The sequence below is a fragment of the Oryza sativa genome, chromosome 9 (genome assembly GCF_034140825.1).
Source record: "Oryza sativa Japonica Group chromosome 9, ASM3414082v1".
NCBI classification, from domain to species: Eukaryota; Viridiplantae; Streptophyta; class Magnoliopsida; order Poales; family Poaceae; genus Oryza; species Oryza sativa.
In genome coordinates this window covers 19234863-19376307 of record NC_089043.1, presented here as the reverse complement: position 1 = coordinate 19376307, position 141445 = coordinate 19234863, and the positions used below count along the sequence as shown (strand labels likewise).

At 43.2% G+C, this 141445-nt stretch overlaps 12 protein-coding genes across 19 annotated transcripts; 5 read left to right on the top strand and 7 right to left on the bottom strand.

The window, feature by feature from the left end:
* Positions 1–3394: 3394 nt before the first annotated feature.
* On the top strand, positions 3395–5483 carry LOC4347070 (WRKY transcription factor WRKY62-like). The gene is made up of 4 exons (NM_001422764.1): positions 3395–3606; positions 3740–4072; positions 4167–4289; positions 4819–5483. The coding sequence occupies exons 1-4, from the start codon at positions 3523–3525 to the stop codon at positions 5233–5235; spliced, it is 957 nt and encodes a 318-aa protein (NP_001409693.1). The 5' UTR covers positions 3395–3522; the 3' UTR covers positions 5236–5483.
* A 15070-nt stretch (positions 5484–20553) lies between these two features.
* Positions 20554–21957, top strand: LOC4347069 (WRKY transcription factor WRKY76-like). Its single transcript, NM_001422763.1, has 2 exons — positions 20554–20896; positions 21016–21957. The coding sequence occupies exons 1-2, from the start codon at positions 20732–20734 to the stop codon at positions 21832–21834; spliced, it is 984 nt and encodes a 327-aa protein (NP_001409692.1). The 5' UTR covers positions 20554–20731; the 3' UTR covers positions 21835–21957.
* A 947-nt stretch (positions 21958–22904) lies between these two features.
* On the bottom strand, positions 22905–26947 carry LOC4347068 (pentatricopeptide repeat-containing protein At5g61400). Of its 3 annotated transcripts, none has more exons than XM_015755296.3 (4): positions 24934–26947; positions 24727–24829; positions 23255–23536; positions 22905–23159 (listed from the first exon to the last, which is right to left on the bottom strand). In XM_015755296.3, exon 1 carries the CDS (start codon positions 26895–26897, stop codon positions 25041–25043), a length of 1857 nt encoding a protein of 618 aa, XP_015610782.1. In that variant the 5' UTR covers positions 26898–26947; the 3' UTR covers positions 22905–23159; positions 23255–23536; positions 24727–24829; positions 24934–25040. The 3 variants fall into 3 exon arrangements, with proteins under 3 accessions (XP_015610782.1, XP_015610781.1, XP_015610783.1); XM_015755295.3 differs by having other exon boundaries at positions 23255–23514; XM_015755297.3 differs by lacking the exon at positions 23255–23536.
* An 8444-nt stretch (positions 26948–35391) lies between these two features.
* Positions 35392–38951, top strand: LOC9272478 (bHLH transcription factor RHL1). 2 transcript variants are annotated; one of them, XM_015755299.3, is made up of 7 exons: positions 35392–36035; positions 36193–36279; positions 36364–36552; positions 36942–37007; positions 37537–37602; positions 37699–37767; positions 38127–38951. In XM_015755299.3, exons 1-7 carry the CDS (start codon positions 35484–35486, stop codon positions 38586–38588), a joined length of 1491 nt encoding a protein of 496 aa, XP_015610785.1. In that variant the 5' UTR covers positions 35392–35483; the 3' UTR covers positions 38589–38951. The 2 variants fall into 2 exon arrangements, with proteins under 2 accessions (XP_015610785.1, XP_015610784.1); XM_015755298.3 differs by having other exon boundaries at positions 37528–37602.
* Positions 38952–56967: 18016 nt separating this feature from the next.
* On the bottom strand, positions 56968–60049 carry LOC4347067 (U-box domain-containing protein 12-like). 2 transcript variants are annotated; one of them, XM_015755457.3, is made up of 3 exons: positions 59406–60049; positions 58371–59297; positions 56968–57483 (listed from the first exon to the last, which is right to left on the bottom strand). In XM_015755457.3, the coding sequence occupies exons 1-2, from the start codon at positions 59969–59971 to the stop codon at positions 58397–58399; spliced, it is 1467 nt and encodes a 488-aa protein (XP_015610943.1). In that variant the 5' UTR covers positions 59972–60049; the 3' UTR covers positions 56968–57483; positions 58371–58396. The 2 variants fall into 2 exon arrangements, with proteins under 2 accessions (XP_015610943.1, XP_015610942.1); XM_015755456.3 differs by having other exon boundaries at positions 56968–57480.
* Positions 60050–68005: 7956 nt separating this feature from the next.
* Positions 68006–69165, bottom strand: LOC4347066 (probable CCR4-associated factor 1 homolog 7). Its single transcript, XM_015756333.3, has one exon. It carries the CDS (start codon positions 68891–68893, stop codon positions 68051–68053), a length of 843 nt encoding a protein of 280 aa, XP_015611819.1. The 5' UTR covers positions 68894–69165; the 3' UTR covers positions 68006–68050.
* Positions 69166–71990: 2825 nt separating this feature from the next.
* Positions 71991–76590, top strand: LOC4347065 (Golgi SNAP receptor complex member 1-1). Its single transcript, XM_015756334.3, has 5 exons — positions 71991–72213; positions 73146–73373; positions 73622–73783; positions 76033–76146; positions 76235–76590. Exons 1-5 carry the CDS (start codon positions 72178–72180, stop codon positions 76346–76348), a joined length of 654 nt encoding a protein of 217 aa, XP_015611820.1. The 5' UTR covers positions 71991–72177; the 3' UTR covers positions 76349–76590.
* Positions 76591–79467: 2877 nt separating this feature from the next.
* On the bottom strand, positions 79468–81156 carry LOC9269387 (uncharacterized). Its single transcript, XM_015756332.3, has one exon. The coding sequence runs from the start codon at positions 81027–81029 to the stop codon at positions 79695–79697; it is 1335 nt and encodes a 444-aa protein (XP_015611818.1). The 5' UTR covers positions 81030–81156; the 3' UTR covers positions 79468–79694.
* Positions 81157–96903: 15747 nt separating this feature from the next.
* On the bottom strand, positions 96904–102133 carry LOC4347062 (endoribonuclease Dicer homolog 4-like). Of its 2 annotated transcripts, XM_015755143.3 has the most exons (5): positions 101988–102133; positions 101810–101902; positions 101469–101667; positions 98249–98360; positions 96904–97348 (listed from the first exon to the last, which is right to left on the bottom strand). In XM_015755143.3, exons 2-5 carry the CDS (start codon positions 101888–101890, stop codon positions 97198–97200), a joined length of 543 nt encoding a protein of 180 aa, XP_015610629.1. In that variant the 5' UTR covers positions 101891–101902; positions 101988–102133; the 3' UTR covers positions 96904–97197. The 2 variants fall into 2 exon arrangements, with proteins under 2 accessions (XP_015610629.1, XP_015610628.1); XM_015755142.3 differs by having other exon boundaries at positions 101469–101902.
* A 2931-nt stretch (positions 102134–105064) lies between these two features.
* Positions 105065–111760, bottom strand: LOC4347061 (sugar transport protein 7). Its single transcript, XM_015757013.3, has 4 exons — positions 110902–111760; positions 106683–107002; positions 105968–106594; positions 105065–105716 (listed from the first exon to the last, which is right to left on the bottom strand). The coding sequence occupies exons 1-4, from the start codon at positions 111044–111046 to the stop codon at positions 105273–105275; spliced, it is 1536 nt and encodes a 511-aa protein (XP_015612499.1). The 5' UTR covers positions 111047–111760; the 3' UTR covers positions 105065–105272.
* An 8329-nt stretch (positions 111761–120089) lies between these two features.
* On the top strand, positions 120090–127251 carry LOC4347060 (ATP-dependent 6-phosphofructokinase 5, chloroplastic). 2 transcript variants are annotated; one of them, XM_015756585.3, is made up of 14 exons: positions 120090–120228; positions 122478–122804; positions 122910–122982; positions 123399–123472; positions 123681–123792; positions 124217–124312; positions 124394–124495; positions 124591–124665; positions 125155–125295; positions 125377–125493; positions 125583–125687; positions 125806–125886; positions 126636–126764; positions 126876–127251. In XM_015756585.3, exons 2-14 carry the CDS (start codon positions 122494–122496, stop codon positions 127041–127043), a joined length of 1584 nt encoding a protein of 527 aa, XP_015612071.1. In that variant the 5' UTR covers positions 120090–120228; positions 122478–122493; the 3' UTR covers positions 127044–127251. The 2 variants fall into 2 exon arrangements, with proteins under 2 accessions (XP_015612071.1, XP_015612072.1); XM_015756586.3 differs by having other exon boundaries at positions 122910–123004.
* A 182-nt stretch (positions 127252–127433) lies between these two features.
* On the bottom strand, positions 127434–130892 carry LOC4347059 (probable methyltransferase PMT2). 2 transcript variants are annotated; one of them, XM_015756584.3, is made up of 7 exons: positions 130486–130892; positions 129517–130169; positions 129226–129436; positions 128784–129078; positions 128182–128571; positions 128025–128102; positions 127434–127938 (listed from the first exon to the last, which is right to left on the bottom strand). In XM_015756584.3, the coding sequence occupies exons 2-7, from the start codon at positions 130156–130158 to the stop codon at positions 127704–127706; spliced, it is 1851 nt and encodes a 616-aa protein (XP_015612070.1). In that variant the 5' UTR covers positions 130159–130169; positions 130486–130892; the 3' UTR covers positions 127434–127703. The 2 variants fall into 2 exon arrangements, with proteins under 2 accessions (XP_015612070.1, XP_015612069.1); XM_015756583.3 differs by having other exon boundaries at positions 130654–130892.
* Positions 130893–141445: the final 10553 nt, after the last annotated feature.

Below are 141445 nucleotides of genomic sequence, written 5' to 3'. Positions count from 1 at the left end.
GTAGTTTGAAACTATTCCTCCTTCGACTTCGAAACAATGATTTATGTAGTTTTTACAGTAACAATTAAATATTTCGGTGTAAAAACACCCTTTGTTGGGCTCCAAACCGCCGAAACAACGTAACATTCAATTCTAATAAGTTTTTTCTTGTTTCACAATTTTAAAAGTGATGATTTACTAAATTTTCTAAATGCACCGAGCTAAACACCTGAGGGCTGCTCTTAAAGCTAGCGGCACCCAGCACAGTACCAAACCGCCCTCCGTAAGGGCGGCAAGGGGGCCGCCTGCAAAAAAACAGGGTCCTCGCCGCCTTTTCAGGCGGCCCCCCGCACAGTACTAAACTGCCCTCCGTAAGGGCGGCAAGGGGGCCGCCTGCAAAAAAACCAGGGTCCTCACCGCCCTTTTGCAGGCGGCCCCCCGCACAGTAGTAAACCACCCTCCGTAAGGGCAGCGAGGGGGCCGCCTACAAAATGGCAGGTCACCTATAGACGGCCGTTAGGCGTGCGCTAACGGTGGTCAGCCACGTCATGAAAATCGCCCTCTGCCCTCCCAGAGGGCGGCAGGCGACTAGTTTTGTAAAATTTTGAAACACAAAATTACTTTTGTAAATATTTTAATAAAAAAATTAAAAATAAAAAAAATTCATGGTTGGTGAGCCAACGCAGGAGAGGCACGCATTGATGGGCCAACCAATAGATCGGGCCCCGTTTCACGGAACGAACCATGAGAATACGGGCCATTTTCCGGCTACGGGCCTACGCGAGGGTGAGGCCGTCGCGAAACGACAGGCGGGCCGGACACGTACCTCGGATTCTCCGACGACGACGGCCTCTCCTGCGTAGTCGTCGACTTCGTCGTCAATGGAACTTGCGAAAAAGGCGGTAGTAACCAGCAGCTGTGGCTGCGTCCACGCGCACGTTGTCGCCGCCAATGCCTCTACTTTTAGTGAATTAGTGCCACACGCGGCGTTCACGTGCAGCTGTTGATTTGAGTTGACGCCAACGGAGATGGTCGTTGAGTACAGTCAATCCGTGTTTCAGGTTACTGTCAAAGAGAGGGAAACGGTGAAATTAAACCTCGTGCTGCATGCACGTGTATTGTACTACTAGCTAAACTAGGGAGAAATACCAAAAACGCGAGGAAACTACATTGGGAGAATTGATTAACACGAGAGCACAAATTAATTAGTAACAGAGTGGTCTTTCTCTGCATCGATTAGTTGGCAACACGTTTTGTTTTTGTTCGTTCCACGCATGCGTATCCATATCGATCTTTCATCAAGACGTGGTCGTGGCTATCCATTCGTGCGGATCAACACAGTTTTCCCCGTTCCTTTTCTTCAGGCCTATCCCGCGCGTAGGAATGTACGAGACTCTTCTAACCCAAGAAAAAGACTAACGCGAAATAAGTCAACTGACCTAACATACTTTATTGCCTAACATAGGGCCTGTTTGATCCTCCCTAACTAAAATTAGTCCCTAACTAAAAACTTTAATCTGATCCAGGGACTAAAAGCACATGTACCAAGGGGGGAGAGAAGAGAGAGGCTGCCACTTTAGTCCCTATAAATACCTTTAAGAGATACTAATAGATTTTAGTCCCAATATACACTTTTATCCCTAGTCACCTCTGTTTAGATTCTTAGGGACTAATGGATTAGTCCCATAAACCAAACATGACCATATTACTAAAGGCCAATGAAAATACTGAAAAACACAACATGTTTATGTTTTCAATAGATAAATATGCTAAGAAAATAGATGAAAGCCTCACCCGATCTCTGACTAGAGATAATACTATCCCTGTGGACATCATTATTCTTGTTGAAGGCATCGGAGTAGTAACTCTTTGTTTTTCAGGTGATAATCTAGTCTGGTTTCAAATGGGTGTTTGACAGTCTTTTTGATTTATCCTCCTTAGAGGATTCACGTAGAAGGTCTTACTTCAAAATCGGGGTTTGTATTTGCTATGTCTGTTGCCCATTATAGGAAGTTGGAGATGCTTGTTTGTTTTCTGTTCAGCTTGGCAACAATGAGTTGTGGCGGGTTTTAGTAGTTGTGTCGCTACTTGTTGTTTTCCCTTTATGTGAGTTTTCATTGTTTTTCATTGTTTTTTTCAATTAATATTTGTGCAGATGTAAGGTTCTTAGTCCCGATTTCTCTTATAAATTAGGTTAAAATATTTTTTTCTTCTTAATATAAAGCATGAAATCTCTTCTGCCCTCTTTCTTGAGGTTATCTAAAAAAAATGACAAGCAACAGACAAGGAGAAAAAGTCTAAATAGACTTGACCTTTTTGTTTTCAGGAATGGAATGATTGTAGTCATAGAATGTGTATGCTCCAGAACTTCTAAACATAGTTTTTATTATAAAATATTTCTATATATAAATTCCTAAAAAACTATTTTAGATCTAATTTTGAACTTTATAATCGTTAAATAATTATTATAAATCATTCACTTATTTATTCATTCAGTTCGATTTTTCCTTTGTTATAACACGGCAGATGTAAACACACCACTAAACACATAGCACCACACTCATATATCCGCAAATTCCTCTAAAAGGCTAAAACACACTAGAAAGGACGAAACCAACGACACATTCTTAATCTCATTAAAATTCTATGAAAGCCCCCTTGCTTGTGACCAATATTCAGGTACAGAATCAATGATGTACATCCACATCACCTTAACCTTCTTAGATTTACCGCTCTAACATCCCACATACCGGATTAAAGTCATCATTTAAAAGTGTATTGCGGGGATTGAACTAAATCCTGATTTGGTATTGACACAAACATATACGAAAAAGAACATATTGGACATCACGTTGTAAGCTCGATGTCAATGAATTAAGTTTTCTGTAAACGTCAGTCTGTCATCTTTAAAGCACACAGCACAGTAAAGATACTTCCTCTCTTTTAGAAAAAAGGCAAATCCTGACTACGTATCTAAAGATAATACATGCCTAAATATATAGCAAGGATTTGTCTTTTTTGACGCGGAGTTAGTAAGTCTCGAGAGAAGGAAGAAACGTCCAAAGGTTTTCCGATTAGCTATACAAGGTGGTGAGCTAGATGACCTAAATTTAAAGCCTCATCTCTTTTAATTATTTGATATTAGGTATTTCTCTAATATTCGTGTCTTTTTTAAGTCTTATAATAGAAGGTAAAACATTAATTCCGTAGAAGAAAAAGTAGAATTTTGATATCCTACGAGGCCATGAGTCACATGAGTAAGACGCTCGGTCACGTAAGCACGGGGGCGTCAGCCGCGTCACTGCTGATGCCAACTTGCTGTCGTAGTGAGCACAATCGGTCAAGTCAATGGGGGAGAATGCCAAAATCTCCTTTGTGGGCTTAATTTATATGTGGATCACCATTATCCTCGCACAAAGTTCACGTTTTGGTCCCCCTCCTGTTCGGCGACGGGCGACGTACGGCGCCACTATAAGAAACGTGCCCTATTGCTGTCACGCCGTACTTCCTCCCGCCCACCGGGCAGCTAGCTTAGCTGCCGCCATGGACGACGACGGCGACGGCTCATCGTCACCGACCGACGACAGCGCCGCCGCCGGGCTTTTGCCGCTCTTCAGCCGATCGCCGGTCTGTCCGTCCATCGATATGATCGATCGATCTTTGCGTGTCGTCGTCAATGGCTGATTTGGATTGTTGGTTGTTAATTCGAACATGTGTGATGTGATTGCGCGTGGGTGTGGTGGCTGGGGAGTGTGTACAGGCCGAGGATCTTGAGGAGAAGCTGAGGCGGGCGATGGAGGAGAACGCGCGGCTGACGCGAGCGCTCGACGCCATTCTGGCCGGTCACCACGCCCACCAGCGCGCGCTCTTGGCGCCGTCGCTGTCGCCGCCGCCGCCTTCCGCCACAGCAAGGGCGCCGAGCGTGTCCACCAGCTGCGCGGCGAGGGAGGACGCCGCACCGGCGGTCGCCGCCGCCGCCGCGTCGACGGCATGTCCGTCGAGACAGCAGCCGCCGACCGCGGAGCCACGGCCCAAGGTCAGGACGGTCCGCGTGCGCGCCGACGCCGCCGACGCCACCGACGCCAACAGCATGGTAAAACTCGATCGAACACTTTGAATGCATTGCCATGGCGCTCGATTTCGAGCATGATCTGGACTGAATCTTTTCCCCTTCCTGGCATCGCCAGGCGGAGACCGTGAAGGATGGGTACCAATGGAGGAAGTACGGGCAGAAGGTGACGCGTGACAACCCCTACCCTAGAGCTTACTTCCGCTGCGCATTCGCGCCGTCTTGCCCCGTCAAGAAGAAGGTACAGAAGCAAGAGAAATGAACATAACAGAAAATGATTGCATTTTTTCGAGTAATCTTACTATGCGCACGAGGTTTCAAATTTTACAATAAAAAATTTAATTGCCTTTCTGGTTATATAATTTTTCAAATTTCAATTTACAATGAACCGAAATTACCGACAGCTCCCTCTCTTAGGAGTGACGAATTTTCAGAGTTGTTAAAAAAAGTTACAAGCTTACCCGTAAAAAGCATATGTTAAACAACCTATGGTAAACGGATCCTCGTGTACGGGGTATCAACCTTAAAATCTCGGGTTATTTGTGGCTTTGACTTAGATTTCTTCTTAGCTTAAAAAAGGCTGTGGGGATACATTTTTCCCCATCCATCGAGTTTTTATTATAAGTTTTATTTCCGAAAACATGTACGCCCTCCGTCTCCAAAATAAAAACAGTATAGAAGGGGATGTGACCCTTATGTTGGTTTTTTTTAGAACGGAGGGAGTTCAGTTTATTGCTGAATTTTGACCTCGGGCTCTATGTTATATGTAGCTCCAAAGATGTGCGGAGGATAGGTCAATGCTAGTGGCGACCTACGAGGGAGAACACAACCATGCCCTGTCCACGCAGACAACCGAATTCGTCGCCAGCGGCTGCACTACGAGCCAGCACGCCGGGGGGTCGTCGTCGTCGCCGCTGCCGTGCTCCATCTCCATCAACTCGTCGGGCCGCACGATCACACTCGACCTGACGAACCAAGCAGGGTCCGGATCGATCGCGAGCTGCGGCGTCGAGGCGGCCGCCGTCTCCGGCGAGCTCGTCACGGTGCTCTCGCCGGAGTTGAGGAGGCACCTCGTGGAGGAGGTGGTGCAAGTGCTCAAGAACGACGCCGAGTTCGTGGAGGCCGTGACCAACGCCGTGGCCGCTAGAGTTGTGGATCAAATCCCACACATTCCTGTTCATTTGTAGTTGTTTTTTTTTTCTCTTTGAGAACGTTGATTTGTAGTTTGTAGGCAGTATATATATCCCAAAATGCTTGCAAGTATATGTACACATGTATTCGCAAATGTGAGTATATACCTATGCCGCTTTTGCTATACGTCAGTTGCCTAATAGTTTTATTGCTTTTCTATTTAGCGATCCCCGAACACACTTTTTATTTGTTAGCGAGCTAAACTTATATAATGTATAAATTATTAAATATTGCAATACGTAAATCTATAATCTTAGTATAAATTTGTCGCAACTTTTAATATGAATTATTGTGTAGGGAAAAATTTTAGCATCAAGATTGAAATGGAACCAATATATACCACCAAAACTTTATTAATGTCCTTAACAAATTAAAAACATTCCATAGGCTTTTAACACCGTAACCTCACAAAACTTCTAAAACACACTACTCTGTTCCCTTTATCCATAAATATAAGAATTTATAATGTTTATTTTAATAGAGATGGAAAACTAGATAGTTGTGATTGGTTCAAATAAGTGAGTAGGTGAAGAAGTTTCAATTTCTAGGATAAATTTTTAAGCATTAGAAGTTATTATATTTTAACATTTTAGAAAGTACTATGTAAAATATGGCCATGTGTATCCTATTTAGTAGAAAGATCAGAATTTACTACCCACAATAAAAACCAAATTTCCACATACTTTAATTTTATTTCTACAGACAGATCATAAAGGAAATCCCGTTTGAGATAATAGCGAGTGCGCCCAAGGGCAGCCCATATATATCAAGTCAAGGTTATTAATGTGAATACCCAAAATTTTTGATAAAAAAACATATATACAATATGTGATGTGTATGTGCATGAAAATGACAAAAAGTAGGTTGTATTCAACCCAAGAGGCATTATTCAACACATAATATATACGCTATATATTATATAATTAATACTATGTGATACTTCCTCCGTGCCACAATGTAAGACTTTCTAGTATTACCCACATTCATATAGATGCTAATGAAATATCTACATTCATTAGCATCTATACAAATGTGGGCAATGCTAGAAAGTCTTACATTGTGAAACGGAGGGAGTAATACATGTCAAATATTAGCCTTTTGGTAGTATTTTCTTTTACCCCTTCACATTTAATAAAAAACATCAAACTCCTAGACTTGCCCGTGAGTACGCTCTGTGGTCTAAAACTGCATATGAAAATCATTTTTCAGATACGGTTCTATGGGAGAACCACCTTTGAAAATTAAACATTCCTATCTTTAAATATATAGATATATATTTTCATATAAAGTTAGATGAAGAAAAACTTTATATGAAAACTGTATCTCTCGACAAAGTTTGTAGTTTTAGGTTTTTACATAGTTCAGGGGTCTAAGATACTCGTTATAAGCTCTAAAAATGAAAATTTCATTTATAGAGACTATTGTCGTAAGATGACGTTTGGTAAGCTTAAGGATTTCCCAGATGGGGCTAGAAACCCGAACAGATAAAGAATACAAGACCTACTTTGGAAAGATCTTTAATACCTATTAGGATTCAGCCAAGACTATGCTAAGGATTACAAATATGTCCCTCCCAAATACTGAAGTGATCCAAGGGTTTAAATATATGGCCCCAAGTGAGGTTCACGCCTAGAATCAACTCACCTACTATCCATCATTAATCGAGCCATACACCAACCAAGGAGTTATTGATGACTGATCCACTGACCACCCTCCTGCATTCCATCTCATTAGAATCTCCTACGAGGCTTAGCCTATTAGATCAAATGATTTCCATACATATCCTTATAACCATATTATTATTATTTATCAATCCTAACATGATGTAAGATTTACTATTTTGAGGAGGACTCAAACCCGTATAAAAATCTCTCTGTATCTAACTTGCATATCCGAAAGAGAAGACAAAACACAAGAGCTAGGTACGTATACATTTTACTATACTCAGATATTTATCGAAGACAACAACCATATAAAAATGCATTTCTAGAGACGGCTGGATTAACCAACCGCATGTGAAAATGTAACATTTTCTCTGGCGGTTGGTTAATTACAAGCTACGCAGTTACTTGACAAAGAAGAGAAAACTCCCCGTTAACCGAATAAACAGAAAAGAAAATTAATTGACGGCGACCTTGAAGAGAACTTGAAATTCTGGAGGGATCAGAGAAAACCAAAGCCAAAGCGACGGACGTCATTCCGCGTGACGTGCTGCGGGATGCGTCACGGAGACACGCAACGCGCGGGCGGACGCACGCACAACGTTTTTTCAGCGATCGATCGAGAGATTCTCCGTTTTTCACCGGGTCGTCTCGTCATGGCGTCGTCGTCGTCCTCTCGTACGTGGTTTTCATCACGTCGTAGTACGTATGTCTCTACTCTACGTACGTGGCGATACTATTCCCTGTTGCCTTGCAACTATTGAGAATATGACTTGAACCAATGACCTGGCCTGCTCTTGACTTGCATGCAAAATTCTCACAAGAGGCAGGGCATGCATCCCAGCAACTCGGCCACTTGTCTACAGGCACAATCTCACTTATTTTTGGAGACTTGACTATAAGTTAGGTATTGTTATTACCACATGGTGTGTTTAGGTTACAAAATACTCCAACATATAAGTTATATATGAAATCTAATAGGCTATGTACATCCTTTGGGCACTATTGGAGAAAGTTGCTTTAGTCCTAATTTGCAACCTCCTTTTAATCTCGGGTTACAAATCGGGACCCCGAATCTAGGACTAAAGATGGGTATCTTTAGTCCCGGTTGGTGGTGTGTTTTTTTTCTTTTTTTTCATTGTTTTTACTGCTTGCATATTGATTTTCCTAAATCAAAGATTCACATATAAGATCACATATTCACAATACAGATCAAATACATGACAAATTCTCAAAAACAAATATATTACAGATCACAGATTCACATACCATCATCCATTCATCCAAGAACACATTAATCATCAACATCACCCATGAGATCTCATCCACGAACACAATCATGAACCAAAAAAAAATCAAAATCACAAATCATGAACACAATCACAAATCATGAGAGCAGCATCTGCTCTGCCACCACCACGGCCGGCCGCCCCTTCACCTCATCCTCTCTGCCACTCCTATTCTTCTTCTCCCCACCGCGCCCCACCATCTGCTTGTTGCGGCTGCTGGTACCTGCCGTGGCCCGGATCCAGCCAGATCCGCCCACGACTGCCACCAGAGACACCGCCACTGTTGCCGAAGATGCCGTCACCACCACCAAATCCGCCGTGGGAGGGAGGCGAGAGGGAGAGGAGGGAGACTAGAGGGAGAGGAGGAGGGGGCGAGTGCCGCCGGCGAGGGGGCGGGGGAGGCGAGAGGGAGAGGAGGGAGCAGGGGGGGGCGAGAGGTGGAGGGGTCGGAGGGAGTGGAGGGAGAGGAGATAAGGCGGAGGGAGGGGGCGGACGAGAGAGAGAGAGAGGGTCACGTGTTCGCCGTGAGGAGATAAGGACGAGTAAGGGGTGGCGTGCGGCTACAGTTTTCTTTTCAATCTTTCGTCCCGGTTGGTATAAACAACCGAAACTAAAGTGTTGATCTTTAGTCCCGGTTGCTAACACCAACCGGGACTAAACATCAAAAAGTTTCATGGGCTTTTTAACCAGGGCTAAAAATGATCTTTAGTCCCGGTTCCTATTCGAACCGGGACTATTGTGGATTTTGCACCAACCAGTAAAGATCAGTTCTCCAGTAGCGGGGGTGTAGAGGCCGTTTTAATCCATCATCTAAAAAAATATGAAATCTAGTTCTATTTTAAAAATCTATTAGATAGAAATTTTCGTTGTACCTAGAGAAGTAGAATGTAAGAGTTGTACTTTTAGGTCCAACATCACCAATTTTACTTAGGACAATCCCCTAATTTTACTACGAAAAGCTCTATAATACTACTTCCAAACATCTGGTGAGGGGCTGATGTCTACCCTACCAAGTATATATGGTACCATATTACTCCGGTCTTTTACGTGTTCATGTAGTTTCAATAAAATTAGATTAAATTTCATCTGACTATAGGTATTATATGGTTTAAGTTGTACAAAACCACAAGGGTTTTGGCATGTAATACTTAACGTCGGGTATTATGCCTATAAAGTTTCACAAAACTATACTATTGATCATTTTGATTTTGATCTGCATACTTTTGAGTCTCACAATTACATCTCAAATTTATGGTTTATTTATCCATCATATAAATACTATATCCATATAACTGTAGTTTTTTTGAGATTTTGATGTAGGAGCATGTTAAATTGGTTAACAATATGGTTTTGTGAAACTTTAAAACCTTAATACTTAGTTATATAATGTGGACCATGATGCATGAGGTTTTATGAAATTTACTTATAAAATTATATTGAAAAAGATTAAAAAACCATACCATAAGCACTTGAAGTTTGACATTCCACCTCATAACTTATTTTGTTGCTAATGCCTAGCCTCCTACTTAGTTTTATTGAAAAACCACCCTAGTACTTACGTGCTTAACCGAATCAACGTGTTTTCATAAATTATGAGCTGTCAATATGGTTTCTACCAAACTTAATTAAATACTTCTATAAGTATAGTCTCAACAATTTGTTTTTTGAGATTACATAACTTGAATTGCTGATAAGAGCTTAAACGTTGTCGTCTGAGTTTCGCTATATGTAAAAAAAACAATGAAACATGAAGAATAAATCTAACGCAAGCACTTGGATAAGATTGACTCGGCTACCTTAGCCTGTGGCGGCTCCATACGAACAATAACATGCTTATTTGATTAAGTGTATGTGCACATTGAGATGGTTTTTGCAACAAAATTGAGTAGGGATGGGTATTTGCAACAAAATAACTTATAGGGTGGAATATCAAACTATAAGTGACTTATGGGATGGTTATTTCTAATTATATTTGATAAACAATTCTTATCTTTCTTATCTTTGTTCTTATACGAATATATTTCATACAAATATAGTATGAAACAACATGTCCACTTAATTAGTTGGACACACATAATCTCAAAAGGCGATATATATTTTTAATATTGATTAATGCATGCTGTAATTTCTAGGGGAGGAGCTAGAACAAAACAGAGGAGGGGATGCCACTTGCTTAATTTACTCTACTTTATATCAAGTTTAAGTTGATGCTGGTCCCTAAGTTTGTACTGAGAGAGATGCATAGATGGTGAACATAGGTGAGGTATAGCTAAAAGAATTTCTTGATCGGGTTCGTGGGCATTGTAACTTTATTTTTGGTCTTATGGACATTGAACCAAACAGTTTTTTTAGAACAGTTTGTTTTTTATGACATCATACGAACTGCGTCACATACACTCCATATATTGGGCGGCTTCGTTTTACCATGTCAAGTTACAGAAAAGGACAAATCAAGATGAGGTCATTTTTGGAGTTGGGAGATTAACATCGTTTTGAGCCAAGTGGAGACACATCCTTTTGTTTTCCTTGTAAGACTTCATTTGCCAGTTGACGGAGCTATCTTCGTGGACTGGTCTTGGCCGTCTCTTCCACAAGCTAAGAGCATCACCATCATCCTAGTTGTCTCTTTCTGAAAAACATACCTACTAGCTAGGCTACATAAAACCATATTGGAGACATCCTTTTTTCTTGCAACTTTTGTGCACATGCAAGAGTAATTAAATTCCTCCTCACAATTTCCTTTGGAAAATAGGGTGTACTCATAGCTAGCTAAGTTATGACCATATGATACTTGGAAAATTTGACTGCTAATGGATTGTGAAATAAAAAAAAAACTAAAAATGTTCCATTCTATTGCTTATTACTCAGCATTTTCTCTTCGGCTTTGCTATACTTTTAGCGACACATTTCTCCCCAAAATCAGTCAAATTTCTATCCACCCATTGTGTCATGTGCTTTAAATTGTTTTAGTTTCTCCCTAATGCTTGTGCTTGATTCGTCAAAGTATCGGCTAGACCAACAAAACCAAAGTACTATACATTTAGTTCTTTTAGATAATTGAAAATCTGGCATTTACTTCACCAAAAGCTATAACTACTTATTACAATGTTATTAGCTAAAAAACACCTAGATGGTGAAATAATAATTTAAAATTTCAAACCATCCATATTGTGTCATGTTCTTTAATTTGTTTTAGTTTCTCCCTAATGCTTGTGCGTGATTCGTCAGTGTCGGCAAGACCAACAAAACCAACTACACATGTTTTTTTAAGATAATGAAAAATCTAGCATTTACTTCATCATAATCTACAACCATTTATTACAATGTTATTAGCTGAAAAAACACCTAGATGGTGAGAATAATTTAAAGCACACTAAATTAAAAGAGGTACTTTTAGTTCAATTCTATTTATTTAGTCATTCGTTGATTACGCATATTACTGAAAAAGGGAAGATATGCACTACTTGAACTTCGATTTTTTTTTATTGTGTACAATTACAGTGAAAATTTGATAATTACAATATGTAAGATTTAAAAATTACAGTGTAAATATATAGAATTTACAATGTAAGATATGGGAATTACAATTTAATATACGTAGTGAAAATCGTGATTGTTTTTTATTAAAAAGTATGGTGCCACAAAAGGCCTGTGAATTTTACTTTTTTATTAATTGGCGATCTGTCATGAGTGATGAAACCGTTAAAAAAATATACTACCTCTACACATTGACCTTGACTAATCTTATTCGCATGGCTGCGGAAGGGTGACGACGTCATTCATAAATAATTGTGATACGTACGTCATATTAATATGGTAGAGTACCTCTCCTTAAGCTAATTGAATAATAAGGAACTTGCTACGAAGCTTATAAATGGTTAAATTACTCAGCGACTTTGTGACATTATGAGAGAGTGGTATTGAGTCTTCGTAGAATCAGCTTTGAAGTCTTCACATTATTAATTCCCTATATATCCATATCCTAATCCAACCATCTGGGAGACTGGAAGGGAAAACTAAACTAGCTACAACCATTTCCATTTATAATTATCTTCTATCGCGCGCATCAGAGGTGGAATCAACGTGAGGCAAACGAGAAGACCAAACTATATAAATATAGTTAAAATTGAGTGCTTATTTTATAAGTCAAAACATGCGGCGGTACGCTCAGATGGCGACATCTTCATCAATCAATTATTGTACTCCCTTCCTTTCATATGACAAGTCGTTTAACAAGTTTATAGAAAAATATAATACTCTCTCCATCCCATTTTAAATACAATCATGAGTTTTCATGTTAAACTTTGAGTGTCTGTCTTATTTGAAAAAAAAATTATGATTAGTATTTTTATTGTTATTACATGATAAAACATGAATAAAACATGAATGACACTTTATGTGTGACTTATATTTTTATTCTTTTTTAAAAAAAATTAAATTAAACGGACGATCAAAGTTGGGTACGAAAAATCATGGCTACACTTAAAATGGGATAGAGGGAATAGTACAAAACGAACATAGTATGAAAAGATAATGAAATTAATTTGATATTTTAGATGTTACTAATTTTTCTACAAACTTATTCAAACTTAACAAAATTTGACAAAAAAAAAGTCAAACAACTTATAATATGAAACGGACGGAGTACTAACTAAATTCTGTGTACTAAGAAAATTTTGATCAAGATAAGAGAACTTATATATGGGTCTTCAATTAGTCCTTGGAGTGTAAGTGAGATGCTGAATTTATTGGGGCATTAAATTTGAGAGTAGCATATAATTTGACATCCTAGCGCACTTCAGTGACTCACACTAGCTACTGGAAAACTGATCTTTGCTGGGTCGACCCAAAACCACAATAGTCCCGGTTCTTTTTACAGCCATTCTATGATCTTTAGTCTCGATTGGTAACACCAACCCCTGTCGGTAGCCTGTCAGAAGGCCGAGGATCTTTAGTCCTGTTTGGTGTCACAAACCGGAAATAAAGATCACCACTTTAGTTCCGATTACCAACCGGGACTAAAATTGAACGCGTAGTATATAATTCCTCTCCCTTATCCTCTCCACCACAACCAGCCTCCTCACACTTATCCTCTCCTCTACAGCCGGCATCTTATCTTCTCCTCTCCTCACATATCGATCCCTTCCTCCTCTCCTCTCCTTCTCTCCCCCCTCCTCCCCTTCCTCCTCCCATCCCCAGCCCTCTCCTCCCCCTCCTCCCCTCCCATCCGGCGGCCGGCGGCCGGCGGGTCCTCGCCCGGCGGGGCCGCACACGGCAAGCGGCCGACAGGGCCGCGCCCGGTACGAGTGGCAAGCGGCGGCAGGCGGCAGCCGCTGCCGACATCCTTTCTCTCTCTTTATTTTTTTACAATTTGTGATTCATTGAGATGTATAATTTTGTGATTCGTTGCATGGATCTGAGATGTATAATCTGTGATATATTTGATTTGTGTGTAATTTTTTAAGATTTGTGATGTATTTGATTTGTGTGTATAAGTAATTTAAGATTTGTGATGTGAATGTTTTGGGATATTACTTTGATTTGGGATATGCATCCCACTCGATTTGGAAGAAAATACAGGAATTAAACTCTAGCTAAAGAAACAATGAAAAAAAAAGGAGACCTACTAGGACTGCCACTACCTTTCATAGTCCCGGTTGGTAACATCAACCGGGACTAAATATACCTTCTCTGTAGTCCCGTTGGTAACACTGGGACAGCCACTACCTCAGTTTAGTTCCGGTAAAGGGGGTTACCAACCGGGAGTATAAACGGTTTCTTCATCAGTGTCAGGTGATTTGGTACTCCTATATATGTCACTGGAAGAGGGAGAATTTGCACCCTCCAATATAATAACAAATTATCAAATATACCCATTTTTTGGATAATGGAAAACAATATAGGCCTCTACATCCTGACTGTATCCGGCCAATCGAGACTCTGGTGATATTGAACTAATTAAGTTGGAAATCTCATAATAATAAATAATAGTCATACTTCTATCTATTTTCTTATTCTCGAGGTTCTTTGCGTGTGCTAGACATCCGCGCATAGTTATTTATTAATATCTCTGTTATAAAATATAACAATTTTTCGTTATTAGTCTGAAAAATACTTAAATTAATTTTGGGACGAAGGGAGTATTATATTAATTATTTTGTGCACAACTAATCTGCATGTCTTTCTTTCTGCGGTTTTTCTTCTTGTTCTGTACACCTCTATGAGTTTGCAACGGATATCTGGTTTGTCTAGATCTTTGGTTTTACTAAAACTATTTTCTTAAATATTATGTAGCCTTGCAACCCCATTTTATTCGGATCACATAAAAAAATATCAATATATATGACCCGCTTTCAATGAGGGCCTGATACTAATTTCCCATAATGCTGCATATTAAATTGAATTCAAGTTCTCATTTTCCCCCTTATAATTAGGTACTACAAATATTAACTTTTACATAGCGCGCCCACAATTTAGGTAAATAATTCATTCGTGAATGGGAGTTGTGCTATATAACTTCAATTACCCAATTTAAAGGTTCAAATGCTAGTGCCCATAATTAAAATGGTTTATTATGTGTATCCATACCATGTAGGTAGAGATACTAATTTTTTTTATGAAAATGGTACTAATTCTTAAGTAGACTAGTTAAACATATTAATTTACAATTACCTTAGTCCTAAAATGTAACAACTTTTCATTATATATCTAGATGTCCTTGTTGGTTCAAATTAGTTGGTGCATAGAGCAAGTTTAATAGTATAGCCAACTACTGGCTCCAAATTATTTATAGTTAATCTAATAGTTTATTCATACAATAGTTATCTATAAACATATACTAAACCATTAATATATGATCTCATCTCTCATACACACATAACATATTGGAGTCCGTACTATAGCTGGCTACAAATCTGTAGCTCGCTTTTCTTCTCTCTTCTCTTCTCTTCTTTACGTGTGCTTATAGCTGACTTATAGTCTGCTATTGCACTCACTTTCAATGATTCTTAATTGTTGCATATATATCCTTGCACAGAGGTGATGACATTAACGTTTATTGGGTAAGGTAATCAAGTCCTGTCATTATTGACCTTTCTATCAGTTGGTTGGTGATAATGTTATTGACTTGACCGCGCATGTGTGATCAAGTAGCCATTAATTATCCAGTTTGATCAATTAGCCGGTTTTCATCTCGGTGGTTTCAATTCTTCCTCACTAGAAAACGTAACTATGTTTACGAATGCTTCAATGACGATTTTTTTTTCTAATTTTACGTTACAACTACATGCACGCGGATGGACACAAAACCCATGTTTTTTTTAACTACATGAGAACTATTTAATATATAATTTCTTGTATACTGCGATATTTGTAGCAACAAAATTATACTAACTTAATATCACTTAATGATATTATTTCCATCAAATAAAATTTAATTTATATTAGACTAACTGTTGGTTAAATATTCCGATAGCTTAACTTTATAATGTGTGTGTGTGCGTACGCCTTGTTCAATGGGACAGACGGAGTATATATGTACTTAGGCAGCTTTAACCTTTGGATTAGCCGCTTTAACTTTTTTTTTCTCGTAACTGTTACTCTGTTACTTTTTTCTGCTTTATTAGTATATAAACCTAGATTGCTGTTTTTTAAATAAAAGGCAAAGGAGTATGAGCTAAGCCGTGATACATGTACTTGAAAATCAATTTTATTAACAGAGATCTAAAAATGTTTGATTTAATTAGTTGGAAGTTATAGAAAATCAAAATTCAGTTACAGTTTGACGCATCAGCGTTCGTAAAAATTCTGTAGAAAATAGTTATGTACATATATAAATATTTTCCTATGATTTTTGAAGTTTAAAATTTCCAAATCATACAACTAAATCCAGCCGACCCATGGAGATAACATGTGAGTTGCGAGCTATGATCAGCTCATAATGATAGAGGTGGAGCTATAACAAAATGAAGGGTACCACTCGTTTATTTTCATCATATATATATGTCTTTATTTTACTTTTAACCGAGTTAAATATCTAAGCTTACACTAAAGACATATATGTACGGTGAAAATAGATAAATTATAACTAAAATATTTTCTCCTCAGATTGGTGAGCACCCTCTGTCCGCCCCTGCAAGCAGATGACGCCATGGTAGAAACGTCATGCAGCCACGCCATGTGAGCTTGCTCCCAAAAATGCAGTCGGTATATATGTGTACACCTGACAAGGAAACCAACGAAAAAGCGGCGAAAAAAAGGTGACGGCGTACGGGGCAGGCAAAGGGCAGTACTGATTTTCTTCCTGCTAGTAATAACTTACAGTATATTCATGTCACCCCTAGCTTGCCATTGGCCCCAATGATTAATTGTCATGACTTGGCAATTGAAGATGCTTCTTGGTCCTTTGAGTACCAAACGACTTCTTGACTTTTGTATGATATCACAGTAGTATGGTAGTACGAGTATGATGCAAGAGGGGTGACATCACGTTGATGTCATCCAATTAGTTAATGGTCTGATCGGTACAGTGTTTACTAGTCTCATGACTTCAGTTAATTAAGTCTTCGGTCGTTACTTCGCCTCCTCGCACGGTACACGTGGTTTCCAAAATATTTAATCTTCAAAAGAAAATATCTAGCTAAGATTTAAATATTTACTACCTCCATCTATGTTCATTTTTCACCTATACCACATATATAAAAAAAACAAAATAATTAGAATACCCTTGATTCTATCAAATCTTAATATAGTTGTCCTTACTTTATCTATTTCTAATGTATTTATCCACCATTTTTGTGAACTCTAATATAATAATTACTTAAAAAGTGAATTTATTTCAGAACAGATAGGAATTAGTAAAGATAAACTTATTTTGTAATGGAAGAGTATTATCCTAGAGTATTAACGTAGATCGATCATCTTAAAAAGAGATGAAACCAAACACATAGTACCAAGCACATAGTATCTGCTGAGCAAGGCAATTTGACCAACCGTGTACGAACCCTTCTAGATTTTAAGCCTACAATCCAAGTTCTAGAACCAGTACACTAATAAAACTTTCGACTTTTAAGTACATTCAAATATATTTATTCCAGAGAAGAATAGTACACCCTAGTTGTCAACAACATTCACAACGACTTCTATGGCGAATTGACGAGCAACAACGCGTCCTTTTCTGTATGTAAAAACGCCAGCCAAAGACTGTGATGCGGCACATGCCGCCACCGCCGGGGGAGCCCACGGTGATAGGTGCCATGTGCGTTCTTTGTGTGGTCGCGCGCGTGCAAATCAAAGAGAAAAGGCAAGCGAAATCGTGGAAAAACTTGTGGTTTTCAATAGAGTTTTCTAATTTGCCGGTCGAGAGGTGAAGTGGGAGGGAATTTGTTTTATATATCCTTCTTTACCCACCGGTACTGGTACACAGATTAATGATCTAGGATCTGTTCTTCTTTGAGTCAAGTCCATATGTATCCAGCTGTTTCTTAATAACAAAGGTAAAGTACACATCTATCCAACGTTATTTAAAGACAGGGACTCATGGTGATTGAAAACGTTGGATAGTTATAATAGTATTGAGAAATTGTCTGTTCCGTTTAACCCCACAATGATACTTGAACTTACAGAAATACAACTTAAAATATAGCGCGATGCTCCACAGGGAAAAAAAAAGTTAAAAGGTAGACTAATATTTTGTTTTACGTAGTCTCGAGAATTAAAGTTGTGTATTCTCAGTTAAACATATTGTGTAGCAGACCCAATATAACTAGTGTTCATGGTTGCTGGGCTAGGTTGCACGCTATAACGAGTGATATAAAACACGTGCTCAATGTAATCTTGGTGGCCTATGGTTGGTGGATTGCGCTGCGCACTCTAACAGGTAGTATCATATAGCTTAGCTTTGTAAGCTCGGAATAGTTTTCATAGGTCACACGAGCATGAGCCAGCTATGTTACTGTGTAGTTTAAATGCGAAATTTGTTATATCATGATTATTGTTAGTAATTATTGGTCATTTATCATGATAATGGGTGTTATCGACGGTCACGGATAACAAAAGCGAGGCGATACATATTTTGATGAATTTTGAAATTTCTTTGAAACTTGCCCTTTCCGGTAACTGACAGCGCACTCTCCCTCTCCCTCCCACGTGGCTTTTCTCTTTTAGATCATATACAATGCAAGCCACAAGCAACAGTGGTCTTAAGACGTCAAGTAGGATAGAACCACACAAAGGTCACACAACCCACAGTGAAAACGACACCAAAACGTATTTTACATTTCAGCTCCTATCTATTTATATGTCAGCCCTTGTGTTGTATGTTATTATCAAACCTATTAAAACTATATATTTTGGACCTTACAACAACCAAAATAAATACATATGCACCCTAGACACTATGCGGACCCACTGTCAGCCTCTTCCCCTCACTTTTTTACTCTCTCCCTCTCTCCCCTCTCTCTCCCGAGCCATTTCTCTCCCCCTCTCTCCCGAGCCACCTCTCTCTCCCCCCTCTCTCATTCTCCGGCGAGCTCTCCATCTCGGCGGCGGATCCGGGTTCTCGGCGGCGGATCCGGACGCAGGCTCAATGCCGCCGTCCTCCTCCCCCCACGACGGTGCGGACAAGCTCGCCAACGGCGTGGCGAGCTTGGCGGCGGCGGGCTCGCCGAATCTGGCGATGGGGGCCACAACGCAGTGGATCCGGACGCGGCCTCGACGCCGTCGTCCTGCTCCCCCCACGACAGCACGGACGAGCTCGCCGACGGCGTGGCGAGCTTGGCGGCGGCAGGCTTGCCGGATCCGGGCACGGGCTCGCCGGATCCTGCGGCGGGGAACAGCGGTGGCGACGGATCTAACGACGACAAGAAAGACGGCGAAGCGGTGGCGGGGAGTAGCGACAACGACTGCGGTGGATCTGGCGAGGCGACGACGACCACAACGAGATGGAGATTTGGGGTAGGTGCACGGGGTGACCGGACGAGGTGACGCGCGGGGCTTCGACTCCTCCAACGCGAGGCTTCGCGGCTCCTGAGCCCAGGCGCGACGCTTGCACCGGTTCCTCTTCAAGCTCGCTGACAGCCTGCGAGACCACCCAATCCCGTGCCATCTCGGCTCGGCTCCGACGTAGAGGTTTGAGATCACAGGCCAGGATCACGCGTTGTGCATGGTCTTATGTCATTCAAATGGGCGATGCCCTAGCCGAGTTACATGTTGTTGGTCCGAGTAGCAAACTTGTCCTTTTCTATATAGTTTCTGCCTCGATTTGGCTATAAAATAATATCTTTAATGTCATGTAAGTAAATTATCAGTTTTGGAGTTGTGTCCTGTTTTTTTTTTTAATGTTTAGGAGGAAATACCACATACTTAAGTGTCTTATAGGTAATTTTGCGATAACAGAAATAGAAGACTATGGTAAAATAAATGTCTTGTACAGTTGTACTACAGTTCCGTATATTGACAGGTGTAGCGTGTTCGACCATACTAGGCTCTCAAAATTTAGGGGCCTAAATTTTAGATTTCAATTCCATGAAAGGCATTTTAATATGTCTTAGAATATTATAATTTGTTTTAAAAGTTTCACTCATCTTCCTTTATCGATCTAAACAAGAACATGCTTTTTTTTTTTTACTTTGGTAAGTATTTGTGATAATCATGGCGATGATGTGAACACGCGTGCCGAACGTAAAACTATCATTTTTTTTACTTAGTAAAGACAACAAAACCATCCGTGGGTATTAAGAGCAAGTACAATTGTAAAGATATAGCTTAGCTACAAGCACATATGAAAAAGGAAGAAAAAAACAGACCATAAATTTGTAGTGTGAGAGATGAGCCAAGTATTAATGATTCAATGTATAGTAGACTATTAAAGTGACTGTAGATGATGTATTAATTTTGAAAGGTAGCAGTGGGTTACTTGACTATATTATCAAACTTGCTCTAACACTGCGGTCTTCAATTTATAAGTAATTAAGTACGGCCCTGGTAATTCTCACAATCTCACCTAGCCAATCTCTCCACACACCCTTGAGGCCTTGACGTAGACCCCTGAATCAACCCAAGTGGAAAAACTATCAACAGTCCATTAGCTGAACTGAACTGAAACTGCTAACCAGTAACTAACCTCCTCACACCTCCCAATCTCGTCCACAGCATACACACGTCTACGCATGACGTACGCTTCGTGACGTAAGGCCTCATGCCCTATACGCGATTCGTGACGTGCGCTCCGTGACGTCGTCTTGACCGGGGCGGGACGACGCCACGCGCGCGTGGCGCGTCCTTGTCATGGCGGGCGTCGACAGCCAGCTCGCGCGCGCCCCCGTTTTTCCCACTCAATTGCGTTACAGTTTTCTCCCACAGATCCATGCAAATTAAAGATCACACGGTCTCGTTCTCGCCGCCTATATGTAGCGCCACCGATTCCCCATGAACCATTCAAGTGTTTGTACTTGGCTTTGCTGGCCTGTTTCTGTTTTGATTACTCGAGCTCCAGAGCACAGCAGCAGAGAGACGCGAGCTGTTCGTGGTCGTCGTCGTCGTCGATGGACGCGGCGTGGCGCGGCGGCGTTGGCTGCTCGCCGGTCTGCCTCGACCTCTGCGTCGGGCTGTCGCCGGTGCGGGAGCCGTCGGCGGCGAGGCACGAGCTGCTTGACCGGCCGGCCGGCTGCCGCGGCGGTGGGGATTCCAAGTCGATGACCAATGACGAGGTGAGGTGTTCTTGATTGATTGATTGATTGATTGATTGATTGATTGATCGGTTGATTGCTCCCGCGGATTCGGTTCTTGCTTGGTTTTGATCGTTGGAAATGTGGGGGGATTCCTTCAGGCGAAGATCGTCGAGGCGAAGGTCACTCAGATGAGCGAGGAGAATCGGCGGCTGACCGAGGTGATCGCCCGCCTGTACGGCGGCCAAATCCCGCGGCTCGGCCTCGACGGCTCGGCCTCGCCGCCGCGGCCGGTGTCGCCGTTATCGGGCAAGAAGAGGAGCAGGGAGAGCATGGAGACGGCGAATTCCTGCGACGCCAACAGCAACAGGCATCAGGGCGGCGACGCCGACCACGCCGAGAGCTTCGCCGCCGACGATGGCACCTGCCGGAGGATCAAGGTCAGCCGGGTGTGCAGGCGGATCGACCCGTCGGACACCTCCCTGGTGGTCAAGGACGGGTACCAATGGCGGAAGTACGGGCAGAAGGTGACGCGCGACAACCCGTCGCCGAGGGCCTACTTCCGGTGCGCCTTCGCGCCATCGTGCCCGGTGAAGAAGAAGGTGCAGCGGAGCGCGGAGGACAGCTCGCTGCTGGTGGCGACGTACGAGGGCGAGCACAACCACCCGCACCCGTCTCCGCGCGCCGGCGAGCTCCCGGCGGCGGCGGGGGGGGCCGGTGGCTCGCTGCCGTGCTCCATCTCCATCAACTCCTCCGGCCCGACCATCACGCTCGACCTCACCAAGAACGGGGGAGCCGTGCAGGTGGTCGAGGCGGCGCATCCGCCGCCGCCGCCGGACCTCAAGGAGGTGTGCCGGGAGGTCGCGTCGCCGGAGTTCCGGACCGCGCTGGTGGAGCAGATGGCCAGCGCGCTCACCAGCGACCCCAAGTTCACCGGCGCGCTCGCCGCGGCGATCCTCCAGAAGCTGCCCGAATTCTAGCTTCCTTTACAATTCTCCAATTCTTCTTACAGGAAAAAACATAGAGGCGCATTTCAATAGAGATTAGAGCTTAATCTCCCCCCAAATTTGAAAATTTTATACAGGGTAAGAATTCCGAATGCTTTTCTGCTGCTTTTAGGATGTGAATTGTACTCTCTCATAATAACCTGTTGGTCCTTGGGCCGTCGGAAGAAGATTGCGGGCTTCTATCGGGCCTCACGATCCTGAGCCCAATTGCGAGGCTCCTTGAGCTTATTAGGCCTCATGTTCTTCTTTATCTCTTTGGGCTGCAAGGTCCTCGTTATGCGCTTGTGGGCTTATTGGGCCGCAATGTCATCGGAGGGATTGTTGGGCCGAACACTCCTTATGTGGGAGCTCAGCCCACCCGGCCCAACTTAAAACCATTATGTCCAAAGCGTGACCACCAAAATCTAAATGCCTGGTTAGCATTTCACAAACCGAAGAAAGTACCAGATTCAGTATTCATAGTAGTTTAATTTAAATAAAATACCATGATAAATACCCTAGTCCTGCACAGCAGATCGGATTTCAATCACCAGAGCAGCCAATCAGTAAAATTCTAAGGGCAAGGGCAGCACAAATGCTCGACAAACAGACATAAGCATCGAAAAGACAATAAATGCTTGAGCATACACCAGACAGCTACATATATTAGACATCAAAGTTTTTAGATCTTCACCCCAAAATTTTTCACCCTGTCACATCGAACGTTTGAACATCTACATGAAGTATTAAATATAGGCTAAAAAATAACTAATTATACAGATTACGACTAATTTGCGAGATAAATCTTTTAAACCTAATTGCCCCATGATTTGACAATGTGATACTACAATAAATATTTGCTAATGACAGTAAATATTTGCTAATGATAGATTAATTAGGTTTAATAAATTCGTTTCGCTGTTTACTAACATATTCTGTAATTAGTTTTTTTATTCGTGCCCGAACACCCCTTACGACATCCTATATAATAAGACACCCTATATAATATCCGATGTGACACGCCAAAACTTTCTACTCCTGGATCTAAACACCCCCTTACTATCTGTAAACACGAATTTCTACCACTTCTTTTGGGACAACATAAAGTGGTTAAATACACGGTAATACATGTGGCATGAGCCATTTGCAATTTTGCACATATAAACTGAGGTGCCGCCACGGAATACATCTGGCTAGAGTCATTCGAAAAGACATGAGCCATTTGCAGTTTTGCAGATATAAACCCTAAGGTGTCGCCTGCCAGCAGCAGACTATGGGATCAGTTCTTACTCCTTCTGCAGAAGATAGTGTATCACAGCCTGCGTATAAACCAAGGGCATCATAGTAAATATCAGGCAAAAGATTAGTGAAGAACTTGATAAACTAAGGAGCAATGGCAACAGTGAAAACTTACGAGAGCATATCAAATATTTTAATAGCCTGGCTGATAGTCCAAAGAAACATATTGAAGTTTTGAACAGGCCAGAACTCATGCCACAGACAATACTTGCATGATCAATAGGCCAAGTATGGACAGATACTGACAGATACAATACATATACACAGATTTCGATCTGCACCAAATGCAACATCCTGAAAAGGGCATCATCTGCGAACCATCCATGATATATCTTTTCTGATGGGCAGTTGGGAAAATCTTGGCTATCTGCACTTCTGCAGTTTTAAAACAGCTGCTCTGTGAGCAAATGAAGACATGCATCTATCTTAAAATGCCATTCAGAATATTCCAGGGGTGCACTATAAAAACCACAGTTATCCAATTCGAAAGTTTTAGTTGTGGAGTGTCCTAGTGTGGAATTTATGTATAGTCTACAGGCAACATGTTTAAATGGTTGTACTGCACTGAATAGTGACATGATGAAACATGAACGAAAGAACTTTTACATTTGGTGCTAGGCACACCACACTAATTACTAGCAATCACAGGCATATGTTCCCAAACCCCAGGCTTGTAACTTCTGTTATAGGCAGGGACAAAGGGAACGGGTAAGGGTAGAAGACAGGGACAAAGGGAGATCACTTGTCAGCACTCGGCCCCACAGCCCCAAGGCTTGTCCTGATCACCAGGAAACTCTGATCAAGTTAAACCTAACTTCATGATTCTTTATCGGTTAATTCCCAATATGGTCCCTTTATATATAGGGAGGACTAAATTGGCATCAAGGAACTAATCTCTAACTAATCTGACCTCTATCTCTTCTTTACTAGATAATCATCTAGCTCTATTTGAGTCTAACCAAGCAGTAAGAGAACAACTACCAGTTTTCTGGACCAGTTTTACATGCAGTACATTTTGCCCCATCAATTATAACTCAAATACTTAAAGATCATTCAACATAGTATACCAGCAAGAAGTCATCCTACCTTGACTAAATTTCCAAAAGAATACCATAGTTACAGCAGACATGGCATGTAAATTTAACAGAAATATTAAACTGAGCATGCATTTAACTCTCAAGTGACATGATTGATGGAACTCATTGGAAGTTGAAACATCAATTGCAGCAAAATATATGCAACAAAATTTTTGAATTGTGTTATCTAAACGCTGTCAACCCAAAGCTCATTCAATCGCATAAAACAAACATCACAAAATACAATGAGGATCATAATGTTATAAACCATATCTCATGAATAAGAATTGGCAAAGACTATAACATGCAAATTGAAGATGGTCAACTCCTCTAGTCCAGATATTCTAAAGCGTTTTTTTTTTTGGTAAAATAAAAAAAAGATCCAACAGCGCCAACAACCAATGCACCTAATCTCATGAATAAGAATAGGCAAAGGCTAACATACAAATCGAGCACAATATGCAAATATCAAGCTGAGATGGCTAATTAATATCTTCAATAGGCCACTTACCCTGGAAAACTCAGCAGGAGGGACAATCTACTGTTTGTCCGACCAACCGTTCGTGTTCGGCAACTCCTCCCATCTCCCAGCTTCTCACACAACGCATGTCTAGCTGCAAAAACAAAACAGCAAACAGCAGTAAGTAGCAAAATATGATAAGCTAAAAGAATTGGAATAAATATGAAAATGGTAATTGATCGATAGTATAGCAATAACCTCAAGCTAATAATTGAGTTGACTTTCTGTAGGCTGTGATCTGTCATCAGTGAGTTCAATATTATCTACACTTTATTTCCCATATGGATTTCATTAGTGATGGAGTTTCAGGTCATGCGGTGGTCAACTGATTCTCTTGACCAAATATCAGGGCAGACCATGGCGCATTTTGTGGGTTTAACACCAACCTTAACCATATCAGCATAGAGCATCATCGCATTCAAGACATAGCCAAGCATGCACAGTCCACGAATCACGAGTGTGTAAGTGAATCTATCAGGCACCATACCAGAATCTCTCATACAAGAGAAGAAGTGACAGGCTTCGTTGTATTGACCATCTATATAGAGACCATATATCAAGGTCATATATGTCACACTGTTTGCAATTGAAGGGTTTTTCTCAGATTTCTTCTGCCCTGAGTATTCCATGATGAATCTGACTGCATCTTGTACCCTATTTTCTCGGCACAGACCATCTACAAGAACTGACACAGTTATTGCGTTTGAATAAATGCCTTTCTCTTCCATCTCCTTCTGTAACCAAAAAGCAGCATCCATGTCACCATTCTTGGCATGGCCATGAATCAGAGCAGTGTATGTCACGACATTAGGTTCGACCCCTTTAGCTACCATCTCTGTGTATATAGCCATTGCTATTTCCATTTCCCCATTCTTCGAGTGCCCATCTATCAAGGAGGAGTATGTCACCACATTGGGCTCTACTCCAACCTCGCTCATTCTTGTGCATGTCACGAGAGCTTCATCCAAATTTCCACTCTTGCAGTACTCATCAATCAGCACATTGTAAGCAGCCGCATTCAGTGCAATACCAGATTGTTGCATTACTTCAAGAAACCTGGTGGCAACCTGCATTTGCCCACCATCACAGAGGCCTCTTACAACTATGCTGCAGGTGAACTCATCCGGGCGCAACCCTTTGCGAATAATCTCCTGGAAAAATGCTAATGCTTCTTGTGCGTATCCAGACCTAAAAGCTCCGTGGATCAAACTGTTGTACACAGGCACAGTTGGAGCAACCTCATACCTGGGCATGTCCAGAAATATATTCTTTGCTTCGGTTATCCTGTTCGCCTGACAGAGACCGTCAATTAGAGTGGTAAAGATCACATCATTTGGAACAAGACCACACTTCAGCAAGTCGTAATAAAACACAAGCGCATGCTTGATGTTGTCTCTCTTGAAGTGGCTGCTCATCAATGCATTGTATGTGTATAGATTAGGCCGCATCCCTGCTTCCTTCATCTCAAGGAAAAGCCCCTCAGCGTCACCAATGCAGTCCTCCTCACAGAGTGCACATATCATTGTCGTATATGTGACCACATTTGGATCAATCCGTCTAGCTACCATCTGATCCCAGACCTCCCAAGCCTTCGCCACATCGCCCTGATGCCGACACGCGTTGATGAGCGTGTTGTAAGTCACCACACTCGGCACCATCCCCCGACCAAGCATTTCGTCGAACAGCTCCCATACGCGGGCGAGCATGTGCGCCTTCACGAGGCCGTCGAGGATCGCGTTGCAGGCCGGCAATGCCGGCAGCTCTCGGAGGCGGCCGAAGACGGAGAGCGCCTCGTCGGGGAGCGCCATCTGGGAGAGCGCGATGACGAGCACGCCGAGCGCGGGGGCCGGCGACGCGGAGGTGGAGGCGAGCGCCGCGGCGGCGGCGGCGCCGGCGGCGCCGGGGCGATGGCTTGGGGAGGAGGAGGCACGGACGAGGTGTTTCGTCAAACGGATGGCGTGCGCGAAGTCCCCGGACGCGGCGGAACCGTGCACGGCGGCGGCGAGGCGAGCGGCGGAGGAGGATGAGGGGGGCGGGGTGGCGGCCTGCAGCGCCGAGGCGGATGCGGAGGCGGAGAAGCGGCGGGGGAGGAGGAGGAAGCGCGGGGCGAGGGGGCGGCGGCGGAAGGAGAGGAGGTGGCGGAGCGGCGGAGAGGGCGGCATAGGGTTCGCCTTCGGGAGGGAAGGCCGCCGCAGCCCGCACGCAAAACGGCAGAGGGTAGTGCGGTCTGATCAGAAGGGCAAAACCTCAAAAGTCAAAACCTCATTAGATTTGGTCAAACGGTCGTGATAGTGGAGAATGATGGGGGCTTCCATCCTAATTATCCGCCTAATTACGCGTCTAATGATGATTAGCGTTAATCTTCGGTTAAAAAATCAAGTCTACTCATACCTATCATGATTAGCGTTTATTCGGGTATTAGGTTTGTTTTGATAATAACATTATATTTTTTTTCAAAAATATCCCGTGTTGATTAGCATATTTTTATTTCCGTTGAAATTTATAAACTAAACTTCCTAATTGCATATATAAATCTATATAAAATTTATAAGCAGAAAAGTTTTTACAAATTATTTCCGTGAAAACTTTCTATATATATAAACAAACTTTCTGCATATAAACTTTATATATATAAAGTCTATATAAAGAAACTTCATGTATAAAAAAGGCTATATATAGAAATTTTAATTATATATGTAAAATTTATATGTAGAAAGTTTCCACGTGAATAATTCATATAAAAATATTTCCGCTAATAAAACTAGGGAATCTAAAAAGAAGCAAAAACAAGAAATCTTGATATGTACAATGAAGACCACATAAATAAAGGAAAATGGAAAAATTGGAAAGAGAAGAATATATATGCTTGATACCTACCAAGAAAATTGCATAAAAATAAAGAAAAATATAAAAGAAAGAACGGATACCGCTCCATCGCGCCTCGTCTAAACCTCCTTATCCGAGTGATTCGCTAGATAATTAGTCGGCGAACGTTCGCTCACTAGCCATTTCGGAATGAGGGGGTACTGTTGAAGTGTCGTGAGCATTTTCAATCTAGGTTCATATAATCCGACTTCTTAAGATAATATTCTTAATATAGTGGTGTTTATCTGACTTTCTAATTAGCCTTAAATTTTTCTTCATGAAAAAATTTCATCCCTTACTCATATATGTGTTATTCGCAAGATATTACTATGCGAATGTCGCCTGTTATTATGGCCCGCCTAGCCGGTGGATCGCCTCTGCCCTAACCACCGCTCGGCAGCCCACCTCCTCTTCCTGACCATCTCATTATGTCAGTACAAACGTCATTCCTACATAGCCACACCTTGTAAGTAGACTCCGTCTTTGCCTTCTCTCTAAGACATGCCTCCACTCTCGTTCACCTCCTCTCTAGGAACGATATTCACCCTTGTCCACCTCTTACTAATACCAGATAACCTCCTGTCATAGGTTCGCATGTCCTTCACTTTATTTCACAGTCTTAATTGTTTCTATGCACGTAATTATAACAAATAGGACGTTCATCGCTGGAATACAGAGGAAGGGACTTTTATTGGGTTGGATCTCTAAATAGTTAAACAGTGATATAAGGATTTTTATTGTTACCTCATATGAAATGAAGTTAAGGCCCTTTTGATTTATAGAAAAAATGTAAAAAAAAACTTGGAGGATTTTAATCCTATAGAAAAAATTAATAAAAATGCTTTTAAAACCAGTGATTGAATTTCACATATAAAAGGATAATCCTATAGAAATTTTAAAGGAAAGTTTATAGGAGCTCTAACTTTTCGAAAGTTTCCTTTGAATCTATCTATATCATCCGATTCCCCTTTTTCTTCGGTCTATTCAAATGACCACTCCTTTTATTTTTTATGTGTTTTGCAATTACCACTATAGTATACGTCATCATTGCCGATTGGGAAGCCTTATCCCTGGTGGTTCTCTAACCAGCACTAAACTTGCACTGATGTGTTCCCCCAAGCCAAAAACAAATGGTCAACCTAAAGAATCAACTCGATTCTAAGAACAACTAACAACATTACACATCAAGGTCCTTCCCACGTCAGAACAAGCTATTCACATCGATTCAATTATTCAATAACCATCATCAATAACACCAGAGCAACCACATTACAGATCGAAATCCTTCCACCATTGCCATATTATACATTCAACAAATGAAGAACATCAGCACAAAATTGGAAGCATTGATGTCGCCGATCTCCTTTGTCGTCGTTGTCACCCTCAAGGTTGTTGTCATCGCCACTACTTGCTATGGAACCACTACAAGCTGTGTGAGAGGAGAGGTTGAGGCCATCGCCGTTGCTTGTTGTGGAATCACTGATCTCCTAGCGACCGGAGTCGTCGTTGGCCTCCCACTCAATCTGAAGGAAGAGATGGAGAGAAAAGGGGGGAGGGGGATAGAGAGGGAGAGAGCGGAGGAGGGTTGGGAGGTGCGGCAACTGAGACAGTGGAGGTAGGGAGAGCTCTAACATGTGAGACGGAGAGAGCCGAATGAAGAAGAGAAATTGGCATAGCACGCAGGAGGGGATAGATAGCTTTGCCTAGAGATGGGGTCGGACAACCTAAAAATTCTCTTCAGTCACATCAGCTCATTCCCATCAGTGACGGTTTATTTGAAAGACATGCATATGTGTCCCACATATCCTTGTCGATTTTTAAATAAACCATGCTAATATTAGTAGTGTCTATTATTTTAATGAATCAACACTGATAGTGGTAGTAGTGCTGGTTCTTGCGTGTAGAGGGTGCAGGCTAGGTGGGTGGATGGACTAGGTTTTCCTTAATCGGCACAGATATAGCAGTACGATTGTGATGGTTTGTAGTAGTGAATCATCAATTTTATACTTTTTTTTATCAAAATCTAATGTTTTCCTCTCTTTTTTCAATCCTGCCTTTCAAGAGCCCTAAAATGGATTTTAATTTCTGTAAATGTGTTCCAAAGAAGTCCTGAAGCCAACGATTTTCTTTTTCTAAAAAAACCCCCCTCTTATATGAAATGACATTTCAGAAATGTGGAAAAATATTTACATATGGGACGAATTTGTTGTGTGGAATTCCTGCATGTTTGCCAGTAGTACTGTAACTAATGGACGTTCTAGGCGCTGCTATTTCACGCCAAATTCAACAAGAATATACTACAGTAGCAAGAACGAACCGAGTAAAACTGGCTGGAGTTTTTCCATTTGCTCTGCGACGGCAGGTCGGCCGGCCAAACCTTTCTCTGTACTAATCTCTGTACTCCTTTCGTCTCAGACGCGTAACTCCAAAAATCGCATACCAAACAGCACGACGACGACGGCCAAACCGAGTTCATTTTTGCAACACAACAAATTTTGGTATCCTAATCAGGCACTTGAATTGACCAGCATTGCAGCAGCGTGCGTGATTAATTTGGACGGGAATGTGCCGACAGGCTAGCGAGATAGAGCTAGACCTGATGATGATCAGCCGATCAACATTCAACACATGAATCGTTCGTTTCTTGCATCGCGTTTATACATTTTTTTTTTGGCGTCCCTGCTGCATAAACAAACACAGAGCGATCGATGGATGGATCAGTTGACCTCTGACGAGTGACGACGCTTTCAGCTGCAGAATTTCCACATCAGCGATCCAATCATTCTGACTCGATCAGAGACGACAGATTGACTGCAGGCTCGCGCATCGCATGCATGAGAAAAGATGTTGACTTTACGATGGCGAAGAAACCTTAATTTGGAGGGTTGCAATAGCTAATTCGATCGGCCTAACCATTATGCCAACGGCAAAAACAAATCAAGGGTGGGTGCGAACTAATTAAATTAACCTCTGTTGAAGTTTTTTTTTTTTGGGTGATCTGAAGATCATAGCCTGACAGCTCTGAACAAGAATCAAACTATGACATGGATGGGTCACTTGATCACCTGGACTCAGAATACTTAATTAGGAGACTGTCACAGTGTCACTTGGGTCTGTCACTTAATTAGTCTTTTGAGACTGCAGCTTTCCTGAAACTACAAAGCCTACAGTGGCTGCAGGGAATCAGAGGGGGTCTGGGAAGTTGACCGGAAAAAGACCATTGGCATATCCATGTGTAGTGTATGTGCAAGTTATCTCAGCCCTCAAAACGAAGTGTTACTGTTCCATCTCGGGAAGCTATACTACTACTTAGGGCAAGGCTAATAATATAGCCGATTTGTTTACTATAAGGTTATTTATAGTTTTCTCTTAGCCTATACATATAATAGTTAGCTCTTCACAATTAATACAGGGCCCACTTGTCACTCCCACAGAGTTTCTTAGTTATTGTGTCCAAGCCGGCTGTAAGTTTACAGCTCGCTTCTCCTCTCTCTCCTCTCTTCTCTCCTCCACCTCAGCATTTAGCCGGCTTATAGCCTACTATTATACTTGCTCTTAGGGGGTGTTTAGATCCATAGGTGTAAAGTTTTTGCATGTCACATTATATATACGGACACACATTTAAAGTATTAAACGTAAACTAATGCTAGATGAATTTATTAAGCCTAATTATTTCGTCATTAGAAAATGTTTACTGTAACACCACATTGTCAAATCATAGAGTAATTAGGCTTAAAAGATTCATAATCTATGTAATTAATTATTTTTGTGTTTATATTTAATATTTCATGTATGTGTTAAACATTCGATATGACCGGGTGAAAAATTTTGCCAGAGATCTAAATAGGCCCTACATCTTCAGTTCTGGCTCGGACACGCATAAATGTGCTTTATTTCATCCCATCTCTCGGTGATGTTCCTGCAGCTATAGCAAAGAGCCCCTCTTTTTACAAGTTCGCTTTTCAGTCCGAGCTGGCAACTGCTGACGATCTGATCAATGCCATGGCCTGAAAAATTGTTAGGGGCTGTTTGGTTTCCAGGGACTTATTCTAAGTCCCTGTTATATCGAATGTTTGGACACTAATTTAGAGTATTAAACATACACTAATTACAAAACCCATTTCATAAGCTTGGACTAATTCGCGAGACGAATCTTTTGAGTCTAATTACGCCATGATTTTGACAATGTGATGCTACAGTAAACTTTTGATAATTATGGATTAATTAGGCTTAAAAAATTCATCTCGCGGATTAGCTCATTTATGAAATTAGTTTTTTTATTAGTCCATATTTAATACTCTAAATTAGCGTCCAAACATCCGATGTGACATGGGCTAAAAAGTTTTAGCCCCATCTAAACACCCCCTTAACCTCCACCTCCGTCACAATCTGCATCATCAAACCAGCACATCTAATTAAATCTTGGATCAGTAGTGTTGGAACAAGTCGATCCATTTTTTCAACAGTGGACAAGGTGATCTTGAGGCAGGTTGCAGATTGGATGGATGTTTGGGTTGTAGAGCAGTGATCTTCACATTATAGTGTTGTATTGGCCAGTACATCTTTTATAGTGTTGTATTGGCCTATCATTTAGACCATTGAACCATGGAACAACACTATAAAAAAAAGAGAAATTTTACGGTTCTTAAGATATTAAATGAGAAATTTTACGGTCCTTAAGATATTACCTTAAAAATTTTACTTAGTACCTTGAGGTACTTAGTGTCTAGAGGTACCAAGTTTTATAGTAGAAAATATGGTATCTCTAGTCACTTCTCAAAAATGATAAAAATTACCCATAAAAGATCCACACATACAGAGTAGGATCTTAACGAGAGTTAGAGTACCCTTTTCCTGGTCAATAATGTACATTCGACAAAGGTTTTGCATGTTTCGCAACAACACAACAATGTATATTCAACTTAAAAATTTTATTGTTTTCGCAACGCCATTTTGACCCTTACTTTTTCATAGATTAATACATTATGATATAATCTTTCAAAAATACATAATAATAGATAGTTATAATGTTATAAAAGCTTTTTTTCTGAAAAACATTAGATACATCTAATGTCGGGAAACTGATGAAAAAATTGCATTTTTCTGTGAGTTTTTATTTTCGAGTATTTCCGACAGTTAACCTTTGTACAAGAATATATTTTCTGACGGTTTCTTACCCTCAAGAAAGCTCCGAAGTCTGGTAGTATACAGTTCTAAATATTTTGTGATCAAACTTTGAGATGCTTAACGGCAAAGATTCTAGGCATCAAATAAGAAAAACAAAGAGAAGCTAGTAGGTTCCCTATATAGTCTCCACACTTGACAAGCTGACTTGATCACAGCTCCTAGGTTCTACAAACAGTTGACGACGCATGTGGAGAAGGCCGGCTAAGTGGGTTTATATATCGATCTATTCACATATGCCTAACATCAAGTAGAATTAATTTATGTTATCATCATATTTTTTGTCCTATTATAATTCGAGGGGAACAGCGATGGGATATAGTAGGGAGTGATACTTGATAGATGTAAATGATCAAAAAGAAAGGAAGGAGAAAGGTGGTGACACCCCAGTTGGCTTTCAATTTCATGTCAATAACACTAATATATACTATTTCTCAACTAAAAATTGTTAGAGAGGATGGAAACTAGTCTCAAAATATTCTAACATATATTTCTTGATTTAAAACTAGTAAATATTCTAGATCAGAAGGGAATGGTCATATAGAGAATAAATCCTATGCTAGTCATGAAAAGATCCCATGTCATGATGTTTAAATTCGATCTCCATTAGTTCTACATGTGACAATCCTGTGACTTAGCAGAGGGTGCGATATTTTTTCTGTTATTTGTTACTACTAATCTCTATTTTTCTTAACGATTGCAAATTAACCTAGCTTTGGAGATTAGATTCCCTCCAGATACCAAGTATCTCTAATGTTTTGCTTAGTCGTGAGAAGTTATGGTTGAACTGTTGGAAATCAGATTGTCAAAAGAAATATATGTTTTTTAATAATGAAAATACACTAGCACAAATTCTTACAACTGTAACGAGCCATCTGTAACGGGTCTAATAAAACCATTACAAATTATGTCATCTGTAATGGACGACATAGGCAGTTGTTACAGATGACCAAAACATTCTTAAACCGTTACTGAAGCCCCCTTATCTATAATGGCTCCTAACCGAGAACCGTTACATATCTAATCCCTTTTATCTCTAACGGCTTTCAACTAGGAGCCGTTACGAATGACTACTCATCTGTAATGGCTCTCCATTAAGAATCGTTACAGATGTCAGCCCCTCATCTGTAACGCCTTGATTTCAGGAGCTGTTACAGACTCATTTGTAACGGCTTTTCATTAAGAGTCGTTACAAATGTCAACCCCTCATCTGTAAAGGTTTCATTTTAGGAGCCGTTATAGATATATCCCTCATTTGTAGCATCTCCAAATCGAGAGCTATATATAGATAACTTCTAGGTCTACTTCACTCCAACTTAAATAAAAAATAAAAATTACAGCCAGTCCCCAACTCCCTCACTTCTCTCATTTTTCCTTAATCTATCCCCCATCTCTTTCTTGTTAATGTGGTTGACCGGCGACGGTCAAGGGTGGTGGTTTGGCAGGGCTGGTGCAGGTGACGACGGTTGATGGGGGCTCGGGCACAGCCAAGGCCATGGCTACGGTAGCGAGGGCGCCAGCGGTAGACCCCAACGGTGATGCGTAGAGGGCCAGCCTTGGGACCGCCGGATCTGATGGCAGGCGGCGATCGGTGAAGGCTCGGTGACGATGGCGCATCAAGCTAGCTTTTGGCGGTGGACCTTGACAGCGGCGAGCGTGTCTCTGCGAGGAACACTATGATGATCCTGCCCTCGCCGACCACCACCAACGTGAACCCACCCGTCATCGCCTCCATGATATCCTCCTTGTCACCCCGGGCGCACCACCCTTCCCCTCTCCCGCTCCTCCATGCCACCACAACGTTGATATCGACGCCGTTGACCTACCGTCGTGCAACAGCCATCGGTGGCAGGAGACCATCAGTGGGGATGAAGGAGGGGATGAGTTTTGTTTTTTTTTAAATATGAATTTTCACATATGTAACAGCTCATGAGCCTAGTTTTCTTTTTTAAAGATAAATTTTCACATATGTAACGGTCTACGTTTTTAGCCGTTATAGATAACTTTTATCTGTAACAGCTAGATCGCCGTTACATATGATTCTCCACATCTATAACTGTTGGGTTGTAACGATTGGTCCAACCATTATAGATGTGAGTTTTAAGCCGTTACAGATGTAGTGTCCTGTGCTATCACTTTACATCTCCGATTTCATTCGACAAACACACAAACAAGGATGATGTGACACATTAGATGTTATTTTGGTATTTATGCAAGTTTATACCCTAATCAAAAATTCCTACCAAACTACCATAGACAAAGTCAAAGCTAGTCCAGCCCCATCTATTCATCCACTTTGATCCTTTTGGAAGTCCAAGAGGCAATTTACAAATTAACTGCACAGACACAGAGACTTGCTGGAGACTGGAGCTCGCAGCAAACAGCCGTGGCATATCAGCCACACATAATTTCTTGCTTTGCTTTCTCTCTGATCACCGAGTTGAGAGCGAAGTAAAATGGTTGATTAGTCGCAACCATGTCACTGCTCAGAAGCTCATCCATTCCATCCATATATACATCCTACTACCTCTCCTACTGATGGATGGATTAGTAAAATCATCAATAGGCCGCCCCCGTTATAAATAGCCGGCGACACCAACTCCGTGCAGCTCTCTCTTCTATCTACCCTCTCGCCACCGTCCTTGTCTTCTCCCGGGTTTCTCCTAACCCTAGCTGATTCGAGGAAACCCTAGCGAGAGATGCAGCCGACGACGCGGGAAATGCAAGCCATGGCTGCGGCGGCGGCGGCGGGCCAGATCTCCCTGGACGACCTCCGCAACGGCGGCGGGGTCGCCGCCAATGCCGGCGGCGGCGGCGGCGTCCACGACGACTTCCTCGACCAGATGCTCAGCAGCCTGCCGCCCTCGGCGTGGCCCGACCTCGCCGCCGGGAAGGCGGCCGAGGACGACGCCGAGGGGATGCATCACCACCACCACCAGCAGCAGCAGCAGTTTGGTGGGCCGTACGACGAGTCGGCGATGCTGGCGTCGCGGCTCCGGCAGCACCAGATCAGCGGCGGCGGAGGAGGAGGCGGCGGTGGCGCGGCCGCCGTGAAGCAGATGGTGCTGCAGCAGCTCGCCGATCTGAGGCAGGGGCACCACATGATGCTCCAGGGCTTGGGGGGACGGTCGCCGGCGGGGGGCGGCGGCGGCGGCGGCGACGGGGGCCTTCTCCTCCCGCTCACCCTCGGCAGCGGCGGATCGGGCGGCGACGTGCAGGCGTTGCTCAAGGCCGCCGCGGCCAATTCCGCCGTACTGATTCATCCATCCATCCATCCATCCATCCCCCCTTTGCTCGCATCCACCTGCTACCTTTTCTTCTTCAACTTTCAAGAATCAAGAATCTTTCTCTCTTTTGGCCCAAAATAAAATTCCTGCGTTTTGATTCGCTCCCGATTGTTCGTTCCAGGGAGGAGGAGACGCCGGCGGCGTCTACGGCGGCGGATTCGCCGGCTCGCTCCATCAACAGCAGCAACATTTCCAGCCACATCCACAGGTTCTAATTAATTCGCTCGCTGACATATCACATGGCTCGCCTCGCCTCAAAACGCTCAAACACAGACCATGTGTTTGCTTACAGACGGCGCCGACGATTCCGACGCAGAGCTTCGGCGGCGGCGGCGGCGGAGGAGGAGGAGGAACCGCGTCAGGCGGCGGGGCGGCGCAGCCTCAGGCCGGCGCGGCTGGAGGAGGCGCGCCGGCGCCGCCGCGGCAGCGGGTGCGGGCACGGCGAGGCCAGGCCACCGACCCCCACAGCATCGCCGAGCGGGTAAGCAAGATGACGCTAGCTAAGCTAAGCTAAGCTAGCTCCACCATCACTAGCACAGTACTACTACTACTACACCGAAACTTAAAAATAAAAATATTTTGTCCGGCAATTAGTCGGGAGAACAAAACCACGGGAGCAGTTGCCGCTAATCGGCGCCCGTGTGCGCTTGTTTTTTTGCTCGGTTTGGATCGGATTCCGGCCGGCCGGCTGGCTCCCCAACTACCAGTATTATTCCTTTGTCTGCTTCTCCAACCTACTATTCTCCTCCTCCTCCTCCCTTGTTGTTCTTATGCGAGATTTCACTAGCTCCTACATACCTCTTCCATTGTTCTAGATTATTAGTGTTCCAAAAAATTATCTAGTTGATTTTAGTTATCGATGTTTCGCAGCTTCGGAGGGAGAGGATCGCCGAGAGGATGAAGGCACTGCAAGAACTGGTTCCCAACGCCAACAAGGTGAGCAAGCTAATCACAACCAAAGATTGAATTAAACGGCTAGGGTTTTGGCTTTGTGGGAGGAGAAAGGGGATCGAGCTCGAGCTACTCCAGCTAGCAATATCTCAATCAGACCGCGGGGTGTGGGGTTTTGCTGATTTTATTAGTGTTAGGGTTCAATGCCGGATTGCCGGGAATGGATGGATTAATAAAAGCTTAATTTAAAAAATACAGTCGAGGCCGCCTCAGCCATGAACATCAGTGGAGAAATTCAAAAGAAAAAAAGAATGGGAGTAGTCGTCCTCGTTTACCCGCACGCTTGCGCGCACGATGGGCGTCGTACTTGACCACCGCCGTGCTGTCTCGGCAGCCGCGCGCGGGCGGATGCTTTTGCTTTGCTTTCTTCCTCCTAGAATTCCTGCCCTTGTCGCGCGCGACGGACGACGCTCGCTTTCTTTTCAGTTCCCCATTTGAGATTAACCTCTTCGTGAATTGCTCATCTCATCTCAAGTGTGTGTGTGTGTGTGTGTCTTTCTTGGAGTTGATGCAGACGGACAAGGCTTCCATGCTGGACGAGATCATCGACTACGTCAAGTTCCTACAACTCCAAGTCAAGGCAAGCACGTACACTAAATTACTAATACATGTAGTACAGTATTAATCTGTTTTTAGTTCGAGATACTGACGTGTATTTTTTTTTTTTGGTGAACAGGTTTTGAGCATGAGCCGGTTAGGTGGCGCCGCAGCCGTCGCGCCGCTCGTGGCCGACATGTCCTCGGAGGTAACCCTCGTCCTCCGCTAGCTCGCTCTCTCGGTCTCTCCAACATGGCAGCAGCAGCAGCAGCAGATGGTGGCTTTCTCTCCTCCTCCTCCTCCTCGTCGTCCTCCTCCTCCTCTCGCTTTCTCTCTCTTTCTAGCTTTTCCGGCACTCGAAAGAATCACCAGGATGTGAACGAACTTTTCAGTGCCACGGCTGATGGCTACTGCCACGCACAGTGGCTCGCGTGCCACCGGGCGAAATGCCGCTACTGCCCTTAGTGCCACTGCTGCTGCTGGCATGGCAGCTGCATGCGTCTCTGACGACGACGACGACGACTCGGTACTGACGTGTGGGGTCGTGGTGCTGTGTTGCGCGTGCAGGGGCGAGGCGGCGGCGCGGCGAACGGCGGAGCACCGGCGGCGGCGGGGAGCGATAGCCTGACGGTGACGGAGCAGCAGGTGGCCAAGCTGATGGAGGAGGACATGGGCACCGCCATGCAGTACCTGCAGGGGAAGGGCCTCTGCCTCATGCCGATCTCCCTCGCGTCCGCCATCTCCTCGGCGACGTGCCATCTCCGGCCGCCGGTGGTCGCCGCCGCGCAGCAGTTCCCGGCCGGGCTCGGCGCCGCCGCTGCCGCCGCGCACCACCACCAACTGAGCGCGGCGGCGGCGGCGGCGGCCATGCGCGGACACCTGCCCGGCCTGAACGCCGACGGCTCCGTGCCGGCCTCGCCGAGCATGTCGGTGCTCACGGCGCAGTCGGCCATGGCCAACGGCGGCGGGGGCGCCGCCGACGGCGAGGGGTCGCAGCTCAAGGACGCCGCCTCCGTCTCCAAGCCGTGAACCGGTGGCCGCCGCCGTCTCTAACTAACGGCGAAACCCTCGACGGCGTCGGAGTCAACGGAGTCAGCGGATGGTCTCGCTGCTACTTCGCTCGCTTCCACGGCCCACATCTGCAGGGAAACGGGTGGGCTCCCACGGGTGGGCCCACGCACTCTCCTGAGGGCCCACGGGCCTATGGCCCACCCGCGGCTGCAGCGAGCGACGGGGGCTCCTCCTTTTGTTTTTCTTTTTCTTTTCTATTTCTTCTTAGTGTTACCATTATTTCCTATCTTTCTTTCTGTTAAATATTTATTTAGCTTGTTGTTTAATTTAAGTACATAGTAATCCAGGTCTGGTTCTTCTGGCTTTGTACCAGCTTTAGCCTTTCTTTCCTCTCCATCTGCATCAACTTTTCCTCTCTCCTTTCCCTTTTCTCCCCTGCTTTGCTTGGCCCAACTTTTCGTTTAGTTTACACACAAGTTTGTCCTTTGCGGTTGGAAGGGAATTTGGTCTCCTTGCTTTAGTTGCTAACCTAGTGTCATTCAAATTTTTATTCCCAAATATGTTTTCAATGCATCCCCGGTACTCTTCCCTTCTTTCAGTTCTTTTCGATTATTATTTATATTTCCTCTTTCAAAAAAAAAATATATAGCTCCCATTTTGGAGTTGTTTGGTTTCACCAATAAGAATAATATATAGTTGTGTTCTCGTGATTAGAGATACTACTCTACTCCATCCATTCCATCATATTTTGAGTTTGTATCCAGTCAAACTTCATTAAGATTAACTCACTTTATACAATAAGGTTATACTATTTTTAACACAAAACAAATGCACTATAATAAAATATATGATGAATTTAATGAAACTAATATGATATTTAGGTGTCACTATGTTTTTTTATGTATCTTCATCAAACTTGAATAAGTTTGACTCAGTATAGACCTAAAATGACCAATAATATGAATCAAAGTGAGTAGATCAAAGAACTAATTTGCCGTTGTAATTGTAGGTGCAAAGTTTCACTGATGTAAATCGCCTGCCTATAAACATATGAACAAGTGATTTCGATTCAGTAGAAATTTTATTTATGGAACCCTAGCCTATCTCAGACTGGATGAGAGTATATATGAGTTGTGCTTCCATCTTCATTTGCAAACGGAAAAGGGTGTCATTCTAGAATCTTATGTTGCTGAGATTATTAATTGAGTGATCTAGAACTAATTAATGTATCGTGTTAATCTGACTACGAAAATAGACGGCATGAGGGGACGGCTGAAATTGGTTATGGAAGTTTCTTTCTGTTTTTCTATGATGAAAAGGAATCCAAGTGGGCTGACCATATGATGACTCAAAAACGAGAGCAGTCAGTGCTGGGTCATAGAGATGTATCATATGAAGTCTGCAGATAATCTTCATGCAAATCCAGTTTTGAACTACGTGGCAATTCCTTTGGAAGATTTGAGAAAAAAGAAATAATAAACAAAGCAATGTGAAATTTTCCCACTCTTTGGGTGGGTGGGTCAATGGTACCTTATTATGTTAGGAACTTTGGATATGTGATCATGTGAGGAGAGCAATTGATGGTCCAAGTTTAAGCCATTCATGGAAAATTAAATTGTTTTCAAGGGTGTAATGATATTATTTCCATGTTTTTTTTATTTCAGAAAATTAAGAATGAGTAATATATCTCCTGCCTCTACACTTAGTACACCCATGCATATCCAATTTCCATGAGGAATACAAATAAAAAGTTTAAGAAGACCAAACGAGCCAATTAGAGGTAGCTAAGAGCTGTATAGTCTAAAATTCTTAATTTTACTATTTGTGACAACTTCATTCACATAGCATGTTCCTCGCCTGTTGCCCGTGGAAATAGTTTTTGCAGATGGTTGATTTTACGTTTGTAGAAGTAGCCATTTTTTTCATGCTCTAAGACTATCCCAAAAACTAGTGGACGGATCCTGTGGGACATGATACTACTTAATAAGAACAACCCAGATGAGTTTCTTCTTCCCCGGATCTGTTTTCTCATCCTCCTTTCTCTCCGACTCATTATTTTTGTCGTCCACCTTGCTCCCTCCCTCAACTCCTCCGCTCCAATCAATCCCGCCTCCCTTTGCCGGAGGACTGACCGCCATTATCCCCAACACTGATGGCATCCCCCATCCTCTTCTCCCTTTCCTACACCACATCAGTGGGCATGTAGAGTCCAACGAGGTTATTTAGTTGTTGGAATCGGTGAAGTTAGCAAGGAGGGAGGTATCTGCGGCAACGAGGTCGCCATTTGTCGTGGCTGAGGAGGTAGAAGAGGGAGGAGGCGAGGCCGAGGGGGATGAGATCAGGGGCACCAGTGATAGAGTAGAGTTAGAGTCGGTTGTTCTCAGTGTGAGGGCAATCTTGGAGTTCATGCAGATCTCGAGGTTGTCGCATCATACTAAGTATCAGGCCTACTACCTAGATACCAACCAGTACCATAGGTCCCATGTACCAGGTGCAAGGAGGAAGCGCAAGATCGCCGGGTCGGCTAGTGAGCCCCTTGCTGTCATCTCCTATCATCTTCTCCCTTCCTCTCCTCAACAATATGCTCCCTCCCTTTCCTTTTGTTGATGTGCATGGCGAGACACAAGGAGAAAAGAAGTACAACTGCTATTCGCTTGCACGTGAAAGCTCAGCTAGCTAGACAGTGGAAAGGAAGGGGGGGGAGAAGTCACTTAATAAGTCCCGTCCTCTAGTCTCTCTTAGACTATAGGTGGCTTGCTTTTTTAAAAATAGATTACCAACCAAATGTAAAATTATTTTCTGTACTCATGTTTTTTTTCTACAACGTTTTTTATTTTTCGGACTATATTATATATTATATGTTTGATTTATCCTACTCATCGCGATGACACATATTACTACCGATGGCATATAGCTTGAGGCTGTAAAAGTAACCATGTGTTTTAAATCGATCTTGATGAAGACCACCGGATAGACATACAGACGAAAGTGGGATCCAAATGTTCATCTCCATATGCAAGGATGGCTTCGTCTATGAAAAGGATAACAAGATGTTCATACATCACCATATTCCCCTCCTATCATATCCAAACTAGATGCGCATACAACACCTCTTCAGATATTTTCCGCCCTTTTCGGGGAAGATTTGTACGTATTGCACGATATAAATTGCATGCATATATACATACTACTCCTTCTATCCTAAAATATAATAACTTTTAACCTTTATAACTTGTTCCAAAACATAACAACTTCTGTACTAATATTTCTTTCTCAACCAATCACAATCCTTCACCATTCAATATTTTCACTTATCATTACTTCTCAACCAATTACAATATTCCACAATTTAATTCTATCTATTTTCATAATAACCGGGTCTGTTTGGTAGAGTTCCAATTTCTAAATGTAGCTCCAGGAGTTGGGTTTGGAGTGGAGTTGTGGAGCTGCCTAAACTCAGCTCCACCTCTCTAGTTTATTTTGTGAGAGAGGTCCACCCAGCTCCGCTCCTATTTTTTTTAGGTGGAGCTGAAACTGTTTAGTTGAGCTCCAGCACCATGAGAGGTGGAGTTGGAGCTGGAGCTATGCCAAACAGGCCTACCGTGTTTAACTCTATAACTTATTATGTTTTAGGACAGAGGCAGTACACGCTTATCACGTTGACGTTTTCTGATAAAATATCTTTTGCATACGTGTTGACCTAATGACCTTGCAACCTCTTGCTGCCAGTTTTTCTTTGCTTTGCTTTGCATGCGCACCACACAGAAACTGCGTCATGTGCCCCAGCTGCTTTCTACTACTCGTACGTTGAAATTTAACAGGTCAAAACATCAACAAGAATCAGGCAGCTAAAGCTCCTACTGATCGACCGACCGACCGTGACGTGTGGTCGGTCCAAACGGCAGCTAGAACAGAGGTCAATCATAAGTTAACAATATCACAAGCGGATGTATATGGCACGCACAAGTATTGCGTGTGCACTTGAAAAATAGCAGGCTACTAAAGGACGTCCTACACCACTAGTAAAATACTGTACTACCCAGAATATAGAATGTTATAGTGTTGGACATAGGTATTAAAACAGGTAAAATTGATTGAGAGAGTTCTGATATGGTTGAAAAAAAGAAAGTAGATGGAAAATTTAAATGATGAAGGGTTGTGATTAGTTGAGAAGAAAATATAGGCCACTCATTTGTACCAGAAGCAGACAAAGATACTACCACCAATCTGAAAGTGGATTTTTATCCTTTAATTGAGCATCCCCTCCTATGCATGTTGCTCAAAAAATCATCAAACTTTTTTTAAAAAAAAATCAACATGAAATATATCATTCCACAAATCATGTGAATTCCAATTCAACATACATAAGTAGAAATAAAAATAATTAATTTCATTGCGAATGTGTAAATTTCACCGAGAATAGTACATATTTGCAGTAAAATTTGTTATTTTTAATTCTACTTGTATAAGTTGAATTTGAATTTGCATGTTTTAATGACATATTTCATATTCATCTATAATACTTTTTTTCAAAAAATTTAATAGCTATTTAAGTGGCATGAAAAACAAATGGATGTTCCTTTAAGGGATAAAAATAGTTTCCACACTGACCTAGCTACCTCACCATTCACTACTTACAAAAACTTTGGGTAGCTAACCTAGCTAGAATCTACTATAGATTGCTGAAGTTGAAAACTTTGGCACATGCACTACTTCTCCCAAGTCCGAAATTTTAGTTCCCAGCTGGGAGATCAGATCAGTCGTCGTCGTGCTCGGATGCTTGGGGCCCCGTACGTTGACTGCGCCACCATTGCCACCGGAGGAGAGGGCCGGCCGGCGCGTGCAGAAGATCTCTGATCATGTGTGTCACCGGCCAAAGCCGCCATTGCCATGTCAAAGCCCCTAATAATTACACCATGGAGTGCGAGGAAAGTCACTGATCGATCGATCGATGATGCCAGCTGCTAGTGGGTGTTGAGTAGCCAGTACTCATCAGCCGCGCGCGACCTGTCAATCCATCGATCGATAGATACGATACGCAGCTTTTAGCTAGATAATTAAGTCCCAAAATACTTATCGTTTTAATTTTTTTTTCAACGTTTAAACATTCTTCTTATTCAAAAGATTACGGAGTTATTATTTATTTGGTTTGCTTTATTATTGAAAGGACTTTAAGTATAGCTTATCCTTTTTATATTTGCATTATCTTTTTAAATAAGACGAATAATCAAATGTTACAAATAAAAAGTCAAAACGACCTCTAATTTAGGACGGAGCCAGAAATTAACCCAGTCGCGATCGACAACGACATAGATGAGCATGCAATCAGTGATGGTGATTAATTAATACTAATTGTCTAGTAATACAGTAGTGATATATAGTTATATACTCACCTACTTAAGCGGCTGACTCCAGTAACAATGCACGCGTGCAGTGTCAACCCGGCCGACAGGTAATGCGCATTACTGATTTGTTTATCTGATCTACACACGCTCATTAACGGTGACGTCGATGATCAATCAACCGATGCTAATCTATCTCACTGCAATTTTTATTGCTGAAAGCCTGAAACTGTCTATGCATGCTGTTATCTCGCCTTTGTCATCAACCTTTCTTAATTTCTTCTTTCTCGTCGCAAAAGAAGAAGAAAAATTTACATTCTTTCTCCCAGCGATCGAGATCTGCATCAAGCAGCAGAGTCCTCACGCGAGCTGACACTTGGACCAGCACCACAAGCAGCAGCAACTCGAGCAGCAGTGGTGGGTTGGTGGCGAAGGCAGGACGTACGGGGTTCACAGCTCGATCGTCTGATCTGCTGTATCTACCTACTACTCGATCTCCTGTCAGCTGGTTGTGATCGATGAGATCATCGTGGTTGATGATGGGTCTCTCCATTAAAAACACAATGAACAAAAGGTCAATTTTGACTTGCCTTGTCCTACTAGCCAGCTGTTTAGGTTGACTAATAACGTCAGTTGATTAACTAATTAAACGACATGGTAAACTATTTTAAGTCAGCCTAACTGCCTAAGCCAGCTAGTGTAGCTAGATAGAAGTATAGGTATTTGCCCGATTGTATAATTAGGCATGCGAGCTGTTGACGGCTACTATAGAGTCAGGCTACACGACAAAGAGAGGGCCCCATCGTTTGGCCAAGTGTGGATAATACACCGTACGAACGTATTAGAAGATAATAAGGGATAAGTCCATTTTAGACCCTCAAAGTTTTGACTTTGTCTAAAATACACCTCAAACTTTAAAACCGGACATCCAACCCCCTTCAGCTTTTAATACTGTGCAAATCACACCCTAAAGCAAGTTTCTATCCGGTTTTCCTCCACTAGGATGCTGCGTTGGATGTCAGCTGTACAAAGTAATGGACCCCATATGCGAGCATGTTCTTCCTCATCATCTTCGGCTCTTTTCCTCTCCTTTTCATCTCCTCGGCAAGGAGCCGGAGCCACACGCGTAGCTCCGAGCTCCTCCAGGACGAGCCCATGGAGACGAGATGGCAAATTCGTAGCATGCAGCTCCGGCGAGGGCATTGCCGCATCCGTCTTTTCTGAGCTCAGCCAACTCCACATCCTCGTCCTCGCGATGACCCAGCTGCTCGTCGTTACTTCCTCTCTGTGCTGCCGTCACCAGAGCTCGTCATAGCCGCTCGGAGCTGTGCCGCCGCCTTCACCAAAGCACGCCGCCAGCACTGCCGCCTCCGTCAGCACACGCCACAGCCGCTGGAGGTAGCCTCATTTCCTTCCCTAATGAGGCAAGAGCTGGGGAGCTCGAGCCCATGAGATAGGCGCCGGTGAGATCGAACTCCGTCTTCCAGCTGTCTCCCCAAGTGCTTCCTCATCCATGCGCCGGCGAGCTCGAGCTTCGGTTCCCCCAACTTCCTCGACTGCCTCCTCCTCCGTGCGCCAGCAAGCCTGAGCTCCGACTCCCCGCCGTCTCCCCGAGCATCGTCGCCTTCGACAGAGCTCGCCATAGCCACTCCGAGCCGCTTCTTCCTAGGTCACCGCCTCCACCGGCGCACGCCGAACACCGTCGGCCTCCCTACACCAAGAGAGGGGAGATGAGAGATCCTCTTTGTGCTGCCGTCACCAGAGCCCGTCATAGCCGCTCGGAGCTGCGCCGCCGCCTTCACCAAAGCATGCCGCCAGCACTACAGCCTCCGTCAGCACACACCACAGCCGCTGGAGGTAGCCTCATTTCCTTCCCTGATGAGGCAAGAGCTGGGGAGCTCGAGCCCATGAGATAGGCGCCGATGAGCTCGAACTCCGTCTTCCAGCTGTCTCCCCAAGTGCCTCCTCATCCATGCGCCGGCGTGCGCCAGCAAGCCCGAGCTCCGACTCCCCACCATCTCCCCGAGCGTCGTCGCCTTCGACAGAGCTCGCCATAGCCACTCCGAGCCGCTTCTTCCTAGGTCACCACCTCCACCGGCGCACGCCGAACACCGTCGGCCTCCCTACACCAAGAGAGGGGAGAGGAGAGATTGAGAGAGGAACACCACCTTCTCCATGCATCGGGAGAGGAAAGACCGAGAAAGGAAGAGAGGAAAAGAGGAAGGTTGACTGACTGATAACAATCCGACCCAGGTGGGGTTGGCCGAGGCACAATAACTTAAGGTTGCCCGAACCCCAACAGTTCTTTGGCACACCCACTAAGGGAAATGCCCAATCTCCCTAAAAGACTAGTCCAATAGGGAAAGGGTGGCTCTCCTCCTTCCAAGCTAAGTAAGGTGGGATAGGAAGGGCCCAATCTCCCTAAAAGACTAGTCCAATAGGGGAATGGTGGCTCTCCCTTTTAAGGTGGCTTCCTCCTCCCAAGCTAAGCAAGATGGGATTATTTAGAGGCTCACACGGTCGCCGCCCGACTTTTGCGTCTTTGCCAGCGGGTAATAGTGGAGGATGTCCTTATCACTGACAGATGGTCCCCACATTTTTTGTATGTACTTTTTGCTGATTGGATTGCTATCTCACTTACACATAGGCCAAAACTGCCTAAAATATAAAAAGGGTGTAAATTGAACGGTTTTATTATTAGGGTGTGTTGGATAGCCAGTTTTAGAGTTTGGGGGCAAATTTCAGACAATGGCAAGATTTGAGGGGGTGTACAATGGACTTATCCTAAAAAATAATTCATGGCTAAAACTTTATATATATACATTTAACGATGTAAATGCCAATGTAAAAAAAACTTAAAATCAACTTTAAATTAGACTTTAAAATTTAAATTTTATAAGCAGCTAATACTGTATAGAGAGGAAACGATGAGGTCCAAAGTACAGTCAGCTTGCAACACTATTGTATGCATGCGTGCTTAGCGTCGGAGTACCAGTCTGTCCGCTATCCCGGCACAGTAGTGTGTACTATATATATGGGAAACTGTTTTAATCCCTCGATGGGATATCCCCTCGTTATTTGTATGTCACTTAAATGGTTATAAAAAAATTTGAAAAAAAATTGGGAAGGTGTATTAACATGTGATATAACACTCCACAAACATACAAGTTCAAATTCAACTTCTACATCTCGTAACAAAAAAAACAAATTGAACCGCAGCTAGTTAACGTATATTCAGAGTCAAATTTATTTTTTCGTTGCGAGATGTAGAAGTTGAATTTTTACTTGCATGTTTGTGGAGTGATATATCACATATTAATACATCTTCTTAATTTTTTTTAATTTTTTTTATAACTATTTAAGTGACATGCAAACAACGAGAGAATATCCACTCGAGGGATTAAAATCCTCTTCCTATATATATGTACGATGTATTTCCTTTTCAAATGGGTAGGACCGACCTAACTCCTAAGTTGCCTTGCTTTTTGGCCGGATGAGAGAATGCGTACACTGCAGCGGGCCGGGCTCCACGCCACGGGCACGCACGTAGTACGCGTGCGCGAGGCCCGCCCCGCCCACGTTGATTCCGTCGCGCGACGCGGAGGCAACAGGGCAAGTAACCACCGCGGCAACGAGTACGTACGTTTTGAAACGGATGATCAGTCGCAGATAGAATGAATAAACGTGATTAGTATATGATTAATATTGTGTTTAGTTTCCTTCAAACTTTTAACTTTTTCGTTATATCAAATTTTTGGATACATGCACGGAGCATTAAATATGGACGAAAAAAACAATTATACAGTTTGCATATAAATTGCGAGACAAATCTTTTGAGCCTAATTACACCATAATTTGACAATGTTGTGCTACAGTAAATATTTACTAATGATAGATTAATTAGGCTTAATAAATTCGTCTCACAGTTTACGGGCGGAATCTGTAATTTGTTTTGTTATTTGTCTACGTTTAATACTTCAAATGTGTGTCCGTATACTTCAATTTTTTTTACCAAAACAACTAAAGACGGCATAATTAGATATTACTTCGTTATTAAAGATTTAAAAAACATATTTATTGATTTTTAAAATCCATTTCTACATAGAAAACGTTTTGATACGAAATATATATTTAATGGTTTAGAAAACTTGCTAACGAAAATAAAAGTTACTATCATCTGTGGCTCCGCGGACACCACCAGCCGCAATTCCGCCGCCTTGGTTGGCTGGCTAGCTCTCCTCGCCGTTACGGTGGAGTCAGCGGGATCAGGTGCGGGAGCGGCGAAACACCGAGAGGTCCGCGTGTTGACGAACAGGTGAGTGTTGGGAGGAGGCAGGCCCGCTTGATTGATGGCATGGGGTGCAGTCCAGTAGTTCACAGTCCAGGGCCGGGTGAGTATGTACTATCTTTGCTGATTTTGTGGCCCGGACGGTGAAAACGGTAGGAAACGATCGAAATCGGTAGCATCTCTTCAGAAACGATGCTCGATTAATCGGTAATTGACCATATTTATTATTTAAACTACTTAGTATCGACATTAATACGATGCAGAAACAATTGTGAAAAAACAAAATTTAAAAATAGCAAAAAACGGTACGGTTGGAAACTGTACCCCTTATACGGAAACGGCGCTCGGTCGATTGGGAATTTCCGTGACAGTTTCCACCCCTGCCCGGACGTAATATGTTCATCCATTATATATTGGAAATAAGTTCACTTTAATCTCTTAATTTGCCGTGGGGTCTGATATTCGTCCCCGAACCAAAATACTCGGTAAAGCCCATCCCTCAAATTACAATACCATGTCAACTTTAATCCCTCAGTAGTATAGCGATCGGTTTTAGCCGACGTGGCGAGTGAGACCCACGTAGACTCCACATGTCAGCGGATAGCTCTTCTCCCTCCTCTCTCTTTTCTTCTTTCTTCTGTGCCCCAATTGATTAATGCCGGGAAGATCCACACCCGACTATGCAGTTGACGGCGTCATTGCTACCGGGAAGATTGGCGGGTGGCGCTTATAGATAGCCATAAGGTCCGAGGCTCGATGGCCCGGTCCAAGGCACAACATTTTGGCCCGGCCCAAGCACGGCACGCCCCGACCACCGGGCCGTGCCTGGGCTTCCCCACTGGCACGCTGGGCCGGCCTGGCACGATCGGGCTGGCACGGCACGATGGGCCGGCACGACCAGGCCCGGTATGAGAGTGTGGGGATGCATAACAGACTTAATTTCAACCATATGTAAGGCATGAGGGAGAAAAATAGACGTATTATATGCACGGCCCAAAGAATAGGGACATAGAATAGACTTATTTTAACTATATATATGTCGCAGCCCAAAAAGGAGGGATGTAAAATAGACTTATTTCAAAGAAGGCACGATTGGTCACCTGTGCCTGCGGGCACAGCACGGCTCGGCCCGACCGCTGGTGAGCCGTGTCTAGCCGTGCCTTGGCCGGGCAGGCCTAATGGCCATCTATAGTGGCACTCCATCCTCGGTCAAGCAGTTGACATCAAGCACTTTCAAGATCTTGTCCACATCAAGAGACGAATTTGGCGCTGAGTCCATCGGCATGGCTGTGCCGTCATCGAGCACCTCCATTTCTTGCCTGAACTGTGCCATGTCCAGGATGGGACGCTCATCTTCTGGCTCCTCGCCAGTGGAAAGAGTGTAGATTAGAGATGCCGTCCTCATGCACTTAACGGCGGTGTCGAGCAGATTGTCGACAAAGTCCTTCTACACCATGCACCATCTTCTCGCCGCTCTCAGCGGCATCCGGAAGTACTCCCCTTCCGATCACTACTGCCTTGGAGATCACCGGAGTAGCTCCCGCCTCGATGTTCTCCACCGCCAAGACCCCTCGGCCGCCATGCGCCGACCGGCACACCTCCACCGGCCTGACACGTGCGCGCGTACCGGCCGAGGCCCCGCAGGACCACACCCTAGGACAGCAGCGCCCCGGGGTGTGCCGGGTCGGTCGTGAGCGCGCGCGGCATCGTAGTCCGCGAGTGCGCTGGGGGTGTTGCCGAGGCTGGCCCGGGCATCGGCGCGGTGGGCGAGAGTGGAGCAGAGAACGTGGCGCGGTCTTTGCAACGGCGGCGGCGTCGTTGATGAGCGCCTCGATGATGAGGGGGCACACGTACGGTGATGTAGCCCTTCCAGTTCTTCGTGTGCATGCATGGCAGCGCGTGAAATTTGGTTTGGTTGATGTTCGATCGAGCTAGGGGTGTCGAGAGTGGTGGTGCGCCGCGCGCGGCAATAACAGGGGACTTGGGGTGTTTGTTAATTTGGGTTCGAACGTTCATGGGTTTGCAGGCTGCGGCGTGGTTGGAAGAGCTCCGGTTGGCTTGTCCAGTTTACCTGTCCTTCGACATGAACGTCGTTGTGGCAGTGCAAACGAGAGAGGGAGGAGGGAGAAGAGTTAGCGCCTGATATACGGGAACTATATATATAGGTCCTACTCGTCACATCAATCAAAACCGACCACCGACCATTATACTGCTAAGGGATCAAAGTTGATAGGGTATTATGAGTTGGGTGATGGGATATACCTGGCATTTCAATTTAGGGACGAATTTTAGACTCGCCGACAAACTGAGAGACCTAAAGTGAACTTATATTTCTTATATATTTTGTATTTTTTGAAACATTGGTACGAAACAAAGCGGGACAAAAACTAATTGCAGAAGCCACCGGAATTAATCCAGCAGTATACCAGTTCAAATTAGTTTCTTGTAAGATAACCTTTTCAAGAAGAAACAACAAGTAACAAAATCTTATACATATTTTATTTTCTTGACGTGAAATCTTGGTGCCATTTCTCATCAGAAAATTAATCACACCTGAACACTAGTCCAGGGCCCATTGAGCACGGGCTAGAGTTGCAGAATTTGTGGACCAGCCCAAGAGTTTTTCTTCTCCTTCCTTTCGTTCTTCTTTTTGAATAAGTCCACTTGCCGCCTCTCAACTTTAACGTCGCGTTTGTATGCATGTCTTCCTTAATAACCAATACCGGAAATCTCTACCCCTCAAGTGTTCAAAACCGTGTAAACAGTCTTTTTAAACACTTGAGGGGCAGAAATTTCTAGTAATGAGGATTAGGGATGTCATACAGACTCGAAGTTAAAGCGGAGGGATGGCTAGTGGTCTCTTTTTTTTTTCCCCTCTCTGATTGCATCAACTAGTCATGCAGGTTATGTCACTGTACCACTGTGGCCCAGCCCAAAGCGCATTATCGAGTGGCATAGACGTTATTGTCATCAGTCTCTCAGTTTTTTATTTCATTTTTTTTTTTGCGAGGAAGGCTTACGGTATCCTAAATTCCTGATGAGATCTACGTGCTCTCCAGGTACTGAAAGTAGAGTGGAATATATTCGATCCTAGACCACTACATGCGCTCATGCCTCATGCCGTCATGCGGCAAAATGATGTTCATGGCAGGACCATGCGTCCGTCCATGCATGCGTGCCATTTTTGGCAGGAGTGATCCTGATGCTGTGATGCACGTTCAACGCAAGCAATGATCGAGCGTATCCGCTCTCTAATCTCCTTGTTAACACATCACATAGGGCCACCGTCCAACTAGAAACAAAGAACGAAAGAAACCATATGCTTGCGATGTCTCTGCATATGTACTCTCTCAGTCCCACAACTCTCTCAGTCCCACAAGGGCATCCCTAATATAAGCCACAACAGTAATGTTCTCATTGACTGAAGCCACTCCATAGAACACTTACCTTCCAATGGAGATATTCTTAGTTAGGCCCTTCAAAATCTAAGGGTGCAATACGAAGATACTGCAACCCACAACATACGTCCCAACCCACAAAGCCACGGGTGTTGTGTTACCTATCCTACCCCTATGACGAGACGATCGGTCTTCTTCGCACTCCTCCTTTGTCGCTCCCTTGCCTCTCTCCATTTGCCCGCATCTCTCTCCCTCTCTTTCCCCAATGCGCCGTCGTTGACTCCGCCCCACCGCGCTGCCTTCGGCTCCGTCAACCCTCTCCCTCCGCCCGTCGCCGCTGGTGACCATCGGCGCGCTAGTCACCCTCCCTCCGTCTTTCAAAGCGTTGGCTGACGGCAGAGACGGAGGAGAGGGCCAGCGGTGGTAGAAGGGGAGCAGGTTGTGGCGGAGCTCGTGCTCGCAGAGAGACGGCGGCGGCAATGAGGAGAAGGGGAGGAAGTGGAGCAGGTTGTGGCTGAGCTCGTCGTCACAGAGGGACGGCGGCGGCAGGAACACGTTGGTGTTGGAGGTATACTCCGAGACGTCGTCCTCCACCGACGCACACAGCTCCGTCATTGCGGCCATCATCCCGCATTCAAATCCAGTAGGCCTCTTCCCCAACTCGTTGGCGCGCGTGGCACGTCCTTCTCCCTTCGCCGTTCCCAGGTCGTCGCCGTCGTAGATCCGTCGACTCCTCCACCACCTTGCCGCCTCCATCTCCTCCCTACCACCGTGGGCCTCCCACCTCCTCCCAGCAAAGAGGCCGAGGGCGGAAGGGTAAATTTCTGGTGTGGGAGCCATGTCCAAGAGCCACGACGTAGCCCAACGCGGAGTCTAGCTCCATGGCTCGACGAAAAGGGGCCGAGGAGTGGAGGGAGACACGTCCCTAGCAGAGGAGTCGTGCCCCTCTGCTAGGAGACGGCTCGAGCCGGAAAAGCAACGTCCCATCATAATATGAGCAGGAACACTTTTCAGGTGCACCCTTGTATCTCTCGGATTTGGATTCTTTTTGGAACCGAGGGAAGAACCGAGGGAGTAAAGACTAGTACACCATTGCACGCACATCCATGGGATGACTGTCAGTATCTGGTGCGCACGCCCGACCATTCCTCCCTGCCGTCAGAATGGGCAGGCAGAAAGGCCCTTTTCTCCCTGTCCCGATCGAACCAGCGTTGGCCATTGGATAGGAGTAATCTCTGTAGAGGAATCTAACTTACTGGATGTAATCATGATCGTGTGCGGCTCACTTTTAGGACGACAGACACGGGGCAAAAGTGCAGTTTCGGGTAAATTTTGATGTGATGTTCAGTTTGAACGAAGAGTAGATTGCGATCCCGATATTCTCTCATCTTTATGTCGCGGTTAGCTCCAAAAACCTGGATCTTTTTCCAGGTCATTCTGAGATCGTACGGACAGTCGGTCGACAGAACGTTCTGTCGATCGCTTGCATTGTTTTGTCACAGCAATGGAACCTGAATTAGTAGGTAAACCAAAAAAAATGTTTGAAGTTAAAGCAGGACAGTGGAAATTAGACTTCACGTGAGATGGGAGTAATGTCGGACCGCCCATTTTGTTGAGAACTCCTCTCACTTATCAATCACCTTCGACAGCATCATGAATTTGGCTCTTTATTTATAGTTGACCTACTTAAGTATATGTACTTGACCACTTTTGAGGAAGTGAGCCAGTTTTATACAGCCTCTGTTGATGAACTTGAGTCCTAAAGAAAAGAGGAAATCGATGGATATCTAGTGTCTCAGCCATTAGCTTCCACAGTTTACATAGTCACGGGCATTTTGGCACTGTGTCAAGTGTCAACCAGACTTTGTCCCCTCTTTTCCTTGCCAAAACACATTTTAAACAAGCTGACAAAAGTAACGACACGCCATGGAGTTAGTTGTTTGGCATGCCAACAACAAATTAATCCATTCCCAAATCCCAAATCAACGGCCGCTCCCAACATTTTTCAACACCGCTAACGACCACCATGTCCTCAGATATACTCCAAGGACGGTCTTGAGAGGGTACATGCCAAAAACATCCGGACAACACCCCGTTTACAGCCAGCCATTGCATCCACACCACCAGCTGCCCTATCCTTTGGCTTATTCACGGAATAAGTGAAACGGTATATTTGCAAACGAAAAATAATTTATAAATAATATATATATATATATATATATATATTTCTTAACGATCTAAAAGCAAATACTGAAAAATAAATTTCGATGAATAAGCCTTAAAATAAACTTCAAATTTATGGTTAAAATTTCATATTTAGGATGATATAGTATAAGCATAAACGAAAAGATGATCGCAGAATTTAGCAACTAGTGCACGAATTGCACGCAGCAAGGCCAGTATACACACACCTGTCGTTAGTAGAGAGAGTACTCTACCACCAGATGCATCAATTCAACGAACCGTGCCATCCATCGGTAGCTAGCTGCTGGCTGCAGCTGCTGCCTGAAGGCTGGTACACAGTAGCACATGCTGCCGGCGGTGTCCCCTACTACCCCTTGGCCGCTACAGAGATCTCTCGCCGTCTCCCGCGTCCGTCCCGTCCGACCGATCGATCGATGGGCGCGGCTCGATCGATCGGCAGCAGGGCTCCACGCACGCACGCACGCACCCACCAACCGCGCGCGCGCGCGCACGGCCGATCGGCTGGGAAAAGCCGGCGTCTGCATGATTGCGCTTGCGTCGCGCGACCAGGATGTCCCATCCCCCGGAAGCCCCAGATCTCACTCACCTAGCTCCACCACGATCTGCCGGGGGTGAGATGATGAAAAAAGGACGTACGGGTTACATGCTTCCATCCGGTGAACTCGCTGCTGCATGCAGCGACTGGGAATACACTAGTACACATGTAATGGCAACAATGCTACAGCAGCAGTAGTAGTAGTACGGTGTCAGTTAATCGATCGAATTATTGGCGTAGACATAACCTGTAAGTGCCCTTTTCATTTGTAGGGAAAATAATAAGTTCCTATGAAAACCTTCCATTCCTATATTTTAAAATTCCTATGGAATGAGTAATTCTATTGAGATTTTGAAGAAAGCTTAGTAAAAAGTCTAACCCCTTGAAAAACAATTTATGACTCTAACTCTCTCATCCGATTCCCGTGATGTTCATGTGATTCAATCAAACAATTATTCGTGTTTTTCTATATTTTACAATCATCTGTTTTACACTTATATTCGTATTAAAAACTTGTGTTTTTTCTATTCCCCTGTTCTTCCATTCCCGCGATTTAAAGGGACCTAACATAGTCAAGAGTATGAGTAGTGTGTGTATTTATTTATTGGGTGGTGGTTTGAACTTTGGATTAAGTTTTCTCAAGTCACGGAGGATCTCACATAACATACATATTGTGGGAGGATTATAAACCTAAGCTTCTGGCGGCTACATGTGCTCTGATAATTCATAGCTCCTCTAAAAACAACCCGATTCTAGATTCTAAGATTCGGTAGCAGTAGAATTTAGAAAATAAACTACTAATCAAGAAGTCAAAGAGCATTAACTTCTCTAATTTACACCAGTTACTTCAAATTCTCGGCAGTTGCTTATCAGAATATCTCACTCTCTCAAACTAAGCCTATATATGGCAACCGGTAAGGGTTAATTCATGGTTGCGCTGCATGTTTAGTGAGGGAAAAACATATGAAATGAGTCTATGAGTATTGATTGGTATGCTTGGAGGAGACCATGTGAGGACAGTTTGGGACAGGAAATCCTTCCTCCTAAGCACCGCGGGGACAATACATTATTTGTTAGTTGTGGCAGCTTGCATGCCAGCATCTTCTTCAGCGAACACATTAACACTAGTCTTACCTCACACTAATCAGGCCTGACGTTATCCGGGCACCTACCTCTTCAATCATCCAGAAAAATAAATCCCCCACATGATGATGATCACTAAATTATGCGACACTGATTTGTGGCGTGTGTGTGTGAGCATAACTGCATATACACCGATGGATCACCGTCTTAATTGGACAGGTATAATCAAGCCCATCGGCTCAACTGTTTGCTAATAGTGTTGGAATTAATGAATGGGTCTTAGCCCACTCAAAGATTAATTCTTTGGAAAATCACAAAAATCCACCTCATGGGATGGCATGCATGTGAAGTTTAGTACCACTTTGCTTATTCTAGGAGAGGGGGACCTCCTTAAAAGGGAGGATGCCCTCCTAGCCACTTGAAGCATGTGTGGTGGAGAGAAGAGGGGGAACACACGCGCGCGCTCGCCTCGCCTTGCAGGGCAGGGCGCGTCGAATGGTCCGTCAAAATTGGAAATGTTTTTGTTTTGCTGCAAATTCGGATTCGTTTTTGTTTTGGAAACGTTCCGAAAAATCCGGTGCGTGCAAACGGCGTGGAGTCCGGATAAGTTATGGTGCGTGCAAACGGCGTGGAGTCCGGATAAGTTACGCGCGACTTATCCGGTTCGGTTACGCGCAGTAGAGATCGTGCGGGCGCCCTGATCAAGCGACCCTTCTCTATATAAACCGAGCCGCCGCCTTCACGCAACACACGCGAAATCAATTTAGGGTTTGCCTCCTACTCTGTGCTGCGCCGTCGCTCGTAGGTTACTCCATCCCGCTCGCCGGCGTGCACCTGCGATCGGGAGAGCAAGTCTCCGGAACCTCTGCCTTCGACGTCCTGCACCGGGAGAAGGCGGCAATAAGGTTTTTGGGAAGCGCTTTGCGCGACTGCTCCCTGTTCGTCCGCGACGGCTCGTCTTCCTCTTCGCTCGCGTGCTGCGTGCTTTCGTAGACGCCTGCGAAAAGTTTCGACCGAGCAGCCGGTCTTTCCGCCACCTCGATACGTGTTCAATATGTTGCGCATATTTGATCTGTTCATGTTATACTGTGTAGTTTACATGTGTAGATCTAATGATGCGTTTATGCTAGTTTTCATCTGTAATATCATGATTTATTTATAGAATAGATTAAATCATTATATGCCTATAACCTCAACAAATAGTATGTTGACAACGATTTGTATCCGCTACCGGTACTCCACTAGATAGCAGAGTGACGAAATGTTCCTGAAATGCTATGCTTGTTCTCGAGCTGCATGTACAGTACTCTCTCTGTCAATTGATCTCCCTAACATGCCAAAGAAAATTAATCTTCCTGCAGTACACCCATGTGACAGTAAATCACAGCGATTTAAAGCCTTCTAATCTCGACAGACGCACAAGTGTTCGAGTTCTACTTGTTAGTACGGTTTCAATATTGAAGCTAGGTAGCTGTTTCAGAACATGTAAAGAAGCTAGCTGAAGCATGTGGAGCCGTGGACCATCTGACGCCGGCAAAGGATGAAATGACGATGAAAGAACCAACATAGACATATAAAATTCTACATCCTTTAAATTTTCTACTCTAATTAAATCTTCTCTCTCTACCCTAATACACTCTCCAATGAAAATCATGTGCATGCACACCTAAAGAACAAACACAACTGACAACACTGAGTCCACTGACCAATAGGTGTAGTATGACTAATGCTATTAGAGCTACTCCATATACAAAAGGGAGAACAAAACCAAAGCAATTAACAAAAAAACGAAAGCGATTAGGGGAAGGGAACAACATTGATCTCAGGCTCGAGCCCCTCTCTGTCGACGGCGACGACGACTGCATCATCCAAGCACGTGGGCTCCATTAGCAGGCACGAGAAAAGGAGAGAGCAGCTGCTGCATAAACAAGATTTGGCCCATCTCTTCTCATCACAGCTTCCACTGGCGCCCAGAAAGATTCCCGGTCTCCAATGCATGCAATGGCAACGGATGCACCTAGCAAAAGCTTCTTCCAAAGTCTCCTCCCCATCACTCCCTCTGCTGCAAAGAACAGATTAATTAAGAAACTATATTTTTAAAAATTTTAATCCAGCCGCTCCATCATCAAAAGCAGTAATACAGTACAGTACAGTTGAGAAACAGAAAAGATTTTATTGCTGCAAAGAACAGATTAACTACTAAGAGAATGTATTTTTTAAATATTTTGATCCAGCTGCTCCATCATCAAAAGCAGTGGAGTAATACAGTACAGTACAGTTGAGAAACAGAAAAGATTTTATTACTACGAGTACTATTAATCTATTCAAGATTCGAGATTTCGAGTGTTCATATACAGAGGAAAGAATTTGCAGCAGCAGTAGAAAGGTGAGCGTTTATGATGATGAGTAGGGAGTAGGGACAATGGCTTTGCTTGGCCCAAACCGTTGGGGCTCGCGCGCTTGCGCTTACTTTGCCACAAAGCAACAAAGGCCAGGTTAATGGCCATGGCCGGATCGAGGTCGAGGCAGGCAAAGCTAGCGCGACGCCGACCAAAGCAGAGGAGAAAAAAAGAACACCACGACGACGACGACGAAGAAGAAGAATAGCCTTCTTGACTTTCTTCTTGCCCTGCTTCCGAGGTCGGAAAATGGCTAACGTTGATGTTCTCTCAGCTGCGTTTTTGGACTAAAGAAACGGTGTTTGGGTTTGGTAGGTCACAGTCAGCATGGCACTGTGTGTTTTTACGACGAGAAATGGAGACTTTTCAATTATTTGACTTGATGTTTAAGCGTCGATAAATAATTAAATAGTATATCTCCACTGGTTTAGTGATGGACAAAATGCTACTAAAAACTTTGATGTGATAGCATAGCAGAGTAATCAGCTGTACTCACTGATTGATCGATGCAGTGGACTGTAGTGCAGCTCAGGTTAGTGATTGTTTTTACCTGTGTTTTGTTTGCGGTGGTGGGCTTCAGAAGGGTAGGCTCTTGGAGGTGGAGGAGGCGGTGAGGGCCTTGAGGTTCTCCGACGACGGCGGCGCGAGGTCCTGCGGGAGGCGGGCGCGGCGCACGATGCGGCGCATGTTGCTCTGGAGGCTCTGCTGCACCAGCTGCCGCACGGCGCGCTTCTCGTTGCTCATGCCGGCCTCGTCGGCCTCTTCTTGGCGCGCGCCGCCGCCGCCGCCGCGCTCCTGCGGGGCCGACATTGTCGCGACGATGCCGGCGGCGTCGGCAACCTGCTTGCCCTTGTCGGCCCGGAGGATCTCGAGGATCCTCGACGCGCGCTTCTGCGCCAGCGCGGTGCCGACGAGGGTGAGCTCGAGGAGCGCCGAGGTGGCGCCGGCCTCCGCCATGGCGGCGCGGTCGGCGTAGCTCCGGTGGGCGAGGACCATGAGGATGTACGCCGCCTTCTCCTGGCACCCGGGCTCGTCGGACCAGTTGAGCACGTCGACGAAGGCCGGGACCGCGTCGGGGGCGCGGCTCACCGCGCGGCGGCCCTCGGGGCAGGCGGCCACGAGGTTGCAGAGCGCGGCGAGCGCGCGGTCCGCCGCCGCGGGCGCGTCGCCCACGGCGGCGACGAGCGACGGCGCCAGCCCCGCGGACAGCAGGTGCGGCGCGTTCGCCGGCGCGATGGAGAGGTTCAGGAGCGCGCGCAGGGCGTCGTGTCGCGCCTGCTCCGTCGTCGGCGCCGCCTCGAACGCGCGGACGAGGAAGGGGGCGGCGCCCGACGCGCCGATGATGGGCTTGTTCGCGTCGAGCGCGCTGAGGCAGAGGAAGTTGGCGACGAGCGCCTCCGTCAAGACGCCGGACGCGCCCTCCGCGATGCGGAGCATCTTGTGCACGGCGCCGGCCTGCACGATCGCCGCCTTGTTCCTACGAATCGAAGCAACTCCCAGAAATCAGGAACCGAAACCAGTAAACCACCAGATCTGATCAAGAAGCAGAGGAGTTCATCAAACTCGGCAAGAGAAGACGACTCACGTGTCGTTGCCGATCCCCAAATTGAGCAACGCGTACAGCGCGGCGGCGACCATCTCCTCGCCGCCGCCGCCGCCGTCGCTCTCGTCGAGCATCGCGACGAGCGGCGGGATGGCGCCGAGCATCGCGAGCATCTCCCTCGCGCCGGCGTCGTCCTTCGCCTTCCTCCGCACAACCGTGGCGGCCTCGACGCGGCACATGTCGCCGCCGCCGCCGATGCCGGCATTGTCCCCGTCGCAGGCCTGAAGCGCTCCGACCACAACCTTCAGCTTCTCCAGCGCCTCCACCTTCTTGACGGCCGCGTCGGCATCATCCGCCTCGTCGCCGCACTCCGACGGCTCCGCCCGGAGCAGCTCCGCCAGCCGGTCGGACCTCGGCCTCGGCCTCGGCTGCGGCGACCGGTACCCGTTCTTGCTCCGGCAAGAACCCCCTCCAGCGCCGCCGCCGCCGCCGCCGCCGCCGCCGCACGTCAGGACCTCAAGAAGCTTCCTCCGCAGCGCGGCGGCCGAGAAGATCGGCCACAGCCGGAACCCGCCGCCGACGTCGGCGTGCGCGCACCTCGCCACCATCGTGCACCTTCCGAAGCAAGTCACATTGGCCGGTTGGCGAGGCGAGCAGCGAGCTCTGCTACTCAGCTCCAATGGCGTAGAGGGGAAGCCGTGGCGCGGCGAGGAGGGGTTTATACGTGTGAAGGCAACAGGTGGCCTATGACCATGAACGGTGGGCCCATGTGGTCAGTGTAACAAATTATTAGTTTTTTAAGAGGGAAAAAATCAAAGGGTATTTAAAGCTGATTTGTGGGCTTGTGGCCAAAGACTCAGAGGAACTGTGGGCCCATGTGGTCAGTGTAACAGATTATATTTTTTTAGAGGAAAAAAATTCAAAAGGTAGAATTGAGCTGGGGGACATGTTGATCCACATCACTGATGAATCTGTCAACCAGCTAGTTTATGGTTATTGGTCACACTGACAGATTTACAGTTGGATTTAGCAGTGGAGGACCATTGGGGAAGGTGATTAAAAATGTGAACAATGCATATATATGCTTAGCTGAACCAGGTCAGCAGATGACGATTTCTGGTAGTTAATTAGTAGTATACAGTTTATCTTTATGCTAAGACTCACTCTGCAAATGCAGCAACTTGATTAGTTGTCACTGTTGGTCACATGCAGATGCACGGTAAGTTGGACTTAATACTTGTCACTGTTACCGCTCGCATCTGTGATATTTTTGTCACGCGGTCTCCACTACAATTTAGTTGTGGGAACTCGACCTGATTTTGAGGCTTAACCATTGTGCTTTGGTAGGAATTTTTGCAAGATTGGCATATTTATCGTTGCCTCTTTTTTTTTCCCCTGTGTCCTAGGTAAAGTGTTTTAGTCTGTGCTCGGTATAGCTGGGCAGTGGCTTATTTTACAGTAACCACTAGAGAGTTTGTGTAGCGCAGACTGTAGCGACAGATAACTATACCAAACGGGCTTTAACGTAGTATTTGTATACCGGCAATAACCTTCCTTCAGAAGTAAATGGTCTAGGCCGTTTTCCTTGAACGGGTTTTTAAGGTGGATGGATTGATGGGATGAGGATTTAAACATATTCAAACTCTCTATATAAGAGAGGTAATATCCTATTTCTACGAATCCGTCTACATAAAACAAAAAACACGTAGGATATAATAAGTTGAGAACTTGATTATCATACGCCATACTTTTGGCCTCATCTTTTCGCTTATACTTGTATTTATCAGCCAATATTTGAATTTTCAACCTTAAATTTGAAGCTGATTTTTGGGTTTTTTCATCGAAGTTTATTTTTCAGCCTTTACTTTTAGGTCGCGAAGAACACATATATAAAAGTTTTATTTACAAATTACTTCTTGTTTGCAAATATATCGTTTGGTTTATTTAACAAATAAGCCAAACAATGGTGCAGTTTGTGTTAAGTATATTATTTTTCATATGTTATCATTGAGATCAGTTTTTACTTTGGTCTCCACGGATAATATTCTATTATCGGTATTTTGACTAGTAATCCCTCTGTCCCAAATTATAAGGCCTATATTTTTTACACGGTTTTTAATAACATACTTTGACTAGTATTTTATTTCATTATATGATTCCAACAAATATAAAATTAACATCACATGAAAGTAGTTAAAAATATGAATATAGTGATATAACATGCAGAATACTTAGTATAGATATAGTTAGTATGATTATTAGTTAAAAGCTATCAAGTTTGATTTTTTTAAAAAGGGGGTCGCCTTGTAATTTGGGACAGAGTGAGTACAAATGAACTAAATCATTAGTAACTTTGAGTACTGGGGTGTGTTTGAGGAGAAGGGGATTGAGGAGATTAAGAAGATACGCAAAACGAGGTGAGCCATTAGCTCATGATTAATTAAGTATTAACTATTTTAAATTTCAAAAATAGATTAATATGATTTTTTAAAGCAACTTTCCTATAGAAATTTTTTTTATAAAAAACGCGCCGTTTAGTAGTTTGAAAAGCGTGCACACGGAAAACGAGACTCAATCTCCCCTATCACCCTGGAACGAACAGAGCCCTAGTATTGTAGCGATCACAACTACACATATTAATTTTTAAGAGTACTCCTAGTATTGTAGTATTGTAGCAATCACAGCTACACCTATTGAATACGTCTGATCGACACTTTCTTTACCGTCATCCCTTGCTTTCCGGAGGCAATTTTTGTTGTGTGTAATTTATGGCATTCAATTTGGTGGTTACAGGATACTTACAGCAAATTATGTACCCACTGAAAAAAAAAGCTTTGTAGATAGTACTGAATTGAACAAATCTACATAGTAGGGATAAACTCTCCCGGGGCACCAATCAGAAGAGAAGAATGTGCCCCTCCTCTGTCTCTTCCATTCCTTTTCACAGTAATAAGATAGCTTGTTTTTGAATCCAAATGTTTTGCACACAGATGCGCAGTACAGAGCCAGCAGAGCAGATCCATATCTGCATTTAAAAAACAGAGGATCCTGTTGTGCTCCAAGCTAGTGGCACCACTGGCATATGCATAGAGTTCCAACTTAATTCCAAAAGACCACTGTATTGATCTATTCCCCTTATTCTCCATAGCCGATCCACTTGATAATGATATTCAATTGACTTCACATATTGCAACTTAACAACAGTACAATGTATCTGTATCTGCATGAATTTTGCGCCGCAGCATGTGAACATCACACTGACTAATACTATGAATTTCCCCTTTTGTGTTGGAGCATATAATTCTCGAGAAACTAAGAAAATTTCACTCCCTTCACCCCCAAAATATTCACCTTTATTTTAAAATATATATACTACTCTATTTCAAAATATAGACTAAAAATGTTTTTATTTTGAATATTACAAGCGCGACCATACATGGGGTGTGTTTAGTTCACACTAAAATTGAAAGTTTGGTTGAAATTGGAACAATGTGACGGAAAAATTGAAAGTTTGTGTGTGTAGGAAAATTTTAATGTGATGGAAAAGTTGGAAGTATGAAGAAAAAGTTTAGAAGTAAACTCGGCCATGGTCAAGAAGGTGATAGGAGTAGACAAGATGCACGGATAAAAGGGAGAGAAGGCTCAAACACCCACGCAGATTAGTCCACTCGGCGTCGGCTCAACAATAGCACGTGGAGCAGTCCACCCGGCATGTGTTGCTCATTTGCTCAAGAAAACGCTCTCTCTTTTCTCGGCACGCCGGCTACACGAGCATATGCATGCTGGATGTCCTTCCTTACCGTCTTCGCCGATGCCGATCTCGTCTCCATTAATAATGGAGAGATCGGATGTTACAAAAGGAAATTGGCAAAGAAGCATGACGGCCATGGTAACTTAATCTTGAATGAGATAATAAATTAGACAAAGATCGATATAGATTTATTGCACTAAAATATATATTATTCTAGTTAAGTTATTTTGGATGAAGGTAATACGCTTTTGTAGTTTTGGTCAACGCAGATTCCTTTGTGAGCAGGATGCATGGCTTCTGGTCAAGAACAATACAATACTACTATCGGTATCAATATCCCGGAATTGCCGGTTTTGATCGCTCTCGATCTCGAGCTGAGCTCTGAGCCTCCGAAGCAAAGCAAAGCGTACTACTACACCTCATATAAGCTGCTGTTACTACTGGTGGAGTAGGAGTACTACCTCGTTTAGCACCAGAAATGACGTACGGTAGCTGCGCATTTTGACTTGGCGGTCGCATTTGCTGCAGTCTGCTCAGTGATCGGCGAGCCATCCAAGCCAACCAAACCAACCAACCCCCGCGTACGGCCGCACCGCCACCGACACTGCCGCGAGAGAGAGAGAGAGAGAGAGCGCCCCCACTTCCCATAATAATCCCATCTGGTTAGGCAGGCCGTGTAACTTACTACCCCCTCGCCACGCCACACATGCGCCCGGATCAACACACCAAGTACGACGACGCGTCCAGCCATGAGCCATCCAAGCCGTGTACGCTGCACGTATTAGGTTGGTGCAGCCAGCGTCTGCCGCGTCCAGTCGCCGGCCGAGACTTTTCTCTTAGCCACCCCCATGTCACCGCGCGGCCGCGTGCTCCTCCCGCGGGGAGCAGCGCGTGCGAGGTGGACGAACGACGAGGACGGCGGCGTACGTGCGCTGTTCGTCGCCGAGGCGCGTGCACCTGCGGCGGACGACGAGGCCGGAGGGAGAAGTATAAATGCGGCGTCGGTCGTCGTGGTGGGGGTGGGGGGGGGGGAGGGCCTTTAATTGTGGCGCAAGACTTGGGCCCAGGGCGGGCCGGGTGGGAGTGATTGCGAGACAACTTAAATGGGCAGGCAAGGGCCGAGTGTCGCAGCGACGCCACCGCTGGCGCCAAAGCCCACGCGGTTACATTTGTCGTCCGACGAGGCGGGCAGGTGGCACAGTGACAAGTTTCTGCAGCCACGTCGCCGGTACAAAGGGCCAAACCGGGGATTAAAAAAATAGAAATTTAGTGCAAATTTAAGGGCCCCTTTGAATCACAGGATTGAGAAAACGTAGGAATAGGAAAAACACGGGATTTTGGTAGGATTGCAAGTGTAAAACATAAGATTGTAAAACGCAGGAAAAACACATGAATGACCGTTTGATTGAACCGCAGGAAAAACACAGGAATTGGATGAGAGATAGACTCAAAGAAAAGTTACCAAGAGGTTCTACCTCATGTTAAATTTCCTCCAAAACTTGCATGGGAAGAGTCATTCCATAGGAATTTTATAGGATTTTATAGAATCCATTCGTTTGATTCAAATGGCTATATAGGAAAAATTCCCATAGGAATAAAATCCTCTAAGGGCCCCTTTGAATCGTAGGAATGAAAAAACAAAAGAATAGGAAAAACACATGATTCTGACAGGAATACAATTGTAAAACAGTGGATTACAAAACACAGGAAAAACACAGGAATGGCCGTTTGATTGGACAAAAAAAACGCAGGAATCAGATGAGAGAGATAGACTCAGAGAAAAAGGTTAGACCTCTTGTTAACTTTCCTCCAAAATGTGCATAAGATTACCCATTCTATATGAATTTTAAAAGATTGGATAGGATTCAATCCTTTGTTTCAAAGGCATTCATAGGATTTTTTTTTCCATAGAATTGAAAGTCTCCAAAATTCCTGCATTTTTCCTACAAATCAAAGGGGTCCTAAAATTCCTATGAATTTCCTTTGAATCAAAGGGGGCCTAAGATAGAAATTCAGTAGAGTATGTGCAAATGATGGCGTCTTTGTATGTGTGTTTCTGCCATGTAATAAGAACAGATGTTCAAACTTATGAGATTGAGTACTAAATTTCAAGCAGTAAATTCGATTGAAATATTTGAAATTAGGTGAAAACCATCATCTCAATAGATTGAGCACCGGATCCCGACCACTAATGAGATGATGATTTTCACCTAATTTCAACATATTTCAATCAAATTTACTGCTTGAAATTTGAATTTTACAAACTATTGAAAATTTCACTTGAAATCCATGAGATCTTAAAATTTTCACTGTTTTTGATCGGTTCATGGACCTTGAACCTGACCATTAGGACTGTGGAATGCGTTGGAGGTCCAGATCGGCTGACTGGAAATGAAGGAGCAGCAAGACACATTTTGCAGCGATGGCAGGACAGAATGTCAGATCATGTTGAACATCCTGCAAGCACCGAAAGGCAAGGCAAGAACCAGGGTTCAGGATGAACTGATTGACTGGCTGAAAAATGCGAACTCGGATCAAGTCAAGCTTCCTGCAGCTCGTGAGGCTGCCGCGCATGCCAGCAAAACGCAAACTGTTGGGGTGATCCAAGCACAGAAGGCTCTCACTACCTGAAACAGTGATCAACAGCAGGAAAGTCTATGTTATAGTGTCCAGATGACATGAACGTCTGAACATGAACTGTCAGAACAGTATACACCGAACAAAAGATGGAAGTAACATATAAGAAGAACATCTCATTTTGACAGGCTTTTGGGTGTAATGGCCCTTTACATTCAACATGAACTAGGACGGTGACATTTTTCACAGTGAAGCTAACTGTTACAAACAACGTCCAGATAAACTAGACAAGTACAGAGAGCAAAGGTAACAGATAGGCACCAGATTCCTACTGAATCAAAAACTCTTCTCTCGTAGCATACCAGCACAGAGAGAAATGCTAATCAGCACCTATCACACCAACAACATAATTATGGCACAGAAACTATCTACAAAATTCAAAGTTTTCTATGCAGAAGCTACAGGGTGAAACTCTGAAAGTGCAGACTGCATGATAATCAAAACAGTATTAATAGAGAGGCTATATATGGATCCCACAATTGAGTGACAACTGTCGACAACATACAATGCTGAAACTCTGAAAATGCAGACTGCATGATAAGCAAAACAGTATGAATACGGAGGCAACTGTCCACAACATGCAAATTAAACTAAAAAACTTAGCAGCCTGCAGGATCAGTGTAGCCGCTGTTTACCCTCCATGAATCCTAGCCCATAACAGATAGCCTAACAGATAACAGGGCATTGTCATGGCATCAATATCATTTCTGTTGATAATAGAGTCAACGCTGCACAACTTGTATCATCATACTGTGTTAGCTCTGGACGTTATGCCGGACGTGAAATGAACATGTCTGGACGTTATGCCGGGCGTTGAACACCATTTCTTTTAAAGAAATAAGTAACAGCATTCATAAAACACAGGTATCAGTGTTGAACAAATTTGAAGAAATGAAATGTTCAGATCCACACTCCACAGAATGTATATCATCATAAATACTTGACATGGTAAAGCCCATTTCACAAACTAAGATAGACAATCTAGAAAAATATTCATTTTTCAGTTTTCCCAGTGGAAAGAACTGAATTTCCCCATGAATGATACATATAAAAGCAGTGGAGGCATGCCCACACACAGACATGCCTCCACACAAACAGAGGATTGTCCTTGCAAAAGTTCCTAGAAGATATGACAATAGGAACAATATTACACAGAGCTAATATATCAGTAGATACTTCAAGTAAGAAATTTCTACTGATCTAGAACAGTATGCACTCGATTTTAGAAACAAAAAGGAAATATTGGAACTATGAGATCCAGTAGAAAGAACGGAGATGGCACATAATAAGATTCAAAGGAAGGCACTGTTCAGATGGATAAATGCAGTAGAGAATATGAAAGGAAAATTAGGAGAGCAAGGAAAACACTGTGCAGATCGATAAAATACGCACATACTGTAGACAATATGAAAGGAAATGGGAAGTGCATGAAGCAATTAACAACCGTGAGAAAATACAAAATGCTCGGAACACAAAGGGGAAATTTGGGGATTCTACTAAAGAAACTATAGTAGCCTATAACAGAGGTTACAGAACATGGAAAAGAAAGGTCAGACAATTTCCCTTTCACTTGGCTAGTTGATATGTTCTAGACAGTTTTCAAATTTAAAGTACACAAATAAGAGGATTGCATATCTATCTTTTGCATGGCCATCATATATATTATCAGGTATTTTCTTCACCAGTGGGACACCTAAAATGGTGTAAAACAGTGTATCTGAAGCAATCTATTGCGATGAATGATGTGTTCAAACTAAAAAAATTGCATGCACATATAAGCTCGTTAGTTACATCTGTATGACCAAATAGACAAAAAAGAAATCCATCATTTAAGAAAGGAATAACCAACCCATGGAATCTATAATTGTCCTTGCTTCCAGGAAAGTGTACGCAAGGGAACAGCACCTATACTCATTACTTAAAGAGTCACTCTCTAAAATATTTATCACTAGATTTGATGAGATTGGCATATGATACGACAAAAGGAAGTGTTCCTTTTGCTATTCAGTGTTTAATTCTACAGTTGGTGTGAATGATTAGCGTAGAATTGCAAGCTTCAACCGCTAAGTAGGAGCTACAATGGTGTCCAATTTGCTTCAACTGCTAAGTCAGACATCAAAATACTTTTTCACCTAATCTAACTGAACCCAGAGTAAACCACGATTGAGGGTAAAAGTGGTACCTTTCTGGCAATCTAGTGTCAAGCAAAAGGAAGTAATCAAGCATCACACATTCACCACCCATTTCTCTCTCCTTTTTTTTCCAAACATAGTTCATCCTTTATTTAACTATCCATTACTTAGTGAGCAGCAGAGGAGGTCTCCCCACCTTCTGTGCCAAGACCATACAACACACCGGCATACTTCTCGGTTAACCCATTGAAGTATGCTTCCTTGAGCTTTTTGAATGACAGCGCGGTCAACAGCGAGTCGGAACCAGCCTGATGACAAATTCCAACGCGCTCAACATCAAGCAGCTCGGCAAGCTTGTTCAGCCCACCATGGAGGCTGTTGCAGAACCGCATCAAGTGCTTGATGTCATACACGACGGGGAAATATATCCTGATGAGGTCGAAGAATCCGGTTATCGTGTCTGGCAGGTATGTGCCGGTGAGCAACTTGAGCAAGTAGCCAAAGTCGTATCCGCTATGGAACGTAACCCAGCGAACCTCAGAGTTCATCACAACGCCCGACGACATGAGAAGCTCAGCGAAGCGGCGAGCATCAGCGCCGTCAGCCGAGTGACGGGTGAAGTCAATACCGCTGCGCCGGAGCAAGTCAATGGAATCTGCAGCAGCGACGTCGGTCCGGGGATCGAAGCCACGAAAGTTGAACTGCCAAACACAAGGTCGACCCTCGGGGCCAAGCGACGGGAGCCCACCATGCTCATTCGAGAAGGTTAAACCAAGCTGGATAAGCTTCAGCATGTCGACGTTGGCTTTGAGCGTTGCGTAGTTGAAATCGGCGTTGGACTTGAACGTCCCGAGCGGCCTGCAGACGACGCCCGGGAACTCCGTGTCCATCGCGACGTACGGGAAGTCGTCAACGATCTCCCGAATCACCGCGAACTCGGCCTCGAGGTTGTCCTCCCACACCTCGCGGATCTCCACCCCGTCGGGCTTCTCGGCGGCCGGCGTCGCCATCGGCTCGCGCGCATCCAAATACCTCGAGCTTTCCCCTCCTCCTCCTCCCCAGCAACGGCTACGGCTCGCGCGAGAGCGAGAGCCGGGGGAAACGGGAGCGGCGGCGGAAGCGGCGGTGGGGCCCAGGGGTCAGCAGCGCGGGGCGGGGGAGGCTACCATGGGGAGTGGAGGAGATCCAGCAGGGGGGAGGGGGGAGGAGGAGGAGGGCGTCGGATTGGGGAAATTTTCCGGGCGGGGGGGGGGGGGTGGGTTGGGGTGTTGGGGGGAAGAAGAGAGGAATGGGGAAAGTGGGTGACGTGCGCCGCCGGGCCAGGATTGGTGCCACGTGGCGGGGCCCGCACGGTATGATTGCCTGCTCGCCCGAGCGTGCCGACGTGGGTGGGTGGGGTCACTGCCCGGTGGGACGAGGCGAGGGGGCGTGTTTTGCGTGGTAAAGGTGGCTCGCACGTCAGGTCAGGTGAGGAAGGAGGCTGGCTGTGACTGGCCGAGCAATCTGGTTTCCCTTTCTCGGTAGGGTGAGCGGGTCGGTGAAGGGAGCTTGCAGATTTTGTTTGTCATGTTGACTGTAGCATGTTTAAAGTTGGAGAAAGATACGTTAGGGTTTAAGGTGGTGTTTGGTTGGAGGGACTAAAGTGGGGCTAAACTTTAGTCCCTCTCACAAAAACATAAGTCCCTGTGAGAGGGACTAAATTTAGTCCCTAGTTCCCAAACACCCCCTAAGTTAGGATGGAATAGATCAAAGTAACGAATGGTATAAAAGATAAATATTTTGAGTAAAATTTAGTCGGCCAAAAAACTATACTGGGTGACCACGCAACAACGATAACCAGTACAGCCGGGCGCGTCTTCATTGGTTTGAATAATTTTTCTTAGGGTTTTGCTAATCTCAATAAATATAGTTACTTTAATCATTCTTGGAAAAAAATCAGTGTTTGATATATCTTTCAGATCATAGACTAGACAATACAAATTACGATATACTTAAACGGAAGGAGTAAGTCTATAATCCTCCTACAAACTATCTTGTACTTTTAAAAGTTGACTCTCAACTCATATATCAATCATGTTCACTTTTTAATTTTTAAAACCATACGAGAAAAGTAAAAAACCATTTTTTAGCTATATATTTTTTTCCTACGATAGAAGACAACTAAACACCAATACCATAAGAGTTGGACAAAAATTCATGTTTATCAAATGCATGTGTGCTTTGTTTAGAGGTTAAGAATCGAGACGTGATAAAGCTATCCAAAACTTTGTTAACATACCACCCTAAACACACAAAATTACACGTTAACACTCAATACCAAGTCTATTATCAAGCACAATCAATTGATCGGGCATACACATTGCAATGTTTGTCACCGAGGTTAACTGGGGTTCACTGCCCAATGGACCGAGGGGACGTGTTTTGTGTGATAAAGATGCCTTACACGTCAGGTGAGGAAGGAGGCTGGTTGTGGCTAGCCAAGCAATCTAGTTTTGCTTCCTCTATAGAGAGAGCAGGTTGGTGAAATGAGCTTGGGGTTACATGGGTGGGGGCAAGGTCACCGATAAGTTATTGTCCGGTGGGGCGAGGCGGCGTGTTTTGTGTGGTAAAGGTGGCTTGCACATCAGGTGAGGAAGGAGGCTAGTTGTGGCTAGCCGAGCAATCTGGTTTACTTCCTATATAGGGAGAGTGGGTTAGTGAAGGGAACTTGAATAATTTTTCTTGTCATGTTGACTAAGTATATGTTTAAAATTATGGAAACATATGTTAGGATCAAGTTAGGATGGAATAGATCAAAGTAAGGCATACTTATAAAATATGGATTGTATAAATGGTGAGTATTTCAGCTAAAGATTGGCCGGGCATAATACTGTACGGCCTGACTGTGACTGCACAGCAACGACAATTAGTATAGCCCAGAGCTGCCTTTGTTTGTTGTTTTGAATATTTTATTTAGGGTTTTGGTAATTACTTTTTAGCTTATTCTAAGAAAACAATGTTTGATACTTTTGGATCATAGTATAAAAGATACAAACTACAATATACATGAAATGGAAGGAGTAAGTCTATATTGCTTCTATCAACTATATTATATGTTTTAAAACTGGCTCTCAACTAATATCAACCACATTCACTTAGTTTTTAAAACCATCCGAGAAAAAGAAAAGAAAACCTCATTTTATATATTTATTACAAAGCAAATCAACTGTGCACCGATAATGTAAGAGCTCGATCACAAATTCATTTTAATCGTATATATAATGGTGTGCTTCATTTGAAGGTCTGAAACGAAGACATGATAAAGCTACCCAAAACAAAACTTTGTTAACTTACAACTTTAACACACGAAATTACACGTCAACACTGAATACCATGTCTATCATCTAACACAATCGATTGATCCGACATACACACCACAATGTAATGCTTTTGTAAATGTGGGCAAACTAGGGAGCATCCAAACATGGGCCAAATTCAATTTTAGCAAGGCACGTACCACATGACCCCATGATTCGATTGGATTGTTGTTACATAAAAGGCAAAAGATGAAAATGAATTGACTATTATAGTGCTTATATTAGCAACATGGTATACCATTTGTGTGCATGAACAACTATAGTGCAAGGATTGCTATGCATGGCATGCCTAGGAGATTTCACGGACGCAAGTCCTCGGCGTCGCCTCGCCTCTCCTTTTTTTCCCCAAGTGTATCGCAGGGTTCTGGAGTTGCCCAACGCATCGTCTCGAGTAGTGGTTTTGTAACTCCCTAACCGACACGTGCCGAGGCAACCGTGACCTCTGCAGATATGGTAAGGGGTTGCGGAACCACGGTCCCCATCGCCACAGATGCTTGGCTCTGACGTGGTGGGTTAAGAGGACTATCCACGTATCCGACGAGCTGAAACAAACTTTCTCAGTCCTATCCACATATCCGACGAGTTAAAACAAGCATTCTCTAAAAAAAGAAATAAGGGTAGGAGTACACTCCTAGCAAATACGGAGGAGCCGGATTGGTGGCACTGTGTGGCAGACTGGCTTGGCTCGGTGGCCGCACCCGCACCCGCACCCGATTAGTCGACCACCCAAACCTGATGTCTCTCCCTCTCCAACACATCGGCAACCAACCACCCTCAACCTCTCCTCTCTGCTCCGCTCCGCTCCGTCCTCCCGTTGATTCGCTCGCCGCGCCGCGCCCCGCCCGCGCGCTGAGATCCGAACGGCCGCCCTTCCCCCCCGCCGAGATCGATCTCCACCCCCCCACGACCGCTAAGACGGCGCCGACGAGGCGGGAGCCATGGAGGCGTCTTCTTGGGACGCCCTTCGCAAGCAGGTGATGACCCCCATATCCCGCGCTCCCTTTCTTTCTTCTCCCCGACGGACTCCTGAGATCCGGCCCTGTCCTCCGCCACCGCCCGCGTGACGGAAGCGACGATGGGTTTATGTGGGGGATCCTGTGAATTGATTGGGAGGAGGCGTCTCCTGTGAATGAGATTGGGGCAATTGTCTGCGCCGTTGGTGGGTGGTGGAGTCCGTAGCCTGCCCGCTCTTGGAGAAAACAGCGTATCTTCTTGCGTTTTCGTTGTTGTAACAAGATATTGTTTGCCATTGGATAGGTGGTAGACTGGTAGTAAAGAAGATGTGCCTTCGGACATCCATAGCTCCATGAACGGTTTACCATTCCATTTTCTATTGAAAGGGTGAACTTGGAGCAATGTGACATACTGACATGGACCCACTAGCTAGATCTTCATGATCCTACCAAACTGTCCCCAAAAGGGACAGTTTCAGATGGAATTCTGTACCTTCAGCATATTTCTTAGCAATGCAGTTGTCGAGAACAGAGCGAATGGACCTATCACAATTGTTTTCAAACTTTATGTTCTTTGTTACTACTGTCTGATTGTCTCTATACTGATCCTTGAATTGGTCTGGGCTTTGAGCCTTAGTCTAACCATCTTTCATGGATCGAGCTTGTTTAGCTGTTCTTCCAGACCATCAGAGTGTACGACTATTACATATTTTGTTTTCGTATTGTCTGACAAAGTGGTTCCAAGTTGTCTATGCCAATGTCGTCATTACCCTAGTACATCCTATTGCTGCAATCGGAAAATATACCTTTAATGGTTTCTTGGTAATTCTTTGAGTAGGTTAATTCATAATTTAAGCAGAAAATCCAGGTCTCATTTTTTTTGCAATACCCTAGTGCCTGCACCAGTTTTGAATGGCTGTGATACCTTGTTTGTATTCAATTGACTCTTTCAGGCAAGGAGGTTGGAAGCTCAGTTAGATGATCAAATGATTGCATACCGTAAATTGGTGTCTATGAAATCAGATGGTTCAGAGAATGATATCGAGTCTGATATAGAAAGATCACTGAAGCAGCTTCAGCAAGTAAATTCTCAAATGCAAACTTGGGTATCATCAGGAGGCTCTGAAGTTCTTTCTCACACATTGACCCGTCATATGGAGATTTTGCAAGATCTTACTCAGGTTCAGAACACCTTACACTAACTGTCTATAATGTGCATAACTGTAGTTAGTTTAACACTTTTCTGGAAAGAAGGCAAGTGAATTTTGTAATATATTAATAGAGAAGGTGATAGTATAACTATCATTTTTAATCAAGCTGAATCATAATCTTATGTTGTCCTAATGTGTCGTAAAACATATTTCTCTGAACTACATGTAAGACAGCTATTCATTAGTCATAATTTTAAGTTTGCCTAAATGCAATGCAGGAATTCTATCGGCTTCGATCAAGCCTCAGAGTGAAGCAACAACATGCTTCGCTCCTTGACCTAAGAGATTTTGACAGAGCAAAGTTTGATGTTGAGAGTGGAGACTCAGCCGATCAAGCTCTTCTTAGAGAACAAGCTGCAATCAGTAGGAGTTCTGGACAGGTAGGACAGTCCTCCATCCTTGTTTTTTGGAACCTTTGAATTTCTTATATGATATTTGCATCACTTGTTTTTGTTAATTTTAGAAAAAAAAAATCGTGCATCAATAAATGTAATTAGGATGCAGCTTAACTGAACAGGTGGAGTTACACTTTTTTATGGAGTAGTGCTATATTCCCTCCGTCCACAAATATAAGGGAGTTTAGGTTGTTAGCAAAGTTTAAAGTTGAGTTTAAATTACTTTGATGCCCTTGGGACTTTACTTGATTAGGAAAGATCACGAGTAGCAATGCAGTGATTGGATGGATTGGGAAAGTAGTGCTCCAAAATCCCTTATATTCGTGGACAAATGGAAAAGCCCCAAATCCCTTATATTCATGGGTGGAGGGGAGTAGGAGGGTTTTTACATCTCATCAGTTGAATCTAATCAGTTGGTGGTTATGAAAAAGCAAGATGCACTCACAACATGCAGCATCGGATTTTGTAAGAAGTTTGTAAGGATTTTTTTTGTACGTGTACCATTTTCCTTTGTTACGAACATAAACTCTAAAGCAGTTTAAAGTTTTAAACTCAAGTTGCTTTGCCTGCATTTCGGGTGCTAAGTATTTTCAGGTCAAAGAAAGGAAATGTAATTCCTGCACTAAGTGTTTTTTTGGGAAATCTATGTACTAAGTGTTTTTGGTCTTAAAGATACCGAAAAGTTGATTACTTGCACTGGGTGCTATACTGTCGTGGAAAATATTACTACACAATGAAGGGTAGTTAAACTACTGTGTGTAAGATTTGTGCCTCGTGCTTGAAAATTTCTTCGCCTTTGAAATCCTCATATTGGATTTAATATTCTTGACAACAGCTAGCATTTAGTATATTTAGCGATTGTTTGGCTACCAGGATAACTGACAGCTAGCATTTAGTATATTTAGTGATTGTTTGGCTATCAGGATGCACTGAATGTGGGAGTTTTCCTGTGAGGCTGTGACTCGGGTGGATGGCTAGGATTAAACATACGCTTTGTTGGGTGGGAAATCTTTTTCCTAATCCATTATCCAAACAGGCCCGTGTTGACTATCTACCTTTTCAGTTACATGTCTCTGTCCTTAATTTTATCTAGAAAATCATTGAACTTTTCCAAATTGTGTAACCAACAAATTAATTCGAGAAGACTTTATAGTACAAAACCACAAATGGCTGCTAAACCATAAAAAGTAAAAAACCAGAATTGTGCATAATGATTGTTGCCCTGTATGCAAATTATACTGATAGTCTGTAATACTCTCAATGCATAGCTGGCCAAGGGCCCTTGTAGTCTTGTACTTTCTGATTTTACTAGCATAATGTCATCAGAAATTAGTACTAAGAAATTAGATGTTATATTAGTGAAACATGGAATTTAATTGAGAAAATTTCGTCTCTTGAAACCTCCGCTTATACTACTGAGAAAATCCCCTATGTACCCATGAAAGTTCACCTAATCCCTTCTATACCCCTGAATTTTGCTCAATCCCTTACATACCCCTGAATTTTAGTTTGGATCCCTTCCATACCCTTTCCGCTAGTTGACCGTTAGTTGACCGTTAAATTCTTTTGAAAAAGTCCATTTTGCCCTTTGCTATGAAGAAATATAATAAATTAATGAAGTACATTGTTGGAATGTAAAATTTATTGGAGGAGACTATTATATTTATGAGTTTGTGATGCACCATATTATTTGTGACAAATTTACTTTTACATATGATATAAAAAGTTAATACTTATTTATTAGTTATTAAAAGTTCTTTTATGTAGCATATGTGTTTTCATAGTAATACAACAGATTTGTTTATTACTATCAGAACACATATTCTAAAAAAATGTTTTAATAACTAATAAATAAGTATTAATTTTTTATGTCATATCTAAAAGTATATTTATCGCAAATAATATGGTGCATAACTATCTCATAAACATAATAGTCTCATATAACAAATTTCTATGCTCCAACAATATACTCTATTAATTTATATGCTTCTTTATACCAAAGGGCAAAATGGACTTTTTCATAAGAATTTAACGGTCAACTAACGGAAAGGGCATGAAAGGGATCCAAACTAAAATTCAAGGGTATGTAAGGGATTGAGCAAAATTCAGGGTACAGAAGGGATTAGGTGAACTTTCAGGGGTACACAGGGGATTTTCTCACTACTATTTTAGATTGATCATACTGCCCTCCACCCTCATTTCTATGCCTGAACAATAAATTGGAATGATGTCAGATGGATAATGTGATATCACATGCTCAAGCAACGCTAGGAACTCTCATGTCACAACGATCAACATTTGGTGGCATCACTACAAAGATAAGCAATGTTAGTAGCCGGCTTCCTACGGTATGTATCTGCATATCATATGCCCAAGCTACTCAAGTCTATTTTCTCTTGTGATATACAACTCAACTTTTTTGACTAAATCTGACAGATCAATCATATCCTCGCGTCAATTAGAAGAAAGAAGTCGATGGACACAATCATTCTTTCACTTGTCGCGTCTGTCTGCGCCTTTCTTATTCTCGTCTACTGGTTGTCAAAGTAGGGGCTGTCAACTTGTCATAGCAAAGGCATTAGGGTGTTGTAAGTTTGGATCACACTGTCAGTGCAGATAATCGAGATTGGTGTTTGTACAATATTGATTCAATGTTATCCTGTTTTGATGGTTCTTCAGGCATTGTGCCTCTCACTGCACAGCCGCATGACTTCTAGTATCGACTGGACCCATATACTACATGTACTTGTACATGAATACGTGTGATTTCCTGAATGAAGATTAGTTTGGCATTTCTCCCTGTACGCACGCGGCACGCCTTATCTAAGTTTATGATTTTTGAAGGTTGATGCATTTGTGCCCGTTCTTGTGGCCTGCTAGGTTGCTGGTTGCGGTTTCCAGGTTGAAGCTGTTCAGGAACCAAGCAAAAGCAGGAAACATCTACAAATTATCCCAGGTAAACACAATCATCAACTGCAACGAGGGATACTAGCAAGAGGAGGTAGAAGGAAAAAAAAATTCTTGCAGAGCCCCTGCCGAAACTTTTCTGGCGACGATAAAGAGGATTGAGAAACGGTCTATGGTGGCAATTTTTCTGCCGACGATGATAAGGGGACTTGCTAAGAAACTTTCTATGGTGGCCGGATCCTTATGTACGAGACAGGGGTTTCAAAGCATGGGTTAAGGCTTAAACCATAGAGAATAAGATCGGCAGGTTCATAGCATTACACATGGTTTTGACTGAAGTTTCTTCTTAAGGCTGTGTTTAGTTCACAACAAATTTGAAAGTTTTGTTAAAATTGGAACGATGTAACAGAAAAGTTAGAAGTTTGTGTGTAGAAAAGTTTTGATGTGATGGAAAAGTTGAAAGTTTAAAGTTTGAAAAGTTGTGGGATGGTCTTTTCTTGCCTGTCTGAGTTTTTGTAAGAGATGTGTTCTCCCTCCATTCTATAAGAAATAACTAATACTAGATTTGATACATTCTATTATTACAGATCTGGATAGTAGATCGTTTATATTCATAATACTGCACATCCGGATGTATCAGATTTATTTTATTTCGTCCGACGAAGACAGTAGCCCTACCCTGGGAACACCGAAACAGGCCAAATCGGAGTAAGCAAACGACGAGACGGCACGACGGCCCGCACGGCGCCACCAACCACATGCGTCCGCCCGCCCGCGCATGATTCCGCCCGGCGTACGTGCGTTTTCGGTGACGCACGACGCTCCGTCCGAGAAAAATGAAGCCGTAGCCGTGAAGCGCCCACAACCACAAAGCCCAGGCCAGGCCACAATCGAAGCCGAAGCTGATTTCTCTGTGTCCGTCTGTCCCCATGTCGTCGCCTCGTCGCCAACTGATTCCTGCCAAAAAAACAAGTGCCACAGCGCTACACAGACCACATGATACTACCATATACGTATATGACTCTACTAATAATCTAGTGAATTCCATGTTGCTTCGACGGAGCCGGGGCCAGCCGAGCCGAGCCGCGACGAGACGGGATGAGAGGCCACGGCCCCCCATCCACGTGCTCCTGCCGCGCAATCTGCCCCGTGCGCTTCCCGGTTTCGGTGTTGCACCGTACCGCGCCCGCACACGGTTTCTCTCTCGCGCGCGCGCCCACAGCGAAAATCCGAGAGACCGAGACGGACGGCGGCGGCGCCCTCGCCTCCCGACGGCGTCGCCTCGTATCCTCGCGCAAATGCACGGTGCATCCGCTGATCATTCACAGGCATCACAGCGAACGCGACGTCTTTGCGCGCAAGCCTCTCCCGGTCACGGCTTCGCTTGGTGTCGAATCAGGCGCATGGCCAAAGGATTAACAACACGGCGTCAGATCAGATCCGGGTCAACTATTGTGGGCTAAAAATCCTTTCAGGACAAGCCTTTTGTTTTTTTTTGTTTTTTCTTTCCTCTCTTCCCGTGGCTAGGAATCGCCGCCGTAACAAATGCGTACGGGATCGCCACCACATGATGATGCAGTAATGTGGAAACGAGGGCAAACACAGCTCACGCCAGTTCCGGTCAAGCAGTGCTGCTGCTGCTGCTGCTGCTCATCAGAAAATTTTCTCGACGGAGAGTGATTCGCACGGATATATACGACGCCATACCCATGCTGTTTGGTTTTTGGGTTATCGACTGCAGCAGCAGTCGAGTTTTGATCGAACTCTAGAAATCAATCGAGTTTTGTTCTACCCAGGAGGCCAGGATGTCTGAATTCGATGTATCTTCTGGGTGTGTCAATAGTCAATAATACGTATTGAGACTGAGGGGGCGAGAGCAATATTTTGCTACCATTATATATGCCAATAAAGCTCTCCTTTCACCAAAAGGCTCTTCCAAGACCTTGCGGAGTTGCAGCAACCAATTGAACACAGAAAATGGTCGACATGAACTCATTTTTGAACACACACAACTGAAAGCCGCGGAACTGGGCGAGATTTTTGCTAAAAAGTAGGGCCTCCGATGCAAAACCACTCACTCCAACACGACAACCATCCCAATTTCCAGCGAGACATATACTATATCAGACCAAAAGAAAAATGCACCATCAGTCTTACTATTGTTAATGCTTCTCCTCCTCTTCCATGACAGCATACCAAGAACCGCATAAGATTAGCACACAGTTTCGCTGATGAAACACACTCATTAGCAGGAGCCCCCACTGTACCGTCATTGTTTAGTGAAGTAGTAGCGTCTCAACCACTAGCTCGAACTGATTAGCAAAGAGAGAAACCACTAGCAGCAGCAGCCAGCAACAACAATTCCCAGCGAAGCACCAGCATGTGAATGTCGCCATCTAAACAACCCAGCTTTTTGTCAGACATCACCCCCCATGATTGATGGTTAAATCTGCCGTTGCTGCCAATGATATGTCGTAGCCGATCAAATCCTTCCCCTTTCTGCTAAGTGGCCCAGGAGACAGCGGCAAATCCAGTGTGTTTAGCAGAAGCAGCAGCAGCAATCAGATTATTGTAAGTGAAGGGAGATCTAGTCATGTAACCACTTGGTCTAATCGCTTTACTCTAAATTAACATCTCTGTCAAAAAGTCCACAATTGTGAATACCTAATCAACCAACCAGATGACTTGAGGGAATTAGCCAATTACTAAGCAAATTCGCCACCTAATTTGGAAAAAGGAAGACCATGGATCATAAATACGACTTCTCTAACTCTTCTATCTGTTTGATTTCTTTGGCTTTGAAATTTACTAATGAACAATTTGGTCAGCTGATGAAACAATTTTCAAAAACTGCACAAGAACATTGCTCGGATAACAATTGCAACTTACAACAATCCGAAGAAGATAGAAGAAGAAGAAGAAGAAAAAATCTCACTGAATTACCATCAATCATCATCAATGGAAAGAATGCTTTGCTCGGCGCCAATTGCTAGCATTTCCAGGCGTAGACGAGGAGGGAGAAGCCATGGCCGCGCTGCAGCTCGGCCTCCTCGGGGCTCGCCCAGTCCATCACCGTCGAGCCGCTCGCCCACGACGCGGAGGAGGAAGCCACCGACGCCGATGACGACGAGCTCGCCTTGGCCAGCCTCCGGGCTTGCCCCCTCTTCCTCCGGTTCTCCCCGTTGCTGCTGCTCTCGCTCCAGTCCCCTCGCCCCCACCTCCCGAGGTAGCCTGCCCACGCGCCGCCGCCGCCGCCGCTCCCGGCGTTTTCGAGGAGGTGCTCGTCCTTGACCTCGGCAGAGTCGCGGTCGTCGCCGGCGATGTCGGCGAGCTCGAAGCGGAAGATGAAGACGGCGTGGGCGGGCTGGGGAGGCGGGGTGACCGCGGAGGCGTCGGCGGGGGCCGTGTCGCGGTTGGGGAAGAGCCAGTGGTGGAGGTCCCAGGAGACCTGGACGCCGTCGCCGCCGCCGAGGTCGACCTTCTCGGTGCCGCGGAACTTCCAGCGCAGGCGCCGGATGTGGAGCACGCGCTCGCCGTCGACGGTGACCGACATGCCGACGTCGGCCTTGTCCCTCTCCTTGTCCTTGTCCTTGTCCCTGTCCTTGCCGTGGCCGCGCGACACGAGATCCACCGAGATCTCCCGTTCCTTGCCGCGGACGTTGACGAAGGTCTTGTGGCCGCGGCCGTGCCCCGCGTCGCGCATCGACACGTGCTCCCGCCGGGAGATGAGGACGGCGTCGGGGCCGGGGCCGCGCCGCGCTTTCGTCTTCCTGTACGCCTCCTCCGCCATGTCGCCCGCGACGAGCGCCATCTCGCCGTCGACCACGACGGCGACGAAGTACCCCGACGACGGTTCGGGCGAGCCTGGGCAGGCGAACCGCGCGCGCGTGAGGTCCCACGCCAGGTCGACCCGCCGGTCCCGCACGCGGAACCGCTTCGACCCGCGCCGCCGCCACAGCAGCCACGGCCGGACCCGCACCGCGACGGTCGCCTCCTCCTCCTCCTCCTCCTCCTCCCCCCCGTAGCACTCCGCCCCCTCGTCGTAGCACCCGTAATCCGACGCCGCCGAGGACGACGCCGCGGCCCACGCCCCCGCCCCCGCCCCGCCCGCCACGCGGAGCACGACACGGAGGCTGAGCCCGAGCGCCGCGCGCGACCACGACAGCGCCGCAACCCCGAGCCGCGTCTCGTACACCGACGTCGCCAGGCTAGTCCCCACGCCCCCTGACGACTGCCCCGCCACGCCCACGCCACCGCCACCGCCCCCTCCCGCGCCCCCTCCCGGCGCGCCGCGGAAGCATGCCGGTATCCCCCCCTCGGGCATAATCAACCCCCACCTCGCCTCGCCTCGACACGAGCTCCCCTCGCCGTGACCTTCTCGCCGCCGCGGCGTTCGCGTCTACGGCGAAGGGGGAGAGAGAGAGAGGAGGAAAGCAAGCAGTAGACTTGGGTCGCGGCGGGAGAGGTGGGAGATATAACTCTGGTCTACGGGCGAGGGGTGGGGTTGGGTGGGGCCGAGACACGTTGGACCCAGCTGGGGGGTGGGGCCCACCTCGCTGCGACTACTGGGCGCAGCAGCAAAAGCCACAGGTTGGACCGAGAGCTCTCTCCGGTACGGTCTCTCCTCGGTTTGGGCCCCGTTTGATGTGTTTTCCTCCTATTTTTGACAAAACCACTGCAAATTCGCGTGCGATTTCTAGTTTTTTTTTTCAGACGTACTAAGCTTGTCAACTCCATTTCAGAGACCGTTCCGGTTTTGTCTCTTGAGGAGAAAGTTTCGATACCGGACGATACTGGTGTACCATTTTAGAGTTTAATAAAACAATATATATACTTATCTCTAATATGTCGAATTATAAGGGCATGCTCATTTTGTTTTCGCTTTCAACTCCATAAAATTTAATAATGGCTTATTTTTACTTTTTTCGAATTTCAGTAACGTTTGATGTGTTTGCTCTAAAACTTTGCTAAATTTTAATGGAGTTTTTAAGTAAGATAACAAATGTAAGACATGGTTTTGTTGTTAAAGTTGGAGCTGAGCTAATCGCGGCACAAACATTAATGAATGATTAATTATATATTAGCTATTACAAATATAAAAAATAGATTTATTTATTTTTTTAAAAGAAAAATATTATATTGAAGGTTTTTTCTTTTAAAGTATCATTTAGGAGCATCCCACGAGCCAAAATCAGATGATGCTTAAGAATATGTTTGTCTTGTTATCTTCGCTAAAATATGATAAGGTTAAAAGTAACAACAAAGCAAATAAACCCTAAGTATATAATATTTCAATGGCTCCAAATTTGTGAGTTTGTTTTATATCTCATAATTCAAAAAGCAAGTTTAAGTAATGGGATATTAAATTGGGCATTTCAACCCAATTCACACATGTGATAACTCAATTTTGGATCGTTATACCCTGATGGACAGGACAGAGTGGCCAAAATTGGTCGAAACGGTCGGTATTGACCAGAATGACCGGTATTGTGTGGCTGGGATGATACATCCCTAATCCCTTGGTGTGCATAGGTTTGGGTGGTGGAGCGGTACAATACCAACCAACCCATTCAGCCCGGTGCCCGAACAGAATTGATAAGTTTGCGTGGAACCGTAACAAATTCGCGTTCAACAAGAAGAGTGGATGCGTAAGCCGATACTCCCTCCACCAAAAAAAATAAAACAAAACAGAACTGAATGTAACATATCGTAATAAATGTATCATATCCGATATTAGATTATTGGTTTTTTAACGGGAAGGAAGGAGTAAAGTGTAGCAATGTCAACTGCAGATGGCCAGATGCTACTCACTCGTTCTGTTATTTTAGTCGGGTTGTTTCGAGAAGAGAGGGCAGTTGTTGTTGCTATTCAGCTGGGTGCAGGTCAGATGGTCAGTCTGGTTGATTCCCGTTTTCGGCCTGCAGCTGAATCGAAAATTCCAAACCTTGGTTTGCCACTTGTTAACACGCTATACTTCACATCGTTCATCCTCCGAAGACCCAAACTTGCTGTTAATTAAACGCGTGGTTACGACCAGACGTTTTAGGTTAGAACGGGATCAATGAACCTAAGCTTGATTATTTTTCTCGAACGCACGGGAGATCTACAAATAAAAAAGAATTCAAAAGAACTTACACAAGCCCATTAAAATAGGGTTTAAGTATAAAATGGATTGGCAAAGATATACAAAAGGATTACGACCATATATGATCAAAAACTAGTAGACCTCTGGCTCCCGTTGATTATACACCATAATTTAGTCTCATCTATAATATCTTGCATGATGATATTGTAATTAGGTGAAGTCACTTAAAGGAACAACATATAAATGGATGTCGCTAAGCTTGATTATTAGTGATGTTGGTTCAGGTTGGGTTACTTATCTCCCACCAAAAAAAGAGAGAGCTAATTTGTGTGGATGTCACTTCTTTTGTGTTGTCAAAATGGGAATTGATTGCGGATTAAGATGTCCGGTACTTAGTGTGGAACAGTACTGAACATGATTGATTCTGCTGGTTTAGGGCTGGGAATTATGGATTATGCACTCTGAAACGGAGAGGAAGGTCGGTCATTTAACGAACTACAGTGCCGCAATTACTAACCTGATTGGAAAGTGTTTAATTACATTTTGGCTGTTTGGAATGAGCTGGCGATGCTACGTTTCTATAATATCTTTTGAATCTTTGTGCCTTTCTGTATTAGACTAAGTGTCACATTTAACGTTTTTCAAAAGTAATCCATATCGGCTTCAAAGTTGTTTAATGCAGCGGCTGATCTCCTGAAATTTTCTTGGGTGTGTGCCCATATCACGTCTCAGAGAAAAAACTCTAGAAGTATTCACGCACGCAAATACAAATAAAGTTTTAAACCATTCTATTCAACGTTGATCGACCTTTGATTTTTTTTAAAAAAAGTAAAAGATCCGCAATGCATTCAAAAAATAGGAAATAATATTGTTTGGTAAATGAAACCTCTAAAATAATTTCTTTTCTTTTTTTATCGTTTCTTTTTTAAAACCAATATAAACTACTCCATCCAATCTAAATATAGCAAATTCCGACCTTCAAAATTTGTATCAAAACATAGCACTTCTTCACGTGCTCACTTGTCTTAACCAATAATAACCATTTCTTATATAAAATGTTCACCTGATTTCTCTTAACTATCACAATTCTCCCTTATGTAATTCACCTTTCTCCTTATTCTCTTTGGAAAAAACCGGAGATGCTTATATTGTTTAGATGGATGTATTAGGGTAAATAACTTTATCGATTATTTTTTTTTGTAAATTATCGAAGTATAATATGATTTGCCAGACATGGTACCACATATTATGAAAATAGCTTAAAAAAAACAAGCACCGATCATCACATCTGCTTAACACGGGACCTGATACTATCATCATTCTCCGGATTCTTGTAGCCCTTTTGAAAGACCATGCCTTTGCCTTTTTTCCGCTTACGAGGCCTCCGCCTAATCATTTATCTGCTGGCTAATGATGCAATCATGCAAAGCCGTGCTTCAGCAGGTCATTAAAAATCATCATACATAGAGCCTCGATTCAACCGTGTACATACACTCGTTATATCAGCGACAGTATCAAAACAAGAACCTCTTGATGAACATGCACGCCCAAGCTGAATTAATCCAGGACGACGTCGTACGAAACAAGCGGCCGTTCTTTTTATTTATTTATTTATTTATTTATTAACATACATACATTTTCACTATTACATAAAACATTTTCATGAACAGGGACCCATTTAGATTGCAGACGGATCATAACTGGTCGTGTCTGGGAAAATTGTTTTCCCATTCTTGCGTACGGGTCCTTAAAAAGACCGCACGCGAAAATACGGTCATCTTAAGATCACCGCACGAGAAAATACCCTCCCTCCTTTTTCCCTCTCAACACTTCAAAAAAAAATTCCATCCTCCCTCCAACTATCTCATTTCCTTATCCTTATCTTCACCTCCATCTCTCTCTCTTTCCTCTCACGCTGCGGCAGGCAAACGTGGCTCGGCAGCGCGCGGACGACGTACGGCAGAGGAGCGGGGCCTTTGAAGTGTTTATCTCAATTTTCATTAACGCGTTTTTTAAACTGTTAAACAGTATATTTCATGTGAAAACTTCTTATACAAAAATTGTTTTAAAATATGAGATAAAATTCCTTTTCCAAATTTGTAATAACAAAAACTTAATTAATTAAACAGTAATGATTTTATTTCCTTTTTTACTCTAACATCATCTTCATTAGAAATAAATACTAACCATAAAAAAGAAGCAACTTTGAAAGTGAAGGCAGGTGCAGACAACTTGTAACAGCGGGGCAACGCAGCGCAGGTGCGGAGAACGAATGTTCGCACTGGGATTATCCAGTGGATAGGATTAGATTCTGCTCGTTTTTAGTTAGCACGTTTTTTTAAACTACTAAATGGTATATTTCGTGCGAAAACTTTCTATAAAAAAGTTGTTAAAAAAATCCAACAAATTTATTCATAAAAAAAATTATATATTAATACTTAATTAACCATATGCTAATCATAATTCTCATTTTACTTACGGCTAAACTGTCCACCGAAATGATCGTACCCTTAGAGCAAGTTTAATAGTACAGCCAACTACGGATTTTAATTTATTTATAACTAATCTAATAGTCCATGCATACAATAATTAACTATAAAAATATATTACACCATTAATACCCGGTCCCACATCTCATACACACGTAACGTCTTGTAATCCGTGTTGCAGCCGGCTACAAATCTGTAGCCCACTTTCTCCTCTCTCTTCTCTTTTCTTCTCGATATATGGTTATAACTGGTTTATAGCTTGCTATTGTACCCGCTCTTATTAGCGGCTGGGCACGTGAGCGTAATCCCGCGCTAATCCGGCGTTGATTCTTCGTCTCCGCTGTTCGTCGCCCGTTGGCCGTTGGCCGTTGCCGTTGCCGTGGACCGGATCAAAGGATCGAGCTGCTTTGCCCAACCGCGCAGGCTAAGACCGGAAACGACAGTGGTGGTGGTCAGTGGAAGGTGCGTAGCTAAGCTAGGATGGAAGGGCAGAAGGCGATCGATCGATCACCGGTAAAAGCTCTCGTGCAACCGAACGATCCGGTCGCTTTGGTTGAAAGGACGCTTACTTGTTCGTGACCAACCACGGCCGGTCGTCGGTCTCCCTGGCCGCCGCCGGCCACCGTGACGAGGGTGAGAGACCGGTCTCGTGCTATATCTAGCTTCGGTAAAGCTCCAATTGTTGATCCTCGAATTTAAGTTGGATTTAGGGTTTTCAACCTAAGATAGTTTGTCCATATGTGCTTTTAGTCTAAAATACAGAATTTTAACACACGATATAATAATCCGAATTTTGAGAGGCAGAGATATACTTCATTAGTTGCAATCTTTTTTTTGGATTACATGGCAAATATATACACACCATTACACACGTAACACCACACTCAAACCTCCACGAATACATCCCCTAAAACTATGCTCTAAGAGACGAAAATCGGCGGCACGAGATATATTTCGTTAGTTGCAAAATAATTTTTTTTCAAAGTACACCGAGATGCGTGCGCACACCGCTACACTCATATCCCCGCGAATGCATCCTTAAGACATGCTCTAAGAGACGAAAATCAGCGGTACATCCCTCATTTTGCTAAAATCCTGTTAAAATTTTATTTATATGTGCGTAATATTCGTGGGTATCAAGATTTGAATCCTGATAAGTGAAGTCATATACCCACGACTTCACCACCACGTCACTGATATTTTCATGGTTGCAAAATGTTTTTGAAGTACTCCTTTGATTCCACTATTCTGTAAACTTGACAGTACAACTTTTGTGTAGTTTAAAAGATGGTAGCGGCTTGTAAGCGTGTCAACGCGTGCGTGCGTGAGTACTGTGCGGTTCGGGGACTCCCTCCATCCCCCCTGTGCGGTTAAGGTTCAATGCAGCCGTTTTGTGTTTGATATGGTGGCAGATTGCACGTGCTTCACGAGCTTCCGGCTCCGGGTTGGGAAGTTGGGGTCGTCACTTGTCAGCCCTGGCGATCGACGACTTGGACCGGATTGTTTCTCCGATCGAAACTGCCTACTGCTCGACCGTGGTATTTGCGTTTGCCGGATTAGTTACGAGATTTCAAATTTTATATTCTAAATCGCTTTAACTTTTGTTCTAAGTTTGATTAAATTATTTATAACATAAAGCAAACATATTATCAAAACATATTTAATATCAAATTTAGTGAAACTAATTTGGTATTACAGATGTTATTACATCCCTTTTATAAACTTATCAAAACTTAAATAATTTGACTGAACTAATCAAAATAACTTATACCCCTCCATCCCAAAATATAAGTATTTTTTACTCTAACACGGCTTCCGAGATTCTATTTTGACCAACAATATCTATAAAAATAAGATGTTTTAAATAAAAAAAAGTTATATATTATGATAGATTGTTTAATGATAAATCCAGTAACTTCAATTTTACATGAGTATATATTTTTTATTTTTTTTTGCTATTAATAGTCAAAGTTGAAAATGTTTGATTTGTCATCATACTAAAAATGCTTATATTTTGAGAGGAAGGAAGTAATACAAGGCTCCCATCGGATGGCCTAATAAGCCAAAGAAAAAGCCAAAATTTGAATTTTCAAGCTTAATTTTAAGATTGATTTTGAGATATTTTCAACGTAGTTTCTTTTTCAACATTGATTTTTAAGTCACCAAGAATACATTTATAAAAGTTTTACCTATAAATTTATTTTTATTTTCTAATAAGCTGTTTTGGCTTATTAGAAAATAAGTCAAACGATGGTACGCAAAAGGGATGGGGTAAGTAGTAGTATTTTTTCAACTCTTGAACAAATGGTGTTTTGTGCAGTTAATGGACTGGTCTACATGATCTCGTGACGTTGACATGTCGTACTAATCCTGGCGGCATTGTGCTACTAATAAAAGGGCGTAACATGTTGCAGAGGGAACGAGTCACACTGTGACTATTTATGATTTATTATCCTGATCAGCTGGGATCCATGGGCGTATCATATCGTTTTGGTTTGGGTTATTTCGGTCAAACTCATCTTGCAATTAATATCTGCCTGTAGCTCCACACACATGATACATGCATATACAGCCCTAGCTGCACTGGGCGTGTACAGTCAAAGTAGACATAAATTCGAAGTACTAGTAGAAAAGAAAACGTATGTATACATGCAACTCCAGCGCCAATATGCGGCTGATGGAGTATACGCAACGTGACAGCAATATATACCACCAATCCATCATCAACTTATCCTCCCATAGAATCGACGACCGCTCGCGCGAGCGCCTCACGGAGACAGCAAAGAAAACCACGAGCTGCCATGCATGTGCGAGATGCCATGCCCTGATGCCACAGCGCGCATGCCACCGTTGCGACTCTGTTGCGCGAGGTTTCCCTATTAACGGGGTCCCTTAGCTAATAAGATCATCTCCAACTAGGATATATCATATTTAATTATAAGTTGGTACTCCCTCCGTTTCTAAATATTTAACACCATATTTGACACCGTTAAATTTTTAGCACGTGTTTAACCGTTCGTATTATTCAAAAATATTTATGAAATATATAAAACTATATATATACATAAAAGTATATTTAATAATGAATCAAATAATAGGAAAAGAATTAATAATTACTTTTTTTAAATAAAATGAACGGTCAAACATATTAAAAATGTTAACACGTGAATAAACTTATATATATATATATGTTATTTATTTTGTTGTGACTTATTTTATCATTGAATAAACTTTAACCTTAGCTAGTATTTTTACATATTTACATTAAATTTTTAAATAAAATAAATAGTCAACCGTTATGCAAAAAATTAACGGCATCATATATAAAAAAAATAATAGTATCTCCTCTATTCCAAACAAAAAGCTGAGTCGATTTTACGTGTCAGATAGCACGGTTCGTCGGCTGCAGGGGTATATGGTTCGCCTTTTAATTAAGTTTATGATTTGATTTTTTTTTTAGCACACTACAGCTGGTCGTAGCTTTGCCGGTGCGCGACCGGGCGGCAGTGCAGCACACGGGGCTGAAAACGCCGGAGCTGGCTGGCTGGCTGGCCGGCCACTCGGACGACCACCCGGCGCGCCATGGGCCCAGATGAGTGACGGTGCGTGTGATGCCGGCGATTATACTGGGCGAAGCAGCTAGCTGTAGGGCACACACACATATGGGCCATATGGCGCATATATAGGAACCGATTCATCATATACTACTTAAATTAATTATTCGAAGTAAACATTCGTAATCCATAGAGTCCACCCTTGCAACAGTCGAATTTTCGAATCCCTTTCGTTTTCTCTCTCCCTCAATTGAGGGATATCGATGCAAATGGACCGACTAGCGAGTTTACTTATAGATCAAATAAGTGATAACTCGCAGGTATTTGCGTCATAGTCCAGCTTGCTGCACTTAGGGATATAAGTGGGTCGATCCATAAACTTATTTATAGGTTGAATTAGTAGGTAACGGTGGATCAATCCAGAGATTACCACCTAATTTTATCTATAAACGGGTTCGTGGGTTGACACGCTTGCATCCCAACCTCGATCTCTCGTACACAACGTGCCGTGTCCCTTGACCAGAAATGACGATTGGGATGAATCGATCGATCATCCATGCATGCAAACAGTAGCTTAGCACACACTGTTTCTAAAAGGAAAAACAGTATTCAGCGTGCCGGTGGCTAGACACGCCATGTGACTGAGATGTGTGTAAGAGACGAGTCGATCTCTTCCCATTATTCATACAATGCATGGCCCAGGCCGATCGAGCAGGCAGCAGCTAGCTATAGATAGCTTTTCTGATGAATAGGAGTGGTCATCATCCGCGAATCTTGTCATCTCCTGGTTGGATCGATCAGTCTCACGCCCCCAGATAGATATATCCATCCGATCCCTTAGCTATATTTCAGAATTTCCTAAATTGTCAGAGTCGGGTTGGTGGGTTACTGCACCCCAGCGGCTGTACAATACCATGTAAAATTTATCAAAATTTTAAATTTATTTTAATTTTAGGTGGTTACTGTGGTTCTTTTTTCACGGTACTCCGTAGTAAACGTATTAACCGCGCGATTATTGGCGGTTTTGTAAACCCGGACTATATCCTGCCGTATTCTTGCTGCTGGCTGTGAATCGATGGATCGATCTGTGATCCGATCGACTTGGCGTGAGACGGTGTGTGATGATGATGGCTAAGCTAGGGCAACGTGCTTACGTGCCGGCCGGCGAAACAGACGGCCTGATCATTCGATCTCGGTGCATGCCCTGGCCTTAATTTGAAGTGTCCAGGCCGGTGCATGTGTATGTCGTTGGATTAACTGTCACTAATCAAGAAATTAAAGCTGGGGAGGACGATTTGCAGATTCGTTCGTACGTTAATTTGGAGCTTTGACCATCGCGATCTATCGCATGTTTCGGATGGGGGAGGTGTCCGCGTGGAATGGTGCAAATTGCTCCGAGTGCAACTTCCTCCGCTGCTGTATGCGTGTCTCCTGCATAAGCAAGTGGGTACATATCGGTTACCAGAGGAGAATGTGAATGTGCATGCACCTACCTTTTTTTTTCTTTGAAAATCACTTAAAAAATTTTTTTGAACGGAAAACAGTACAAGATAGTGCCTTTTTATTGAATAGAGCAGGAGAAAATACAACCCTTAAGGGTAAAGTGAAAAAGTGTTCCACGTATATTATACACTATATAGGGTGCGGGACGAACTCACGTAAACGCTGAGCCCCTGCCAGAGCCCAAAGGCTAACCTCCTCTTTGATCTTTGTCAGTAGGGAGCTCGTTGCCATCTCTTTATGGTCAAAGATCCTTCGATTCCTCTCTTTCCAGATCTCCCAGACAACTAACAAGATGAGGGATCTAAGTCCCTTCTTCGGAACGCCAGGCATGTTTACCATGTTCTCCCACTAGTGCTGTACTGAGTGGGCTTCCTCCCAATGGGCCGGTTCCAACTGCTGATGGCCCACCCATGTGGCGATGAGATTCCAAATTCTCTTGGTGTATCTACAAGTGCCTACAAGGTGCAAAGCCGTCTCATTCTCACAGTGGCATAGGAGACAATGTCCGTTGTTCTGCCAACCCCTACTCGCAAGCCGATCTGATGTCCAGACTCTGTTCTGGATAATGAACCAAGCATGGAATTTGCATTTTCCGGGTGCCCAAACTTTCCAAATCAAGCACCGATGTTTGTATTAGGTGCCCCATAGCACTGTGCTTGGTAAGCCGAGGATGACGTGTATTGCCTGTTGATGGTGAATTTCCAAGCAATCTGATCCGGTTCTTCACTGTCTAGATGCACATTCCGGACCGCTTCCCACAGGGCGACTGTGGTCAATGAGGTTGACTGTGATCGGCGAATGCGGTTCAATGATCAGATCTCGTACCTATACGTCACCATCTTTTCCTTGTCACAGGGACTTTCCTCTGTTTTTGGAGATCGCATAGACCAGTGGCATGAGTTCTTTAGGTCGGCGTCCATCTATCCAAGCAGAGCTCCAGAAGCGTGCCATGTTTCCATCACCCATTGTTATTTCTGTTGAGGCGGCGAACAGGTCTCTATCAATTTCGTCACAAGGCATATCCAGGCCAACCCAAAAATCACTAAAATTTTGAACCATCCCATTTGAAATATATACCAAATCAGTCTCTCTCTCTCTCTCTCTCTCACACACACACACACGTCGGTCTTCACATTTTGGCTTATTTTAGAGAAAAGTACACACGTCGGTCTTCATATTTTGGCTTATTTTAGAGAAAAGTATTATCACAAAATCTAGACCAGTGGTGGCCAAATGGGCTGGGCTAAGACATGTCGGCCTGGCACGGTGCCACAGTAGCCGGCCTGAAGTAGGCACTTACACAACATGGCCTATGACACGACACGGCCCGGCCCGGCCAAGTCACAAGGCACAACTAATTTTTTTTCCTTATTTTTACAATACTTTTTTTTCATTTTTCATGTAGTTTCCTCTTTTTCGAATATTTTTCCTACTTTCTCCCATTTTCTCACATTTTTTCTGAGTTCCCTCTCCCATTTATTTACTTTCCCCTTTCCTCCTCTTTTTCCTTTTTCTTTCTACCGATCATGTGTCACATGAGCAGGTTGAGGCTATACATCTCCTTTTTTTCCCCACTCTGTCCAATATGATTTCATGGGCTGGTCGTGCCAATGGCCGCCACCAGTTTGTAGGCCATTTCGTGCCTAGGCTGGCACATCACAGCATGGCATGCCTCCTCCTTAGGTCATTCCTAGATTAGGCCATGCCACGTGGACCAACACGGTATGACCCATTTCATCTGATCATGCCTCAATAGGCCATGGTGGATCACTAGATCGCCTGTTTGTCCACTATGAGAGTGTGTGGAGCGGTGACCTATTTAGTTGATTGCCAAAGATTTTCACGTTAAATCTTGTGCGTGCTACATTTTATTGGCATTGTGTCTGGATGAGTTCCACAATTGTGACATGCAATACTATATTAGTACTTAGGACCACACATTAGATAATCAATTTATTGCCAAACTTTGCCACATTGCCACACTTTAGGCAAACGTGTGGTGTGGCATGTTTAGCCAACAACCAAATAACCCCTTAGAACATTTCTAATAGATGACCGAGCTAAGTCTAGCTCTCTAAATGTCTATATGGCTCTCCATATTTCCTATGCACTCTAACATACTCTTTATATCTCACTCCCTATACTTCATGTCTTTCGGTGGGTCCAAATAGTAGGTAAACATATGTGAAATATTTTGGTTAAAATTGATCAACATTGTCAAAATCCCTAAACCCCCTATTCTCTTGTACTTCCTCCCCCTCTGGCATCCTCAAGCTTGTTGAGTTGCATCCAACGGGCTAGAGAAGCTTAGCGTAGTTGCCGAGCTCTCTGGCTTGCAGTCGACCTCTTTGCCATGATCCTCGCACCCTCACAGTCCGCATCATCCCACGTGAAAGACAGAGATGGATGGCATTGTCAGTGTGCCTGTCAATGCTGATCCCAATGGATGTGTTTGGGCCCTACCCTAGGTTGCCCGCAGTAGTGACCATGGACGTCTCCATGGCACTAGGACAAAGGATGAAAGAAGATACAATGGCGCTAGGGTGGATGTGCCATGATGGATGGAGAGGCATCGCCATAGATAAGGTGGGGGAGTGGAGAAATCCGGCGGATGTAACGGGAGAGTTGTGAGATGCGGTGGGATTCTGTTGATAAGCGCATTGAGGCAGCAAGCACATGGAGGCAACAAGTGACGCTAGTCTAGTAATAGGGGCATGATCAGAAGAAGAGAGAAGCACCGGGGAGGGGGGGAGGAGAGACATACCGTTTAGTTGATTGATAGCCGACCGAGAAGGGTGGGAAAAGATGGCCAATGACATAGCTGGGATAGTGAATTAGATGGGATATAAGGCATGTTTAGGAGAGCTTCTAGTAGCTGCAGATTTACACAGAATCTACAGCTCCCCAAATAGTCTAGGAGCTTATTTGGGAAAGCTTCTAATAGCTGCAGCTTCTCTCAAAATCAAAATCTCCCTCAGATAGTTCAATTTTTCTTCCAGATCTAAGATTCTGTAGTTGTATAATTCAGAAAATGAACTAGGAGAAAGAACCTGGAAAACCCAATTTTTCTAGATCCTCAGAAGCTGGTTACCAATCAACTACTTCTCATAATTTTAAGCTCCTCCGAACAGACCCTAGATTATCATCCTAATTTTGAGAATATGTAATTATAAGATCCAGAAAATGAAGAAACCAAAAGCTGAAAAGCCAACTTCTCTAAATTCTTAGAAGCTGACAACCAACAAATTTTCGGAATTTTAAGCTCCTCCAAACATAATCACATATTAGATGGAGTCTTTTTTTTTGAGAAACACAGTACAAACGCAGACGCTCATAACACACGTACACCCTACCCCTATGAGCATCTCTGAAAGATTGGGCCGACATATCGTTAGAGTCTATTGGAGAGGTATTTCAGGTGCATTTGCTAAATTACATGTACGTATAACCTCACTCCTCACGTATGGCTACACTCAGTTGCAAATATAACCCAATTTCTTCTCATTGTTATAGCAAGTACTCCCTTCGTCTCTAAATATAAGGGATTCTGGTTGAATGTGATACATCCTAGTAATTGATATAGCAAGTCTAGTGGGGAGCCGTAGCCCATAACTTAGCTAGCTACACGCCTACACATTCAATCTTGTCCTATTCAGAGCCATTCTTCTTCCCACGAGCTCACACAGTCACGTACTACGGGGTTGTTTGGTTAGTATACCCACATTTTTGGTTAGGTTATTTTGACCATATTAGATAAGTGCTTGGTTGACTCCTATGGGAGTGGTAAGATATCTCTTTCTGTAATTTAGGTCTCACATGTTAGTTACTATTAAAAGTATTACATGGTTTCTTCAATTTGTTTGCTAAAGTGTGGCTTGGATTTTGATGGTCTCACCTTTAGCAAGTTTGATAAAGAAAACATGGTAAACCTTGGCAATCCTAGTATGTGAACCAAACAGTACGTCCATCATTGTGCACTGTCTGCAACAAACATCTATTAGACAACACACCCCTGTTTGAATCAATGAAGATTAAGTACGGATACATAAAACAAAAAATTAGATAAACTTCCATATAAAATGTTATACACTGTGTAACTTCTATTTGCTCGATGATTTTTAATATATGTTTTCTTCCGTATTATTTAAACCACTTCTTCCAGTTTATTTATTATCCCATAAAAATCCTGCTCCATCCATTTCAAATATATAAGTATTTATAGAAATTCAAAATTTATGCTACAATGTAAACTAAAATGACTAAAAGAAAATGTTTCCCTATGTTAGTTTTTCTAAAAACAGATGTTATATTTTGGAACACCGAGAGAGAGAGAGAGAGAGATTGAGTAGTAGTAGTAGTAGAATGAGCGATAGTCATCTATAGTACTACACATGTAGTACGGCTCACTGACAGATGGATCCCACAAACCCTTAGGCTCACATGTCTGTGATGCATGTGCAGTACTGCACAAGATCTGGATTGGTAGTAGAATACTTTTTCCATTCTTAGGAGGTGCCAGATCACCATCCACCAGCACATTCATTATCGAAGGTACAAAATATCACCTCTTTAGAGCAAGTTTTATGATAGGGGTGATTAGTGATTACCATATCTAATATTATCCACATTATCAACTAATTAATTAGGAGGCAACATATACTACATATTGTCTCTAATATATTAGTCCCAATACAACATAACTATTTATTTTATTCATTCTCATCAAATCAACATCACTCTTTTATCTTTTTTTCTTAAAGTTTACGAAGATGTTATCCCTTTTATGAACGCAAAATCTATTTCGAGAGGCATCTCGATTTAGACTTAACGAGCGACACGGACAATTACGTGAGAAGTACTAGTAGCGTTACAGACATGCATGCAAGTAGTTTTTGCTATTAGGTTGTGCATATTTTTTTTTTCTTCTTATGAAATTTTCTCTTAAATTACTTATCCGATCTATAATCCGATACACCGTTGTGTTCGTAACAATTAAATCTTTACAACAAGATCTCACATGATTATATTTTGATGAAAAATCGTAAATTACTTTTATGATATGTCTAAATTATTTTGAGATTTCACTAAGTTACTTCTTAGACATACAAAAGTAAATTCAGTAAATCCTAAAAGTAATTTACATATATTATAGAAGTAACTTGGAACAAAACAAATGTAACTTTGGCATGTCATTTGAAATAAATCCGTTGTAGAGATAAAAACATGACTCTATCTAGAAATTAAATTAATCAACACAATTATGGAATTAACTAAAAACAATAATAAAAGTAATCACCTCAGAGCATTGTGAATGTATAGGAAGTATTTTAATCAAATCTAAAAAAGTAACTTATATATATGATAATTATATATATGATAATTTGTTCAATGAAAAATGTATTAATTAAAGTTACTTTTTTTATATAAGTTACTTCTATAATATATATGTAAATTACTTTTAAACTTTACTGAATTTACTTTTGTATGTCTAATAAGTAACTTAGTGAAATCTAAAGTAATTTAGACATATCATAAAAGTAATTTGTGATTTTTCATCAAAATATAATCGTGTGAGATCTTGACGTAAAGATTTAATTGTTACGAACATAATTGTGTAATCGGATCGTAGATTAAATGAGTAGTTTAAAAGAAAATTGTATTTGAAGTATAGGTAGATGGTGTCTCTTATAAATAGAGTGGTAGTTGGTTTAGACAAACCAGCTCACTGTTTGACTCACCCTTTCACTCCCCTCTTCTCTTCTTCACCTCACTGTTTAAGTTTACGTGGCACTAATAGGCTCATGCTTTGATACAGGTTAACTTGGTTTTCTTTTATCTATACTAGAACTACTTTTCCACGGTGTCATACTGGTTGAATTAGCCATCGGCTGACGACAAGCTCATATTGTGACCGAGCAGTCGATTGCCACCTGGTCATCCTAGTGCAATGGCGACCAAACACTTGTTTCGTGACATCTTTTTGGAGAAAAATGTAGTGGATATTTGACTTGATCTACCTGCCTACGTGGGACATGTATCTTCTCCAACTACCCTGATCTGTCCTGCGTGGTGTTGTAGAAGATCACACACTTGGTTGGCTGCAGAGTTTTGCTCTTGCAAATTACCAAGACACGGATGAATCAAATATAGGATAGCCTCATTGGACAAAAAGAGTTGGGAGTAAATTTCACAAAACCACATGTATTATGATCCAAGTTACACGGAATCACATGTTTTTGACATGTCAGATGTGACACGTAACTCCCGGTATTACGGTCCAAATGTTTCATAAAATCACACCGATATCCAACTTTAATTTGTTACCATAGAAAAGTAAAAATGCTTAAACCTAGATAGCTACAATTGGTATATGATGAGTTGAAGTTGTAAATTTGATACTATGTAATTGGTCAAATGTGTGGTATTATGGGAATATGGTTTTAAACCATATGCCCATAATACCCGAGGTTATATATGTCAAAAACCTTGTGGTTTTATGTAACTTGAACCATATAATACCTATGACTTTGTGAAATTTACTAAAGAGTTAACTGATTGTATAGAGCATAGTAGAAAGGCCTTTCTGGCTCTGCCCAAGTGGTAAATACGTAGTAGCAGTATATACAAAAAGGGACCCCATGTGGCCATGTACGACATAACATAGAACTCTCCTGGACTAGATAGATGACACCTACGTAGAGCAAGAATTTCGGATATGTACATGGAGCAACTGATCCAACCTTGGATTAAGAAAGAACACTGCCCCTGTAGTGGATGAAATACACGCGAGTGGAAAAGGAACACTGGGTTAGCACTGTGCTACCTGGAAGTCGTTTAAGTTACTACCTGGAGCGTCTGAGATTAATTGGCGTGTCCAAAGATCTTGAGGTACCACAATGCACCTTGAGCAGCATGTTCCTGGGCAGCTTTCTTGGAACGATTAGGTTCACTGATGCACTCCACAATGGTGGTTGTGAATGTATCCACATGGATAGTCACCTTGCAAGTGAACCTGCATAGTTTTCACAGCATTAGCAATGCCCACATTAAGTGTTAAAATTAGTCTAGCCATTGTATTAGCATACGCAAGCGATCAATGGACAAAAATACTTACAAGGGTTAAAGGTAAACGATAATGAAAGAATCCACTTGATTCTGATAGATAACATTCGAGCTCACTGATATATTAGGAAGGGTCATGAATGAATCTCAAAATAGCTAAAAACGTCAAATGGTGGACACTCACCAGATTTCAGTCATCACTGGATTTCAGTCATAGATGGGACAGCAATCCAGAAATAAGATATTCTGGTAATTTGCTATTTTTCATGCTACCAAAATAATATAAAGTGTGTAGGATGTTGAGTATGATGCATAACCCAGCATGAAGCACACCTATCTCTCAGCAAAATATACCATGTTAAAGAGTGAAAATACTATAGCTGGTTGAGCTCTGAAACAGATTGGTGGTTTGACGCTTTCTTTTTTCACATCTAAGGTAAAAACACCAGTTCACCGTTGTGAATTGCAGAGATAAATTGGAAATACTGGAGTACTACTAGGTATGTGCTTAATGCTGCCCCTTGCCAATGGACATGTTCCAGTTTTGACTTGTGGAATTCATCGGTTTCTTAACCAAACCATGAAAAAAAACTTCTATGAAGTACAGTGCCATTATGAACTAATAGACTCGTAATCGTGTTATCATCTTTTACTCGTGTTAACAAGATGGAAGAAAAGATTAATAATGACAAGTACTCAGAGAACTCTATAAGAGACATACAATGGTAAGGTCTAGTTGCTTTACCTAGGATAGGCTGATATGGTTGGCTAATCACACTCACAGTAATGTAATTCACAGTGATGCATAAAATAAAACATTGACAATTCACCAGTTAATAGAAAAACTTACAGTTTAAGATGGGAAGGCCCTTGTTCTTCAAAGTCATATGATGGTTCCTTCCAGTGAGTTGCAGAGCAGATTTTATGCAGTCTCAACCTTGCTGGTTCATTATCTGTAGTCCCTGCAAATTTCAACAAAATTATTAGCTTTTGAAATCAGCGGCTTTCCTTTAAATATTGTATCATGTAAGATACAACAATAATCTATATGATCTACTGATGTCTCCTCATTTTAAATGCCATAACCAATTGTTCTATGCCCTGGTTTATTTATGAAAGATCACATTTTGATCCAGAGTTCAGGATTCTTGATTTCAAGCATGGAGAAAATTGGATTGCCATTTACAATACAGTAGTGTTGATCAGCCAGAAATCCATGTGTTTGGAGTTTGGATGTTATTTCTCAAGAATGTATACTTAGTGGCTTCAATCTAATAAAGTATACCATGTATCAAGGATCTGCAAAAGCAAACTGTTAGATCGATCTCTAAATTAATTGGAGGCTCTCCTAGAAGTCACCCATGCTTTTCCCTAGGAGGTAAAAAGTGTACAAGGATTAATTGCCAGTTTAATCCATTTTAATTGACTTGTTTTAAGGTGCCCAAGAAGTGTACGAGGATTAATTGCATGGATGCATGTATGCAACATTTTTTTTTAAGATAATGGAAAGAAATCCAGCCTCTATATCCACAGACGGATATAGACAGCCAGCATGCATGCAACATAGAAAACACATTCAAAATTAATTATCCAATTATGACATTGATGTTTAAGTTTTATGTAAGTTGATATAATGTTTGAATTTGATCGGTTGGGTCTAAGTTATATTGTTGGAAAGTCAAGTTTGCTTTGCCAAAAATTGATTCTCAACAAGTTTACTTGGTATTTCTGTTTTCTAATATACTGTAAATTATCTGGATCTTTGAAGTAATCAAATTTATATTATACTAAATTTAATTTTCTGGAATATTTCTCGGTTATTATTTGATATAAGGTTATATTGGTTTATGGTGATTAAAATATATATTAAAAATATTAATTTATAGTTTACTTCAAATGATGCGGCTGCAGTCCATGCGTGATGCATCAGCGCCGTTGCCATTGGGCCCATGCATCAGCATTGTCGTCGATGGGAGCCCGTGAGAGAAGTTGGTGGCAGCGTGGGGAGAGGATAGCTAGGATTGTAGAGTTTTAGGGTTATGACTCAAAGATACTCCTAGAGATGGCCAGATGGACTTTGCTGGGATGGTTTGGGCTGCTATGCTGGGGACTGCCACTAGCAGGGCTTTCGTTGCTAGCTTGGCTCGTTTGGTTCGTGAGCTGCTCTGGCTCGAGCGAGCTGGCTCGTTATCTCTAACGAGCTGAAACGTCAGCTCGGCTCATTACAAAAACGCAAAGAGCCAAGTCGAGCGAGCTAACGAACTTTTTGTCCAGCCCTAGATTAGTAAATTTCACATGCCATTGGCATGCTTTGCTCCACCATTGCTCTGCTCCACACGACCATTGGCCCCATGTACAGGCTCCTTGCAATTGCTAGCGGAAACTCCGAGTGAAAGGGCAGCAGCCTCCTCCATCACCTTCTCCATGGCTGCGGCTTCAATCCCATGTTGCTGTCGGACTATGGAATCGGAAAACTTACCCCTTTTCACATTCAAAGTTAAATATCCAATTATGACATTGATGTTTAAGTTTTATGTACGTTGATATAATGTTTGAATTTGATCGGTTGGGTCTAAGTTATATTGTTGGAAACTCAAGTTTGCTTTGCCAAAAATTTATTCTCAACAAGTTTATTCAGTGTCTCTGTTTTCTAATATGCTGTAAATTATCTGGATGTTTGAAGTAATCAAATTTATATTATACTAAATTTAATTTCCTGAAATGTTTCTCGGTTATTATTTGATACAAGGGAATATCATTTTATGGTGATTAAAATATATTTTTAAAAATATGCTGTGATTCTATAGTAAGGGAAATATTAAATGGAATGATTTTAGCATTGCATAACAAACCCTTGCAGAAAGGGGAAGAATTGAGACACTGATTAAATCCTAAGGGGAAAAAAGTGTATGAGGATTGATTGCATGAATGCATGCGTGCAACAATTTTTTGGATAATGGATAGAAATCTGGACTCTATAACCACAGACGGATATACACAGCCAGCATGCATGCAGCATAGTTTTAGCATTTATTTCTTTCTATAATATGTTGCCAAAAGTCTTATTTCCCTTTGTGATAAATAATGACATTAGTACCTCCTATATTGTAATAGTCATAACAACCATAGGATGTTCTAGAATGGATGGGCTAGAATTACTTGGGAGTAATAAAAAAATTCCTAATTACAAACACAACTCATACATAAGGTTAGTAGTTAATGCAGCAACTTGCATATATCTGAATATGGAAAGTTTCAAGCAATGTCACCAAAGTTCTAAGGTCAATGGTTCGTGGAATGGGATCGAGGGACACTACTTTTATTAGGGTTTAACAAGGCAGGGACGAGATTTTTCCCGTGTTCCTGGGATGAAGAACGTGGCATAGTTCCACATTTGACGTGACTTAGGTTTCCGAAAAGTTAGTACAGGGTAACAAACACACCAAAAGAGAAAAAAAAAAGGAGGAGGGGGGTGGGGGGGGGCAGGTGAAGGACAATTTAGCCATGCTATGATGAGTTAGCATCTTGTGACCTTCTGCGTTATCCTTTCTCATAGATCCATGCATATGGCATTTCAGTATTCTAACATGCATGCATATTATATCAAATTCAGAGTAAAATACAGTTTGAACAGGTTCACACTTGTCTAAATTATGTATAGAGGTCATTTAAACTCATATATTACATGAACAAGGATGTCTTTGTGATCTAACAAACTATCCTTAACTGTTTGGATTTGGTTGGTTAATCTGTAGGAGACCATGACTAAGTGACTACATTGTTCTAGTACCATGCTAATCTGTCTTTATGTCAATTCTCAAATCCGTGTCCAGCTTGACTTCTCTAATAAACTAATTCAACAGATCAGATATCTGTAAAGTGTTACATAACAAATAATCAGCATTCATAGACGAGCAAAGGCTATTTCCTGGCGTGTTTCACATCCTACAAGGTGCTATATCCTAATTAAGGGGCTGCAAATATCCTACACCCTAACTTCAAATATTAGCACTATACTGTAAATCACAGTCAGATTAGCGAACTGTTCCGAAAGAATAAATTTCAGATACCATTGGCATGCTTTGCTCCACAATTGCTCTGCTCGACACGACCAGTGGCCACATGCACAGGCTCCTTGCTAGCGGAAACTCCGAGTGAAAGAGCAGCAGCCTCCTCCATCACCATATCCATGGCTGCAGCTTCAATCCCCTGTTGCTGTCGGACAGTGGAATCTGAAAACTTAGCCCTTTTGCGCTTGCATAACAAACCCTTGCAGAAACAGGAAGAATTTAGACACTGATTCGATCCTAATAAGGAAGTAAAAGAAAATAATAAAGAAAACCCAAACAACAATGCCACTCTAAACAACGCCATGGCTGCGGCCTGTGGGGTCACATCTGCTTGCTGTTACCTCCTCTTCTTCCAGCTCCAGTTCATCCTCCTCCCACGTGTTCACCGGAGTGATGCTATCCTGGTTCACGGGAGTCGCCATGACCAGAAAACCCTAACAATGCAGAGCAAAACCACCTGAGCAGTCGGAAGGGGGCCGGGCGATGGAGTGACGGAAGCAGGCGGGTTGAGGCAGATACCTCGTCTGGAGGCGGCAGCAGCGCTCTCCGGCCCGGGCTTGCTCGTCGCCGTCGCCGACTCGCCGGCGCCGCCGCGGCGTGGGCAACTCTTCGGATGGGCGGCGGAGGAAGACGAGCAGCCAAAGCCGGGCCTGGATCGGGACAGCGAGAGAGTAGAGCGAGTTATGGGCCGTAATTTGTGGACCGTGATGGGCCGGGCCTTCATCCGGGCCCACCTCTCCGCCGTCCGAAATCCGAGTCGGGGAAGGTATATTCCGCCTCGAAAAGCTATATATATTTGCCGCCACATCGTCCGCTCAAATCGTCTCCCGCCTTCTCGCGATCGACGCCGAGTTAAACACCGAGTTGATCGCGGCGTCGCCATCGCCATGGCTGCAGTGTTGACGCTCCGGCCCACTGACTGCCTCCGCGGCGGCGGCGGCGGCGTGCAGTGTGCAGCAGCAGCTGCCGCCGCTACGGATCACCCGACGCGTGCGTCCAAGCTGGCGCGGCCGCCGCGCCGCGGTGGACGGGCGAACGGGCGGCAGCCGCGCGGGCGTGGGTCGTCGTCCCACTCTCACCGCGCCGCCGCGCCGCGGCCGTCGCAGTCGCAGTCGCAGATGCGCGCCATGGAGAAAGTCGTGATCCTGAAGCTCGGGGACCGATTCGCGCCGGAGATCGGTGCGGCGGTGGCGGTGGAGGCTCCCGCCGCGGACCAGTGCGGTGCAGCGGCGGCGGCGGCGGAGGAGCACGCCGAGCCTGTTGCGGCGGCTGGGCAGCGCGTCGCGCCGGCGAAGAAGGCTGAGCCTGTAGCAGAAGCAGATCGGTACATCGCGCCGGCGGAGATGGCACCAGTGCAGTGCGTCACGCCGACGAAGATGGACCAGCCTGCGGTGGCGGCGGCGGCAGAGCAGTGCATCTCGCCGGCGAATAGCGCGGAGCCTGCGGTCGCTGCAGAGCAGCGCATCGCCCTCGCCGCGGCGAAGATTCCCCGGCCTGTGGCGGTGGCGGTGGCGGCGGCGGGACAGCGACGAGCCCCGGCGACGAAGCCGAAAACCTCCCGCGTCTTGTACGGGGGGCCATCGTTCGTGATCCCGCCGGATCCCTCCGAGCTGCCCATCCCCGTGCTCCTGCTCGAGTCTCGCGGACGCCGCTCGGCAGCGTGCGCGTGATGACGACCGGTTCGCCGCCGCGCAGCACGCCGGCGCGGCGGCGCCGACGGCTATATGGGTATAGCTTCGAGTTCGAGCAATGAGAGGGACAAGGAGTCAAGCAGAGTAGAGTAGGAACAAACTACGGTGCAAGTGGATCGAACCGTGAACCCATGTATAGAACTGTAGTGTGGTGTACAAGAATACTCCAGTACGGTAGGATCTCCGTTTGTATTGTCTCCGCGACGAACATGTCACCATGGGATTCACAGTTCATATTGTGAAGCTGTATATGGGTCAGGATGACATATCTCAAATTTTACAAAATTATAATGGCATGGTTCCAATTTTCCCTTTAAGTTTTAACCCGTCGAAATGCAAAATTGGCTGTCTTGTTGCCAGATCCGGGAAAAGTCCGGTCCATATGGTCCTCAAAACTCCAATCTACGGTAGTGAGAAAGTCGAACTAAAATTAAAAGGATCATGTTATGTACACAACCTCATCTACAGAGCATGTCGAACTGTCCAGTACTTCAGTGTGAAATAACTGAAAATAATAGTTGAGATTCAGTCTTTGCGTCGTAAAACATGTAGAAACCGACGGTAAAATTGGCATAGGTTCGGAATAGGGAGTGGATTTTGATCCCTCGAGGGAATATCCCTTCGTTGTTTGTATGTCATTCAAATAGTTATAAAAATAATTAAAAAAAATTAAGAAGATATATATTAATATGTGATATATCATCCCACAAACATGCAAATATAAATTCAACTTCTATATCTCACAACGAAAAAAATAAATTAAACTACAGCGAGTTAATTAACGTATATTCACAGTTAAATTTGTTTTTTTCGTTGCGAGATGTAAAGGTTGAATTTGAACTTGCATATTTGTTGAGTGATATATTATATGTCAATGCATCTTTTAATTTTTTTTAAAAAAATTTCATAACTATTTAACTGACATGCAAAGAGCGAAGGGATATCCCCTCGAGGGATAAAAATAGTTTCCGTTCAGACCACCTCTAATACCACTTTTTCTTACCCCTAGTTTACGGTGCTAAAATTAGCTATATTTTAGGACGGAGATAGTAATACATATGCCACAATGTGTGAATGCAAAATATAAACATATAAGGTACTCCCTCCGTCCCAAAAAGAATTAATTTCTGGCTATGAATGTGGACATATACTTGTCCAGATTCATAGCCAGGAATTGGTTCTTTTGGGGATGAAGGAAGTAGGCCCTACAAGAGAAATAAAAGACCAATCCCTAGCCTCTCACACCCTGCACCTATGCCTACTTTTATACCACATTGTGGTTGCTCACAAGAAAGACGAAGGCATTCATGATTTCAAGCGTATCCCCTCTGTCACATCCTAAGTTTGATTCAAACCTAAGATAATCAAACTTATGATTGGATTTTTTATAAAACAGGGGAATACTTTTCATGGCCATGGTGGAATACACTGTAGGGTTACTTCATACTACTAGCAGATACTCCAGTAACTTGTGACGAGTTGAGTTAACTTGACTGTAGATGCAAAGGATCGAGTAAATATTAGGGCATGTATTCCCTCGTCTCATAAAAAAATCTCGTATGAAAAAAAAACAAACCTTGTATAAAACATATTTTAGTATTACGAATTTAAACGAATATTTCGTACTAGATTTGTTTTTTTATATATGTTTGAGGGAGTACACAATGGGTCTATTAAGATTGATGCTATTTTCAATCATATCTTTTTTTTAAGTTACTAAAAAATATATACATTTAGTTTGTTGCCAAACTTTGATAAATACATAAGAAATTTGAACAGACAACTTTTGGTAAATGTTGGTAAATTTTGTTAAAATTTTGGTAATATTGTCAAACTTGCCATGCTAAAATTTGGTAAAGTTTATTTTTGCTACAATCTGAACAACCCCTAATATTTTCACGAGGATTCAGACAATTAATAATCGAGTAGTATAAAATTTTGTGTTTCCAATATTTCTCTTCTCTGCCACGACAAACAGACATCATGATCCATGAACTTCAATTAACATACACACAGAATGCATTACCGCACATGATCAATCTTAATCTCCTCATCCTACATGTCATGTCTCATCTACTGTAACCCCCATATACTATCTCAGAGTACATTTCTTTCACTTGTGATGACTGTCGCCGTCCTCGAGCGGCAGGTCGGGCATGACCTTCTTCCAGAACCAGTGCTTCCTCCATAGGAGCACCATCTCCTCGATGGGCACGCCCTTGGTCTCCGGCAGGAAGACGTGGACGAAGACGGTCATGACGGTGATCCACCCGGCGAAGAAGAGGAAGATGCCGAACTTGAGCGCGCAGAGCAGGGACAGGAACGCCTGCGCGATGACGAAGGTGAAGAAGAGGTTCACCGCCACCGTGATGCTCTGCCCCGCCGACCTCGTCTCCAGCGGGAAGATCTCGCTCGGCACCGTCCACCCCAGCGGCCCCCACGACCACCCGAACGCCAGCACGAACAGGCAGATCACCACCACCACCGCGATCGAGTAGCTCCTCGTCAGCTCCTTGTCCGTCCCGAACTTCACCCCCAAGATCACCGCCACTATCACCTGCAATTGCGTTTTCCAATAAACTCATCAGGATATACAAGACATTTTGACTTTGGTTAAAGTCAAACTATTTTAAATTTGATTAAATTTGTAGAAAAAAATAGTAACATTTTCAACCCAAGACAAATTTATTAAGAAAATATATTTATTTATTAATTTAATAAAACTAATTTGGTATTATAAATTAATACTATATTTGTCTATAAACTTAATTAAATTTAAAGTAGTTTGACTTCTGAAACGGGGAATACCTGGCAGATGATCATTTGGATGCCGCCGCTGATGAGGAGCTTGCGGCGGCCGAGGCGGTCGACGGTGGAGATGGAGATGATGGTGGAGGAGAAGAGGACGGCGCCGGTGAGGACTGAGGAGTAGAGCGACGCGCTGCCGCCGAAGCCCATGCTCTGGAACAGCACGGGCGCGTAGAAGAGGATGGAGTTGATGCCCGTCAGGATCTGGAACGCCGGCATGCACACCGCCATCACCAGCTGCGGCCGGTTGCGCGGCTCCAGGATGTTGCGGAACGGGTGCTCGATGGAGTTGGCGAGCTCGCTCGCCTCCGCCATGTCCGTGAACTCGGCGTCCACGTCGGCGGTGCCCCGGATGCGCTCCAGCACGCGGCGGCCCTCCTCGACGCGCCCGCGCTCGATCAGGCTGTTGGGCGTCTCCGGCAGGAGCAGCCCGCCGACGGTCATCAGCAGCGCCGGCGCCGCCGCGAGCCCCAGCGAGAGCCGCCACCCCCACGGCCTGATGTGCTGCGTCCCGTAGTTGATCATGTTCGCCGTGAAGATGCCCAGCGTCGTCGCCAGCTGGAACATCATGTTCAGCGCGCCGCGGAGGTGCGCCGGCGCCATTTCCGACAGGTACAGCGGCACGGCCTGCGACGCCAAGCACAAACACCATTAGCATCAAAGCAACGCAAGCACAAGAACTCGATTCATTTCATCGATGTCGCATATATCGCACCTGGTTGCCGAAGCCGATGCCGACGCCGAGCAGGATGCGGCCGAGGATGAGCATGACGAGGTTAACGGCGGCGGCGTTGAGCGTGGCGCCGGCGAGGAAGCTGAGGCCGCCGCAGACGATGCTGGCGCGGCGGCCGTAGTTCCTCGTCACCGGCGAGGCGGCAAGGGAGGAGACGAGGCCGGCGAGGTAGAGGGAGGAGGTGAACGCCGAGAGGCCCTGGTTGTCGTACTTGCAGTAGTTGTTCTGGCCGTCGTCGTTCTTCTTCCGGAACACCACCGGGAAGAACTTCTTGAGGAACGGATCCATGGACGTCACTCCCCCTGCAGCAACCGTTTGTCAGATCGCCGGAGCTCAACTGTGATTTCCAGGTGAAACATGATATTTTTTTTTAGCATCTTTGATGGAATGCGATGCTCTAGCTTCAGAACTGACAGTACAAACATAGCTTCTCGAGTAATTTTACCATCCAACGATTGCTACCTCGAGGTAGCATAATTTTTTTTACCTCGAGGTATTTTGTATTGTAAAATTTGGAAGATTTACTTCAGTTTAACAAAAAGTATCTTGAGGTACCGGTATTTCACGGTACTAAATTGTATCCAATCGTTGGATCTAGCTGGACAAGATGGACATTGTTAGATCTAACGATTGGAAACAATTTAATACCGCGTATAGATGGCCATAAGGCCCGAGGCCCGAAGGCTTGGCCCACGGCACGGTATTTTGGCCCGGCCCAAGCACGGCACGCCCCAACTGCCGGGACGTGCTTAGGCCTCCCCACCGGCACGCTGGGCCGGCAGGCCGGGCCCGGCACACAAAGTATAGGGACTAAAAATAGACATATTAATGTCATGGTCCAAAGAATAGAGACCTAAAATAGACTTATTTAGCTATTTATATGTCACAGCCAAAAGAAGATGGAGGGAAAATAGACTTTTTAGCTATATATATGTCGCAGCCCAAGATGGAGGGAAACTAGACTTATTCTGTGGAAAAGCACGATGGGCTGTCGTGCCTTCGAGCCGGCCCGAGTCATGTGCGGCCCGTGGGCTGGCACGGCATGGCCCGGTGTGTAGGTCAGGTCGTACCGGCCCGACTACTCTTGGCCCAGTCACGGCCGGGCCTAGGCCGTGCCGAGGCCCGACTACTACAATACCGTGAGGTACCGGTACCTCGAGATACTTTTTGTTGGACCAGAGTAAATCTCATGTTAGCAAATACAACTATCACAAAACTACAATCTTGTTATCTCTCAACACTATACGTCATGGACCCACCTGCCATACAAATAGAACTTGGCTAGGCGAGACAGGGCAACACATTGGTAGTCCATGTCACCAAAGCTACTGTAGCAAGATACCACATCATACGAGTACGTGGGCGAGAAGATGATAGAACAACTCAACACGTGGGCATCGCCTAGGTCATAACCTTGTCAAAGCACACTACATGACTTTGTTCCCCTCTTCTCAGTTTGCGGGGGAAGGTAATGAAAGGAGGCATCACTTCTCCCAGCCATAGTGAGATGGCGTGATAGGGAATAGGAAGGGGAAGGGAGAAGCTTCGTTGCCTCCTTGCACTATCCACTACGCCGGACCAGGTCATCTCTGACGGGCCTAAACCCTCACCTTTGACGGGTTTGGCTTTGGTCAGTGATTAGTGGTCACTGATGACAAAATCACCTATGACGAGTGAAACACCCGTCACATATAACTCATCTTTGACCGGTATATAAGTCATCTCTGACGGGTTAAAACTTGTCACCCGTCACAGATGAGTCATCAGTGACGTGTCGTAACTACATGACCGTCACTGATGACTAATCTCTGACGGGTTGTAACTTATGACCCGTCACTGATGACAAAGCAAGAAATAAGGGAAAAGAGTCGAGTAGTGTATGTGGAATTCGCTCCTTCCTCCGCTTTGATTAAGTTATGACTTTGGCTAGTTAAAAATGATTGATAGATGATGAACTTGTAACTTTATTAACCAAATCCTTTCTTACTATAAAGTTATAACCCACTAAGTGCAATTAAGATCCTAAAGTTCAAACCTCAATGTGCCACATCATCGTTAATTCTCAGTCGTTGGATCAGTAGATTTGATCTTCTTTGAACCGTTAGATGAAAAAACACAGTCTAACCATCGCACACCACATTCACGATAGGAGGCCCATCTAATTTGATCGTGGCCCAATTCAATAGTGAGGGATTTTTATACAACTTCAATTTACCAAATGCAACCAGCCAACCACCAATCTCAACAAAATATCCCGCTGCAACGCGTGGGGTTTCAACTAGTTATCAAAGTTATCAAGTAACATTAGCAAGCAATTTTATATAGCTACAACGTTAGAGAGTACAATTATCACAATTCACAAAGCTACAATTAATTCCGTTACCTCTCTCAACGTTACTGACATCATGGACCCACTTGTCATGCAAATGTAATTGGCTAGGGCAAGACGAGGTGACACGTTGTCAGTCCACGTCACCAGAGCAACTGTAGCAGGCATGACATCATATCACAAAGGCGTGTGGGCAGGAAGACAAGTTGGTCCGATTGGCTACAACTAACTTGCCCGTTTGAGTGTGTTTTTTTGGGAAAAAAATGAACTGCTCTATCTTTTTTTAAAAAAATAAAAACTGTATTGTGGTAGTTCCCTACCAATGGAAAAACATGAAAAACATATGCTAACATATTAAAATAAACAAGAAGACAAACTAAAAGTCATACCGCTGACAAAAAAAACACAGCTAAATGAAAATATCAAAGACGGCCCATTTCAGCAAATGAGAACACTTGAATAAATTAGCATCATACAAATGATTCTTCCTTCGATTAGCATGAAAAAGATAATTATACACCTAGCTAAAGCGATGTCTTGTGAAGTGGAGGAGATATGGTGTCTCATCTGAATATGTTGACGCTAGAAAACCGGCTGGTCTGGTATCCCCTACTACTTGGGAATAAACAATCACCATTCACAATGCCTAAGGTCTAGTTGATTGTTTGTTAAATATAATAAAGTCATGCAAATATAAAGCAACAAAGCTGTTTTATAACTTTTATTGGTGAAGTCAATGGTCTTCTATGGATGGTGTATTCAGCCTGGTGTTCTCTTTTTTTTCTTAAAAAAAAATAGTTTTGTTCTCACACGAGGAAATGATCGCCTAATTGTTGGATATGATGATGCAATCGCCCTCGTCCACAAGAATCGAACTCCAAGAGCACCACTCATCAGGCCAGTACGGCCGCTAAGGTCTCGCGGTTGTACCAGGCGTAGTACCTTCGACGAAACTGCTGCTAAAATTCAGTGCCTAAGAACGAGTTTAGTTCCAAACTTATTCTTCAAATTTCCAATTATTTTATCACATCAAAATTTTTTATACACACAAACTTTTAACTTTTCCGTTACATCGTTCAAATTTTAATCAAACTTTTAATTTTAACGTGTACTAAACACACCCTAATACTAACCTCCAATTTGCAGCTCTTGCTGGTACGAAGCAAATCTCTCCGACATGATTACAGCTTGACCGAAAACACAACACCGCGATATCTATCACTCTGAACTGAAAGAGGACACAGATACGGTGGGGATTCCGGCCACGTGTGTAGTAGTGTAGTCAAAAGCAGCTTTTGCGTGTGTAAAAGGTTCCCAGTTTTTCTGCTTCCCTGAATTTGTTCCAAATTCTACTGCTACAGGAATGATCACATCAACGGATCATGCAAACCCAAAACCACTGCACAATGCCTGCCTACGCTGCACGAATCGCCCAATCATTCGCCTAGCTAGTCAGTTCAGAAAGGCCACACCATTGAATCTCAACTACTACTCTATGAACCAATCCACCTTTTGATCGGGAGGAGAAAAAAAAGGCTCTCGCAAAGCGAAACTCTAGGTGTTACGCTCCCGTTCCATCCATGTGCGAACAAATAATCGCCGGGAGAAGCAAACAAACTGCGAAAAGGCATGAGAGTATGCGTGTTGGCGAGCGAAAGGGGCCAACACGAGCCGCACTTGGCTCCAAAATCCACGGGGGCCACGGCGTACAGCGCTAGGCCGCTAGCGAGCTAGCAAGATAAGACACGGGACATGTTCGTTGAACAAAGCCACACAGAAGTTGTTGTCTTCTCCAATGACCCCCATGGTGGCTGACGAGCAGCCGATGCGAAAGGAGCTAGGAGGTGATGGGGGGTGGTGTACGTGACGTACCGGAGATGCCGATGTCGTAGCCGAAGATGGCGCCGCCGACGGCGGCGACGAGGCAGGCCATGCCGACGGCGAGCGTCATGCGGCCCTTGTACTCCGCCGCCCGCTCCTTCTTCACCCCCAGCGCCGCCACGCCGCCTCCCGCCATCTCGTCCTCCTCCTCCCCAAGAATTCACCACGCAGCGACGACGACGACGCACAGCGAAGATATGGCTATCTCGCTCGCTCGCTCACACCGAACCAGTGCTGCAACCAACCAACCAGCCACTACTTATACACTGTCACTCTGTCACTCTCCCTTTGACCGACTTTGCCGATCGCTCTCCTTCCCCCTGCTTCGGCTTTCAGTATGCTATGCAGATAGGGTGATTCAAGTTGGAGGCTTGGAGGTGTATAAATTTACAAGGGATTTTTGTTTACAACTATAAATTCACAAGGGATGGGCTGGCATTTGGCAACTGAATAATACAGAAGAAGCAACGGATGCTGTTACGTTGACCCATCCGCGCCCAACTTGGATATCATCAGGATTAGGATATGGACAAGTGCGTGCGTGAGCAATAAATTTGATGGGAGCCAGAAGCAGGGCAGAGAGCGGCGGCCGTGGCGTAGCGCCAACCGAAGGGCGAAGCCTTTATGCGCAATCAACCGGCGATGAACTGTTGATTAGTATCAGCAGCCGCTGCATGTGGGGGTTTCTGTGGCATGCAGTAATGTAAGCTTTGGCCGGTGTTGATCCAGTTTGGCAAGATTTTTTTTAAGGGAGTATCTAAAAACTGCCCCAAGTTTTTTAATGAAAAAAATTCAAATATACGTAGTAAGTATGTAACTACAGTATAATTGAAATATAATTATATTGTGTGTTCAACTATGATTTGGTTAGTTAGCATTGGAATCTTACACGTGACGTGTGTAAAAATTTCTTTCTAGCATTTTGTTCTCTTCATGCACAAATCTCAATGTGATCCGATGGTCACAAATATGAAAGTTTTTAGGGCAAAAACTTGCAAAAGTTTTCTAGCAAATCCCTTTTTTTAATCTACTACTACCTTTATTTCATATTATTAGTCGCTTTGACTTTTTTCTTTGTCAAACTATTTTAAATTTGACCAAATTTATAAAAAAAATTAGCAATATCTAAAACACAAAATTAGTTTCATTAAATCTAACCATGAATATACTTTGGTATTAGGTTTGTTTTATGTTGAAAATTCTACTGTTTTTATCTATAAAATTAGTCCAACTTAAAACAATGTAACTAGAAAAAAATTAAAATAACCTATAATATAAAAAGGAGAGAGTACTTCCGATGATAAAAGAATGCCATTCTAAAATCCATTATGCTAACTTTGGCCGTAATTATTGTTCTGATATAGGAGTTGGATGTTTGAAAATTACATACTTACATACATACATACATACATACATACATACATACATACATACATACATACATACATACATACATACATATATATATATATATATATATATATATATATATATATATATATATATATACACACACACACACACACACACACACACACATATACATATATAATTCGGTTCATACCTATACCTATCAACAAAACAACTCAAATTTAACTTTATTTCACAATCCATGATTACATACCTAACTAATTATATGTATGGATGCTATATAACTAGAATCAAAATCTAACAAAAACAAGTTCAAATTCAGTTCAAACTTACTTTGAACTAGTTAGTAAAGTAGTTAATGTTAATACCTAAGTAATTGAAAAAGTTTCATACTCATTTGAATTGGGTATATACTCAATTTCAACAATGGTGCCTGGGCACCATGGAGCACCAAACAAATTTACTGTGTGTGTGTATATATATATGTATATATATGTGTGTGTGTGTATATATATATAGTACTGCAAATTGTATAACTATTTCTGGACCACAATTTTCATAGTACTTACACTTGGGTAACTATTTTTGGATTTATACAAACTAATTAAGTGCTACATTGACTTTGAAAAGAATAATCTAAATTGACATACTTCTATGACTGGAGGGTGTATTGAACTATTGATCTAGTAGGAGATAAGTAAAACCCAATGCAAATATATAAATATTTTTAGCATGGTATCAAGTCAAATATTTTTAATTTTGACTATTAATAGAAAAATATATATAAAAAAATCAATCATATAAAATTGATGTTACTATATTTATAATTAAACAAATTATCATAATATGTGATTGTTGGTTAAACTATGTCGAAATCTAAAAATATTTATATTTTGGGACGTAGGGATTAGCTAAGAGCTACTAGTTCACCCAAAAAAAAAATTGCTTGCTGGCGGCTATGGGGTCAGCTCTGATCAAAATCTGTTCTAATCTGCCGAATATGTCTGTACATTATACTTTGATTGCTTGTTGATCAGTTGATTTGAAGCTCTATACAGCTCATGTAGCCATACCTGGAGTTAGCATTTAGCAAGTGCTCGGTTTTTGGGCCGACATGGCACGTTTTGGAATCACTAGTTTATGCAAGGTCAAATCCATGCATGTAGCATTGCAAATTGTATCTTTGCCCGGCCTGTTTTTGCGGCCAATTGTCCATTTTATACATTTGAGCATAGCTTGCAACAGTAAGCATGTGGAGTTCTCTCATCTCGGTTATCAACTTAGCATGTGCAGCTTGCTCTTACAAGAAACTGTCATAGAAAACTGTAGTAGTGCAGCATGCAGATGCAATTATGTTTTTGGAGCAAAGCTTCAATCAGTCGGTTATTTCTCACCGAAAGCAAACCATAGCATGCAGTTAAGCTTTGACTAATCAGATATTTTTTTCAGTAGTGCAGTTGCAAATCATGCATGATTGCATCATGCGTGCAACCCCGAGTGGATGATTAGTCGCGGCTGCAAGACTGCTTTGCGACTAAACCTTCCATTCATGTGCTTGGAGTCTCTGGCTCAGATTTGGCGAGCTGAAGATATCTCAGGATATCCCCCTTTATCTTCCGTCAGGATGAGAATCTTGTTGCCTTTAACATGCTTCTAAAAAAGTTGCTTAAAGCAACCTTTAATTATTTATTCATAACAACGTCTAATGGGAAAACGACTTTGTTTTCATATACTCTCTGTTTCAAAATATTTGACACCGTTAACTTTTTAGCACATATTTGACCGCTCGTCTTATTAAAAAAAATATGAAATATGTAAAACTATATGTGTACATGAAAGTATATTTAACAATCAATCAAATGATATGAAAATAATAAATAATTACATAAAATTTTTGAATAAGATGAATGGTCAAACACATACTAAAAAGTCAACGGTGTCAAATATTTTGAAACGGAGGGAGTATAAATTAACCAGAGTGGGACTATCGTGAGCTAGTCCAAGGTTGCTGAAATGTTCCTAAAAACAAGAATGGTCCAAACCTACTTTGTACTGTATGTCATCATAACCGTCGACGATCAAAGGAGATGCAGTTAAATTTGTGCAGATCATCTCAAGTCGTGAGATGTTGGTACAAAGCTAGCTAAACTCCACAGAAGCTTCATGATCTGTACGTGCTAAATTATTGCGAAAGCAACGGAACATCTCCGCGTATTTGCTGAATTTCCATCGAACTGCAGGTGAATTCTACGGTTGGAATTTCTTCCCGAGAGATCAGCCAAGTCGTATCCCCTCTGTTCAAAAACATTTTTGCGCTCATTCAACGATTCCAAAGCCAATCCTTTAACCTAATATCAGTATCCTCCTAGATGCTTAGAAAAAAAATTCAAGACAATCAAAATTCAAAAATCAACAACTGAAATGACTAAAAAAACTTTAATCTATCAATAATATTTGCTAAATGAACTAGAAATTCTTATATTTTGGAACGAAAACTATTTACGGGACATGAGATAAAATTTACGTTTTGAGACTAGCTAGTAGCGTGATTAGATCCTCTGTGATTGTTGATTCACACTTGAAACCGATGCCATGGTACATCCAGCCATATGAAAGCAGAGTCTTACATTCAGATTTCAGAGCACAAACGCTAGTGGTTATATATTACCAGTATATAATATTGTACTCATGTACTGTAAAAAGTTCTCTACGCTAATGCTCTTGTGCCATGTTCGTCATGGTGACGCCGCATGATGCAGAGAAGATCGAGCTAGGCTCGCTCGCTTCATCTCGTCTAACCCCCCACGAAAGCATGTGTCAATATGTCATCTAGAAGACACCAAAGGAAAGCAGGAAACCGAAAAAAACGACATGATTGAATCGATAAATCTATGGCCAAATCGGAGGCCAACCCGACCACGCTGACGCCTTTGCACGGTCGTAATCTAGCTATCACACCAATTAGCCGATGCTAATTATGTTGAATTTTTTTTGAACCTTTTTAATTTTTAATTTTAAAAATAAACGATCCAAAATTTATTTTCAAGATCTCCGTCTTTTTTACCACGACAGCCAAATTGACGTGGCAAAACAATACTTGGCGTGACAGTGTTATTTTGCCACGCCGCTCTCGCTAGCAAATTTGGAAATAATTTTTGTAATGGTCTATTAATAAAACTAGAACATAAAAAGGTCTAAAAAATTTAAAAAATCAATTATGTTTCCTTTTTAGATAATGAAATATAATCCCGACCTTTCCTCAAAGAGTTACAACCAATTATTACACCAACTTAATAAAAACTCACCTAAATAAACAAAAGCACATACGAACTAATAAAAACTCACATAGCATAAAAAAAACACAAAAATTATTGAATTCTATTTGTGAATCTCCGTCCAAAGTTGACGAACAGCTGCATAACCAATGACTCAAGATTACGACATGCAACGCAACTTTCACTCATTTGACTTTATCAATTATGTTTCCTGGTCGAGCATTCCCCATCAGGCCATCATACCCACCATTTTCGCGAATTCGCAAAGCTGAACTGGCTCCATCACGGCGCGTACGGCGCGTCGCGGTCAGGGGCCCCGTAGGTAGTACTAGCAAGCAGCCCACGTCGTCTTGAACCGAGCGAGCGAGAGCTATAGCTTGTCGGAGGAGACGCCGCAGTAGCCCACGTCGTCTCGCCGTACGTGTGCCGTGCCGTACCGTGCGGTGGCCGGTGGCGTACGTGCGGTGCTCGCCGCGCGAAGCGCGCGCGCGAGAGAGAGGTGGGGCCGTGGGGGGAGCTACTGGCTGAGCTCTTGGCCGGCGCATGAGCCACCGATGCCTCGTCAGGGTTTACGATTCCTCTTCAGGATTTACGATTCCGACAGACCCTTCCATTTCGGGCGTTGGCGAATTCAGAATTTCGTGAAATCCGGTGAAAAACCGGTAAATTCCGAACAAATTTCATAAACCAAAATTTAAATACAAATTTCCTAAGTTGCCGACAAGTTCTCGAAAACCGGTCGGTTTTGGCGAAATTCCGATTGAAATCATCGAAATTTCAATCATTAATTTGTAATAGAGGTAATTTGCTGAAATTCTTTTTTTTCATGATGTAAATTTTAGTAAATACACACAATACATCATTTTTTTTCAAAAATTTATATCCGAATAAGTTCTATGAATACCATAGTATTTATAAGATTTTATTTTATTTTTTCTTTTTTATCAATTTAAATTTAGATGAAACTTCTCAAAATCTCAAACGGTTTCTACTTTCGAGCCTCGTCGGAACGTTGAAATTTCGCGAAATCCAACCGGATTTCGTCGGAATCGTAAACCCTGCGCCTCATGCCTCGGGGAGAGAATTGCCGATGGTAACAGCGGCCGGGAGTACGGGACACGGCTCCGACGACGACGAGGAGATTGAGCTGGTCGTCGCGCGCGAGCTAGCTGTGATCGGCGACGTACTTGATAATGACCGGTGAAGTCCGCGCCGACGTACTTGATGATGACCGGTGAAGTCCGCGGCGACGTACTGGCAGTGGCACTGCTCAGTCTACCGTTTAGACGGGAGTTATTGAGTGATGTTAGGTCCTTTTTTTTCTGATTAACACTATGCCCGTGCGTTGCAAGTTGCAACTGGTAAAATAACAACTATTAAGAAATTGTATTATTCTCTTTGGCCTAGCCAAGTGGACCACAGAACCACCTCGCATAGCCCTTTTTATCTCTCAAAATTTGCTGTGGGTTTTTTATCTGCTCGATCCCTTTTTATGTCCATAAAAATCGGGACGGTTGGGGAAGGTGAGGGTTTTTTTATCCGCTCGATCCCCTTTTCTGTTTTTTTTTCCTCAAAATCAAAGTAAATCCATAAAACTCGGGATAAAAATGGTTGGGGAAGGTGACCTGTCGGCTGTCATCGGCGACTGATATTAAATCCGGTGAATTAAAGTCCAATTGAAAGTGAAATTGCAAGGAAAAAAATGAGAAATTTTTTGTAATTAATTGGAGGAGACAAATAAGAGAGAAGTGTGGAATCGATTTCTCCAATTAACTGGAGGAGAAAACTTACAGTGAAACTGATCGATGACAGCGCCAGGTTCGTAAAAAAAATGTGATAAAAAAACAGACGGACTAAAAAAAGGAAAAGGCTATACATACTAACTTTTTCTTACTAAATTCTTACTAACACTGATGTGTCATGCTATGAGTGCATCTAGATTTTTTGTAACTTCCATCTACTTAAATCAAACGTTTGAGATGATTGTTAGTAAAAGTTTAGTAAGAAAATTTTAGTACGTGTAGCATTGCTCCTAAAAAAAGGACGGACAGAAAAAATACAACGATAAAAAAAACCAACTAAAACACGGCGATGAGAAAAACCGGACGAAGCCTGATCGGGAAACTAGCGAAAAAAACGAGACGGAAAAAAAAAGGGAGATGGACAAAAGAATAGCAGAAGTAATATGACCGTGAGTTGCACCGGATGATTACGGAGTGTGTATATTGACCAAAAGTTTTGTTTGGTTTAGCAAAAGTGCCCGTATGTTACAACGGGAAGCGTACAGATCAGAAAAATATGTAATTAATTAAAATACAAATTTGCTAAAATATTTGGTGTTTTTAAGTAGGTATGCGTATAATTAAATAAATTTACAAGTAAAGCAAGTGTGAGAAATAAAATAACATGGTTAAATTTATTTTTTAAAATTCTCCATGATTAGTTACGCTCTTTGAAATTATATAGGAATTTTCAGAGCTTAATTGCTAATTTTATTAATACAAACATCATTTAACAATTATTTAATTAGAAAAAGAAAGAAAATACTTCCTTTTAGGTTTGCTTCGAAATAAACACATTCAATAACTATAATTGTAATTTTCTGAAAAAATAAGCACTAAAAATGAACTTATTCTCTTTTTTTTTCGGCCCGAGGGACCAAAAATAGACTTATTTCCGGCCCTTGCCGGTCGGCCCATGGCCTTTTGTGCACGCGCGGGCTCACTTCCCCTTCCCAAGCCGCAACCTGGGCTTGGGCCGGAAAAGTGGCCTCACTCTTGATCCCTCTTGGGCCGATTTTGGCCCGGACGACACCGATCGTCCGATCTCTAGGGTTTTGATTGGACGACCGAGCGTCGATATCGGGGAAACAAAACCCCCTCCCTCTCCTCAGCCGCCGAAACCCTAGCTCATTTCCCTCCCTCCCATCTCACTTCGCCGCCCTCCCCTCCGCGCCCCCGAGCGGCGGCGGCGGTGGCGCCCTCCCCCCGAGCAGCGGCAGCGGGGGCGCCCCCCAGCAGAAGCGGCGGCGGTGGCGCCCTCCCCCCGCGAGCAGCGATGGCGTCTCCCCCACCACTGGCGGCGTGGCCGCGTCCTCCCCTACCACCGGCAGCGCGGCGGCGTTCTCCCCCACCACCGGCGGCGCCCGAGGAGGCGTCGGCGGCCCGCCGGTGTCCCAGCGGCGGCGGCGCCCCTCCCCTCCGCCGGATCCAGCAGGAGGGGAGCTGCGGCGGCGGCTCAACGGCGACCTCCCCTTTGATTTTTTTTAATATATTTGTATGTATAATGCTTCCTCCGATTTTATTTTATTTGTGTGATTGATTGAATTCCGATTGGGAGTTTTTTTTGGGTGGGGGTGATGGAATTCCGACTGGGATTTGGGGGAGACGAGGGAGACGAAAAAATCACCGCACCTATGAGGTTACGATCGGAAAAATACGAATATTTATATTAGTTATAGATTAGGTATATATAGATCATATGGATTATAAAAAACCAACTAAAAACCGAATTAGTTATGGATGACGTACTAAAATTCCGGTAAAACATTATCAATTTTTATAATATAGATATACATCCATATATATTTTTTTATTTGGGTTTTCAGTAGCACGGTCTTCAAACTTTCTATATAAAATAATATAGAAAGTCTAAATGGTTCATTTCTTATATAAAATAATTTGCTTTAAAGTATTTGATAAATTTATTTTTCAAATTTAGAATAATTAGAACTTCATTAATTATATACTAATGGCTTTCTCGTTTTAGTTGTCCATACTTCCTATTTCTATATTCGAACTGGCTAGCGTTGAGTTAACCATACAAGTCAAAGATACTCAAACTAAAGTTCAAATTTATCTAAGGTTTCATCGGTTTTGCTGAGTAGTTGAACGGTAACTGTGTTTATCGACGAAGAACAGCTTTTATTCCTTTTCAGTGACCAAGGTTTGGTACCCCCTCTATCCCATAATACAAGGTGTGTACGTATTTTAAGATTTAAACTTTAAAACATTTAACCGATAATTAGTATAATATAGATTGAATTATGTTCGCTAAAAATTATATCATTTGATTGGCATTTGAATTTTCTTTCATATAGAGTTACAATTTTGTTGCTATAAACCTTATAGATATAAGAAGATATAAGCTAAAGATTAGTTATGACGACATTTGCCAAGTTTAATCATGCATTGTAATTATACTAGAGGGAGTAATACATGAAAGCTGTAAACTGGAACAAGGAGATTCATTCAACTAAACTCCACAAGTTTTCATCTGGAGCCCACGCGCGTCAAGTCGTCAACACACAACACGGAAGAAAATGAGATAACCTCATCTCAAAATGGAAAAAAAAAATAAAATTACCTGGGCCAATTTGCCAATGAGTTTTGCTTGGACCCAACTCAACTTGAGAAACGGCCCATTCTTTCTTTCTCTCCCGCCCCTCATGTGACTGACAAACCAACCCCCCCTGGTTGGTGGACCCACTCCCGCCACCTGGATTCACGGCTGGGCCCCACCTCCACCTCCTCCGCTTTCCTCTGTTTCTCCGCCGCGCTCGTTCGTCGTCTCGTCAACGAAGCGAAGCGCCGTCGCGACTTGCGTCTCTCTCTCCCCAAAGCTCGGAGCCCCGCCGCAATCCGCCGCCGCGTCTCGCCGGCGCAAGCTCCAGGTGAGATGCTCGTCGCCGGCTCCGTTTGCCACCCCTCTGGCACGTGCTCCTCCGCCGGGATCCCCGGCTTGGCTCGCCCGAAGATCTGGCGCGCATTGCCTCGTAGGCTGCTCGGTCGTCGTGTCGGGGGGAACCGGTGGGTGGGTGGGTGGGTGGAGCGCCATCTCCCCCGGCTCCGGCGCCGGATAAGGGCGATCCTCGTGTGAGCGGTTTGGGTTCAGCAGCGCTCCTGCTGCGCCGGGTTGATCGGGGGATGGGGATGAGGGGTGTTGGTTTGGGGTTTTTGGTTCGTTGGTGCCTTTGGTTGATTGGTGCAGAGTGGAAATGCTACCGATGGAGGATCTGGGGCGATTTGGAGGAAGTGTGATTTGCCTCCGTGGTTTGTGTGTCTGGTTTGCCCTTCTGCCGCGTTAGCTGCTTAGTTGAACGTGTGTGCTTGAATGCGACTCCCTGCATCAGTTTTGCTTCCGAGTCCTCTATGAGCTTGCTTGCATGTTCTGATCTCTGGAATTGCAGCTGGATCTCATTGCCACATTGATGGCAGTTGGTCAGTTGTTCTGTAGGTGTAGAGACTCTTGCAAGTTCCTCGTGTAATACAAGTCAGGCAGATGTAGGTCCCTTTGTTTAGGCTTAAGCTTTTAAGTCAGCTTATTGGCTTATATGATTTATAAGCCGGTGGATTTAATGTCCTAAGTTTAATGGTGGAATCATACCTCTACCTCAAATAAGCCGAAAAAAACCTTCTCCAACGTAGCTTTTAGCTTAATAGTGTTAGAGTGGCTTATGGCTTAAAAAAAGCTAAACGAAAAAGCTGCTAGTTTGTTTAGGCTTAGATTTTTTGGCTTATAAGCCTAAACAAAGAGGGCCAGCCATTTCCTTTTTTTCCCGGTAATGGTGGATTTACATTCTCTCAGTTGTAGGCAGTAACAACTGGATTAGTGATCATTGACGCATTGTTCATTCACTATGTTTTTGTTGTTTCATCATCTAACTGCCGAACACACCTGAAGATATCAGCACATGCAATTATTGGGCTAGTGAACAACCATAGCGACACTCTTGATTTATTTTTAGTCAATTCTGCAAGCTCCAGTGTTTCCATCTCTCTTCAAGTTCTTAAGGTCCTTTTTGCTTTGCTAAAGTAGTAATGAATCATTCGGCCTATTTGAATTTATATGCAAATTAGTGGGTCCGCTGTAATTTTTTATATGGCCGTATCTGAGATGGACATTGCTTTTAAAGCAGCACAAACTCTTCTACTTCCAGCAACACTGGTTGCATTCAACCAAGTACCAATGTCAATATGGTTTCAGTTCCACCCCTCTGGCATGTGCCCCTCCCCCGCCGGAGATCTGGCAGCATTGCCTCGTAGGTTGCTCGGTCGTCGTCTCAGGGGAAACCGGTGGGTGGAGCGCCATCTCCCCCGGCTCCGGCTCCGGCGCTGGATTGGGCGATCCTCGTGTGAGCGGTCTGGTTTCAGCAGCGCCCTGCTGCACCAGGTTGATCGGGGGATGGGGATGAGGGGGTGTTGGTTTTGGAGTTCAGTTTGGGGTTTTGGTTCGTTGTTGCGTTGGTTCAGAGTGGAAATGCTAGCGATGGAGGATTGAGGCGATTTGGAGGAAGTGTGATGTGCCTCCATTGATGTCAGTATCCAAATCCAGCGTGGTTTGTGTATCTTGTTTGCCCTTCTGCCACATTAGCTAATTAGCTGAACGTGTGTGCTTGAATGCGACTCCTTGCATCAGTTTTGCTTCCGAGTCCTCTATGTGCTTTGCACGTTCTGATGTCTGGAATTGCAGGTGGATCCCTTTGCCAGTTTGCCACATCGATGGCAGTTGATCAGTTGTTTCTGTAGGTCTAGAGACTCTTCAAGTTTTAGGGACTGGAAGTATATATGGAGTTCGTGTAATACAATCAGATAAATGTGTTTAGCCATTTCCTTTTTTGCCCGGTAACGTAATGGTGGATTTACATTCTCTCTGTTGTAGCCAGTAATAACTGGATTAGTGATCATTTCCGCGTTGTTCATTCACTCCATTATTGTTGTTTCACCATCTAACTGCCTAATGCATCTGAAGATATCAGCACTTGCAGTTACTGAGCTACGTGAACAACCATAGTGACGTTCTTGATTTGTTTTTAGTCGATTCTTCAAGCTCTCTCTTTTCTACCACTCTTGAAATTCTTAAGATCCTTATTGCTTTGCAAAATAGCGATGAATCATTCAGCTTATCCAAATATATATGCAGATTAGTGGGTCCACATATGACCTTTTCTGGGATGGACATTGCTTTAAAAGCAAGCACACACTCTTCTACATCCCAGCAACACTGGTTGCATTCAACCAGGTACCGGTGTCAATATGGTTTGGGTTCCACTCACTTGAATGGAAGAAAGAGAAGTCCTATGGTACTGTCTGTAAGAGCTGTTTCTGGGAAATCAGACTTAGATTTCAGTGATCCTTCTTGGAAGGAAAAGTATCAAGAAGACTGGAATAGGCGTTTCAGTTTGCCGCATATTACAGATATATATGATTTGAAGCCAAGGCTAACTACATTCTCTCTGAAGAAAAACAGGTTTATCCGTGCTCACCTCTATACTTCTTGAACTTGTTCTTATTCTGAAGAGATGAAACCGTAACAGGTTCCTCATTTTAAAAAGAGTATCTGTTACTATGACAGGACTGATGGTGGTAGTTTATCAGCAGATAAGTGGAATGGCTATGTAAATAAGGATGACCGTGCACTTCTGAAGGTCAATGCTGAGCACATATAATGTAAAGTATTTTTCAGTATTTGTAAATGCATACGTAAAAAAATCACTCTCAAGACCTTTGTGCAAATTATTGTATAAATGACCTATTTGGAGGGAGGCGGCAGTACATTGTACCATTGCTCCAACTTTTAGCTATTCATTTGGCCACCTGATCACTTCTTGGCAGGCATAACCAGATAATCTTGAAGGCAACATATTGGAATTCAATATGCTGGCTTCATGGTGGATTAATTGTTCCTGTTAATTTCTAGGCTTCATAGCGCAGAACATTACTATAGATAGAACCAATAATACAAACACATATCAGTAGATGCTTCAGTAGAACTGTAAATATTCAAGTAAACAATCTTCTTTTTGTAGCTAAATTTTGCACTTAACATATTTTGTTTCTTCAGGTGATAAAGTATGCCTCCCCTACTTCTGCTGGAGCTGAGTGCGTAGATCCTGACTGCAGTTGGGTTGAACATTGGTATGTTCTGATGCAGCACATTAGTTAATTTGCGCTTTTTTATTATGAAAGTTGTTTTCCCTAAGATGCTTGGTGAAACGTTAGCTTATATGAGTATGACCAGTAAATAAACACTTGATAATGTTTACGTTCTCATATTTCAAACGTTTTTATACTTAAGAATGGACAAAGCCACAAAGGGTAGAGCAATCATAATTTCTTTCAATAGGATTCATCGTGCAGGGCCTCGTAAGGAGATATACTATGAGCCTGCAGAAGTAAAAGCTGCTATTGTTACCTGTGGAGGCCTCTGCCCTGGTTTAAATGATGTCATTAGACAGGTAATATGGTTGTTCAAGCCATCTTGTGTCTTCAAAACTGCGCTGTTGTGTTGAAACTCTAAAAATATCATGGCATTCATTTGTTGAGAAGGAACATGTACGAGTTATTTAATGAATATTTAATCAGATGCCACAAAACGCAGAGGCAGATTATAATCTATTGGATCTTATTGTAATGCTTATGTATCAATCTTGTGGACATTCTTTGGTGCTGGTGGCAGCTAATTTCTGAATAAACCTTATATAACATTATAACTTCAAAGCTATACTTTAGGATATTTCATTATCCCGAAGCAGAACTCCCTGCTTCGAAGACCTTTGCAGGTGGAGTTCATTACATGCTTTTATTTAATGTTGACAGATATTCAGTAAATTCTGGCCATCATTTTGCCTGTTGAATAACCAAGCTTTCCTATATTTTCAGATAGTATTTACATTGGAGATCTATGGGGTTAAGAACATTGTTGGAATTCAGTTTGGTTATCGTGGATTTTTTGAGAAAGGCTTAAAAGAAATGCCTGTAAGTATGCTTTTCCATATCCTCAGATGCTCTAGGGTGCTTGATTCAATTGTGGAGTTACAATTTGATGACAACCTTCAGCTTTCACGTAAAGTGGTGGAAAACATAAATCTTTCTGGTGGAAGTTTCCTAGGTGTGTCTCGTGGAGGAGCTAAAACTAGTGAGATCGTCGATAGTATACAAGTAAGTGATCTGAAATGAAAGCCTTTGATGTTAGTCTTGCTGGCTTGCTGCTTTTGTAGCTGGTATTGTTTAACCTGATCAACTTATGCTTGTAGGCCAGAAGAATTGATATGCTTTTTGTAATTGGTGGAAACGGTAGCCATGCAGGAGCTAATGCTATCCATGAGGAGGTTGATATTTCTACATTGCATCTTATTTGTTATTTGTTATTTATGCGTCCAGGCACTTATAGTAATAGAAAACTTTGCGCCTCTTTGGATTCATTCACCACTTTGAGTAAAGGGGCAATTCTGAGTAAAACCTAGTTAGACCCATATTTAACCTGACTGTACACCTGGATAGGGCGTACCGGAATTATAAACCCCCACCCCCAATTTGGCACTAAAAATGCAGGTACCGAGGGAGCTAAAGACATAATATTATCTATTCTCTAATAAAGAGTTCTTGGTCCCAAATATCCAATTAATGTAATTTTTTATGATAAACATTTACCAGAACTAAAAAACTTGCATCTTGTGCATTATTTTGTCTAAGAACTAGGAAGGTCAGATTAAATATCTCTCGTCCAAAAGATCTTCTGGACTCAAAACACACCTTTATGTTTCATGCAATATGATTGTTCATGCTAGTTTATGCTCATGTGTTTTTCTGGTTTGCAGTGTCGTAAGAGAAAACTGAAAGTGTCAGTTGTAGCAGTTCCAAAGACAATTGATAATGATATACTATTCATGGATAAGACTTTTGGTTTTGACACGGCTGTAGAAGAAGCTCAGCGTGCCATCAATTCTGCCTACATAGAGGTGCAGTGGCATTTCTCACCTCTTAGCATGTTTTTTTAGCATGGAAACTTCAATGAAGAGGATTCTTCCTTCGGTTTTCAGGCACGAAGTGCATATCATGGAATTGGGTTGGTCAAATTAATGGGAAGAAGTAGTGGGTTCATTGCCATGCAAGCTTCTCTTTCCAGTGGACAGATTGATGTCTGCCTAATACCCGAGGTGTGTAAACACTATGCTGACAGAGCTTCTTTTTTTCCCCTTTTTTTTGGCTTCCCATCTACTGACAGAAGCGTACTATCTGAATGCAGGTATCTTTTACACTAGATGGAGAACATGGTGTCATGCGACACCTTGAACATTTACTGGAAAAAAAGGGATTTTGCGTGGTTTGTGTTGCTGAAGGTGCAGGGCAGGTAATAGGCAGTGCGTGGTGTCTTAGGGTTTTGCACAGATGAGTGCTACAAATACTCATACAACTCATTGAATTAAATGGATGGAAATTTGATTGGATTCTTGGATTTGTTCTTGCAGGATTTACTGCAAAAATCAAATGCAACTGATGCATCAGGAAATGTAATACTTAGTGACTTTGGTGTCCACATGCAACAGAAGGTATGTTTTCATCTTAAACCCCCTCGGGCAAACAGATTTTGCATTTAGCATCTTCTATTATTATTATTATTATTTTTAGAAACACAATACAAACGCAGGCGCTCACAACGCGCATACACTCACCCCTATTAACGCACACGCACACCTTAGCCCTATGAGCACCTCCGGAAGACTGGGCCGGCATATCTTGAAATTGGCGAAGAACATAAGTGTTTGAAATCATCTGGTAACCAGTCATTTGGTTAGCTAAAACCAGATTATGGATTATCGAGCAAATTATTCATGCCATGCTTCCAAAAATATTATTTCTCCAATAACTTTCTTCATCAACATTGCTTAGATTACTTTTTACAAGCTATGGGTTAGATTTATATTATATAATAATATTTAATTAAACCCTATGAACAATATCCGCTATTTCATCTGTTACAAATTCCTGCTGGACCAACCAACCAAGCACTCGCTAACTGCAAAATTTTGTTGGTTTGAAGGCACATAACAAAAGTCACCTATTTTTAACTGGCAGAGCGATGTGCCAATTTCCCCCTTTCTTTCTTTTGTGGATTTATCTACATTCATTTCGTGTACACTACTATGCTAGTGCTGTGAGCTTAATCGTTAAATACTGTCTTGGGTACAAAGTTTCCTCTGTATTCTGCTCCTACATTGCTATTGCTCTATTCTTTATGATGTTCTTTTGTGAGCTTACTTAGTATTTCTGAATAAATGACACTGATATCGAATTCCAGATTAAGAGTCATTTCAAGGACATCGGTGTTCCAGCTGATGTAAAATACATTGATCCGACATATATGGTCCGGGCCTGTCGTGCGAATGCATCTGATGCTATCTTGTGCACTGTACTTGGACAAAATGCTGTGAGTTCGCGTTTTTCCTGTTTGTCCTTCTATATCCTTCACAGATGTATGAATATCATTTATCGATCTTTTTGAATTTTGAGTGTTTGAAAATCGAATGGTTTTCTGTAGGTTCATGGAGCCTTTGCCGGGTTCAGTGGTATCACATCTGGTATTTGCAACACGCACTACGCTTTCCTCCCGATCACAGAAGTCATCACAAAACCAAAGCGCGTGAACCCCAACAGCAGGATGTGGCACCGCTGCCTCACTTCCACTGGCCAACCGGACTTCCACTGACCTTGTACTATTTGGCATTTACCTCACTTCTTTTATTGGAGTTAATTTAGCATTATTTTTGCTAATCATGAGACTAGTAACAGCTCATGTTACCACAAAGGTGATCAATAAATAATGTTGTAACGCGATGACAAGTAACTCTGGTAGTTTATTTTCAGCACCAATATTTTTGTGTATCTCAATGCTGAAAAGATTCCTTTTTCTTCGAGATCGGCTGCGTGATTTCACCTATGAGACGTTTTATTAATTCTGAAGCAAAATCTTTCATCTATCTTGCTGGCTGCTGCAACAATGCTACTATAAGCAGACTACTCTTAACCTGGACGTTCTCTTCTCTTCTGTAGGCAAACTGATTACATAGCGGCTTACAGAAGACGCGAAACCAAGAAATCACCGTGACAACTGACAAGCAAACCTTGAATTAAGCATCGTAACCAGTTAACACTAGAGAGTGACAAATGAAATTACAAAATTGTTACAACAATATACGCCAGCCGATCATCAGAGCAACCAAGAAAGCCCGGGTTGCTTCTTCATCGCCACTCCGACAAGATCACCTGGCCTCTCACTAAATGACTCCCGTATCTTACCTTTCCTGGAAGTCAGTTCAGGATGGATTGCAGAGTTCTTCCATCTTTTGTGTTAGGATTTACGCCTGCTTCATGCTGCAGCTGCTGCAGTCTGGTTTCCGCCTACCCAGTACTGCTTCACAGCATACAGCACCTTCTCACGCACCATGGGGCCGTCCTCGTGATCGACCAGCCTCGTGTTCCATTTCATGCCGAGGGCGAGCCTGTTCACCTTCGTCAGGATATCGACATCGTCCCTCATTATGACGGCGCCTTCTGGCCTCAGGACGCGGTCCATCTCCAGTAGGATGTCTTCCATGTTGCACCTGATGTCGGTTTTTAACCAGAGAAAATGAGTCATCGTAGGTAATTCGAGCCGTCAAACAGATGTCATAAAGCTTGAGGATCTTACTTGTTTTTGTACAGGGTGAAAAGGCCACTAGCGTGGATAAGATCATACGTTCTTGGGTAAGTAGAGAAAGCTTCGCACCTGGCATATAGTTGTCACAAATGGTTAATTTCACGCTCATATTGAAAGGATGTGCAATGCAAGCAAATAAAAGACATACCAGTCGTGGTATATGCCAATCAATCCTCGCTCGTAAATAGCCCCTAGAGTTGACATCTTTGAAATCGTAGGCACGGCATTCATCACCCAAGATTTTGGGGACTCAATGGCAGCAGCAAATCCTCCAAAACCTGCATTCATGTCCATAATGTTTCTGTATCTTCCAGTGAGGAGGTACTTGTTCACACTGCTATAAGCCTTGACATGCTTCTTCCACATTTTGATGTCTTTCTGGTAGGCCTGAGATGAAACACCTGGAATCAGGCCATTAGCAATCCTTGGAGGAACTGCATTGAGCCTGCTTGGGAAGGGCTTGATTGCACCTCCAGCAACTTCACTTGGATCATTTACATCAGGAATAGGTGTCACACAAGGCTTCATCTTCTTGTACCTAGTATTACAGTGGTAAGAAAAAAAAATAGGATGAGAAAGAGATTATACAATGTTTGAACCAGATCAGTATGTTTGTAATCTATTAGTGGACGTAATTCTACAAATGTTATACTATCATAAATCACCCTCGGTATCCAGTTGAAGGATCTTCAGCAAATATTAGCAATTCTGTTCTAAAGGTTGTTTAACAAAATCACAAAAAAGACATACCAGACATCATCTGCATTTGTTGAGTCACACATCTGCACACTTGATTCATCTTGCCTAGAGGGACAAGACTCAGTGTTTAATCTTTTCCTCCATATTGCCATCTCACCAATCTCTTTGACTTTTTCCCAACAAAGAAGGTCAGCAATTTCCTCTATTTTATTCTGCTCCGCCTCAAGATCTTTCTTTGTACGCTGCCAACCCTTGTAGTTCACTTTCCAATTAATCGGAGGCCCTGAAAGCACCCAGTATCCACCAGGTCTTAGAACCCTATCAACTTCCATCATGTATATTCCACCTGCAAAATGACAAAATAATTATGACTTCCGAAAAGAACTGAATGAGAATGTTACATAAGCAACATTGTAAATGGATTTCTCCAGAAAAATTTAGCTTTGATGCAGAATACGAGAGACTGAAATGCTATACATAGTTACAGACTCACCATTTGCTCCCCATGGAATCAAACACCTGGAACAATGGGCCATGTCAAAGGCTCTTGATGGGTAAGGGAGTTTTATCGTCCCAAGAACACCGATAACAGCTGGGACACCCCTCTCCAGAGCAAACTGCACTTGTGCCTCGTGTGAATCTCTTGGCGCAAATGACATCGCCAAGACATTTCTCTTTAATAAGTAAGCTCCCCAACTAGCCACCTGAAATAGTTCCAGCACCTTCAGACATGATCTAGACCCTGCTACTTAAAAAAAGGTTCAAAGTAACAATAAGCCCTTACCCCACAGCCAGTGTCCAATGCAGTCCTGACAGTTCCATTGGCGATTGGAACAACTGATGCAAGTTGATCGATGTACTTATCAGCTCCTTGAGGGAATTGTGTTCCTCCACCAGGGAATCTGAAGACGTTGCCTTCGAACTGAACCCAATTCTGGATCGCTTTCTCGACTGTCAAGCTCTTATAGGGACAATTCGCGAAAGGAACATAGTCCCGACTTTTCGGCCATGGGAATGGAGCAACATATCCCTTAGGTGGCGGTATCAGGCAGTGCAGCTTCTCTTTCTGCGGTGGGCAATGCCGCTCCCTGTAATTCATATTCTCCCGAGGGAACTTCATCGCTCTGTTCTGATCTTGGCAAGGGGTATAATCCGTGTAGCGATCCGGGCACGGCTTAAACTTCTTCGCCGGCGAAACGAGATCGCGAGGCCTTGCCTGCTTAGCGAGGTGCGTGTCGAAGCTAAGGTTAGGCAAGATTGTGCAGTCCGTTCGCTTCGTGATCTCCAGCGCAATGCTGTCCCCCTTTCCAAATCCGCTCTTCTGCCATGCCCCAAGGATGTAGAAGAAGCAGCACATGCCAATCACTATGCATAGTGACACGGTGCTTCTGGTCCTGTTATCTGCAGAACTCGCCTTCACAGCCATGGCTGCTTATCCTGAGGAATTGTACAGTCAAGAAATCAGTTTTTTTCTTTTCACTCTTTTTACTAACCATGAGGGTGAATGCAATGCAAATCTATACAAACAATTCAGCTAAATCCAAGGCGATTTAGACCTAGTAGCTGACCCCAAAGTGGACAATGGGGAAAACTTTGAGCATGAACTGCCATATTTACCAGCATACTATATACTCTATCTATATAACGCAGCAAAAGAAAGAAAGATTTGGATTTAACTGCTGGCAGCAAAGAATCAAGCAGAAGAAAAGCTCTCCCAGCAAAATCCTAAGGCAAAGTTAAAAGCGCTTCTCACCAGCGAAACAGATCAACCCAAAGCCCGGACAGAAAATGCCACCACGAATGCCTCACAGAAGCAAAGCAGCGGCCTCACCGGATCTTGCCAAAGAACATCAAGAACCCCCCCATCCTTTTAACCAGGACGCTATAAGCAAGCAAGAGAGAGAGAGAGAATTGCTCTCACCGATTGGATTGGATCCAAAAAAGAAACAGCTGCTCCTACGCGGACGCCACAGCTTCCGCGGCGAGGTGTGTGCGTGAGGATTCCGGTGGGGGGGTTTTTCAGTTGGGTTTTTGGCGATTTCAGTGGGGGGCGAGTGAGGAGTGGAGATTCGCCCAACCCGTGAGCTTTACAGTTCGGCAGCCTCCACTCCACCGACGACGGACGAACGGTACGCGCGGCGCCGCGGAAAATATTTCGCCGAGTATTTTTGTTGGTTGGAAGAGAATAAATAAAGCGAAAAGGGGGATTAGGAAATTCATTGGGGGGTTTTAAAGGGAAAACAAATTCGGTGGTCGCTTTCGGAATACTAGATCTGGGATAGCTTCCTTCCGGGTTCGTGGATCTGGGAATGCGGTAAAAGATCCAATGGGCTTGTTTAATGGGACTACTACCTATCCAACATCCGATAGAAATTTCCCTCAAAAATATTTCAAATGTAACAATGATATAGTTAGAGTATAATTGCAATGTAAATAGCATGTAATTACATGTGTAAATAGCAATTGGTTGCTATTTTCAACTTTACCAAAATTTAATTATAGTATTATCAATTTTCAGTAAAGTAATGAACCAAAAATACACTTATCATTGCTATCCTAGCAGGATTTGGGACTTTCCAATGTTTTCTCTCGTAAAAGCCCTACAAAAAATTGATTATGCTACAAATCGAACACGTGGAGTACTTAAAAAAATGTCAATATTTTAGTAAAGTTAATTCTGGACTACAAATTTAACATGCCTAAAAAGGTAACATATATGTATTTTTTGTTGTGGTTTCTCATAGTACAAGCAATCAATTTATAGTTTATATTCCCGTTATATTAGGATGATTGTCTTATCGTTCTAAGGGTACGTTTGACTACCAACCATATTTTTTTGCCACAATTACGTAAGTTGTAAGTTGTGACTGACATAAAATTGTGGTGAATAAATTGCTAGTCATAAAAGTGTATAAAGTTGATAAGAAAGTTGAGTCTATGACATAAAGAACATGCTATTGAAAAGTGTGGCGAGTCATTTGTGGTGGTGAACTAAACATATGTCTACGGTAGCCAAAAGTGTGGTATGATAAAGTGTGGCTAAAATCAAACACCCCCAAAACGACTTCTTGGCTAGCTAGGCTATTTTCTCATTTTGTGTTAGTAAGCTTCTTGAACTGCGCAAAGTATATTTTGTAAAGAAAAAAATCGATACAGAATTGTAAAATAATTTAGCTAAATAATCCATTTTTAATTTTATAATAATAATTAATAGTCAAACAACAATATGGTACTAATAACCTTCTAGTTCCCCGTGCTGCTAAAAATCTAAACCAAAACTCCAAGAAACGCAGCTTTAAGAGCAGTCCCAACCTATAGTGTCTATAAGTAGTGTCTATGATGTCATCTCAATAAGACATCATAATATAAACTACACTCTACAACCCATGGTATCTTAAAGTGGGCCACTAATAAATACATCATCTCTTTTCTCTACCAATCATATTGACAATATTCTCTCCCAATGCAAAACTTGATAGTGTCTAGTGCATAGGTTCTCGTGTTGAAGCTGTGTCTTGCATGAGACCCAGTTTCTTCATCTCTTCACTCTATCTCTTTATTAATATAGTGCCACATAAATTAAAAGTCCTACATGACAATGTAGTTAATGCCATAGACACTATCCTAGATGGAGGTTTGGGACTGCCCAAACAGAGCATTCGTAGCGACGTGGGTCGGGTTTGGCCGAGACGTACTAAAAACCGGTAGAGCCCCGGCACCCGAAAGCGCAGATATTATGTTTTTTGTTTACCAAGGAGGAGAAGGGGACAACGATCCGGCGTCCGTACCAACAATTCCGCGGAGGATACATCTGTCGTCTCTCTTTCTACCCGTAGCGTACGCCCTCCGTTCCGCGCGCGCGCCTCATCGAGGCCCCAACCCGATGAGAGAAAAACCGGCGTACTACGTGGGGGTGAAGTCGCACTGCCGCAGGCAGCAGCAGTAATGAGAGGTCACATGGCGTCGCGAGTGGAGTGGAGTGGAGTGCAGTGGGTTCGGCCGTGCCGCATGGGTGGCGGCGCACGACGACTGCACGGCGCGCGTGGGCGTGGGACGTTTGAATGCGCGAGGACTTGATGGATGGATCCATCCACCGTTGTCGCCGCAGCGTCGGTCCGGCTGATGACCGCGTGTGTGGACTGTGGACCGTGCCACCGTGTGCGGGGGAAGAATTGAGGGTCGTGTTGGGTCCAAGGATGGTGGGATGCACGATGGCGGTGTGTGTGTCAGGCTGTCAGCCGAAGTCAAAAATCTGGTCTACCACCATGACAGGACACGGGTGAAAAACCACAATGCCATTTCACCTACTACTCCCTCTATACCCGTACAATATTTATAAGAGCATCTCCAACAGCCTCTCTAAAACGGACTCTCCAAACACCTATATAGCCAGCTCTCCAATTGATTTGGCAAGCTAAACTCATTCCTCACTCCAACAGCCTCTCCATCTACCCTCTCTATTACGAGCCTATGATAATTAGGACCCACATGTCAGCCTCTACTATCTATTCTTCTTTCTCTTTCTCCCCTTCTTCTCTTCCCCTACTACAACCATCCCGATGATGTCCACGCGATCGCGGTGGCCGGCATTGGTGGCAGCGGAGCGTCTGCTGCAGAGGAGGGAGGTTGGGCGGAGCTTGCAGCAGAGGGAGGGAGAGAGGAGGCGCCGTTGTCGCCGCCGGCAGACTCCGCATCGTCGTCGCCGCGGGCCTCCGCGTCGTCCTCCGCGCCATCGTCGCCGGGGGACTCCGCGTCGTTGTCGCCCCGACCCCACCCTACCGCCATCGCCTCGAGGTCGGCGGCGCGGAGTGCGTCGATGGAGACGGCGTTGTGCAGGCGGAGGGCCGGCTCGTCGTTGTCGTTGCCGCCCCGCTCCAGATCCCAGAGGGTCGGGGGAAGACGATGGGCTGCGCCATCTCGCTGCGGACGACGGTGACGGCGGAGCCGGAAGGACTCCGCGTCGTCGTCGCCGGGAGGACGACGGCGACGGCACTGGGCGGATGAATGTGGCGGGCAGGGAGTGAGCCGGGATGGGATGGGGAAAGGGAGAGAGAGAGAGGAGAGAGAGGGTGGGACTCACACCAGATAGCCAGCCGTCCTGACTGGCCAACTTTGGCTAGTGAGGTAGGGAATTTAGCCAGCCGGATGGCTTGGAGAGCCATTTAGCTAGTCTGTTGGAGTAGATTTTTTTGCCCAAGTTCACTAAATTTTAGTTTGGAGAGCCATTTGGCTAGTCTCTTAGAGATGCTCTAAGATCGGAATGGCTATATGTTTGTTGACAGATTTTTTATAGCAGAATCATTCACTTTTTAGGCCATTAATCTTTCTTTGAGATTGGTGCAATTTTAGATTAGTATCATCTAGTTTGTTTCGTCCGTGGGTTACTGGGCTCCTTTGGGCTTTATGTGGTCTCACCTTTACTATTCAATTTTGTGATACTACTAGCCACTGACAGAGAGTGTTTGGGATTTTCTTGTCCGCAATTGCTATATCTTTGTCGACAGTTTTTTTCCCAAAAATCTGTCACTTTTCTATCCGTTCGATTTGACGCTAAGATTCAGTTTTGTATGTCCTGTGGCTGCATGGAATTGGACTCCAATGTCTGATCTTTAACGTGTTCACACCATAAGACCCTTTTGTTACTTTTTTACCCTTATTTAACGTGAAGTTCGCTCACAGAATATCGTATGATCCCACGCGTACTAATTACATCGTACTTACACTATAATTACATATGTAAGTTTAGTATATTTACGTTGTAAGTATGAAAATTACATATGTAATTTTAGTGTATTTACGATATAAGTCTGAAAATTACATATGTAATTTTAGTGTATTTACGATGTAAGTATGAAATCTAATTTAGCCCATTTGAGCCCACGTGAGTTTCAGATTGTCCACGTGGCCCGTTTGTTTGTTTTTTATATTTTGTTTGTGTATATTAATGTCATCCGTTAGATGTTGATCTAAAGGGTAAGAAATCTGCATGATAGGAGGCTAAAAAATTTGTCACATGATGTATATGCAGTCCCACTTATAAGATACTCTCTCCGCATCAAATTAGTTGTTTTTCTATTCAAACTTTGCCCTAAAATAATTGTCACAATGAAGTATAATTTGTCCCATTAATCACTTCTTATTCAAATTTATCTCTTTTCTACCCTCAACTATCCTTCCATATCCAACCATACATTATTTAATAAAGGGAGCTATAACCGTTTTTCGTAAACCTTAATCCATACTAAACAATCTAAAACGACAACTAATATGGAATAGAGAGAGTACTTAATATAGTATAAATCTAAATATTTTTCAGCCATCAGGTGCTTATACAAGGGAAATCCGAGCAATTTAAGGGCCACTTCTAAAGTGCTATTTAAGTTTTGTTATTCCTCATTTTCTATTAGTACTTTTTTATACTACTAAATGGCATGTTTCGTGTGAAAATTTTTTATATAAAATTATATTTAAAACAAAATAAATTATTTTTTAAATTTTCTAATAATACTCTATTAAATCAAATACTAATCACATTTTTTTGTTGTGCGTGCAGTTAATAAGCTAAATTCATCCTAAGAAAGAACGCGCTCTAAACTCAAAATTTGATCAGTTAGATGATTGAAATATAATCTCTTCTTAAACTTAATACTTAGTACCTGCTAAATGACATCTAAATGCTAATGCACTTTTTTTGGATTAAAAGCTAATTCCGGTCCTACTAAAATGTTGGCAACTTCAATACTATCAAATGAATTTTTGGTTTGCTACTAAATTTTGTCCGCACTATTTTACATTATGTACCACCAAATTTGGTAGTGGTAAAAGGTTTACTAGGAGAAGTATATTATTTTGCGCCAATGGTTCTTCAGTGAAGTGTGCATGTGACATGAGATTTTGGTGTGTGTTTTAGTGTCTCCCAGTTTTACGGAAAAAAAATGAGACATTCATGGCCAGCGGTCCGAGCTAGCCACTGCCCAGTCGATGAGAGCGACTATCTCACGGAGTCACGGCCTCACGGGCCTCCAAGACGACTGGGACCAATGCTCGCGCGGGCTCCCTCCCTGGCTGACGGCCTGCTCGAGCGGAAATTCCGATAAAACCAAAAAAGACCGAATAAGTTCATTTCAGGTCCCTCAATTTATCGTCGAGTCTAAAATTCATGCATGAACCGCAGTATTATACATGGTGTGCCCCTCAACTCCCAAAACAGTAAAAATCCCAAGACGGTTTCAATGGTGGTTTTGGCTGACGTAACGTCTACGTGGTGTTGACGTGACAATCAAAGTCAGAAAAAACCTATGTGGCACTCACGTAGGTCCTATTTCACTTATTTGTTCTTCAAGTAGTTCAATAGTTCTACTATTCACACACTTTCTTAGCTAGTTTTCTCTGAAGGATTCAACTTTCCGAGTTTGTTTAATTTTCAGAGTGTTAAGTGTATATATGTATTGATAGTTTTTTTTTTTTTTAGAGAGAAGGCCCGGTTTTTTTGAAAGCCATACACGGGCACACGGCGGAGTCTTGACATGGGGGTTGCCCATTTTACAGGGAAGCATCAGGCGACACCAAAGGTGATTACAACTAATTGAAACTGACCACCCCACTAGCATCTAAAACCTCTCAGTTTCAGTCAAAAGGACGAACAGGGCTAAAAGCAGGACATACCAGGAACCAACAAAAAACTGAAAAGCTTAAACTATCCAACTCCAGATCTTGATCTCTCACTACGGTAGTAGCCATCTTCAGTTTCTCAGCAATCAGCTTCATCTCATCCTTTTCCTTAACGCGACAGAGGGCCTCCCACTGTAATAAGAAAGAGAATATTTGGAAAGGGAGGGTTAGAGGTGAATACAACAGTTTTGATCTGAAGATCATATTGTTTCTAGTAATCCACAAAGACCAACAAATTGCAACAAGTAAAGCAGATAAAGCTTCTGAACTTAGATGGATATGGTTACTACAAAGCCTAAAGAACTCATCAAAGGATCTAGGTAGAACCCCCCCAACCCAAGGCATCTCTGCAGATGCACCAAATCAGAGAAGCCATGGGACAAGTAAATAAGAATGTGATTGGTAGTCTCAACAGCTCCACATAACTGACAAAACTCTAAACCTCCCCAGCCTTTTTTCTTTAGTTGCCCTGCAGATTGAATTCTGTCCTTCATTGCCAGCCAAATGAAGTGCTTCATTTTCATTGGGGTAGGACCGTAGGACATTTCCAAACTCTTTGCATGTTGATATCTTTGATACCTCTGAAGGATATAGCTTCATATAGAGATTTGGTAGTGAACTGCTTATTAGCCGCCAGACTCCAGGTCAGGATATCAGGGGAGTTTTGTAATTCGATCTCATCAATAATCTCTCACAAATCTTGCCATTGTTGGACCTCAATCTCTCCAAAGGATCTCCTAAAGGTCAGGTAATCAGCTCCTTTTGTAGGAACCTCAGAAACTGTTATGTTTTGTTGATTACAAATCTCAAAGATCTTGGGGAAGATGGTTTTGAGAGGGCAAGTACCATGCCAAATATCATACCAAAACCAGATGTGGCTGCCATCCCCCAAGAGCCATTCTGAACCTAGTTGCATCCATCTCCTTATGTTAAGAAGCCCTTTCCAAAATTGGGACCCCTTATCAGAGTTGCATTGGAAAATCCCCTTTCCATGCAAATACTTTTTTCTTAATAACAACTCAATACACAAACTCTTATCGTCTGATTCAATTTTCATGATCCACTTGGCAAGCAAAGCTGTGTTAAGAGTTCTAGTTTCAATTAGACCAATGCCACCAAACTCTTTTGAGAAGGCTAGGTCAATCCATCTCACAATGTGGTATTTTCTCCCCTGCTTATTGCTAGCCCAATAATATTTTCCTCTAATAGAGTCAAATTTCTGATAAATCCCTTCAGGCAGTTGATAAAACCCCATGGCATAAGAAGGGATGGAGGAAAGACAAGCATTAATGTGAATAGCTCTCCCAGCATAAGAAAGGGGAACCATTGTAAAACAGTAAATAATAGGAATTTAGATAACTTAGAACCATAATGTTTAATTTTCGTATTGTTACGTTTATATGTATGACAGTATGAGGCTATAAGTTGCAATTGATAGGAATTTGCAGAATTTAGAGAGGGTCTTTTCTTCAATGAACTAAACAAGAAGTAAGATGGAGCAACAGTACTTTGAATGACTGTTTAGTTACCTTTATTGAAAGGGATTTCGTCTTGCAAGTTAAGAATGAGGACATCATCATTTATCTTTAAGATATCAAGCATTGAAAAGTTCTAGATTGTAAAATTTCTTAACAATTTTCCATCTTTTTCTATCCTTTTACATGTTTTATATGTTGCTATTTTCATATGTCGAACAATTATTACTTCTATATATTAAAGAATTTGGACTTATGATCAATTCTATATATTTTGTCCTATATGCTACTATCTATATTATACAATTACTAGTGTGCTATATTATACAAGCCAATTATTGAGCTTTTGGGTGTAAAACGATTTTTTTCTCTACCTATTTCGAATTCCCAACCTCTAAATCCTAGATCCTCCCCTAGGCTGGCGCACCAGAACGATGCACGAGACGGGCAACATCGGAGCTCAACATGACAGCCGACGCCGGTTTAGGACTTTAGGGTGGTGGTGGGGTGGAATATAGAGATGGGAGACGGAGAGGAGAAGGCTATCGGCAAGGGATGGGCAGTGCGAGCGTGGTACTTAAGTCTAGGAGCCCATCGATGCCTGCGTTACCACTCAAGCTTGGGCTGCGGATCTAGAACAAGGTCGAGGCAAAGGTGGAGGCTAGTGGAGCTTGTGCTACGGATCTTGCAGTCACGTACATAGCAGGCTCCTCAGTGCTCTCACTGCCTTGAGCACCGCTTTCAGCTGCCACAGCGGATCTTGGTTGAGAGCTTTTGATGCACGTGATCTCCTCTTTCCGTTTATCCTAAAATCGGAGCGAATTATAGCCGAATTGAAAGAGGAAATCGAGAGGAAAATAATAAGAGAAGAGTGAGGAATCGATTTTTGCAATCAATTGGAAAATAAACATATCGACGTGGTGGCTTCGCTAGGGTTTGGGCGGTTTGGCCCGGCGGCGGCGGGAGGCGTGCTCGGCGCACATGCAGCATGCAACATCCCGCCGCCGCTCCGCGCGCGTGCAACATATCGGACGAGATATAGTAAAAGGCAACATGAAAAAAAGGGAAAAAAAACCGAAGCATGTGATAAAAAAAATCAAAAAAGACGGAGAGGAATTTCCGGAAGCTTTACATTTTTTTAATTAAGTATATATACTCCCATGCAATATTTGTTTGTATCAGGGTTTAGAACTGTGAAGTTAATTCTTGCACTCATAGTCTCTCCAACATTATACCACCTGTTATTCTCCATTTTAACATTTGATTTTGCTAATTATTTATTTTTCAATTTCTAGAAACATAGGGCATTAACAGGATTAAATTACTTTGCCTAAATTATCGATGTGACCTAAGATTTCAATCTATTGTAGTGAATCCGCTGTATTGAAAAAAAAAGGGGTCTAAAAATCCGATTTTTGGTTGTGTTTTTCCTCCTTGTATTTTTCTTTACCTTTCGTCTTCTCTCTTTAAAAAAAACGTATCTTTGCCTTAAGGTTTTTTTCCTTTCTAGTGCTTTTTAAAATGTATTTATATTTTCTGTTTTTTTACTTTACTTCCATCCGTGCCCACGTTTAAGCAGGCCAGGCCCAAAGCTCGTGGGTACTTAGGGACTGTTTGCCACAGCTCCAGCTTCAACTCCACCCTTCCTGGAGCTGGAGCTCAGCCAAACAGTTTCAGCTCCACCAAAACTGGGAGTGGAGTTGGGTGGAGCTCTCTCACTTGGGCCTGTTTGGCACAGCTCTCCAGCTCCACCCCTCCTGGAGCTGGAGCTCAGCCAAACAGTTTCAGCTCCACCAAAACTAGGAGTGGAGTTGGGTGGAGCTCTCTCACAAAATATACTAGAGTTGTGGAGCTGGGTTTAGGCAGCTCCACAACTCCACTCCAGACTCAACTTCTGGAGTTATATTTAGGAGTTGGAGCTGTACCAAACAGGCCCTTAGAGCAAGGATAATAATAGAGCTCACTTACTAATATTAGCCAATCTTAAAGCCAACACATATAATAGATTAGCTATAAGATTGACTACAATTTTCTTCTCTTCTCTCTATCTCTCACTTATACATTAATTGTATTTGTCTTAGAGCTTGTGTTAAGCTAGCTCTTGCATGAGAGCCAACACCCTTAATTTTTTGTTATATCTCTTCTTCACATAAGTTTATAGTAGACTTATAGTTTACTAACTGTTATACTTAGTACAGGCGTGCACCCTATGGCCGTCTCGCGCCCACGCAGCTAGCACCGTTTTTTCTTCCTTGCAAGCGTGTCTTTGTACACGTGTCAGCAAAACATAGGCCTACCTAACCAATCGTAAGTTAGGGCTGGTTTGGTTTGTGATCTAAATTGGCCTTACCAATTTTTGTCAATGTCAAATTTTGGCAACTTTTGGCATTGCTAATTTTGGCAAAGGTAAAATTATGTTTGGATTGAAGCCAAAATAGCCTAAATTAACTGTTGAAATGGCCTATTTTCTTAGGCATGCCAAAATTTGGCTTCAAACCAAATAGACAATAAATACTATTGAAATTGATAAATATTGGTAAGGCCAATTTAGGCCTCAAACTAAACCAGCTCTTAGTAACACAGCAAAACCGCCGGCTTGAGTAGTATAGCAGGGATCATAATATGAAGAGAATATGGGATTTGCGGCGTTCGAAAATTTAATAAGATGTGAATACGTGATGTGATAGAAGCACCCAACAAAATTCAAAGCTCACTGTAGATAAAATATAAATTCTCTCTTTTAGCCAAACATTCAAGTTAGTGATTTGATCGAGGGGGAGGCGAAGGAAATCTAAAGTCTTTAACCCAAGTTGACAAGAAACAAACTGACTCCCATTTTGTCTGAACTTATGAAAGTCAATATTACTTTTTTAAATATGGGTTTTTAGATAGTGAATGATGGGAAACAAATATCCATCTTTATATGCTATTATCCGAAGGAAATCTATTATCCGAAGGAAATCGTCTTCTATTGCCACTGTCATGGGATCTGTTCCGCTTAATGTTTCTTTTAGAAGAGCTTTAGTTGGTCAGAATCTTATTCATCGGCATGAATTGTGTGCTTCTATTGTACATATCCAGTTGAATATTTCTTCAGCTAGCTTTAGGTGGAATTATCATCAGAATGGTGGGTTCTCGATAAGGTCAATGTACCTAGCTTTAATTAATAATGGCTATATTGAGAGGAATAAGTGTATTTGGAAGTTTAAGATGCCGCTTAAGATTAAGATCTTTATGTGGTACTTGCTTAAAGGGGTTATGTTAACCAAGGATAACTTGGCGAGGCAAAATTGGAATGGCAGCTTGTGGTGTTGTTTTCGTATGAAGAATGAATCTATTCAACATCTCTTTATGGATTGTCATTATGCCAAGTTCATATGGAGAGCACTTCAGTTCTCTTTTGGTTTTAACCTTCCTACTAATATATCTCATATTTTTTATGGGTGGTTTTGGAGTTGATAAGAAAAAGAGTAAACTGATACTTATTGGAACTTCTGTCATTTGTTGGGTTCTATGGTTGGGTAGAAATGATATGGTTTTTGATAAAACACCATCAATTTCTTATAT

What these genes read in the sequence shown, in the direction of transcription:
- LOC4347069 (NM_001422763.1), top strand. Translation starts at nt 20,732, where the DNA reads ATGGACGCGGCGTGGCGCGGCGGCGTTGGCTGCTCGCCGGTCTGCCTC. An exon ending in AGTCGATGACCAATGACGAG is followed by an intron (nt 20,897 to 21,015) that starts GTGAGGTGTTCT and finishes GGATTCCTTCAG; the next exon opens with GCGAAGATCGTCGAGGCGAA.
- LOC9272478 (XM_015755298.3), top strand. Translation starts at nt 35,484, where the DNA reads ATGCAGCCGACGACGCGGGAAATGCAAGCCATGGCTGCGGCGGCGGCG. An exon ending in ATTTCCAGCCACATCCACAG is followed by an intron (nt 36,280 to 36,363) that starts GTTCTAATTAAT and finishes GTTTGCTTACAG; the next exon opens with ACGGCGCCGACGATTCCGAC. An exon ending in TCCTACAACTCCAAGTCAAG is followed by an intron (nt 37,603 to 37,698) that starts GCAAGCACGTAC and finishes TTTGGTGAACAG; the next exon opens with GTTTTGAGCATGAGCCGGTT.
- LOC4347065 (XM_015756334.3), top strand. Translation starts at nt 72,178, where the DNA reads ATGGAGGCGTCTTCTTGGGACGCCCTTCGCAAGCAG. An exon ending in GGGACGCCCTTCGCAAGCAG is followed by an intron (nt 72,214 to 73,145) that starts GTGATGACCCCC and finishes TGACTCTTTCAG; the next exon opens with GCAAGGAGGTTGGAAGCTCA. An exon ending in TTAGTAGCCGGCTTCCTACG is followed by an intron (nt 76,147 to 76,234) that starts GTATGTATCTGC and finishes TAAATCTGACAG; the next exon opens with ATCAATCATATCCTCGCGTC.
- LOC4347070 (NM_001422764.1), top strand. Translation starts at nt 3,523, where the DNA reads ATGGACGACGACGGCGACGGCTCATCGTCACCGACCGACGACAGCGCC. An exon ending in CGCTCTTCAGCCGATCGCCG is followed by an intron (nt 3,607 to 3,739) that starts GTCTGTCCGTCC and finishes GAGTGTGTACAG; the next exon opens with GCCGAGGATCTTGAGGAGAA. An exon ending in CCACCGACGCCAACAGCATG is followed by an intron (nt 4,073 to 4,166) that starts GTAAAACTCGAT and finishes TGGCATCGCCAG; the next exon opens with GCGGAGACCGTGAAGGATGG.
- LOC4347060 (XM_015756585.3), top strand. Translation starts at nt 122,494, where the DNA reads ATGACCTTTTCTGGGATGGACATTGCTTTAAAAGCAAGCACACACTCT. An exon ending in TGCAGTTGGGTTGAACATTG is followed by an intron (nt 123,473 to 123,680) that starts GTATGTTCTGAT and finishes TTCTTTCAATAG; the next exon opens with GATTCATCGTGCAGGGCCTC. An exon ending in ATGTCTGCCTAATACCCGAG is followed by an intron (nt 125,494 to 125,582) that starts GTGTGTAAACAC and finishes ATCTGAATGCAG; the next exon opens with GTATCTTTTACACTAGATGG.
- LOC4347067 (XM_015755457.3), bottom strand. Translation starts at nt 59,971, where the DNA reads ATGGTGGCGAGGTGCGCGCACGCCGACGTCGGCGGCGGGTTCCGGCTG. An exon ending in TTGGGGATCGGCAACGACAC is followed by an intron (nt 59,298 to 59,405) that starts GTGAGTCGTCTT and finishes TTCGATTCGTAG; the next exon opens with GAACAAGGCGGCGATCGTGC.
- LOC4347068 (XM_015755296.3), bottom strand. Translation starts at nt 26,897, where the DNA reads ATGCCGCCCTCTCCGCCGCTCCGCCACCTCCTCTCCTTCCGCCGCCGC.
- LOC4347066 (XM_015756333.3), bottom strand. Translation starts at nt 68,893, where the DNA reads ATGGCGACGCCGGCCGCCGAGAAGCCCGACGGGGTGGAGATCCGCGAG.
- LOC4347059 (XM_015756584.3), bottom strand. Translation starts at nt 130,158, where the DNA reads ATGGCTGTGAAGGCGAGTTCTGCAGATAACAGGACCAGAAGCACCGTG. An exon ending in ACAAATGCAGATGATGTCTG is followed by an intron (nt 128,572 to 128,783) that starts GTATGTCTTTTT and finishes CTGTAATACTAG; the next exon opens with GTACAAGAAGATGAAGCCTT. An exon ending in TTCACCCTGTACAAAAACAA is followed by an intron (nt 127,939 to 128,024) that starts GTAAGATCCTCA and finishes AACCGACATCAG; the next exon opens with GTGCAACATGGAAGACATCC.
- LOC4347062 (XM_015755142.3), bottom strand. Translation starts at nt 101,772, where the DNA reads ATGGCGTTGTTTAGAGTGGCATTGTTGTTTGGGTTTTCTTTATTATTT. An exon ending in TGGAGCAAAGCATGCCAATG is followed by an intron (nt 98,361 to 101,468) that starts GTATCTGAAATT and finishes TGAAATTTGCAG; the next exon opens with GGACTACAGATAATGAACCA. An exon ending in GGGCCTTCCCATCTTAAACT is followed by an intron (nt 97,349 to 98,248) that starts GTAAGTTTTTCT and finishes AAAACTATGCAG; the next exon opens with GTTCACTTGCAAGGTGACTA.
- LOC4347061 (XM_015757013.3), bottom strand. Translation starts at nt 111,046, where the DNA reads ATGGCGGGAGGCGGCGTGGCGGCGCTGGGGGTGAAGAAGGAGCGGGCG. An exon ending in GCATCGGCTTCGGCAACCAG is followed by an intron (nt 106,595 to 106,682) that starts GTGCGATATATG and finishes TTGGCGTCGCAG; the next exon opens with GCCGTGCCGCTGTACCTGTC. An exon ending in TCCAAATGATCATCTGCCAG is followed by an intron (nt 105,717 to 105,967) that starts GTATTCCCCGTT and finishes ACGCAATTGCAG; the next exon opens with GTGATAGTGGCGGTGATCTT.
- LOC9269387 (XM_015756332.3), bottom strand. Translation starts at nt 81,029, where the DNA reads ATGCCCGAGGGGGGGATACCGGCATGCTTCCGCGGCGCGCCGGGAGGG.